This window comes from Nannobrachium achirus (assembly GCF_963921795.1).
Source record: "Nannobrachium achirus genome assembly, chromosome: 18".
Classification (NCBI taxonomy): Eukaryota; Metazoa; Chordata; class Actinopteri; order Myctophiformes; family Myctophidae; genus Nannobrachium; species Nannobrachium achirus.
Window position 1 is genome coordinate 19,753,198 of NC_137825.1, and position 105,976 is coordinate 19,859,173.

The following is a 105,976-nucleotide window of genomic DNA, read 5'->3' on the forward strand; positions in this document are numbered from 1 at the left end:
CACAATGAGTCAGCGCTTCCTCCGGAACAGCCTGATGTCAACAATCAGCTCCGCATAAGGAGATTCCGAACGTTTCGCGCCGGTTTCGGAAAACCGCGAGTCGGGTCGGGTCGAGGCCCGGCACTGCACTCCGCGCGGCGGCGGGGAACGCGTGTGCCGAATCTGAAGCCGGTGGGACGAACGGTTCTCGAGATACGCGGATTACAAACAAACAAACAGACAGACAGACAGAGATTTGTCGCATTTATAGATAGATAAGATACAGTACATGGATCTCCATTATATGGGTACCACGTACTAGGGGTCTCCATATATGGGTAACTAGTCTGATAAATTGGCGCTACCTCGAGGTCACCCTGAGGCGTATTACTAGTTACTAAGTACTGTAATAGCGGTTATTTGCACTACGCAGTAACGCAGACCACGCAGTTGCATAGAGCCCCGAGGCAGACGAGGCCCCCTAGGCTGCCCCGTAAAAATTACGTTTCAGTCTGCCTGTAAACACAACGTTAAACACAACACAAGATATCTGTCCAGCGTTCCGTCGCCCCTTCTCGCCCCTTCTCTCTCTCTGTCTCACACCCACCCACCCACACCCACCCACCCACACACACACACACAGACACACACACAAACACCACACAACACGTGAAGAATGCAGCAGCTAGCAGCACATCAAGCAACTGCATGTGTCAAGTAGACGAACGTCTAGTCTCGCGTGGCCAGTCTGTTGACTCCGCGATTTGCAAACACTCTCGTCATACAGTCTGACGTAACGTAAGAAGAATGATAACCGGTTAAAGCCCAAGTGAAGCCTCCTCCTCACTTCCATTTCCGTCTCACATCGCACACATTTATCATTATGTAAATAAAAATCATCTAAGCATATTTAGCTTGCTGCTTATCAGAAATGACATTTTAAAATTTTCGGAAATGCCAGCTTCCATTACTCGCCGTTCAGGAGCTGTAGTTCCAGTCAGACTCTAGCATTCGGAGATTGTGGAATAGTTGTCTGGCTACGCAAGACTAACGAACATCAAACCTTGACTTTCGGTTGGTGGACTTCAAAATAAGAGCTTTTTCCCCCCGTCGGTGGACTTCAAAATAAAAGTTTATTTATTTCAGATTTAATGCGGCACAAAACGCTCTATGTATGAATGGACGCGGTTATTGTCCAGTGAATTTACATTCAGCGTGTGGACGTGTTGATGATCCTCCCAAGATGTTTAGAGAGAGAGAGAGAGAGAGAGAGAGAGCGAGAGAGAGAGAGAGAGAGAGAGAGAGAGAGAGAGAGAGAGAGAGAACTGAGAACCAGTTTAATCATTCCGGTTTTATTAGCGTTCGAGTTGGAAATATTCACAGATCGAACATAAACGTCTCTTTACTACTGCAGTAGCCTAATTGTAGACAACAACCTACACCTGGCACGTGGCTGTTTATATTGTTCTCTGAAAAATGTTGAGTTTGATCGTCTCATCTCAGGCTGTGCCTGTTTTACATTTACATCATGCCCGTAGTTAATGATGTCTACTACCTAGACCTCGCCTCTCACCATATCAAACTGAGTATTTACCTTAATGTGTGAACGCATCTGAAACGAGCATTCTGTTGTTTCATCTATCTATAAATGCGACAAATCTCTGTCTGTTTGTTTGTAATCCGCGTATCTCGAGAACCGTTCGTCCCACCGGCTTCAGATTCGGCACGCGCGTTCCCCGCCGCCGCGCGGAGTGCAGTGCCAGGCCTCGACCCGACCCGACTCGCGGTTTTCCGAAACCGGCGCGAAACGTTCGGAATCTCCTTATGCGGAGCTGATTGTTGACATCAGGCTGTTCCGGAGGAAATCGGCGCAAGCGCTGAGTCATTGTGACATCACTTCATAAAAGGCTCTGACATCACGTACGCCACATGAGTCAACACAAAATCTCTGTGAATGTGTATGTATGTATGTAATCCGCGTATCTCGAGAACCCTTCTTCCCACCGGCACGCGCGTTCTCCAGATATGGGCATAAAGTCTGACATCAGAGTTTTCCGCAACCGGTACTGTGTGTGCAGAGATCTTCATATATGGGCATAAGTGGACAAAGACAAACAGATGGTCAAAACGGGTCCTATGACAACAGGTATATTGGGGTTTGCATTAAAGGGTGGGGCATTCATGGGGTTTGCATTAAAGGGTGGGGCATTCATTCCCTATTTCAAATTCGGCACGTGCGTTCCCCACCGCAGCAGGTAGTGCAGTGCTCGGCCTCAACCCGACCCGACCCACGATTGTTTGAAAAAGCGACAGAAATCTCATATATGGGCATAAAATGGACGCAGATAAACAGATATCTCCATATATGGCATATATGGGCATACAATGGATGCAGAATCACAAAGATCTCCATATACGGGCATAAAAGGGACACAGACAGACAGATACAGAGATCTCCATATATGGGCATAAAATGGATGCAGATAGACAGATATCTCCATATATGGGCATATATGGGCATAAAATGGACCCAGAACTATAACTGCAGTGATCTCCATATATGGACATAAAATGGACACCGACAGACAGATACAGATATCTCCATATATGGGCAAAAATGGACACAGGCAGACAAATGGTCAAAACGGGTCCTATGAAAACAGGTATAATGGGGTTTGCATTAAAGGGCGGGGCATTCATTCCCTATTTACATTGTTCCGAGTTGGCCAGGTCGCCGACTAGACGCTGGGCCGCCCGAAGGGCGGCCCAGCTTCTAGTAAGGACAATGTCCCAACCTGATTCCTTATGTGACAGGGCCTGACGTCACTGTGACAGGGTCTGACATGATACCGACATCATCAGTATCATAGTCAGTATTATGCCTCTGCTTTTGACACCCTTTCCCCTGATCTACAAGCTGAGATTCTGGATTGGCTATTTTTGCTATCTGTCACACAAAGTACGGTATATAGGGATTAAGTGGAAATTCCCCCCACCCACCTGTTTTTTATACAAATGAAACCCTGGATACAGCAATATCCGAACATTAGCTAGAGCACAATGCAGACTTGGATAAACCCAGAGTTAAAGTTTATGGTCCATTCACTTTGTTGTCTGGAGTATAACCTAAGCCTAGTCTCATATTCAGTACCCTGAAGAACCTCATCTGCTCCACTGAGGTAAGCTTTGGGCAAGGCAGCTCTTTTTATCACGCTTGACCTGAATTGATCCAGTCAAATGAATTATTCAATGAATAAAATGTGGATTTGAAAGGCACCTATTCCTGAGAAAACAAATTATAACAACACTAATATCAATATCTCCATTATGTACTGCTTGCCTTGCCAACTTATTTTCACCCCCTTCCAAGCAATTTTTAAAGGTTTTCGAGACCAGTTACAAGTTTGAATAGTGAAAGCTTAAAATGATAAATTATGGCTAACTCACAAACATACGAAGCAGTGCTTTAAAAGTGATGATGTGTGTATTTGATGCCAGAACTTGCTAAACTGGGGCTGTGAACTCTGAACTCCAATGAACCTTTTCCCCCGGCTATAGTCCTACCCCGATGCTCCTCTACCCACCCCCACAGCAGGGGCATCGCACCAAATTCTGGGCCCTGGGTACAAGGATTCACTGCGGGCCCCCCATGAATGTTCTTCTTGGGGGGGGGGGGGTTAATCCATATAGGAACGCATTATTACACATTATTTTGTGCTATTGAAAAATAACAGATATACAAGCTCACAGCGAGCTTGTAGATCTGCTATTTTTTTTAAATGTTGAAAATTTGTGCAAGGTAAAAAAAAAAAAAAAAATTCTATGTCAATGGTGCTCAAACTTTTTCACGTCAAGGACCCCCAAAATGATATGTATTTGGCCACTGACCCCCATCTCAAAATATCTAGTTCCAGGGACCCCCCAGAAGCAAAATTTGAGTTACGAATGTCCGCTTAAAAAATACATATATTCAAAGATTTGCGCACATTTTCACGACTTTACAAAAATAACAGATCAACAAGCTCACAGCGCAGCACTCTGTGCAGCGCTGTAAGCTTGTAGATCTGCTATTTTTCAATAGCTAAAGTATAAAATGATTAAGGCCCCTCCACCTTGGGCCCTAGTAACTCAGTACCACTTTTCCCCCCATTGTGACGCCCCTGCATATGCTTCCTTTTGGATGACTGCCATAGTTTTTCAGACATGGCTGGGCTTTTAAATTGTCTTGTCTCCACACCTCCTGGCTCGCTGCAATTGACAAGAAGAAATCATGAAAATGTGCAATCCAATCATTTAATACCAGCAAATGATGGTCTGTATTTGATTATACTGACACACTGGAAATAACATGAGAGCCCTAGGATCAGGGCTGTGAAGAGACCAATCAACTTTTATTTTAAGAAATAATGAGAAGCTGTGGGCACAGTGCACCGAGGTAAAACTAAAATAGTTGTGTTGCAGCATACAGTTATTTTTCTAGTTTGCTGGTAACAGGTCAAAGCTTTGACATTAATAACCAGTAAAACCTAACTTGGTAGCACAGCACAGACAACAGGGCCATCCGGCAACTGCACGAGTCCATGACACGCTCTCCCTTGTCCCTTAAGGCAGTGGATCTCAACCTGTGGGTCGGGACCCCCAGGGGGGTCCCCAAATAATTTTGGGGGGGTCCCCAGATGATAAACTTAATGTGCAATACTGTTTACTCACTCAACAGTAAACACACCAACATAGAGTTTAAGTGTATATGCACATTTCTAAAGTGACAATTGAAGGACTTTTTAATACCTCTGAAATGACAAATTAAACAGTGGCCAAATTGTCATATATATTAGAGGCAGAAATTGTGAAAATAGCTGATCTACATGCTCACAACGCCTCGTATCACGAGGCGTTGTGAGCACGTAGATCTGCTATTTTCACAATAGAACCAATAGACCACAAAAGATATACAAAATGTAATGCCTCAACTATTAGTGCTCGTCAGGGTGGTGGTGGTGGTGGGGGGGGGGGGTTCCCCAGTTCAAATATGATTACTTTGGGGGTCGCAGCCTGAAAAGGTTGAGAACCACTGCCTTAAGGAAGTATCCATTTGAATACTCTCAGAGTTACAAAAAAGGATAAATTAATCCTGAGGATTTTTACTGTGTCGGACTGCCCAATTTTCGTAAAAAAATAAGTCGAGAATGACTAAAGGACAGAGCAACAAGGGGTCAGTCTACGAGTAAGGGCAAAAACAGGTGCATTGCTTTCTTGTTTAGTAAATAGTGAGATCCAATCTCCTGGCCTTCCTGTTCCACTGTCTGTTTGAGGGTAAATACCACCATGAGGTTCTCTGGAATATAAATAAAGAAAAGAGAGGAACTCTTAGCCTTCCTCTTAGCACAGGACTACTGTAAAAACAAAGCCATGTGGAGGTCCACCGGTCAATATGAAATATCCTGTTTTCCTCTGTGGGTCAATCTGTCGTCAGGTCACATATAGGGACAGGGGCGTCGCACCAAAAATCTGGGCCCTGGGTACAAGGATTCACTGAGGGGCCCCCCATGAATGTTCTTCATAGGGAGAGGGGGTTTAACCCATTTAGACTGGGAACGCATTGGTACAAGTTATTTTGTGCTTTAACTATTGAAAAATAGCAGAACTGTGAGCTTGTAGATCTGCTATTTTTTTTAAATTGTGAAAATGTGTCTTTGAATATTTCAAATCCTTCTAAGGTTTTTTGGAAAAGACTGTATGTCAGTGGTGCTCAAACTTTTTCATGTGAAGGACCCCCAAAATGATGGCCATGGACCCCCATCTAAAAATATTTAGTTCCGGGACCCCCCAGAAACAAAATTTGATATTGATATTCAAAGATTTGCGCACATTTTCACAACTTTTCAAAAATAGCTAAAGTATAGAATAATTAAGCCCCCCCCCCCCACCATGGGCCCCTAGTAACTCAGTCCCACCTTCCCCCCCCTTGTGACGCCCCTGATTAGGGAGAGACACACAGACAGGCGTCACGGTATGCTTTTATCTACTACTGATCTGGGACATACATGAGAGAGAGAGCTCAACATGCAAAGTGACATGACGTTGACAGCACACAAGCTCTTGCGTTGTTGCACACTTGTTGTGTGTTTATGTTTTCACCAGAGAAGATTACGCTCATTTTTCCATGCTGCTCATCATCCCTGTGTTGTATTACCCACCCAATTGAACTGATTATGAGGCCCTGTGTGTGTTTAATGTATTTAATCTCCGGGCTCCAAGATATATCTGATTCCACTTTGTATTTTCCCTCCTCAGCAGCCTTCGTGTACGAATGCTGAGAACTCACTTTGCCTAAATGCAACTGATGTAGCAAAGAAACTGCTAGAGAAGAGGATAGTGCTTTTAGCGACAAGTAAGAACAAACATGACACAAACATGCGTATAAGTAAAAGAACAACAGTCCAGGGCTCATGTCGACCAGGGAGGTCGTGGTTGCAACGTGTTGTAAGTCAGCTTGTAGATCAGCTAATTTTGCCAAAAGGTTTTGGTTTAGAGGGAAATTCTAGAGGATCAACTCAAGATCAACTCTGGGAGATCCCGGTCGCTCAACTTTATAGGGTTCAATTGGTTAAAAAGGTCTATGTGTTGCAACTACATAATAGATCAGATATTCTCACTATTCATCTGTATGATGAGGTATACTGCATAAAGGACAGCCTATGTACGCAATTATTTTCCTTGAATGCTGCTAATTATTTTGTGTGATTTTTTATTTTAACCACTTGAACCCTAGCGTCCATATTCTGAGAACTTTAGCCAAAAATAGCAGATCTACAAGCTCACAACGCCTCGCAGTCTATTTTCGGCAAAGAGCTTTGGTGTAGAGGGGAAAAAGAGCAGACTGTACAGAGTGAAAGGTCAAGTTTATTAAGTATTGACGGTTCAAGTGGTAAAATATCTGAAAACACAAAGTGACATGATTCCAAAATACACTGATGATTGTGCAGCCTGTCAAACAATGACACTATATGGAATCTCTTGACAGGTTGTGGGGGTCCCTGCTTCATCTCTCTCTCTCAACTAAGGGGTCCTTGGCCTGAAAACGTTGAAGACCCCTGGTCTACACTCTCAAAGTCCGTGTTGAAAAGCAGGGTGAGTAATGGTGAGCAGATCATGCAGGGGGGAGCGATAGACTAAGCACAATTAGGGGTTTAAATTCCTCTCGTTTCTATAAATACCCGCACGTTTCCTCTCCTCTGTCTGCGATTCCCATTAAACCAGTGGAAAATCAGTAAGAGCCCCTTTCTCTCAGTGTACCTCTGGATGGGGACATGCAGGGGATGGGGGGTGGGGGGGGGGGGGGGCATGGGGAGAATAAGAGCTCTATTTAAACATAATGGAACTATTTTAAGCAGCATTAGAGGAAATGGGTGCAGGGGTGTGGAATTCACCTGCTACATGTGGGGTTGGTATACAGTGCACTGCTGTGAGACAGCACCACACGCACACAAATGCACTCGAACAGGGGTCTTCAAGCCCAAGGACTCCTTAGCTGAGGGGGAGATAAAGCAGGGACCCCCCATTACATAGTGTATAAAATTGTGTTGCAGATTGTCATTGACTTGTTTGACAGCACTGTTTTCAGTATATGTCGGATTCATGTTAATGGGGTTTTTCAGACGTTTAACCAGGGGTCCCCAGACCCCTGCAACTCGAACAGAATACAACAGTGTGCTATCAGCTTGTTTTGCAATCCAGCTCTCCTCTCTCTCTCTCTCTTTCTTTCTCTCTCCAATAACACAATGGAAATGATAAGCAACTACTGCAAACACAGCCCCATCTCAATCACAGCCTACTGTAAATGAATTAACCTTCATTAATCTGTCATCTGTCATCATTAATCTGTCATCTACACATCTAATACAACTCGAAGTGTAGCTTAGTCTTCAACTGGATATTAACAATTCCCCCAAAAAATGTATCTCTTGCTGGCTAATATATTGCAGTTCGGATCATTTTGTTCTCAGTTATTGGTATCAGACCCAAAATCTCTATTGATTGGAACATAATAGAGACTCATAAACTGAAGGGAAAACACCAAATGTAACTTAATTTGACTGTATAGTGTGTGCTGGATGACCTGGTCAGATTGGGATAAAAGAACAAATAAAGAAAGAAAAACTAATCTGTTCTCTGCCACATTTAAACCAAAAGGTATTCATAGGCTGCAAAATATCTGGAAACATTTTACGGTTCAATTGGAAATATGTGACTCAGGTCAGTCTATTCCATGCAACACCAATTGAGTGACATATGGACATAATAACAAAATACAAGCCCATACAAGCAAACATTACATTATAGACGGCACATCATCAAAGTTAAAAGGTTCGAGTGTATCATTCATAAACACTCAGGAGATGATAGGATGATAGTAATGAGATGAGGAGAGATTGATCGATTGGTCGATATGATGGCTCAGTGCATGCTACTCTGACGTCAAGAGAAAGACGAGCCGGGCTCTATTGATTCTCTACAGGTCCTGTGGTTTGGGTACGTGAGAAGGATGCTGCAGTCCACACGAAGACGCACTGCAAAACATTGCGTGGTTGAGCCTTTCGTTCCTGGCTGTCCTCTGTAGTACAGCTGAGCCTGAACTCCCACGAACCTGTTCCCGAGGAGTTTCCATCCAAAAGCAGATATTTACCATTTGAAAAAAATGTGACGTGTCATCTGCCAAATTCATGAGTGTAAAATTGGAAAAATGGAATATCGCAAAAATATGTTGGATGTCCTCAGAAGGCCGGCCTGTGCTTTAAAAACAGTAGTGTTTTTTGAGAATGCAATCGTTTAAACAAAGCACAAAATTAGTGATGTAATTTGATGATGTTAATTTGTAATGATATAATAAGTAATAAAGGAGTATTGTATCATCCCAAGTGGGAATGTTAGTAGAGCGAGCTGGGGTTCGAACTGGTGGCCCTTCTGATTACCAGACAGCTTCTCCACCCATTCCTTGCTGTCAGGGACGTGCAGAGAATGTTAGAGAGGCAGGGGCTGACATTTCTAAAAGGGCCTTTTGGTGGCAATATCGAAAATAGCAGACCTCAAAGCTCGCAACGCGTCGCGCTGCGACGCGTTGCGAGCTTGGAGGTCGGCTATTTTCAGTGTGTGACACAACACTAAACTAAGCATAATCAAGTCTATACTGGAGATGTGGTGTAATGGCATGGATTTCTACACAGAGAGGGACATTCTTTTAACATAATATGCTGCATTCAAGTTCAGGAGAGTTTGGACAAGGCAATTCTCTTGAATGTTGCCTTCAGGTATATGGCAATATGGCATGGAAAGAGAGCATTTGCGTTTCTTTTTACCATAGTTAGAACTGCATTCATGGTCTGGAGAGGGCACTTTTTACAGAAGGGTAAATGGGCAGGGGCTCAAGCCCCCTTTGATGTCTATGTGTGCACGTGCCTGCTTGTCGTGAACAATGTAAAATGGACACGGCATGACATAGCGTGAGAATGAAGTCCACTATGCCTTGGGCCTCTTAATTTGGTACATCACCACTGCCACAGGTTTTTCCAACCAATTTAAGGACAAACACGCACGCACTCGCTCGCACGCACGCACGCACGCACGCACGCACGCACGCACGCACGCACGCACACACGCACGCACACACACACACACATCCTCTGTACAATACATTGCGTCACCTTTTTCTATACCCCCTGGTAGATGTGCAGAACCTCTGGGTGATATTTTGGGTGAGCTGGAACAGCAGTGCCTCGAATCCTGGTGCAATTATGGTGTCAGGCCTGCTTTGCCAAATCCCCTCGGAGGTTTCATGCGAGTCTGTGTTGTACGTGTGCAAATGGACCCTTTCAGGAAGTAAAGAGATTGGAGGACGGCAGTTAATGAACAAAAAAGGCCTGTCGTGCGAGTGAGCCTTTCCAGGACTTGATGACATGTGTGTGCAGGTGTGCTCTCGCATCACTGCTACGAAAAGAAAATGGATGAGACGCAAGCAGTGTGGCTTTGTTTCAGATGGGGGCAAGAGGATGTTTGGCAGTCATTTCAGCTTGCACATAAAAGCCTAATTTATGCTTCGAGTGGCCATGCATGCCCTTCAACGCAAATAACTGATTTTCAAGTGCAAAGCACGACACCCTTGTACGACAAAGTTTAAGTTAGGCTTTAAGCCAGGGGTCTTCAACAGGGGGTCCGGGACCCCTAGGGGGTCCTCAGAGTTACTACAGGGGGTTCTCCAAATCGTTGTGTGATAGAAACTTGAACCCTAGTGTCCAAATTCTGCGAACTTTAGCCAAAAATAGCAGATCTACAAGCTCACAACGCCTCGCGCTGAGCTTGTAGATCGGCTATTTTCGGCAAAGAGCTTCGGTGTAGAGGGGAAAAAGAGCAGACTAAGTACAGAGTAAAAGGTCAAGTTTATTAAGTATTGACGGTTCAAGTGGTTAAATATCTGGAAACACAAATTGACATGAATCCAAAATACTGATACATTTATTGTGATGTCAAACAATGAAACGAAGGTTGTGGGGGTCCCTGCTTCATATCTCTCTCAACTAAGGGGTCCTTGGCCTGAAAACGTTGCTTTAAGCAGTGCAACATAGTTGAGACTTGCCAAGGACCGCCCACTGCCTTGTAGCCCTCAGGCCATAATGGCATCTTGAGTTCAAAGGACAGACAGCCCACTGAAAATGGAGGGCCAATCACCTTGATTGGGGAAGAAAATGTTGTCCCCAGCTGTGGAGGACACGGGAGGGCTACTCGTGCCAACTTTTACCCATTTCTGTCGTGTCACGTTGGGATACTTTGGGAACTCGGTCAGACTCTTGCTGCATGCAGCGGATCGCTGGCTGGTCAGCACGCAATGGCTACAAGTTAATAAGTTATCATGTTGAGGTTGATTTACTGCATTGGTAATATGAACACTTCCACTTGTGGTAGTATTTTCCTTGGTGTAGTAGCCAGCCACTGTGCACTGACACCAAACTGCTTGGCCCTACTCAGGCCGCTGCTACTGCTCCATTTATGAGTCTCCACTGCTGTTTTATTTCTAGTCTGGAAGAATAATTTCAGTGTATTATTACTCTCTTCAACTCTGTGTGTGTGTGTGTGTGTGTGTGTGTGTGTGTGTGTGTGTGTGTGTGTGTGTGTGTGTGTGTGTGTGTGTGTGTGTGTGTGTGTGTGTGTGTGTGTGTGTGTGTGTGTGTGTGTGTGTGTGTGTGTGTGCGCGTGCGTGCGTGCGCGCGCGAGTGAGTGAGGAGTGAGAGAGTTCTACGATGTTAAAGGAGCTAATAGAAAATGGTATTTATGGACTTACAAATTACAACTGTTGGAAATAAGGAAGACTTGACAGTTGGCTGACTTTGAACAGTATAGTTGCCCCCCAGCACCTGTAGCATTCAGATGTCAAGCCGTTCCAGCTAGTTCCTAAATTAGCGTGTCCTTTTTGATTGATTTCTAAATGTTTTCTGGTAGAGTAGTTTCTGAACAGTCCACAAACAACAGCATATTGACATAACCCCGGGTTGCGATCCGAGAGCCGCTCGATACAAGGGGAAAATGTGACATCATGAGGCATTCCACAAGGCCGTTTGTGGTCGGACATGTTTTTCAGTTGTTACAGAAGCCCGATCGAGTCGCGTGTGCCTGCCTCTTTTGTGAATCGTCAATATTAATTCTCTATTTCAGTGTTAGTGTTGGGTGTGTGTTTGTATTGGGGGGGGGGGGGGGGGGGGGGGGGGGCGTTGTTGATGTTGTCGTGTTTTTTCATGCCAGATCCTGTGGTTTTCGCATGACGAAAGTCCGCAGCAAAGCCTTTTCCGGTACAGGGTGAACAGGCTCGGCCAATAGGTCCTTGAGTTTCCACCGCATAACAACAATGTTTCAATTTGTCTAATCGGGGGGTATTTAGGCTAAGTAAACTATCACTCTTCAGGATTTCATCTGCAGCCACAGCCCAGTCATGCAGGCCCCTTATTCAAACCATTTGTGTGCGGTCGAGAGTGGGAGTGCGGAGGAGGGCGGCCAGTGGAGATGACGGGGGGATTGGATAACCCAGGAGAAAGTCTGGGACGCAGAGAGTGAGAGGTATTGGCAAGGATATGGAAACCACACGCAGCTTGCGTGATTGTGGTTCTCTTGCAGCCCACTGCTCTTCCCCCTCTCCACTTCCTCTCCCAGCACCCCGAAGCACCTGCGTGCCTGACCACTTGACCCCCGCCCGCCCGCCCACCGACCTTTGAACTTAAACAGTAGAGTTGCGTGAGTCCTGATGCCGTGTCACATCGTTCGATAGACTGGCACATAGTTACACAGTAGGCTTATACACGCATTGTCGAAACCTTAAACTTGAGCAGCACAACATGTGATGGTGCAAATAGCCACACAATCACCCACACTACCTTTTATTTGTGAGGTCATGGCACTGCTTGCCTAGTCCAGCTCCACCATCTCTGCTTCCCGCATCGATTTAGGATCATAACTGGCCTCATAAAAAGTTTGAGAAGGGACGTGAGAGCCAAAAGCCAGACCCAGCCAGCGAGTTTTAATGGTACAGGTTTATAATGAAACACTCCTTGAGTCTTTCTCCCAAAGCGCTGACGTTATCCACTGGACACACGCGCATATTAAAAGTGCACGCTATTTATAAAGTGTGTGACTATCAGCAAAGCAAGGCAGCGGGAGTTGAGAGGATTTAGAGGGCCGTGTGTGAAAGCGCTCCAGAATGACCGTAACCGAGGGGTTTATCTGTTCTGGTTACGCTGTGTGTAGTTTTGCGTCCTGGGCCCTTTGAGTTCTCCTTTCTTTTAGTGGATGAGCCCAGATCTGTGTTGCTGTAAAGAGCAGATGTTTTGAGGTCATTGCCTTGCGATCGGCTCCTCTGCAAGTGTTGACACTCGCGGGTTGGAGTCAGACCTGATGAGGGGATCATGATGTGTGGGTTGTGTAGGACAGGGGTTCCCAAACTTTTTTTGTCTCAGGGCACCCCATAATTTTCTTTTTTTTTATCCGAGGCACCCCTACATTATAATTTTCACTCCCAGCACCTTCGTTTTGTATTTATCATCTATAAAATGTACTAAACTAGTGAAAACAGCAGATCTACAAGCACACAATGCCTCGCAAGTTTTGTGTGACAGTCTTGTATGAAGCAGGGCTTTGCTTTACCAAAAGACGTACACATTTGAAACTTGGAGATACAAGGTTTCTGCCTGACAGTGACGATATTTAATGATTATGTGACGAGGAAAACATTGAGATAATAGCCATTTTGGTTAGAACTGACTGAAAATAACTTTGTACTTCAAGTTTAAAATGATACTAAATATTTTTCCAAGTGTCCAAATAAATTCCAAATATTATCAAATGATCTCGCGGCACCCCTGGACTGCTGTCACGGCACCCTAAGGTGCCCCGTCACCCACTTTGAAAACCCCTGGTGTAGGAAACAAAACTTAAATGCCGTAACCATTCATATTCTGTCTTATTCTCCCATGCAGGCCCTGATGATACGGTGCAATGGCACCCTGCTTTGCTCCGTGAAAGCGGGGTCCCCCACCATGCCCACTATCTGGTCAATTCAACAATCTCTCGCTTTCTGAGGCTTGGAAGCTATGACGCAACCTTCCATGTTAAATACTGTACGTGAACTTTTTTTTAACCACTTTGAAACTGGCATCCCTATTTCGGGCATGTACTGTAGGCACAAATCGTTTAAAATTGTCAAAAGAAAAAGAAAATATGGTCAATACGTAAACATTTTCGAAATTTTCCAAAACAGCAAAAATAGCAGATCCACAAGCTCACGAGTCACAACATGTCGTGATGCGGCGCGCGTTGTCAGCTTGTAGATCTGCTATTTTTGCTTTTCATCGTAGGCTACTGCAAAGTATATAGGGCTTACTTGGGGTCACCGTTCTCATACAGTCAGCAGTTAACTTACAATGTTTGTTTTCTGAATTCTTAATAGAGCTCTATATTTAGGTGGCGTTAGACATGTTGGTCCAGTGCATCTTGTCCACTCAAGCATGCCTAATATGGGTAATGATGCATTCAGTCTGTCCGGGTTATTCATTCCTTGCCCCACGCCATCGCCTCCACCTGCCCGGTCCACATGGACCCTAATGATTTCTACTGATTAGAGCAGTGGTTCTCAACGTTTTCAGGCTGTGACCCCCAAAATAATCATATTTTAACTGGGGACCCCCCACCCTGCACAAGCACTTGGAATTGTAGGAGTTGGCATTACATTTAGTTTGACTCGATCTATTCCATTGTGAAAATAGCTGCGTTGCAAGGCGTTGTGAGCATGTAGATCTGCTATTTTCACAATTTCTGTTCTAATATGTGAAAATTGTAGTACTAAAAACTAAAAAGGCCTTTAAAGTCCTTAAATTGTCACTTTAGATATATGTGCAGATACCCTGTATACACTTATACTGTATGTTGGTCTTACTGTTGAGTGAGAAAACTAGTTAACATTTAGCTAAACATCTGGGGACCGCCCATAATAATTTGGGGACCCCTCTGGTGGTCCCGACCCACAGGTTGAGAACCCCTGGATTAGAGTACAGTCAAATATTCCCATGTGTGTCCACTGTTTGTGTAGCGTCTGCGGTTAACAGTCACACCTCGGAAGATGCTTTGAACATTCGAAGACGGCCGCCTGTCCAAGGATCACAAGTCTGTGATGTCATTTCCTCCTAAGAGTGTTTCTGCTCTCTCCCTGATGGTAACTTAAAAAAAAGATGAAAAGATTTTGCTTTTACAATTCTTTAAATTGAATGTCCACGTTCTTTGCTTCGAGTTTCTTAACCACCCCATGCAACCTAGTATCCGTTTTCTGGGCATTGTAATAATATTATAATAAATAAACATTCGACCGAAGTAACAGATCTACAAGCTAGCAATTTGTCACAATGTCCTGTGAGCTTGTAGATCTGCAATTTTTGGTGAAGACGTTTGGTGGAGGAGGAATAAAGGAGGGGGCCAAGTATAGACCCTTGGGGGACACCTGCGGTCAACGAAAAAGATAGGTCACTTCGTCACTAAATGAAAAATAAATGGTGGATGGATGGATGGATGGATGGATAGATAGATAAGGCCTATGGCAGGGGTCTTCAACAGGGGGTCCGGGAACCCTATAGGGTCCTCAGAGTTACTAGGGGTGCCGCCAAATCTTTGTGATAGGATCATTCTTTTAAATTAACAACTTTAACCCTCGCATCCCTATTATGAGGAGAACTTTAGCCAAAAATAGCAGATCTACAAGCTCTCGACGCTGAGAGCTTGTAGATCGGCTATTTTTGGCAAATAGTTTTGGTGTAGAGTAGAGGTAAAAAAAAAGAACAGACCAAGTACTGAGTGATAGGTCAATTTAACTAAAAACACGAATCCAACATAGACTGATGACAGTGCTGTGAAACAAGTCCATGAATCTATCTATGAAATCGATGAACATATTATGCAACACAATTTTATACAATATGTAGAGGGGCCGGGGTCCCTGCTTCATCTCCCTCAGCTAAGGGGTCCTTGGCCTGAAAACGTTGAAGACCCCTGGCCTATTAGCCTGACACTCAGCCTGAATTGACATTTCGTTTCACTTCATTGTGGCTAGCGATTCAGGGTCTGGAAATAGGCTACTGGCCTATGGAATACACATTGATAAAAATGCAGTAGATCCACTTTTTGGGTCTGTTGTGCTGTACGTACCTCACAACTTACACCTATTTCCAGAAAGAGACCTGCCTCTTTCCTCTCCTTTCCTCTCTGAAGACAACAATGTGACATACAGTTGTACTAGTAGTCAGATAACGCACTCTGAATGTTCATGGAAACATCCAAGGACTTTCCATCACAACACTGATGGTGTTTATGACTGGTGTTTTTAGATGATGTCTAAAAACGGCCTGCCGTTACTGAGATGTATTTGATTTCTGCACCACCACCACCACCACCACCACCACCACCACCACCTGTGGCTTCTCTCCAGGGGTGTCACACCAAATTTTGGGCCCTGGGTACTGGGCACCGAGTGCCGTGCTGCGAGCTTGTATATCTGCTCTTTTTGAAAAATCATCAAAATGTGTCCAAGCCTTTGAATATTTCAAACCCTTCTTTTCAAACCCTTCCTTTATCTTTCTATGTCAGTGGTGCTCAAATACCGTATTTTCACGTGAAGGACCCCCAAAATTATATGTATTTGGCCACAGACCCCCATCTCAAAATATTTGGTTCCAGGGACCACCTCCAGAAGCAAAATTTGTGTTACAGATGTTCGCTTAAAAGATACATCAAAGATTTGCACACATTTTCAAGAAGAAAAAAAAATAGCAGATCTACAAGCTCGCAACGCGGCACTCGGTGCCGTGCTGTGAGCTTGTATATCTGCTATTTTTCAATAGCTTGGGCCCTATAACTTAGTCACACTCCCCCCCCCCCCTTGTGACGCCCCTGCCACCACCACCTGTGGCTTCTCTCAAACACACTGAACATCTAATGATGAGGCCCCAGCAAGTAGGTACTCTATTTCAAAAGCCAGAACTCATTCACTATGCCTCTGCTGCCCTCTGCTGGTATCTACCATTATTGCGTCCATGTCTTAAAAAGAAAAGAATACAATACATCTGTTGAATACTAGTATGTGTATATACTATAGGCCAGGTATACAATAATGAAATGTAAAACCCATTCAAAATAGCAAAAATATTATTGAATTTATAGCTGCATTCATACTTTAAAGAAATTATTCAATAACTGGTATAGTTTGCTTTTCACCTTTGATAACGTTTGGTGGTCTCACCATGTTTTTTCTTTTTTTTTTTTACTAAACTTGTTGACCTCTGGTACACTTCCAGGATGTTTGATCACAGAGTAATTCCAAGTCCCCGGGGAGAAACAATACCCAGGGAGCAGGAAACAAATGGACCGAATCAGCCACTTCCTCCCTGGATACCCCAGGATATAAAAAGAAGCCAGTTAAATATAGTGGTGTGTGTCTGTGTATGCATTTGTGTGAGCAGCACAGCTGTTGGTGTAGGTTAATGTGCCCTTGTGGCCTGGGTATATCTGTGACTCTGTGTGCACGTGCGCACGTGTAGGTGTGTGTGCGCGCGCATGCGGGTGCACGTGTACGTGTGCACGCGTGTGTGTGTACTGTACATAAACGTTTTTGTGAGTATGTGTCACACGCACGTACACGCACGTGCACGCACGCACGCACGCGCGCGCGCGCACGCACACACACACACACACACACACACACACACACACATATATGCAGTGGTGGAAAACGTGAGTCAGAATGCAAGGGGGAAAGGGCTCAGACAGTGGCAGGAGGTTAGGTCTACTCTCTGGGAGAGGCGGATCAGAGCCCTGCGGGATCTTGGGGTGCCGAGTCCTGGAGCTAAGCCAGGGATACCAGGGATAATGGAGCAATGTCTGGCCAGCTGGACAGCCTCTCATATGCTGGTGGAGGTCAGAGATCGGCACGGGGAAGTTTAAGGTTTCGACTATGAGCCTGAACTCTGTTATGCCGCACTATTCTTAACCACTTAAGCCGTGTTTTATACTTTCGTTGTATATGGTGTTGCATGGCGAAAGAAGTTTTTTGTTAAATTTTACACACAGTTTACTGTGGTGGAACCTCCCAATGTTTCGCTTTGTCTGTCTGTCTGTCTGTCTGTCTGTCTGTCTGTCTGTCTGTCTGTCTGTCTGTCTGTCTGTCTGTCTGTTTCTTTAGAACAACGATGCGTGGTTGGAGTTGTTTCATTAGTACAACGGTGCGTGGTCGGATTTTTAAACTATAAAAACAGGAACAGATTGATAAGACCACTGTTGCGCAGCCTAGACACACGCACACGCACACACGCACACGCACACGCACACGCACGCACACACACACACACACACACACACACACACACACACACACACACACACACACACACACACACACAGGGTATAGGTGCTCAAATGCACCGCTCCACTTCGACCTGAGGTTTGATTTTTACAGTATAGGTATATGTCGTTGTCTGTGTGTATTTCAGCCTGTAGCCCAATCAGGGACCAGCAACATCTGACAACGTTATGATAAATGGTGCATTTATATAGCGCCTTTATCCAAGGCGCTTTCCAGCGATTGTGTATTACATTCACCCATACACACACACACACACATTCATACACCGATGGTGGCGGAAACCATGTAAGGCACCAACCTGCTCACTCTTTTGTGGCATGGTGGCACTGTTGCCTCGCAGTAAGACGGTCCCAGGTTCAAAACAGACTATAGGCTGGCATGGTGCTTCCTATGGTGCTTCCATGTGTTCTATGACGCTGCCGCTCTCTGATCTCCTTTCTCTCCTTCCTTGAACGTTGCTCTTGGTGTCCAGTGTACACCAAGAGCAACGTTCTTGGACAACACTCATACACCTCCTCTCTTCAATGTTACGAAAATTGGGAAAACTGGCAGAGACAAGGTAGTATGGTAGCTCACTAGGACTCTGCCTACATGATCCGAAGGCTAGGGGTTCAAGTCTTGCTGCATCTTTAATCTCAAGCATGTTTTAAGCAACATCCACAAACCACACTGCACTAAAGAAACGTGTGTAAATGTGTGGAGGCAAGCGGGTATGACATGGATAACCAGGCCACATTGTGAACAAGGCCAAAGCAGGTTTGAGTCCAGCCTCACTGTCCAAGCGGCAAGCGCAGTCCAGGCAGGCACTGTAGCATAAACCCATTACCCATTGACCCTGTTGTGGTTATGGCAAAATAAATGACACCTGTCTGAGCTTTTATGTGACAATTAGGTGAGGTCACTTCCTGAACTGTACTCCTCACTTTGATGCTGACACTGCTGATTGTGAGAGTGGCATTGGCTGCTGCTACAGTACAGATAGCTCAGTAATGCCACGTTCAGTGTACTTGGGCCTTGATAATGGTATTTTTAAGCTGAGTGCTTTTAATTACGAACTAATAAAATGTCTTATTGCACAAACGTATTGCCTATCTTTAATGTGATTTTGTAAATAAACTTCCATGTGTTTGGGGGAAGATCATGTTTCAAGTCTCATTGTTTTCAACATGTTTTTTTTTACATTTATTGGGAACCCAATTTATAGAAACTACATTATTTTCCTTGATAAACATCATCAAGGTGACTTAGTCTTAGCTTTACTATTTATTTGAGGGTAAATTCCTTGCCCACCAGGTTACATTTACATCAAAGATGTGATGTTATAGTGGACTAATGCTCAAACTCTCAGCAGTCAGCATTGGGTTTCCATGCAAATAATGCATATCTTTTCCAAAGTACTCCATCATCAAACTACAGGTAGACTGGGGTTCGAATATGGAACCTCTCTGCTGAAAGTCAGATCATTAGACCACTTTATTTACCTGTCAGAATTAAACTCAGGGCACAACTCTTTCAGATGGTGATTTGTACCCAGGTTTCTCATTTCACTGCAGCTGCACTAAAGCACTAGGTCCAATAGGGGGCAGACATGCAGCTACTTGGTCAGACATAATTTCTATTAAGCAACATCATTGGGCATCCAGGTGTCAATCAACTCTAGTTGGGTGGGACTCAATTCAAAAAGCAGGAAGGAAAACAGTCTGTGAGTGAGAGAGACAGGTGAAAACAGAGATGTTTCTGAATGAAATAATCTGGTAAAGGTTGTCACCAAATGAAGCAGGCCAGGGATAATAAATACCTGTGTGGACATATCAGCATGTTAGTGTGTTTGGAGCTGGGTTTTCAAGTAAGCAATTTACCCCGAGTGAGAGGACATTATGCTCTGATAATGTCCTGTGTTAGGGTGTTATCGGACGAGGCGAAGCCGAGTCCGATAACACCCTCACACAGGACATTATCAGAGCATAATGTCTGACCCCGAGTGGTAAATAGCTTTTCTACCACTTTTTCCCTTATACATGAAAGAAAACACATAGTTGTAACTTGCAAGGATCTTAAGTTACAATCATTATTGCCTATAAAACTTCCGCGAGACAGCAGATAGTTCCACCAACAACATCTTCTACTCACCAACAGATGGCGCCAACTCCATACTAATCCATGCGTCTAGCTTACAGCTAAGCTAACGTCAGTTAGAAGTACCGTTCCGGCCGTAAATAGAGGCTGTTCGCTTCCAGAAAGGCATAGGTTCAGAGAAAAGGGGCTTTAAAGTTGGCGGATTGCATTGGATCCAAATAAATCGGCGACTATAGCATGCACGTTAGTAAACATAGGACCGCTACGACCGTCATATGTTGGTTGGGGGAAAGGTGTTCCGACTACCTCCTGAAGTCCCCGGATGTACACTGAGGCGCATTGATCTCGTCCTCACACAACTGCGGCGGTTGTTCTGCCATAACCTCCGGAATTTAGCCAATCAGAATCCAGTATTTGAACATGTGACTCGAAAAAGTGGTAGAACTCAGTATTTCTACCATAACCAGCTGACATTAATAACTACCAGATAGACTGTGGCTGGGAAGAGAATGTGGGAGACATTTCAACAGGTTTCTGAGTGAGTATGGACGCTTTCTGACAACTTCACCCCTAGAATGTGATGATATCACTTACATTTCACAATGTCACCGACACAGGAGTGCATAGGAGTCATCTATGGCTTTATAGTTTATACTGTATATGAAATACATAAATTAAAGGAATATCACAGCCAATCTAGGACTACAGTGGGAGCTTTAACAGTGTTGTGGTGTTTGGGATAGTGTGCTTATAGGACCAGTTACCAAAGCTGTACAGTTACAGTAGAGGTGATCAGGACTTGTTACAGTGTACACCAGAGGATCCAGGTACAGACAGACAGACAGACAGACAGACAGACAGACAGACAGACAGACAGACAGACAGACAGACAGACAGAAAGTACTGTGTTCTCCAGCTCACCCAAACTCATCTTGTTGGGGTACTGCTTGCAAAAATATTGCTATGTAGATCTGATCTATAAGCTCACATTGCATCACAATGCGACACGTTGTAGAAGCTTGTAGATCGGCTATTTCCACTACTTTTAATTTTGACTATAACATTATTAAATATGGCCTATAATTGTTATATTCCTTCCAATGTTCAAAGGACAAATTAAATTAAATTGTTGTGCAATTATTTGTATGACAATCAATCATCAAGTGAAATGTCATGATGGTGATATTTATTATACTCCTTAATACCAGTAAGACGCCCTAAGGGCGAGAAGCGAGGTTGTGCTGAAACTAGGGATGCCCCGATCAGGGTTTTTTTGCTCCCGATCCGATACCGATCAAATATTATTGCTTCCGATTCGATCCCGATCTTTCCCGATCCGATCTTTTGGCAAGGCATTAAGAAAAAAAGATTCTATTCATTCTATCACTATCAGTGCAGCACTGAATCAACAAATTAAAAACAAAGCTTATGAGTAGTGTATAGTGATACTACTAGTGCAGTGTTTCTCAATCATTGTGCAGCGGACCTTTGGTGTGGCCTTTGAAATTTGGCAGTGAAGTCACGATTTAAGGACTTTTAAAACCTGTTCAATACCTCAAAAAATTAAATAAAATAGACCATTACAGCATCAAAAATAATCAACAAACTATATAAAAACTGGTAAAACATTGGCCATTTTTAAAGTTGAAACAAAATAAGTTAAGAACCAATTAACCAGTCTGCTTTAAAAGTATGCAGTAGCAGCTAGTTCAGTGGTTCTCAACCTTTTCAGGCCGTGACCCCCAAAATAATCATATTTTAACTGGGGACCCCCGACCCTGAAGAGTTGAGGAAGTATATTTTTGCGACCGTAAGGTCGCAGTTTAGTTGCGACCGTAAGGTCGCAGTTTAGTATGAAAACCTCCACCGGCCGTCCGTCCGTCCGTCCGTCCGTCACACACGTCACACCTTTGCCCTGCTCAATGTATACGTGTAACGCCTGATACTGAGGTGATGTGTCACTGTGACATCACAGATACTGAGGTGATGTGTCACTGTGACATCACAGGTGAGATCGCAGTGATGTCAGATACTCAGAGCAGGGATCTCCATATTTAGGCATAAACAGGTGACATCACAGTGATGTCAGATACTCAGAGCAGGTATCTCCATATATGGGCATAAAATGGATTCTGTTAGGGATCTCCATACTGTATATGGGCATAAAAGGGATTAGTGATGTCAGATACTCAGAGCAGGGATCTCCATATATGGGCATAAAAGGGATTAGTGATGTCAGATACTCAGAGCAGGGATCTCCATATATGGGCATAAAAGGGATTCAGATGGAGATTCAACTTCAATGAGTAACAATGGCAAACTGTCAACTGCCCGTATGTCTTGATAATTGGTAAAACAAACTTTTGGCCTATTTGTGGCTTATCATCACATCCAACCATCTTAAGATACTCAGCTAGTGGGGAATGCTCTCTTCCCTGGTGAGAATTGCCCCTTTATATAGGGCTTGTTTGTGTATTGTATGACATCACGCCACATCATCAGCTGTGGACTCTGTGATGTCATCGTATCTCCATATATGGCCATCTCCGTATATGGAGATATAAGTCGTCCATGCCCAGGTATGGGCTGGTGAGGTCAGACTTTGTGTGATGGGTAGGTTATCTCCATATATGGAGATTCAACATTCCAGGTGTAACTATGGCTGCCCGTATGACGTGAGAGGTGGAGGCTGTGATATTTGTGGAGATAAGCGACCAACGGTCGCTTATCTCCCGATTAGGGAGTCTTACTGGTGTATAACACGGTTCTATTGTGAAAATAGCAGATCTACATGCTCACAACGCCTCGCAACGCGAGGCGTTGTGAGCATGTAGATCGGCTATTTTTACAATTTCTGACTTTAATATTTGACAATTTGGCCAATGTTTCATTTGTCATTTTAGAGGTATTAAAAAGTCCTTAATTTTTCACTTTCGAAATGTGCAGATACCCTCTATACACTTAAACTTTATGTTGATTTGTTTACTGTTGAGAGAGAAAACAATGTTGCACATTAAGTTAATCATCTGGGGACCCCCCCAAAATAATTTGAGGACCCCCCTGGGGGTCCCGACCCACAGGTTGAGAACCACTGAGCTAGTTGACAGTGCAGAGAGACATAATTGCCTTCCTTTGATCCATTAGCAAGGGGCCAATTACTACTTATTGGCATCAGCTGCCAGCTGTACACAGAGTCTGACACAATCACCTTCCCTCTGCAGTGCTCTGTCTGTCTCATTTCTCCAAAAGCCCTTGAATATGATTGAAAATGATTAAGGATTACTGTGATTATGGTAAGCTTACATTTCATATCGCATTCACCTTACCTGTAACTTTCAGTACTCCCAGAAAATATTTTTTTGAAAAAAAAAAAAAAAAAACGTTTTTTTTTTTTTTTTTCCGATTTTTTTTTCCCCTATCTCCGATCTTATAAAAACGGCCATATCGGCGGCCGATCCGATCACGTGATCGGGATCGGGCAACACTAGCTGAAACATCAGAGACTGACACAATATGTACATACAGTATATGGGCATTCCCAGATATGGGCTTAATATTGATTACATCAGGGACCTCCATATATGGGTATACAAGGGACTGTCTTGGCCACATATGGAGCGTGACGGACTGACTGACGCATTCAATCCCAGTTGGGGCCTGGGATTGATGAGATCAGAAATCTCCATATATGGGCTTAATAGGGATTTTGTTTCTGGGAATGCCCATATATGGACTTTTTATTTTATTTTATCTTTTATTGCGACCGAAGGTCGCATATACTCTGAAGAACCGTGTCGCTTGAGTGTCCTTCCTTCCTTCCGTATCCTCGTGACCGTCCGTATCCTCTGTGATGTCAGTGTGATGTCAGCGAGTTGTGACATCACTTCCTGTACAGGGCGGCTACACGAAATGTGGATAACACTATATATGGAGATAGTCCAGTCCATCATGTCATATGGGACTACCGTCATAGAAAGTAGCCATTGTTAGGCCGGAGTCATTGGCTGTCTAAACATGGAGATGTGGATAACACTATATATGGAGATAGTCTAGTCCAATATGTCATATGGGACTACCGTCATAGACAGTAGCCATTGTTAATCCGGAGTCAATGGCTGACTGTCTGTACAGGAAGTGATGTCACATGACATAATTTTTATGCCCATATATGAGTCCTAACATGGAGATGTGGATAACACTATATATGGAGATAGTCTAGTCCAATATGTCATAATGGAACTACCGTCATAGACAGTAGCTATTGTTAGGTCGGAGTCAATGGCTGTCTGTCTGTCTGACTGTCTGTACAGGAAGTGATGTCACATGACATACTTTTTATGCCCATATATGAGTCCTTCTGTACCACATCTCCATGTTTAGGCAAACTCCACACAGAAAGGCCCTATCGCAAACCCAACCTAGGGTGTGAGCGATAGGGCCTTTCTGTGTGGAGTTTGCATGTTCTCCCCGTGTCTCCTAGGGTTGATACCCTCACAAAAACATGAACTATATATGGAGATAGTCCAGTCCATCATGTCATATGGGACTACCGTCATAGAAAGTAGCCACCGTCATAGAAAGTAGCCACCCGAATATACCCGAAAATACCTGAATTTTCGGCCGGCGCTATGCCCATATATGAGTCCTTCTGTACCACATCTCCATGTTTAGGCAAACTCCACACAGAAAGGCCCTATCGCTATCAGTAGGGCCTTTCTGTGTGGAGTTTGCGTGTTCTCCCCGTGTCTCCTAGGGTTGATACCCTCACAAAAACATGAACAAACTCCCCCCAGAATGACAACAACTAGAATCGTCAGAGAAACGCTGTGGTTGGCCAGATTGTCAAGAATTGGAGCGACCTCGCCCTTTAGGGCGAGGTTGCATGTCACCCTGAGGTTGCATTCCACCCTCGGGTGTCTTACTAGTAATATGTATCCATTTACATACAATATATTGTATGCCCATACATGGAGATCTGAATCCAGCCACACAGATATGGGACTTGTCTTGGCCATCTGGCCAGTGATATATATCGGTGACATCAGGGATCTTTATATTTGGGCATAAAAGGGATTCTGGGGAATACCCATATATGGGCTTCTACATAGGTGATGTCAGCTGTGATATCACATGCAATGTCACAGTGACAAGGGAACCAACCCATAGACTGTAAAAATGTGTACTGACTGACTGACTGACTGACTGACTGACTGACTGACTGACTGACTGACTGACTGACTGACACAGACAGACAGACGGAGACAAGCTGGCTGCGACATTTCTCATGGTAAACTGCGACCTTTGGTCGCAATTAAGTGTGACCTACGGTCACAATTAGTTGATTGTAACTGTTTCTCTCTCCACTCCTCTGCCACTCAGGTTGAAGAGTGCATCGCTGCATGTCTGGCTTACATCTCACAGTGGATGTTTTCTTCTCGCCACCTCAAGCTGAACCTTGACAAGACTGAGCTTCTCTTCTTCCTAGGTAAGTCCGGCCCCATTACCTGTGACGTCATGACACTTTTTATTTTAGTTTTTTCTATTCATTTGGTCATTAAGGTACATAGACTGAGAGGCCTGCTCTGCCGGAAACATTGCAAAAAAAGGTTATGGCCATTTATTCACTGTCCCATCGACTTCACTATACAGGAAAAGAATACAAAAAAATCAATCTGCTTTAAGTAGCGTGTGAGGGGTCAAACTAGGGTTTTTCATGATTCTGAATCCATTGCAAGCATTTGTTTTGCATGAAAAACATTCCTTGGGCTAGATTTCGGCCTCTCAAAACTGTGATTTTTGATGACTCATCACTTTTCACCATTTTGTGGGGCTGAAATCTAGCCTAAGGAATGTTTTTCATGCAAAACAAATGCTTGCATTGGATTCAGAATCATGAAGAACCCCTAGTTTGACGCCTCACATGCTGCTTAAAGCAGATTTATTTTTGTATTCTTTTCCTGTATAGTGGCGTCGATGGGCCTTTTTTTTGTTTCGCAATGTTTCCGGCAGAGCAGGCCTCTCATTCTTTGTACCTTATTGACCAAATTAATAGAAAAGTATGTTATGACATCACAGGTCCTCTCAAATCTTGGGCCCTAGATCTCTCTGTTTCCATCTCTGGTGACTTCCGTTCCAACAACATTCAAGGCACACATTGCAGACTCTATATCAAGGGTTTCCTAACTTTTCAGGCTGCATACCTCAAATAATCAACTGGGACCCCCACCACCCTGACAAGCACTTGGAATTGCAGGCATTACATTTAGTTTGACTCGGTTCCACAGATAAATATTGTGAAAATAGCCGATCTACAAGCTCACTTTTATTATGCCAGTTAATAACTAGAGGCAGAGCTTTTGTCCTACTCCTCCCGCCTAACTCCACGCTGACAGGTGTGTTCATGTAGACCAGGGGTCTCAAACTCAATTTACCTTGGGGCCGCTGGAGGCAGAGTCTGGCTGAGGCTCGCACATGCACGCGTGCATGTGGTGCATGTGCCGTGCGTGTGCACATGCACTAATAAAACAAATTAGTGAATGTGCACTAATTTGTTTGATTATTATACTGTAGTTTCATACCAGTCTAACGACTGTCTAAAAACTGTATCTATCTCCCCATCAGTCTTCTCAAATGTATTTTTTGTTTTTTAACACAAAACAAGTTGTTTAACTTATGGAACATGTACTGTACTGTTAACTGTATTGTATTATTAACTGTTTTGAGGTTCATATAAAACTTGCGGGCCGCACTAACATTAAACTTTCATATTAAGGTGGGGGCCACAAAATATCGTCTCGCGGGCCGCAAATGGCCCCCTGGCCGCCAGTTTGAGACCCCTGATGTAGACCCTTCCTCACCCAGGAGTCAGCCCAGCTGACCAGCTCCTTATCCAGACCTCAGTCTTATCAGTTTACAGTTTAGGCATTTAGCAGACGCTTTTAATCCAAAGCGACTTACTGTCATTTAGAAAGCGTGTTATTCAGACTGATGCTAGGTTCATTGTTTACCTGGCTGCTATACCATAGTTTCAATGTACAGAACAGATCAAACCTTCTGATGGATTTCATAGACTTGTTTGACAGACAGCACTGTCATCGTTGTTGTGTTGGATTCATGTTAATGTGTATTTTCAGACATTTAACATGACCATTGGCTACTTGTATTGGTTATAACATTGGTTTTCCCCTCTTCACCAAATCACTGTGACGTGTTGTGCGGCTATTTTTGGCGAATGTTTGCACTAGAATAGGGATGCTGGTTACGTTATTAAGTGGTTAATGTAAAAAAATAAACAAAAAGGGTTCCTATATTGTTTGTGACCCCCTCTACAGTATGTAATCCTATAGTTTACTGAGGCACTACACTTATCTCTCTGCATTCTATGTACTGTAGGCCAATGCATTTACCTTGCTTAATTTAAGTCGCTCTGGATGGAGGATTGCCTGCTAAATGCCTTCATTGTAATGTCACTGATCCAGGTTTTAATCTATTGTTTGATTGGGATGTTATTTATCAGTGGGGTAGCGTTACGGCCCCAGTGCAGATGGGACAGATGTTGGTCATAAGCGTGCTCCTGGAAGGAGCTAAGCTCCAACATCTGGCTTTATCTGGGCTCTGAAGCGTGGCCTACATCTGGCCTATATCTGTCCTGGGAGGCTCTCTCCATTCCGACATGTCGCCACTCCGAAATTGACTTCTTATTGTCGGAATGGCGACACTCCCATGGGCCTAAGGTTTAGGGTTAGGGTTAGACATAGGGTTAGTGTCGGAATAGAGACATGTCGGAAAGGAGACATGTCGGAGTGGAGAGATGCACTCATCTGTCCTACATCTGGCCTACATCTTGGCACAAACGCTCAATGTGTGTTGTACGCCCAGGGTCACATTGGCCAAGCTTTGCGGGACACTTAATGAAAATTAACTAATAAATAGCACCGCTCACTTCACACTGTGTGTGCATGTGCGTATGTGCGAGTGCAGCTCAAACTTTGCATGCACACTCCCAGTAGGTCAAGGAAAAACCTCTGCCCCAAATTGAGCATAATTTTGTTGTTATCAGACTATTTTACTAAAACAAAGGAAAACCATGGCTGTGTGTGTTCTAGGGTAGGCGTATGTGTTGTATAGAAAATGGCAGCAGGTCACTGATTATAAATGAATGTGAGTTGTTAACTTCTTTCAACAGGCGTACTTTAGAGTTACAATCTGAATCACTCACACAGGGCCGTTCTCCTCACATTAAGATTTGAGGCCGATTTTAGACCTCCTAAATCAGGGGGGTCCAAACCTTTTTTCAAAGGGGGCCACATTAGAAAATATTAAAACACCCAAGGGCCGACTATATCTCCTGACAAAATGTACTTTTGGTCGGATCATAACTATCATCATCAATATTTAATATCAATGGTCTTTTGTCAGGTGTGTGCTCTGAACAAAACACAAATAACTCACAATACCAATGTAACCAGTCGTGCAAGGTAAAAGAAAATCAACAAAGTAGCCTTTCTTTGACCTCTTCAGATTGAGACAGGGAACAAGGAATCCTGAGTAATTATACTATAAAATGTGTCCTTGGATGGATTATAGATAGAACTGCCTATAGCTATAGTATCTGATCATTATTCTACTGTTGAAATGAATGGATTATAAATATAATTTTGCATCAGTTAATGACCTTTGTGTTTGACCTTCAGGGTGGATCCACTGTTGAGGGAGTGGATCAGGATTTGCACAGGTATATACTTTGCGTTTATCCCATTCATAAACGCATGAATGGGATGAAGATCGCTTGCTTTACAGTCTGTTGGAAAGAATCCCCCTGTTAGTACAGTTCGCCTTATCGCTACACCGCCTTATCGCTACACCGCCCAAACGGGACTAGCCCGTTAGTGTTACCAGAGGGTATGAATTTAACTCACACACCATACAACTAGACCACATCCTGTTAGTGTTACCAGAGGGTATGAATTTAACCCACACACCATACAACTAGACCACATCCTGTTAGTGTTATCAGAGGTTATGAATTTAACCCACACACCATACAAAGTTACCCTCTCTATGAGACCACACCATGTTAGTGTTACCAGAGGGTATGAATTTAACCCACACACCATACAACTAGACCACATCCTGTTAGTGTTACCAGAGGGTAGGAATTTAACCCACACACCATACAAATATATCCTAGACCACACCATGTTAGAGTGTTACCAGAGGGTAGGAATTTAATCCATACACCATACCAAGTTAACATAACACCACAAGAATTTACCATAACATCAAAGGGCCTTTCACACGGTTCACCATTGTATTTTATAGTGCTCAGTGTGAACTGTCCTTAACACTACAAAACAACACCATTTGGGACATTAAAAACAGGTTCTATATGCCCATATTGTTAATGTTATTTTAATTGAATGGTTAATTGGAAATGTTATTAATTAATGTATTATTGATTTTGTTTTCCTGTAATAATTATATCTGCTCTCCTCCCAACAGATACACGTACACACACACACACACACACACACACACACACACACACACACACACACACACACACACACACACACACACACACACACACACACACACACACACACACGTACCCATACACACACCCACACACACACACACACACACACACACACACACACACACACACACACACACACACACACACGTACCCATACACACACACACACACACACACACACACACACACACACACACACACACACACACACACACACACACACGTACCCATACACACACACACACACACACACACACACACACACACACACACACACACACACACACACACACACACACACACACACACATACACACTTTACTCAATGGAAATCCTTTTGACAGGCGTTTATTAATACATTTGTGTCAATAAAGAAATTAAATCAAAACCCACCTTGTCGTGTTTTTTGACGACATAGGGTTAGTTAGGTTCATGTTTTTTATGGTATTACTACAGTAGCCTATATGTTGTGTCCTATGAGATGAGTTATTTTTACTATATATAGAGGGTATGTGCGTGACATTGTCATCATACCCAGAAGTTATGCAGGAATGCCTATTGAGTGGCAAAAACTACTTTCTTCATCCAAACAGAAAGGTCCTATCTGATTGCATTAAACAATGTTGAACTCACTTTGCCACTCACACTTTGCCACTCACATTGACACTCAATTTGCCATTCACTTTATGCATGCGACTTTATGCACACGCATAGCCTTTATTAATGGTTGAGGTGAGGTTTTTATGTTGTAACAAAAACATGGAATGGAAGTGGTTGGAATCTTATTTTATGTAGGTTTCAAGTCAAACAGGCATAATGCTGTCTAGAATCAGTTAAACTGAATGCAGTTGATAACTATGTGGCTCAAAAACATGGAATGGAAGTGGTTTTATGTAGGTTTCAAGTCAAACAGGCAGAATGCTGTCTAGAATCTATGTGGCTCAGCTTATAATTGTTCATTAATGTGATATGCTGCATGCCATGCTATTTTTTCAGTTAAACATTTACGTTTGGGTGTAGTATGACACCACCTGAAACTTTATAGCCATTCATTATTGTAATGTAATTTAAAAACCCAAGAGCTATATAACTTTTCTATTTTTGGTAACTTATCAAGTTATTTATATATAAATGGTAAATGGTGCATTTATATAGCACCTTTCTCCAATGAGCTTTGTGATGGAAAAAACAGAACACCGCATTAAATATGCAAATATTTAAATATTTGTATGTTTTGACCTGCCGTCTCTTGCTTCGACTTTAAATATTACCTAAAATTGTATTTTGGTGCAAAAGACCTGGTGGTGTAGTGGTAAAGCACAGGACCCGTAAGCAGAATGTTGGGGGTTTGAATCCAGGCTGCAGCAGCTTTAACTTTTTGTCCATAAGAAGAGTCTAGCCCGCCTCCCTCAGGTAGTAGAGGGAGGGGCTTAAAATTTAAAATATTTAGATATTTTTTTTTAAATATTTGTTTCATTTGCTTGTCCCCTTCTCTGTCACCTTTCGTCTCCACCCACCTTCTTCTCTGTCTCCTTTCGTCTCCACCCACCTTCTTCTCTGTCTCCTTTAGTCTCCGCCCACCTTCTTCTCTGACTCCTTTCGTCTGCGCGCAGCTTCTTCTGTCTCCGCCGGCTCCACTTGAGCTGCTGCTTTCGGAATCTCGTTAGTATCGTAGGTTCTGGTGTTTACTATCTTTAACCATCTTCCGAGGGTTTGCATTTTGGGAATTTACATTGACCATCTTTCGGGATTTCTCTTTGCACAATTTTGCCTTGTTCCATTTTTGGGGATTTTCCCTAGGACCATCTTTCGAACTTTACCTTCACCACTGGTGAGGTTTGAACTCGCAGGCTTGGAACTGTGAGGCAATGTTTTAACCACTGTGCCACTGTGGTTCTTACTCAACCTGTTCTCTTGCACGCTCTTAAGTGAAAGATCAGAGGTAAAGGTACAAGAGCCAGGTAAAATTTTGAAAATTCCCTATATATTGGGTTTGAACCAGGAACCTCCTGCTTGACAGCACTGTGTCTACTCCATTGCACCACCATGGCTCATATAGCTCAGGTTCTCTTGCACAATTTTAAGTGAAGGTTACTAAAAGGTATAGGAGCCGGCTAAAACATTGAGTTAAATCCTTGCCAGATTTGAACTAGTAACCTTCTGGCTACAAGGCCTTCACCTTAACCACTACTCCATAAAGATTTGCACAGGTATATACTTTGGCACAGGTGTATTCTCTTGCACATTTTCACTAAAAGATCAGATAAAGGTGCAAGAGTAAGATAAAGAGGAAATAAAGAGGTAAAAAGAGGAAATAAACAACAAATGGTTTTGTTTGTGGTAATGCCGGATCAAATTTAATACACCTGGTGGCTTTGAACCCACAACCTGCAGATGATGAAACCTGTGCTTTGACCACTGCTCCACCATGGATTATATTGTTTTGCCCTCTTACAAGTTCTTCATTAAAAGATTAGACTAGGGTAAAAGAGGCAGGTAAAACTAAGCTAAGGATCCTTGCTGGGATTGAACTGACAACCTTCTGGCAATGAGTCCCATTTCATAACCACTACTCCATCAAGGTTAACTCTTTGTGGTTCCTCTTGTATGTTTTTCACTAAAAGATTATATAAAGGCGCACAACTGCATAAAAAATCCAGGTAAAAAGAGGAAATAAAGAAAGAGGAAATAAACAACAAATGGTTTTGTTTGTGGTAATGCTGGTTCAAACTTGAAAAATACACTTAGTGGCTTTGAACCCACACCCTTCAGATGATGAGACCTGTACTTTGACCACTGAGCCACAGCTTATATTATTTTGCCCTCTTACAAGTTCTTGATTAAAAGATTAGACTAGGGTAAAAGAGGCAGGTAAAACTAAACTAAAGCTCCTTGCTGAGATTGAACCAGCAATCCTCTGACACCGAGTCCCATTTCATAACCGCTACTCCATCAAGGTTAACTCTTTGTGACTTCTCTTGCATGTTTTTCACTAAAAGATTAGATAAAGGCGCACAACTGCATAAAAAATCCAGGTAAAAAGTGGAAATAAAGAAAGAGGAAATAAACAACAAATGGTTTTGTTTGTTGTAATGCCGGTTCAAACTTGAAAAATACACCTGGTGGTGTTGAACCCACACCCTTCAGATGATGAGACCTGTACTTTAGCCATTGCTCCACCACGGATTATACATTTCTGCTCTCTTACAATTTCTTAACTACTACTCCACCATGGTTCCTGAAGGTGCTGTTCTCTTGCATGTTCTTCACTAAAATATCAGATAAAGGTAAATTATTAGAACTACTAGCCTTGTTGCTAACACATTTAATGTGAGTAATTTATATTCTAATCCTGTTTTTTCAACATAAGTCATATGTATATCCACATTTCAATTTGACTTAAGTTTAATTACAAAGACCTAATCAATGTATATCCATTGTTGCGAATTTTGTTTTATTGATAAAATCATATCTATTATACTTCACATCAATGATCATGAATTATGAGTTGAATTAGATAAATTCAACATAACTAATTCTATAAAGTGACAAGTCGTTCTTCCATTCAGCACAGTTTAGGTGAGAGCGCTCAACCCTAACCTAGCACCCTAGCAGCTAAGGTTAAGGTTTAGGCTCAAATACTGACAAATCAAATTCCGACGTGTGTCAGACAGCTTGCCGAGGCATACACACGGAAATGACACATTTAGAAATTTTAGTTCACGAACGCTTAGAAAATGCCCCTGGAAACATCGAAGCATGCTTTTCCCAGCATGCTTTGCATAGCAGGTAACCAACTTATTTGACCAATCAAGAGAAAGGGGTGGAGTCAACTACTTAAAATTGAGTTGGATTCAAACAATAGAGCATCGCAGTGAGGTGTCGGAAGTAAACTGCCCATTCATTTATCCCATACGGGATTTCATTTTTTTGCATTTTCTTTCTTCAACACTTGAACTTCAGTTGCTTGTTTGCAGTGGTAAAAATATGGGTAGCATATCGTCACTGTCAGGCAGAAACCTCGTAGCTCCAAGTTTCAAATGTGTACTGCACCAGTACAGGCCTGGATAACTAAACTGAGCGTGATTTAAGGGATATATATTTCATGAAATAAGTGTCTCCCCAACCAGGGTCTGAGGTAACCCCCAAGAACTTAATCTTAGTACAGCCTTTATATTTTCCTGCGTTCTATTGAATTTTGCACCAGTGATTAATCATGCAACTCGAACCGTTCTCCTACATCAGAGCAACTCTTAACTGCCTTAATGGTTGCATGATGTTGCAAGGCCAATGGCGTGACACCAAGACTAAGTTTGTTGTCCGGGACAAGTATACATTTAAACGTGGCCTACTGGCTCATGGTTTCACCTTTTCTGTGTTGCGTTTTGATCATGTTCAGGCTTGCTAACTCGCATTGGAAAATGTTTCCTGTTTCAGAATTCTGTTCAGCTAATCATCTATAAAAGATTAGCTGGACAGAATTCTTTCAAACATAACCCCCCACAGAAAAAAGGTAAGGGACATGGTCCTCTGTTGACCTTTATGGCATGGGACTTGAACCTCCAATCTGTCTATAGCTGAGTGAACCTATCAAGCACCCCAAACCACTGTGCCAAGGCACCTTTGATCCCAAGCAGCCATCATGCTTTTGACTTGTTCTTTTGTATCTTAGCCTTGAAAATGTGAAAGTATTCCAGGATTGAATCATCGGGGAGCTGGGACTTGAACTTGGAACCCTCAGCACTGAGTGACCAATGATGAGTCCACTACACCAAATCCCACTTTAAATATTTTTAGGTACTTCTTTGAGTAATTATTTTATATTTTAACTTTGAAAAGATGAAAGGCCAGAACAATGTTATAGGACTGACATTTGAACATGGAACCTACGCACTGAGAGTCTGATCTTTAGATCACTACTACACCATCACTCACTGCTGACATTTTCTAATGGTTTTGAGAATTAATTGTATTTTAACCTTGAAAATGTTAAAGTCCGTCAGCAATGTAGGTAGCCTTGGATTTGAACCCAGAACCTCAGTGCTGAGAGTCTGATATTCAGACCTCTAGACCATCTCTTACTACAGGAGTGCAGGTATCTTAATAATCTTAATACTAATACTACTACTACTACTGATAATAATAATAATAATAATACAACTTTTTGTAATTTTATTGTGTAATTAGGCTTTTGGGGACCACCCGGGACAGTTTTTAAGTTGCTTGATTCAATATTTACAGTATATATTTGATATTCATTTCACAGACAAGCCCCCTTCCTCTTCAGAAACACCTTGGTTCTGCTGACTCATACTGTCCTCCTAGTAATAAGTGTTTAAGTAATTGAAATGTTTTCTTTCAATTGCTTTTTTCATGTATTTGTTATAACTATTTAGGAAAATGAAAAGAATTAAATACAATTCAAAATAAAATAAAATAAATGAACAAAGTAATTGAGAAAACACAGCCAGCTCACATATTAGGAAGGTAGTATGAGTCACCAGAACCATGAAGGACGGGTGTTTTTGATGAATCTATCATTTTTGATGAATATAAAATTTTGAAGTTACAATGGGTTTGTATCAGAGGCGTCAGTTGGGTATATGGCAAGGTATGGAAGCTGGTATGAAAATAAATAAATGCATAAAAGGCATTATATTCTCACTTGTATTCCCCTTGACAAATGGTTTATTCCCCGGTTCAGTAAGTCAGCACAGGCGTAATGTATTATTATTGTTAATTAGCAGTCAGTTTAAGTGTGCGTTAAGTGTGGCAGTCAGTTTTTTTATTTGTGCCTGCGGTAAGACATGGGCTTAATATTGATGACATCACATCACATCACACACAGACACAGGGATCTCCATATATGGCCATAAACGGGACAAGGACTGACAGAGATCTCCATAGGGCCATTTTATTTATTAGTGAATTAATTTCCCCCATTGACTTCGGGGAAAATTCACAAGAATGCTGCTCTGCCTTTTTACTGTCAGCTGCCTACATCAGTCACCCTATTTGCAGGCTGGGCGCAAGTAATGATGAGACATGTGGGTCTATCCTGTGACGTCGTGTGTCTATCAGCAGCAGCAGCAGCACTGCCACCGATCACTCTCACTTCACAAGGGTGTGATTTTTTTAAGCTACAAACACCAACAACCGCCATGCTCCTTTTTCCAGCAAGGTCCATGATATGACACAATTTTCAGATTCAAGAATAAGATTTATTTATTTATTTATTTTTTCCAGCAAGAAATGGGAAGCAATATATTCCTTTCCAGCACATGCTTTGTTGTTCCACTACTAGGGAGTGTGCGTTCGGAAATGCGCACCGGGAGCGCACTGCTTGGTGTAGCCTGTATCCGAAGTACGCGCCCTAGCTTTTAAGTGATCCAATTGTTACCTTGCAGATAATAGATTTGTTTTACAGTGCATGCTGAGAATGATATGATGATGAATCTAGTAGATGATGATGATGATGATGATGATGAAGGATGAGACGATTGCCAGCCAGGAGGGAGTGCAAGAGGCAAGAGCCGAGCTGGTGGGCTAGACCATGGACAGCAGCGTGTGCGCTCATTGCGCACAATTAGGCTACGATCTGGTTCAAACCACGTAGGCTACACGATTGCAAAATGTTCGGTATTTATCATATATTCAACATGATCATTATTGATTTATTGAAACTCCGACCTGTAGGCCTACAGATAGAGAAACAATGTGCTGAGCAATTTTACATGTCAAATTAAAACTGCGCGCTTTTTGGACAATGCTTTCATGGTAAAAATGGATATGTCCTCGAACTCCTCTTCGGTGGAATGGAAGACGGAATCAGTGGTCATTTCTCTGGTATTTTCACTTATTTTCATGGTTGGCACCGTGGGAAACTCCCTGGTCCTCGCTGTTGTCTTTCGCAGTGGACAGATGAAGACAACCAACCTGTTTATTCTAAACCTCGCCGTCGCAGACCTGTCGTTTATTGTCTTCTGTGTGCCGTTTCAAGCCACTATTTACACCTTGGACGAGTGGATCTTTGGTCCTATTGTGTGCAAAGTGGTCCACTTCATGATTTTCCTTACCATGTACGCCAGCATCTTTACCCTGGCAGCTGTTTCATTGGACAGGTGCGTTAAATGTCTTAAAGAAACAACTATTTCAAGTTGCTTTCATAGTCATGTTTTATATGTAGATACTAGACATAATATAGCCTACTGTAATGATTGTGAAGTGGTTATAAATGTCCTGATTTGGCTAAATTGACTATCTTTTTCAAAAGTAGTCAATCAACAGGGTTTGGATTCATTTGTGAATCTCTCTCTCTCTCTCTCTCTCCTCTGTGTGTGTGTGTGTGTGTGTGTGTGTGTGTGTGTGTGTGTGTGTGTGTGTGTGTGTGTGTGCACACGTGTGCGTGCATGTGTGACTATACTTTTAACAGTTTGTCACTGCCACACAGTGAAATCCTCATGTGTTCTGTATGAAGCTTGACTTAAAAAAAAAAAAACATTGTGTTTGCAGGTATTTTGCCATTTGCTACCCGCTTCAGTCCAGGCAGATGAGAACAGCAAAGAATGCCCTGACCTCCATCTGCTTGGTGTGGGGCTTGTCCCTGGTGTTCTCTGGACCTTATCTCAGCTACTACACACAAATGGACCTACAGGGAACAGTGGTGTGCATTCCAGCCTGGGAGTCCAAGCCACGCCTCGCCATGGACATGTGCACGTTCATCTTCGGGTACCTCATCCCCGTGCTGGTGCTGAGCCTGACGTACGCGCGCATCATCCGCTACCTGTGGACCGCCGTGGACCCGATAGAGGAGATGTCAGAGTCCAAGCAAGCCAAGCGAAAGGTCACCAAGATGATCATCATCGTGGCGGTGCTCTTCGCCGTCTGCTGGCTCCCCCATCACCTGGTCCTCATGTGCATGTGGTTCGGGCACTTCCCGCTCAGCCACGCCACCTACGTGCTGCGCATCCTCTCCCACTTGGTGGCCTACGCCAACTCTTGCCTTAACCCCATCGTCTATGCGCTCGTCTCCAAGCATTTCCGCAAGGGCTTTAGAAAGGTCTTTTGCTGTGCCCTCGAAAAGAAGGTGGTCAACAAAGTGAACGTGATTCAGGTGGCGAGCACGGTCAGCAGTATGGAGATGACCAATTAGGTCTGTCAGACTAGTCAGGGTCAGTTCTGGGCAGGGCCCAGGGGTCAGTTCTAGGCAGAGGTCAGCTCTATCATGACAAGACAGAAATCTAAAGAAGATGCACCTGAACAGTATTGTATTCATAACATAACATAACATAGACAAATTCATCAAAAATGTTATGTGATACATGAAACCTTAACACGGTAAAGTTCATGTTATCAAAGCAAAATAAATGTATAAAGTAAATCCAGACCATTATTTACAGTATAGGTATTTGGGTTGTGTATTTTACAGTTTTGTGAATTTTATTGTGTCAAATGCTTCCCCACAATGTACGTAGTTGGTCTGTGGTCCATGCTCTAGTCACTGTCACAAGGTTGTGCATGACTAAACAAATACTCTGCAATTGACTTATGGATGGTAGGATTCTTAAGTACTTCTCCTGGAAATCAAATACACTCTGGCAAAACATGGGAACATAGAACATTGCTAATGGAAGATGCTGCTGAACTTTTAACCCGATGTCATAGTAAGATCATTTCAAAGAATTTGATATAATTATGGACATTTCCAGGACTAATCAGTGACAGTTTGTTTCCGTTATCATAAATAGCAAACGTTATTATTTGAAGAAAAGAAAAAAAATCACTAAAGACTTGATGGATCTTGTTTCAAAAGTGTGGGTTGAACTGGACTGAACTGGAAACAAGTATGAATAGAAGAAACGTGGGTGTTACTAGACTGGATACGAGAACAGAGTATTATGCAACATGCCATTTGCAACAATGTACTATACTAATATATAATTTTGTACATATTGTGTAGTCAAAACAGCCTATTGTATATGCTTCAACTAGCCTGGCTGTTTCCTGCTGATTTTGACTGCTGCAACCATGTGGTGTATGATGTGCTATTGGTGTAAGAACAAGCATTGCTGGCTCCATTAAAGAGCCATATGGCCTGTAGTGCTTCAGTGTTGTGCATGTTAACAAGGGGGGCTTGCTTGTGGTTTGGTAATGTCAGAATTCCAAGGGGAATCATAATGTTTAGCGACAAAGGGATATTACAACATAACAAAATGACATGTTACATACTGTATCTTAAATACCCAGACTTTACTGATAAAATCAATACAAGCAAAAGACGTATTTTCCTTTGGGATAATATGGCAGCTGTCTGACCAATCAAGTAAGCTGAAAGTGCCACCCTGCGCTGAACTGTCACCACAAGCCACCTCACTGCTGAAGGCTGTCAAATAGCCTTCAGCTGTAATTGTGGATTTTGTGGTAAAATATTAAGAGGCGTTGGAGTTTACAACTTCAAACCTACAGTATATACCTACTTACAGTATTTGACCGGGGTCCCCCAGGGCTCTTTACTATGATTTAGGAATGTGTTAAGTTTAAACTTCGCTGATTCCTCCTCAGTCAATAAATCACTTTATATATATATATATATATATATATACATATATACATATATGAGCCACACATAAATAATAATAAAGACATGCTGATCCCATTGTGGTGTTACAATGGGTGTTGGAGCCAAAACAATACCATGTAGATGAGAGCAGAAAGTTCTCCACACCACACCAAATAGCTCCCATTAATTCAGTACGTTTCGGGCAAAAACTTTCAAAATGTCATTAAATCAGCGTTAAATCAAATCTTGGTGTGCAGATCCTTTTGCTCTTCTACTGAAGACGCACTTCACCAAATAAATTATATGTCAAGTGGCTACCTCGTACATTGAATCACATTCGATATTTGAGAATTTGAGCATGCTGTTGACCATTAACATTTGAGCTTTGATGTAATAAGAGCAGCTTTGACCTACCATAAAATGCCACAAGAATATTCGAATCCATTAAGGTTTCTCTAATCAGTATTGATGAGTCCACATCAAGGATTATTTTCTGTTTTGTGCAAATGTGATGCACAATACAATTTTCTGAATAAATGGATTTTGATGTACTTTAAGTGTACAGAACATGGCTCAATTAGTTGCTCCTCTAGGTGGGCAATATGGCAAGGATATAGGAGGAACCCAAACCAAGTAGAAACTGAGCTAGCTTGTGCCAGAAGAAAATGTGTGTCTATAAAAGGACTGACGATGGTCTTATCTATGTGAAGGCTGTAAACAACAAACCGTTACCAAATGGCCATTAACTGGGTTAGGTCCTTTACATCATAAGAAATAATGTCCATTGTATTTGGAAAAGTAAAAGGAGGAAAAACAACATAGGCTACTATACTGTATATACGGTACATTGAAATTGAAGTACATTAGAAGAAATATATTTTGACTTCCCAAAATGTTTTTTGAAATATGTGTGAATCTGTGTATATTAGTGTAATATTTACAGGATCCAAATCATATTTTCAAATAGATTTTTGCTCTATGTGGCCATACCCTGATAACATGAAATGGGCCACAAAACAAACAAAACAATACTGGTGTGTTTCAGATTGGAAACAGTCGTCATGACAACCACTTTTATTTGTGGCACAGCACAGAAGGGAGTGGGTTCTCCCCAAAAGCCCATGCTGGCCAACCAAATTACACATCAAAAATATCTGTCAGGGGTCAGCAGAGAACGCGCCGTCCTCTGCAGAGAACAGGGAAGTGTATCTGTTATGCATCGTTTTCCCTGATTGACCAACCCAAGGACTGGTGAAGTTTGCATTTCAATTTGTGCCGCTTAGACAAAAATCACACCCGTGTGAACTGAGCGGTGGTTTACCCACCAACCCCCCCCCCCCCCCCCCCCCCCCCTTCCCCCCTGTGTGTGTGTGTGTGTGCCTGGTCTGGCCTGGCCTGAAAACAGCGCCCCTCCCTTAACATGTGTGGTCAGAAAAGGTACTACACCACAGGCTACATACAGACCCACATACAAACCCACATACAAACAAACAAACAAACATACATACCTACACACACGGCCACGCTATGGAGACGGTGTGACCACCGCTCAAAAAGGTCCCCTACCCAACATGCCAACTGATTGTCAGAGCTATAGCTTCATTTGTACCGAGTTATATAGCTGAGCTACAGCTCACAACGCATCACGTTGCAAGGCGTCATTAGCTTGTAGATTGGCTATTTTCACAGAAAATTATGAGTTAATTGCGACCGTCAGGGAGCAGTTTACTATGAAAACCTCCACCGTCCGTCCGTCCGTCCGTCCGTCCGTCCGTCACACCTTTGTGACCATCAACAAACGTCACACCTTTGTTGATGTTTAAATCGAAGAGTCTTGGTCAAATACTTCTGTTGGTTTCTGCACTGATCATTTATACAATTCAGCTGTGTTTGCTCGTGTCATCATGATGAGGTCATAAATCAGCCATGCCCAAATATAGATTTTACGGGTTTACATGCTTACTCAGTTATTCGTTATGTGAAAGTCCTATGACGTCTATGATATCTGACATCATCATACATACATTCCCTTTTATGCCCATAAATGGAGATCCCCTCTGTAGAACCAGCCACTGACATCACTGTAATGTCAGGGGAACCAAATCCCTTTTATGCCCATATGGAGATCCCTGTGATGCCAGGGGAACCAAATCCCTTTTATGCCCATATATGGAGATATGGAGATCCCCGTGTTGCCAGGGTAACCAAATCCATTTTATGCCCATATATGGAGATCCCTGTGATGCCAGGGGAACCAAATCCCTTTTACGCCCATATATGGAGATCCCTTATGTCATCAATATTAAGCCCATATCTGTGAATATCTTTGGGTACCAGATGTCTCCATATATGGTTAAATGGTCCGATATACATCACTGGCCAGAAGACCAAGAAATGGTGCAACCTCGCCCTTTGCTTTTCTCCCTATAGGCATCTTACTGGTAGGTAGTTTAATGAGGAATGCAGTATGGTGGTAGGTAGGTAGTTATGGCCTTTGATGTAAGATTTTCACTTTCTAGGATAACTATATTTGCTATTCCCAGATGATGCCCTTTTAGGGTACCCCTCATGCCCATATATGGAGATCCCCAGGCTTTACTAATTAACATAAGTTTTATGCCCATATATGGAGATCAGTGTCCCAATGTCATCAGATATATGGGCATAAATGGACACAGGCAAACTAGATGGGCTGTATGGATATCCAGATGTGTGATGTAAGTGTTTTATTCCAAATGTGGCACCCCACAGACATATTTCCAGAAACAAAATCCCTTTCATGCCCATATATGGAGATTTCTGATGTCATCAATCCCAGGCCCTGTAAAAAACATGGTTGCTATGGTATGAGCAACTTATGTCTCCATATATGGAGATTCAACTTCAATGAGTAACCATGGCAAACTGTCAACTGCCCGTATGTCTTGATAATTGGTAAAACAAACTTTTGGCCTATTTGTGGAGATAAGCGGTCGCTTATCTCCCGATTAGGGAGTCTTACTGGTTTGGTTAATCCCCCGCCCCCCCCCCCCCCCCCCACCACATTACCCATAATGAGTAACACTCAGTATAACAACAATAAGACAATACACAATGTGTGTGTACCCTAAGGAGTGATGGAAAGTTCCCCTCATCCACATGCACATCCCAGAATGTTAGCCAGACTGATAATGTGGATTCAGTCACACCTCCTCCACGGTATCAGTCCAGATGCGGAGGAAGGTGTGACTGGCTAATGCCAGGCTACCAGAATGTTACATTTGACCCCGGCCTGGTGTCATCTCTTCTTCTCAAATTGGGCAAACACCCACAGCCTCTCGCACATGACACTCACAGGTGAGGTGGCCCACCGGCCCCCGTAGCACTCTGGACTGCTGGCTTGGCCAGTGTAACTAACTGGGTACTGCCCAGTCGGGCTGAATACTGACATTATTGCTTGTAGTAGTACCAGCTGCTCTTGGCTATGACACGAGAAGGCAGGATAGCTGTGTTTGATTCTTTCATGCAGCTCAGTGGCATATGCTCTTTTTTCTCTTCTCCATCTGGTGGACAGTTGGTCCCCATCTCCCTGACCTCATCCCTGATGGCAAGGCAGACAAATCTCTGCTTGCCCACTAAGAACGTCAGTATAGCCAGGCTGCCCTTCCAATGGCAATGTAAGATGTGCAGCTGTTTAATTGTTGGACCACCTATTGAGTGGCCACTATTTCAATCTGGAACCCGCTACCATTTCCATTGTAGCGGAGTAGCTTGCCATCTTCTCTAGATGACATGCCTAGTGCCAAGGCTTAATTTGGTGGCTCACAGCCCCTGTGGTTGTCAGCATGGCATGGTTGTCCTCTGCCTGCCGTCCCTAGCCTGCTGGCAAGCTCAGGATTCACTGCCTTGGAGCAGTGGGGGTCTGTGTGTGTGCCCCGGGACATGCTGGGCCCAGGCCAGGATGCTACGAGAATAGCACCAATATGGTGCTGTTATGGAACTCTGCATGCAGGAGTTTCATAATATGCTGTGGTCAAAGCTTGTCAGCTGCATTTATCTCTCTCTCTCTCTCTCACACTCTCTCTCTCACACACACACACACACACACACACACACACACACACACACACACACACACACACACACACACACACACACACACACACACAGAATCCATCTCAACCACATGAGCAGAGTGGTTTAACTTTAACAGCTTATGTGATGCTGTACCTTATTCCTGCATAAGTCAAACAATGTCCTTGATGGATGGTATCCACTTTTCACAATGTTGTGTAAAGCCTCAACTGCAACGTGCCGAGCTAACATGATTCTCCCTTCATCACCACTTGCATCTTTGTATTTTCATTTGCCTTCTTAGGACAAGAGTCAGTCTAATTACTAGCATGCCTTTTAGCTCTGGTATCTCCTGATCTGACAGAGTAGAGGATGTTTGTTGATGAGGGGATCTTAGCTGGGCGGTGAGGACATACCATTTGTGAAATGGGCCACGTGAAGCACGTACATGTAGCCCCGGCCCTAACTGAGAATCATTCAAGTCACCAAACAATCCCTCTTCTTGGCTAAGGAACTCATGTTCAACAGTCTATCCAACTGATTTACATTGCCACTTGGTGTGTGTGTGTGTGTGTGTGTCTTCTCAAGAAAGGAGACTCCATCTGTTGCTGACATCTCATCTCACTTAACCATTTAAACCCTTTGTAAAACGGACACAAGTTGTTTCTTCACCTGATCTGCTCTTCATTCCTTCTACATCAGATCTCCAATGTTCCCCCCAAAAATAAGGAACGTTAGAGTTCAAGTGGTTGAGCCTGATTTATACTTTGTTGTACAATGGTGTTGTGTGTAGAAAATAATCGATCTGTGCTATTTTTGATAAATAATTGCATTATTTTCTTTCTTTCTTTTCTTCATACCACAATTCTCCCTATAGTCGGGGATCCACATGCCCAAAAGCTCAAGGAATAAGGTTGATCTGGGGGAGCCGTTGCTCCCCTTGGCTCCATTGAATAGGCGCCAGTGCCCTGTCCCACTGACTCCACTACACAGGAAAGGAAACATATTTAAACAGAAGAAAATGTATGCTTCAAGTAGCATGTGAGGGATCAAACTGGAGGGTTTTCATGATTCTGAATCCATTGCAAGCATTTGTTTTGCACAAAAAACATTCCTTGGGCTAGAAAACGGACTAACAAAAGTGTGAAAGGTGATGATTCATCACTGTGATGACTGTGAAAAGTGATGACTTTTCACACTTTTGTTGGTCCGTTTTCTAGCCCAAGGAATGTTTTTTATGCAAAACAAAAGCTTGCGATGGATTCAGAATCATGAAAACCCTCCAGTTTGGCCCCTCACATGCTACTAAAAGCAGACTTTTTTCTTTTTTAAATATTTCTAGTGGAGTCAATGGGACAGTGAATATACAAATGGCCATAACTATTTTCCGCGATGTTTCCGGCAGAGCAGGCCTCTCATTCTGTGGACCTTAATGACCAAACTAACAGATAAAACAGAAATAAAAAGTGCGGCAGAACATCACAGGTCCCCTCCCATTTTGAGGGACTGGATCCCCGGCTACTAACCTTGATCGGGAAAGGAAACTCCTTGTTTGCATAAGGCCAGATGCATCTAAATCAAATGCTTGGTACTCTCCACCTCGGACAACAAATGACCACTGGAAATTCTATTCTCTGCTTCACAATTAGATTATAATATATAATACGATTATATACCGTAAGTCCTGTGATGTTCTGTAGCCACTCAGGACTGTCACAAAACACATTACTTCTGAGTTCCCTTTATTCGTTTCAGACAGAGGGGACAAATTACATATAAATACATAATCTTTACATTGTTGTACAAAAACATTAACATTTATCACGCACAAAGAGCCGAAAGCCTAGTTTAGAGATTGTCGTACAACCATGTTGCGTGCTGAAAATAACTGAATTTTAAGTGGTATCGAGGAGGTTTCTGACCACGGTAGAAATATAACCCCCAAAAAGGAGGAGGCAAAATAGATTTATTAAAGCAACGTTTCGAATGGATAGTCTTCCGTGCCTCATCTTCCTGAGGAGGACTTTCCAGTCGAAACGTCGGTTTCCAAAATCTATTTTTGCATTGTGGCTGCGAGCTGTGCAGCTGCAGCCTCCTCCTTTTTTTGACACGTCATCTTGATTTTCATTTGAAAATCAGTTATTTATGGTGACACAGTGCGTACGACGATGCATAATTTAGGCTTAAGTGGTAATGTGGGAGGGGAGGCTATAGAGCAGGAAGATGTATCTCAATTGTTAAGGAGCCAGGTGTTTTAGTCATCTATCGGGGTGAGATGTGATTCCATTAGTACAGGGGTCTTCAATGTTTTCAGACCAAGGACCCCTTAGTTGTGAGAGAGATGAAGCAGGGACCACCACAACCTTTTCAGAGATTCCATATAGTTTCATTGTTTGACAGCACTATCCCCAATATATTTTGGATTCGTGTCAATTTCAGACCACTTGAACCGTCAATACTGAGCTTGTAGATCTGCTATTTTTGGCTAAAGTTCTCGGAATATATTATGGACGCTAGGGTTCAAGTGGTTGAAAAAAGAAAAAAAAAAGTTTCTATCCCACAAAGATTTGGAAGACCCCCTGTAGTAACTCTGAGGACCTCTCTCTGAGACTCCCGGACCCCCTGTTGAAGACCCCTGCATTAGCAAATGAATGAGAATAACTGGGGGAGGCTTGACCCATTAAAACCAGGAAAGCATCTGTGTGTATATATATTGTTTAAAGCGAACATGTTTAACTCAAAACTTTGTTTCTGGGTGGGCCCCTGGAACAAAATGATGGGGATCATTTTGGGGGTCCTTGACATGAAAATGTTTTGAGCACCACTCATATAGCAACAAATCTTTTCAGAAAACGGTTAGGATTTAGAAGACATTTTTAGAATGGGCTTCAGTACTTTTTTAACCACTTTAACCATTATTGTATGCTTTAACCTTAGAAAAATAGCAGATATACAAGCTCACAGCGCGGCACTGAGTGCCGCGCTGCGAGCTTGTAGATCTGCTATTTTTGAAAAATCGTGAAAATGTGTGCAAGTCTATGAATATCTTTGACCCGATCTTTGACCCGACTTCTAAATCCTTCCGATAAATCAGTGGTTCTCAAACTTTTTCATGTCAAGGACCCCCAGAATTACAGGTATTTGGCCACGGACCCCCATCTCAAAATATGTTGTTCCAGGGACCCCCCAGAAGCAAATATTTGATTTACAAATGTTCGCTTTTAAATAGATATATTTATTCAAAGACTTGCAAAGAAAAATCATGATTTTTCAAAAATAGCAGATCTACAAGCTCGCAGCGCGGCACTCGGTGCCGCGCTGTGAGCTTGTATATCTGCTATTTTTCTAAAGTTAAAGCATAAAATAATGGTTAAAGTGGTTAAAATCTAACGCGACTCGGGCGCGTTCCAGGTATTTGAGAGTTAAGAAGCACAGCTCAGGCTGAGGTGTCAAACAGCCTTTGGATCATCTCTTCCACCTGGTCTGGACGATACTTGTGATACTTCTCTGGGTTCTTGGTGAACGAGATGTTGGCACATCTACCAGTGGAAATATATGAGGAAAGAAACACATTTCAGGCCAAGTCAAAGACTTACAAAATGATTGTCAAGGTAAGCAAAAACAAAATTGTACAACAATTGGAACCCATTTCCAAAAGAGATCTAAACTATATTTAAAATAAAATGTTGTTTAATAGCCCATTATTTTTATTTATTTGATTTTGTATTTATTTACAGTTTACAGTAATGTTATTAATATACACAGTATACAACTTTCCATGGTAAAGAGTTGACAGAATATCGTTGTGCAGGTGAGGTGAGAAATTATGGTTAAACTTAACACTCAGGATTTGTGTATCATTATCAACATCATCATGGCTCTCACCTCTGTAGAAAGGTTCTGTAGGCTTCAGACACCACTCTCCTCTGGGCCTGGCGGATGAAGTCCCGCTGCTCCTTGTCAGGGATTGCCCACACCTTCTGAATCTTACACAGCTCCTCCAAGCCATCGTTGAACCCCTGGAAGTCAACCAGGAGACAGGACAATCTGAGACTACATCATCTGATATCAGGGACGACATGTCTCCTTTCCGACATGTCTCCATTCCGACACTAACCCTATCTCTAACCCTTACCCTAAAGTCAATTTCGGAGTGGCGACATGTCGGAATGGAGAGCGACACCCGTGCAAAGAATGTTAGAGAGGCAGGGGCTGAAATTTCTAAAACTGCCTTTTGGTGAAAATATTGAAAATAGCAGACCTCCAAGCTCACAACGCATCGCGCTGCAACGCGTTGTGAGCTTGGAGGTCGGCTATTTTCAGTACTTGATACCACACTAAACTAAGCATAAAAAAGGCAATGTGGCGTACAACATGGATTTCTACACAGAGAGGGCAATTCTTTCAACATATACAGTAGATGCTGCATTCAAGTTCAGGAGAGCTTGGACAAGGCAATTCTCTTGCTTGCTGCCTTCAGGTATGGCATGGAAGGGGGGGCATTTGCATTTCTTTCACCATAGTAAAAACTGCATTCATTCTGGAGAGGGCACTTTTTACAGGCGGCTAAAAGGGCAGGGGATCAAGACCCTTTTGATGTATATGTGTTCACATGCCTGTCTGATATCCACAACAAAATCTCAATGTACTGATTTTTATACAAAAGTGGTTCGCCAAGGGGGGCCCGGGAACCCTCGTGGGACCTTGGCTAAATTATTAATGTTACGAACAAAATGGACCCTTACGGGTCTGTAACTCCGTGAGATAAATGAACACTGAGGAATTTACTGCGATTATTAAATCTTATCAAATGGGGTTCCATAGCTAAATGGCTATAAAACTGGGGGTCCTTGAGATAATTAAAAAGGTTCAGAGAGAATGAAATCTGAGTCACCAACAGTGTTGCCAGACGTACGATAATTAACGTATTTGTACGATAATTTGACCCTCTGTACGATGTACGATCAATAATTCCAAAAATGCCCAAATGTACGATAATTTCGGCATATCATCAAAAAGAGCGTGAATTCACTATTTTCCCTGGCTGCTGATCTGGGATCTGGTTTGGCTTCTCAAAATAAGCCAGGAAATCAGTCAATCTGACCCTAGATCTGTACTTGGAGGCATTAAAAACACTGGTTGCATCTTTCCAGACCAGTTTCAGGCTTTTATTTGTGTAAGCTCCAAGAAGTTGCCTGCCTCCACACAGCAAATCTGATGCGTTTTTGTCACGCAGGAGTCTAAAACGAGGTCGTTTCTTACACTAAAGACGCATTTTTTGGTGAAATTACGTTTTTACGCGAGTGATTTCTCTTTTTTGGCCGTGTACGATAGTTTCATGTCAAATACGATAATTCTGAGCCTCCGGTACGATAATTCAACATTTCCCATCTGGTAACACTGGTCACCAAGGATGTTTTGACAGTACCTTGAATTTGTCTTTGATCACTTGCCGCTCCTTGTCTTTCAGCTGGAGCGAGATAAGAAAGAAGTGTCATTTATTCATTCACACACATAATGGATAAATACCCTTATAGGTCCATTTGCTTCCATTTGAGCAGTCACAGACTTAAACGACCAGTCAGGCTTTGAAGGAGTGTATCAAGGGACAAAACATTCTGGTAAATGTAATTACACATCCTTCCATGTGACATGGGCTTAATCCAAAGATGACGCAACTGCAACCCTGACACGATAATTCATATGACAAGCCCATAAATGTCTTAATTTAATGGAGTCTAACCTTTGTGCCAGGTTGGAAGACGGGCATGTTCCTGTCGGTGAGATGTTCTGTGACCTTCAACCAGCTGGAAGAAATGAAGTGCATTACGAGACCACAGAACACTGTGCACGGTGCTGAAGTTGCGTGCGTGTGTGTGAGTTGTTCTCAGTTAAATGGATATAAACTTGATCAAAGTGTACCTGCGCTGGTACATTTGGATCTGCTGTTCTATGAGCTCTCTGTACTGACTCTCAGCCTTCTTCTGGGTCACAGTTACCAGCTGGATCAAGTCTGACCTGATGACAGATGAACACAATCAATATAGTCTTGTTTGTGAAATCACGATCATTCAGTCAACTCACTTTAAAGCTATACTGTGTAAGTTGCTCAACTAGTGGTCAGTAGCGTCCGCGTCTTTCGGCCGTTTTTCGCCGCGGACCGGGCCTCACACCCCCGCGTCACCCCCGCGTCTGCCTCCATCTCGCCGAGATCTATCTTTGGAGGGGTCCCTGGTTCCTATGCGTTCAGGCATTCCGGAGAAACGGAGTGTTTCACCCGAGTATAGATAGAGACACACGGGCGCCTACAAATATGGCCGCCCTATTGTGATAGCTAGCGACCCCACTTCAAGATGCGCTGTGATTGGCCGGCAGTGTATAACCCTCGCTGTGATTGGCCGGTAGTGTATGATGACGTCATTTTGCCGGGAAATCCCGCCCCTGTCACTGCTAGAAGAAAATATATAAAGAGAAGGCTTCAGAAGCTGAAAATAACGGAGTGGGTGTTCTAAAACTTTAGCGATTTAAGAGTTAGGACAATTTTAAGATTTGTTTTATAAAAAAAGTTACATGGTATAACTTTAAGCCGACCGTTAACACAATGACCATTCATTGAAGACAAGCGTAGTTTGACCAAAAACGTTTGCCATTAGATGATGCCGTTATACAGGATGATTAACAATAAGCTTTGACGGAAATTATACTAATAATATAAACACTCTATAGCAGGGGTTCTCAAACCTTTTTAGGCTGTGACCCTCAAAATAAACATATTTGCACTGGCGACCCCCACCCTGACAAGCACTTGGAATTGTAGGTACTAGAAGCTCGGCCGCCCGAGCGTCTAGTCGGCGACCTGGCCAACTCGGGAACGATGTGTATAGGGAATGAATGCCCACCCTTTAATGCAAACCCCATTATACCTGTTGTCATACAAACTGTTTTGACCATCTGTTTGCCTGTGTCCATTTATTCCCATATATGGAGATATCTGTCTGTCTGCGTCCATGTTATACCCATATATGGAGATATCATGCCCATATATGGAGATATCTGTATGTCTGCGTCTGCGTCCATTTTATGCCCATATATGGAGATCTCTGTATCTGTCTGTCTGTGTCCCTTTTATGCCCATATATGGAGATATCTGCCCTTGGGGCGGCCGATCGTCTAGTCGGGGAACGGCCTACTCGGGAACTAAACGAAAATCGCGTGTCGGGTCGAGGCCGGGCACTGCACTGAGTGCCCTGCTGCGGCGGGGAACGCGCGTGCCAAATTTGAAGTCGGTGGGACGAACGGTTCTCGAGATACGCGGATTACATACATACATACCGGTACACACTCACAGAGATTTTTTGTTGACTCATGTGGCGTACGTATTGTCACAATGAGTCAGCGCTTGTGCCGGTTTCCTCCGGAACAGCCTGATGTCAACAATCAGCATCAGGTCGGGTCGAGGCCGGGCACTGCACTCCGCACCGCGGCGGGGAACGTGTGTGCCGAATCTGAAGCCGGTGGGACGAACCGTTCTCGAGATACGTGGATTACATACATCTACGCATACACGCACGCACGCTCACAGAGATTTGATGCATATTTTCACAATGTTCACCTCTTGCTTACTTAATATTTGACAGTTTGGCCAGTTTGGTATTAAAACGTTCTTGAAAGTCCTTAAATTGTCACTTTATAAATGTGCAGATACCCTGTATACACTTATACTGTGTGTTGGTTTGTTTACCGTTGAGTGAGAAAAATAAAAAATTACATTAAGCTAACACACACAAAATAATTTGGGGACCCCACGTTTGAGAACCACTGCTCTATAGTAATGTTTCAAGGGTCACAGTTCACAAAAGGAATGGAACAGAGGAAATGGCGCCTACTTCTCCAGGGACTTGAGGATGTAGTTGTAGTTGTTGTGCAGAAAGATAGCACTCAGAGCTGAATCCTCATACACTTTGGATTTACTGAGAAGATTCAGCTGCAAGTTCCCCAACACCTTGCCTGAAAAGAATGCAGTCAAAACAAGTAGTACAAGTACATTAATTACCAGGTGTAACATGTGTAGCGTAGAAGGCTAGCGTGGACGTAGAGGAACATGCAAGTAACCACTTAAACCTTATTTTATACTTTTGTTGCATGTCCCACACTTGGCTCATTGGCCAAGCTTCGCGGGACGCTTGATGAAATTAACTCGTAAAAGGCACCACTCACTTCACACTGGGTGTAAGTTTTAACACATGCCAACCCAGAGTTTCCCGAGTTTGTGTATAGCTGATGCGATCGGCTATTTTTGCTTCTTTTGAATTGGAATCCTGAATAATGTTTTTTTTTTATTGGACTCCTGAAATGTAACATTTTGATTTAATTTCAAACACATTTAATTATATACTCATGTTAACACATCGGGTGCCCAGAATTATTCGACGTTTAATTTGCTGGTGCCCATGGCAACCCGCCATTTTACCTACCTTCGAAGTACTGGCGAGAAAAGTAATCCGAGTAAATGTAATCCAAGTATGTCCTGTTTATTTCGCGGAAATCTTTTCTTTCAGTCAGGACCGTTTTTTATCAATTCTAAGCCACAGTGTTTGTGTTACGGCCGGTAGAAGAGGCTGCCGTTTTGAGAAAAAAAAAGAAAAAAGGAAGAGAATCCGGAGAAAACAGCATTTTTGTGCAGCCGCTAAACAGGAAGTCAACGAGACAGACAGCACGTCCGGGTGATGTAATTTCGCGCTGCATGTTGGGAAATGGAGTTTGTTTCATCACCGCGGTAGCCAAGTGCAGTAGCTACAGTACAGTATAGTTTACTGTACAACGCGTCGAACGCGTCGTGGGCACACGTAAACATCAAAGAGATTGGCGCGTGGGCACCACGTGGGCGTTTAATGTGTTAAGGAAGGCCTGTCGGGTACCCGCCACTCCGACATGTCTCCTTTCCGACATGTCTTCATTCCGACACTAACCCTATCTCTAACCCTTACCCTAAACTTTACCCCTATGGAAGTGTCGCCACTCCGACAATAAGAAGTCAATTTCGGAGTGGCGACATGTCGGATGGGGCCGCATGTGGCTCCCGGGCCGCCAGTTGCCCATGTATGATTTAAAGTATTCCCCCCAGCAGCCGTCAGAACATGTGGACGTTTCGGCCCGAGAGGCCTTCCTCAGCGTGTAAACTGTTTACACGTTGAGGAAGGCCTGTCGGGCCGAAAACGGGACGAAACGTCCTCATGTTCTGACGGCTGCTGGGGGGAATACTTTAAATAAACAAGAAGAATTCATTCTAAAGTGAGTGCTGGCGTCCTTGTTCTACGTTCAATGTTTGCCTGAGCCGTGCACCCTATAGACGAATGTTTATATGAACCACTTTGCTGACGAGTGCTCCTCTTCTCTCTTCCTGAAGTATCCTGACTCCCAGAACAGCCCATGGCAGCCATGTTTGTTTACATTTGAAGAAAACACTATAGCCTATATCTTTTGAATGCCTGAACGGATTTCCAAATGTTTGAAAGCTGTAAATGGCGTGCACACGTGTGGTGCATCATCCGTGCACATTAAAAGGTAAGATTTTAAAGATTCTGGCAACGGAAGACATTGAAGATTTTAATGCTTGGCAACAATTGTGTTAATATAATCATTGTGTTTACTTACATATATATGTGCTGAGGAGCTTTTTGCTGAATTCCGAGCTGTAGCTGCTTGCCGACGAGCTGGTCTCTGCAAATCCCACATTAGCATAGCATATTAATTCAGTTCAGTGGCCCTTCTCACATGCTGACATTCTGTAATTCAAATTCGTGTCATAATTCATTTACTACTCCAATGTGTCAAGAGGGTTGGGGACCTCCATTGCCAATTGTCTAAGTGTTAATTAAAAAGGGAGTGCTTAGCTCTAGTTTCCATGACAGCATCTAGGAGTACAATCTATTCTACACGTACAAGCACTTCAGTGATCCACATATAACAGAAAAGCGTCTGATTATTATGAAATGGAGCTCCTCTCCAGTGTCATATATATCTCACTAACAATTTTAATAATATAATTACACTCTAATCGCCACTTTCATAGACTGTTACATCCAATAACACATTCAGAATTAATTTCCATCAGAACCCTGAGACTTGAGGGGGGGAGCGGGGGTCTCTTCTCTTGCTTACCTCGGGGGTCTAAGGGGATATTGTAAGTGTCCCCCAGGACTAAAGGGACAGATGTAAAGCAAAAAAAGAGAAAGAGAAGAGAAAGAAGAGGCAGAAGAAGTGCAAAAAGGTTAGAAAAAGATTGTTAGTGCAGAGTCAAGCCAAGTAGCAAACTGTTGACAGCCAGAGAGAACAGGGGGGTTGAGGGAGGAGGAGGAACACTGCAAAATCCTGAGTGTTAATTCAACTCTAACCCTGGTGTAATAAAATTTAACCTAGAGATAGGACGTTCGCGAACGAATCGAGTCTTTTGAACGGCTCTTTGAAATGAAGGACGGGATCTGGTTCGCAGTATAGGGAGCCGTTCCTTTCTAATGAACAGTGGTGGAAAAAGTACTAAACTTCTATACTTATTGTAAAAGTATCAATACTGCAATGTAGAAATACTCCACAAGTACAAGTTTGTTTGTAAAATGTACTTGAGTAAAAGTACAAAAGTGTTGGTATCAAAATGAACTTAAAAGTAGTAGAAGGTAGAAAGTACTCATTATGCAAAATGACCCGTTTCACAGAATAAAATGTAGAAAAAACATTTGAAAATAGTTGCGTTGCGATGCATTGTGAGCTTGTAGATCGGCTATTTTCAAATGCCGGAAATGTATATGGCCGAAATGTACATAGTGTTGAAGTGATTTGTAGTTATAATCAAAATCTACTAAGTGCTAGTCACTTAGTAGTAAAATGAGCCAGTCTTTTGAACGGCTCTTTGAAAGGAACGGATCCCAGAGATCCGGCTCACTTCAGAGAGCCATAAATCTCATCTCTAATTGAACCACTTATACATCATCGAACAATGGCGAAAATAGTGATCTGCAAGCTCACAACACGTCGCACCGTGACATGTCGTGAGCTTGTAGATCGGTTATTTTTTATACTTTTTTGCCTGTAATGATTGTCATGCCCAAAATAGGGACACCAGGTTGAAAGCGGTTAACACTCAAGTGAGAAGGTAAGCATTAGGGAGGAACATTAGAGCTGAGGAGCCCCTTCTGATGACCTTCTGCTGGCCGTCTACTACAATACCTATAGAATAAACTGCAGAAATTGGAATTTGTTTTCTGATGACTAAGCCATTCCATTTCATTTGAGATGGACGTCACAACCTTATTTTATATGCATCGCGCAATTTGCCCACATGCACCCAATTTATTGTTGTCCTGGCATTTTGTGTTAAGCAGCCACGTGCTCCTGAGGGCCACTTGTTGCCGTGCAGAAGCATATATTGGGGGCTCCTGCGGGAGGCAGAGAGAGGCAGTCGATTGGCGAGGAGGATAAGACGACGGGAGGCGAATAGCCAGGCAGCGTAGGAAGTTAGCGGAGGAGGGTAGGGAGTTATGGAGCCTAAGAGGAGAGGAAAAACCTAACACATCAGTGGGCAATGAAATGAAAGGTGGACCTGGGAGTTACTATCTCTGTCTGCAGTGTACACAGTAGCGCTGAGTCATACAGGTGTGGAGGTGGGTGGGGGGGGGGGGGGAGGGGGAGAGGTGTAGGGATTTTGTGGGAGAGGTATAATCAACCATGACAGATGAGAATGGCCTTTTAGTACAGGCAAGTACAGTAACACAGACCCTCACCTGCAGTCCCTCAAAGCCGCACAACTGAGACTTCATATACATTATTTACAGTATATTAGTACGAGTGTGAAATGGATGTTTGTGACTGAATTTTCCAGGCGCATAACTAAAACACAATGAATGCATGAAGCCATACTTTTAACATGCAAGCAATTTGACAAATTTAGGCATCTAAAGAACCACAAGTGCTGTTGATGCTGAAGTACAATGCACTAAATATGGAGAAAACAAAACAAAAGAGTCCTGTGTGCATGTCCAAGAAGAGACCTGACCCAACATGCCAGTTACATGCACGGATGTAGTCAATGATTTTTAAAATGCAGGCGGCTGGGCAGCATCACTGCTAATGGCATCTTTCTATGCAATTAGAGTTGATAGAGGGATAGAGGGAGAGCAGGAGATGTACAGTGTGGTGGAGAGCAGTGGCCCCCGGGGGCCACGCCACAGTGACGCGACACTGCCTACCCTGAGAGGCTAGCATGGCTCCGGCAGTCTCCTGGAAGTCGAGCAGCTGCTGCAGAAACAGGATGGCCTGAAAGGTAACGGACCAGAGGTCAACATCACGTCACGTTATTGATTCAACAAGCCATCGTCCGCTCTGTGCAATTAGCAGTTGCCCAGGAGACCGTCTTGAGTTCACAGAAACATTCAGTGAAAGCCCTTATATAGTGTGGTAGTGTCGCGTACATAATGCAGCATTACGTAATGCATTCAGGGGTGTCACACCAAATTCTGGGCCCTGGGTACTTTAACTATTGAACAATAGCAGATATACAAGCTCACAGCGCGGCACCGAGTCCGCGCTGTGAGCTCGTAGATCTGCTATTTTTGAGAAATCATGAAAATCTTTGCAAGTCTTTGAATATTTCAAATCCTTCTAAGGTTTTTTGAAAAGCCTGTGTTTCTGTCAGTGGTGCTCAAACCTTTTCATGTGAAGGACCCCCAAAATGATATGTATTTGGCCGCGGACCCCCATCTCAAAATATTTAGTTCCAGGGACCCCCCGGAAGCAAAATCTGAGTTACAAATGTTTGCTTAAAAAATACCGATATTCAAAGATTTGCACAGTTTTTCACGACTTAGCGCGGCACTCGGTGCCGCGTTTTAAATTTGTATATCTGCTATTTTTTAATACCTAAAATATAAAATAATTCCAGGCCCCTCTACCTTGGGCCCTAGTAACTCAGTCCCACTTTCCCCCCCTTGTGACACCCCTGAATGCATTGTAGATTGGCTATTTTCAGCGTACGACCCCCGCACGCAGTAAATGGAATAGCTTACGTTGCTGGTCAGCTCATGGACGGTCCCATCCTTGGGCATGTTGTATTCCTTGTCAGGGTCGTTCTGTGGTTGGACAAGAGAAACGGGATAATGACATAAATTAGGACGTTTATTGGATGGATAAATAGTAACTAAACAGAGGAGATAACGAGTGCTCTGTCAATCTTGCAACGTATGCATTATAAGACCTGACGGGAAAAACGTATGTTTCTATGATCAGTGATTTTCAAAACCTTTTCATGTCAAGGAACCCTAGAATTATATGTATTCGACCACAGACCCCCCCCCCCCCCCCCCCCCCATCTCAAAATATGTTGTTCCAGGGACCCAGAGAAAGAAAGACTTGGGTTACAAATGTTCGCTTTAAAAACATTTGCACACATTTTCATGATTTTTAGAAAATAGCAGATCTACAAGCTCGCAGCTTGTAGATCTGTGAGCTGTGAGAGCTGTGAGATATACAAGCTGTGAGCTTGTATATCTGCTATTTTTTTAATAGTTAAAGCATAAAATAATGGTTAAAGCGGTTAAAATCCAGAGTGACACGGATGCATTTCCAGGTCTAAATGTGTTCAACGGAGCCCTCTGAGTGCAGGAAGGGTTGCTTGCCTTTATACTGTCTGCAAACTCCTCCAGAGCCTTGGCTCCGATGGTCTCCATGGAGGTGATGAGAGTTGGCAGCTTGTTCTTGGTGCTCGCCGCCGTGCCCTGCAAACAGTGTCACTTTAATTTACTGTATTTGTTCATTTAGACGGGACAATGCATATTAATGGACATTACATAAATGCAATGTAAATACACCGGATTTAGCAAAGATGCTCATTTTCATCCGCAGTCCCCACACGAAAACATAAAACAAAACAGTTAAACACAAGGACGTACCTTACAATCACACTGTACATACAAGAAGAGTGTAAAGTGCATCTATGACTGAAAATGAAAATAGCAGATCTACGAGCTTACAGCACGTTGTGAGCTTGTAGATCTGCTATTTTCAGAGCGCAACAATGCAACATTTCTTTGCCTATTTTAGCCTAGTTTTCTATAGTTTTCTATAGCCTAGTCTATTTGCTGATGAAATTGTCAATATATTTAGTCTTAGTTTTAGTCATAATAGCGTAGTTCTTTTCTGTTTTCGGCAGTGAAAAAAGGTATAATCTTAATTCTATCTTGCATCCCCTGCTGATCATTTATGCAAATCTGATACTATAAACCTGGGGTTTTCAACTGATTGTGAACCAGGGACCACCACTCAATCTACCTGGGGACCACTAATAGACAATTGTGTTGGGTGGGGATATGGGCTAAAGATTAGTCTGGTAGGCCTATTCATGGTGGTAAACTCATAAACTGATTGTGTGAGTGCCGAACACACGCATGGGAAATACAGTATACACAGGGTTCCCACAGATTTTTACCAATGAATTTCCAAAACCTTTCCAGAATATTTAATCCAATTTCCAGGAATATATAACAATAATTCAGCGCAATAACGAGTCGCTTACTCCTATGTGCAATGCCCAAAGACAGGCAGTATAGCAAAAATAAAGCGTACACGCTGCAAACGGACCGTATATACTGTACAGGTATGTCCTAATAATGATGACTACCAGGAAATATGGTACACGTCCCCTTCTTGAGATTCAAACACCCTTTTTCTGTGGAATTCCTCACCCCCATCTTCAAAGTAAATTACAACATTGACATGTCATCATAGGCCAGGTCATTTAGTTTCTCAACAATATTGGAACATATTCAACATAAGTTAATACAAATAAAAGACTAAATGCATGATCAGGGACCACATGTAATTCCTTCAGGGACCACCAGTGGTCCATGGACCACCAGTTGAAAACCCCTGCTATAAACCATGTATGTGATGAGGCTACTAGACTAGTACAAGGAAACGTACTTGGAGCGTCGTGTCAAATTCAGGCTTGGTCATCTTGAGATGTTTGAGGATAGGGAAGATGGTGAGGACAGCAGAGTAGTCGTGGCGCATGATGGCCCTGCGAGCTGCCGATACGATGTTGTCACCTTCAAGCATCAGGTTGTCCAGGGCCTCCTGTGGAGAGTACAGTCCAAGAACACAATGAAGTCGCAGAAGGAATGTACTGGAGCAAACACGGACTGTTTAAGCCTTATTTATTAGTTACAGGGTGCAGGCAAGAGTGACAACGTTTTGATGTCAATACATCTTCGTCAGGTCATGTATTGACATTGTTTGCTCCAGTATATTCCTTCTGCATATTCAAGCCCGTTCCTGAGATGCACCGGACCGGCCTGAACCAGACTAGAGGCGCGGTGGACACTCTTTTTGCTTAACACAACGAAGTCATTCTCTGCCACGTGAGTTTTGTGTTTTGACGCTGGATGGTGCTGTTGGCTAGCTTATGGTTCACCAAATATTTTCAGATTCTACTGGACGTCACCTGACACGTCGATGACTTATTTAAGGAAAAATAGCCTTTTGTTTCTCTGATAGCGTTTTGAAAAAGTGGTGGCTAAAAAGTTATATATATATATATATCATATTCACAGATTGTACTTTAGTTTACAGCACAACTTCTCTGCATACAAACAAATATTATATACAGAGATCATGTTGAAAATCATGATAAATGAAAAAAGGTGTGTTTCTGCTCTTCCCTGACCTGGATGAGGGAGTCAAAGGTCTTCTTCTGGTGGTGTTCAGGAATGATCTCAGTCAGAAGGGCATACTCGCTCTGCGCCAGCTTGACAAAGGCACTGATGCAGTGGATGTACGAGTCGATCTCGATGTCCAAGACGTCATCCTTTCCTGGGAGGCACATGGGGTGCAAGGTCAAGTGAGAGGGGAAACCAAGACAGGGGACTTACTTAAGCCAGTTGCACGGCAGTGTTGTGCGTAGGGATGGGACGTTAAGCAATATTATCGTTTATCGTGATAAAAAACACTCACGATAATCGTATCGTGGATATTTAATTTATCGTGTTATCGTCCTCCGTCATGCACTGGGATCGATTCACCTTTATTGGCCGAGCTGCATATCCGGTACCACTTAAACCCTCTATAATTCTAAAAAGTACTTATAATATACGTACTTGATGCAGTCTTTTTTTCACTCTCTATCAAATGTCTTTGCCAAAAAATAGCCGATCAACGTGACCTGTTGTGAGCTTGTAGATCTGCAATTTTTTGGGCAAATGTTCCGCCCCAGGATAATGGATTTTGATTATCGTGATAATATCGTAAATTGCGATTTCTTTGGTCACAATAATGGTGATATGAAATTTTCATATTTTCCCATCCCTAGGACTTACTTAAGCCAGTAGCACGACAGTGTTGTGCGCCAAATAGCGGATCTACAAGCTCATAGCAAGTTGTGATGTGAACTTGTAGATCAGCTCTTTTTAGCAAGCAGCATTGACGCGCAACTGAGTATGATTCAGCTTTTAATGTGAGCCAATGGACTCTGTGTGAGTGTACTGCTGTGTGTGGATTTAGCGGTAAAACACAGTAATCTGTGGGGTGAAAATGGACACAGGGAATTGCTGATGGGGACTTTTTTCCTCCACTTTGATTACAGTTTCTCTGGTTTTTACCCATTTTGATTTTGTGTTAGATTTGTCCTTTGTCGTGTGGTTCTGGATTGTTCTGTTAGCGTTCAAATTTTGTGAATGTCTGCTGTCTGTGTGTGAAAATAATAAAGCGTTTGAAAGAGTACAGTAATGTTAAACATATTATATAGGCACTTACTAGGAGAGGGCGCTCATTATGCAGTACTACCATGTGATGTGACAGACCATGTATCACATTCATCACAACCCACAAATTGGCGCTTTGATCAAGTGTGAAGTGAGTGAGCAAATTCATATTCCATTAAAGCAAAGCCCATTTCGGTTAATTTCTATGCTGCAGATATCCCTGCACAAAACAGAATGGCAATCAGCACACCACTGACACACGTTCTACTCACAAATCACTTTTGATTTGATGTGATTATAATTATTGATTTTATAAACACAATAATTTATCTGTGTGTAAGTGTGTGTGTGTGTGTGTGTGTGTGTGTGTGTGTGTGTGTGTGTGTGTGTGTGTGTGTGTGTGTGTGTGTTGACTCTTGACTGAAATCTGACACAATAACTAAATCCAAGGTGAGGTTCTTTATGGGTAATGCATCCTCTTTCTGTATCACAACTGCTCCCCTCACTCACCTGCTGCGGCCCCATGCTTGTCAGTCAGGGCGTCGGAGTGGTGTTTGACCCGCGGGTCATGATCGTGACCTAATGGTTGGGGGTGGAGTTATCAGGGACTTGCACCTGGTTATGCCACCACCCTGGGTTATGATATGACTACCAGCCAAAGGGCCAAGCCTGGGACTTGGCATAACACTTACACCGACCACCAAGCAGCCAGCAGGGGGGAAGCAGAGGGGGTTACCCCTCCACAGCAGGGTAGAGAGGGGGGGGGGGGGGGAGAGCCCGGATGTCTAAGTTAGTCAGTGGGTGTTACGCTACTTGTTTTTTTAAAGACCGTTATCCAGATGTGGCACCAGCTCTAGAAGCATTGCATCTCTCATCTCTCAGTCCAAATGATGTCAAGAACGGATATAAATTATTTATTATTATTTATTTAGTCACCACTCTGAGCTGTTCTAAAATTGTCGTTAAAAGAAAAAATATATATATAATACCACATTCAGTTCCAATGATTTGTATTCTTGATTATTATTATATATTTTTTTAGGATTCTGCAATGTCTAAGAGCTGGTTTAACTCTGAGGAGCTTCATGTATGTCTGTTGCTGTCCTTAGTATGAACACGGTAGCCATTTTGCTCTTACGCCATACTGGAGGGGTGGAGGTGGGGATCGGGTTATGATGTACAGTAAGTCCCTGGTTCCCAAACAGTGGGTCACAACCCATTTATGGGTCACGACTCAAGTCGTGACCCATGGCTTTCCGTCAAAAGACGGAAAGCCTTTTGAAATATATAATTTTATTTTTTAGAAATAAATATATATTTTTTAGTAATGTTATACATTTTCAAACAAACATGCAAACACATCTAATACATTCAATATATAAAATATAATAATAACTAATAAGTAGTGAAACTAGCCGTTCTACAAGCCCATACCGCGGTGCGAAGCAACAAGTTGTGGGATTGTAGACCGGCTGTTTTCACTAGTTTGTGTCCCGGGCAAAACGTCTAATCTCTCTTTTAAGTCACGACTCACGAGCTAAAAGGTTTTTGGAACCACTGATGTAAGTTGACATACTGTAAATATGAGAGCAACATGGCCACCGTGTGAATTAGTCCTGAGATGCAACAGTCGCCCCAGTTTGTCTGGGGAGACAGAGAGAGAGAGACACAGAGACAGAGAGAGAGAGAGACACCAAAGAGAAGACAGAGGTGCGTTACCTTCCAAAGGAGTGAGGTTAGAGCCCCCCTTTTTCCCCTCCAGCCCATGCTGTGAGTACTGTTTGAGAAGGTTCTGAGCCTTGCGAATGGTCCCTGGTCCCCATACACAGAGACAAGGTCCAGGGAGGTCCAGAGAGCCCAAGAAGAGACAGAGACAGACCAAAGAGGAGGAGGAAGAGGAGGGGGAGGGAAGAAAAGAGAGGAAGAGAGGAGGAGAGGAGAGCTAGGAAGTGAGTGATGAAAACGCACACACCACATCCCTTCCCACCACCGAAGCAACGGTCCGCGCCGGAGCGGTGTCAGCGGGCACGGCGCCCACCCAGCGGTAAGCACAACCTAGCATCACCACAACTACTAGGCCTGTCACAATTATTACATAATAATCGTCTAATTTCAATTATTTGACAAAATCACAATTATTTTGTCATAATCGTTTCCATGTTGGAAAAGGTTTGTATATTTTCAAAAAAAATCAAAAATAGTGGAAATTGCCGATCTACAAGTACGAGTAGTTCACCCCCAAAATCACTTTTTTTCTATTGATTACTCACGCCATGGAGACTTGAGTTCAATGATATTTTTTGGTTTCTGTCACATTCCTAAGACAAAAAATGTGATTATAGTAAATTTAAGCTGACGGTTTCCCAATCCAGTGCCATTCTTTTGGGTCCCCATTCAGGGCCATGCATTCGCATCCCCATCCAGAATCAATGGGGGTAAGTTTACTATCATCATATTGTTGTCTTAGAATGCGACAAATACAAAAACAATATTATTGAACTCAAGTCTCTATGGCATGAGTAATCAATAGAAAAAAAGTCATTTGGGGGTGAACTACTCCTGAAGTTGTCAAATATGTCAGTCATTTCTTTGTATATTTGGTTACGTGTCACATCTGGCCATGTGCAACTTAGCCTACAAGCCAAACAGAAACATAATTGTCAACGACAAAAAACACAATTAAATCGTTAATCGCAATTATTTGAGTGACAATTAATCGTCATGTAAAATGTCATAATCATGACAGCCTTAACCACAACTACAACAAACGACCAGCATGGCTAGCACATGACGACAAAAACTGGCAAACAGACTGGACTAGAGCATGATGTGTGCCAAAAACCCACCACACCCAATAATGTAAAAAAAAGTCAAATAAAAAAGGTTAGGTCAATTACAAAGTTACAAACACAAAACAGCCATTATACTTATTAAGTCATATTCAGCAGCATTATTACATTATTATTATTATTAATTAATACTCAATAAAAAAAATTAAAACAATGTGTTAACATGGGTGCAAAATATAATGCAAAGGGTTCAGGGCCCACAGGTAAAACAACACAATATATTGACTCTGTTAGTGTGTTAGTTAGCATTGACATCAAATAAGAGTGTGTTAGCATAATGATCGGAACTGACAAAACAGCTTGTGTTTCTAGATGGCCGCCTCTCGCTCTACACTGACTGCATCACACGTTCCATTACAATGGCGTTTATTTTTTACTACTATATCCTGTTAGGTTGTGAGACCTTTCTCAAGCTACAGGGAAACCAAAATGTTGCTCCATTAATAAACTCTCTGGGACGTACAAGCGGCAGTGTGTGGGTTAATCTGTCTCCTCGTCAGATGTCTTCCTAACGTTTTGTTACCCACGCACCTGCTTGAGAGGAACTGGGTGTGCGAAAGCCTTCTGTTCATTACTACTATATCCTGAAAGCTGACTTTTCAACAAACCATGTATTTAGTGAATGTGATGTTAGGGCGTTTTAGTGCAAGCAATAGCAAAAGCATGCTGTGAGTGCACACTGAACAAGCTGCTTTACCACTTGAGCCATATATATTTCGCAAAATACAACAGTGTCACATGGCGAAAATAGCTGATCTACAATCTCACAATGCATCATGATGCGTGGTTCTGAGTTTGTAGATCAGCCATTTTTGGTATTGGAAAATCACATTTTGAAATGTTTATAAATCATTTTAAATATTTCATCATATTGACATGCCCAAATTAGGGACACCAGGTTGACTTGACACTTGACAGTGGTTAAGCAGAATTGTCACACACGACACAAGCCCACTCTCGGCACAGCTGAAGCTAAACAGATTGGCCTACAGGCTACTACACTGCCTATCCACCACAAAACTCATTAATTCAATATGCTAGGCAGCTATTCTCACCACAGGGAACACACCAACACAAAACACACACCAACCCAGCAGTGCTAAAAAAATAATTACTTCACTCTTCTACTGTATTAGAGCAAGAGACGCTCCATCGCTCCAGACATCGAAGCTATTGTATGTCTGTCTGCACACTTGGTAAAGGTTCTACACCCTACTTACATTGTATTTCATTCTACAACCTGTTTGGAGGACTGCTAAATAAAAATACTAATGCGGCCACTTGACACGCTCTTATTTAAAAATGTGCTTTCAGTTGATAAACGTGATAAAAGCTCACAGATGATGGCACTAAAGCAGACACTAAAGCTTTGTCTTTACCTGGGATGTAGACTGTCATCACAACACAAGGATTATGAAAGAGGAAAGGATGAAATGTTAGTTTAGTCACAAGACTAAAATCACAGGAGGTAAATAGTGGAGGGCTGGTTGACTGTGCACAATGGTTCAGTAATCAGGCTCATAGACGGGTCTTCTTGACAGTGGAGCATGCACTCGCGTGATTGCTGGGTTGTCTTGAAGCTGATATGGGCCGAGGTCCACAAATCGACAGATTCTGAATGTTCAGGTTAGGTTAGTGTTGGTTGTGTTGTCTGACTAACCACTTAAGCCCTATACAACGTGTCACATGAGAACTAGTGAAAATAGCTGATCTACAATCTCACCAACGTTGCGAGATTGTAGATCAGCTATGCGACACCTTTTTCCTATAATGACAGGCCCAAAAATAGGGGTCAGTGTTACTAAATGGTGTGTTATTCAAAAGATTACGACTACATATTTGCTGTCAAAGTTTACACTGAATTAAGACTAATGGGGAACACACACTGGACGCGGGAGGCTGCGCAGCGTAGCGTCACATTTTTGACGAGCGCGTGCCGCGCGGTAACACCAACTGGATGCGGCGTGCTGCCACGCGGCACATCCATTTCCTACGGTGGGGAGAACATTTTCACCGTGCGGCAACGCTGGAAAAATAGAACAGCAGCGTATCGGTGCGGCAGGCGGGGTGTCAGACCCGCGTCTGCACGTGTCTGACGCCGCCGGTGTGGGTTAGTTCATTGAAAATAATGGGGGCCTATGTTTTGACGCGCCGCCTCCACGTCCAGTGTGTGTTTCCCTTCAGACTAAAAGACTAAGATTTTGATATTTGATATTTAGTCGATTAAGACTAGAAGAACAATTTCAGAAGACTAAGACTAAATGGTGTGTTATTCAAAAGACTAAATCAGAATTTGCTGTCAAAATTAACACTGATAGGGATGCTAGGCTGAAAGTGGTTGACACTGTAGAAAAGGTCTAGTTTACAGAAGTGTTTTTGACTGAGTGGGTCTGTTCTTGATTGCCCTGTTCTACTATAGGTGTTCTGACCTGGTCTCTTGGGAGCCTTTTTGGTTGGGGTCTCCTTGCGCTTGGTCTGGACTGCAGGTGAATAGAGGATCCCAGAAGAAGCACTGTTCTTGCGAAAGTGATCTTTCAGGCCTTTGATGGAACGGTCCAGCTGGCTGGACCTGATCTGACAGTACACGTTCATGAAATCTGTAGGGGCAGACATAACAAAACCCAGTTAGACACAACACCATTATAAAATCACCTGGGTATTGCCAAGACTATGCTTACTAGTAGGGCTGGGTAATCGGAACCAATAACAGACTTAACTTTAAATAATTGAGAAACAAGTTTCCTTTTCCTTGTATATATCAACGCAACAACACAAAGATGTTCTAATATATTTTTTATAATGGACTACATCGATTAGTCTGATTAACCAATTAAGCCCTCATACCTTGTTGTACAGTGGTGGTGTATAGACAAATCAGAAAATCTTGCGGCAAGTTGTGAACTCATAGATCTGCTATTTTCACTGTTTAAAAGATAATAACCGTTCATTAATCATAATCGAGGCAAAGGTTCGACATAACCATGATATTGATTTGAAGTCATATTGCCTAGCCCTAATGCTTACTGGGGTCCCAAACAGAATTCCCCATTGTATCAAATTATAACTCGAAGTCTGAGTACATGCTCAGTCTCCAGATCTTATAAAGTGGAATATTTTAGAAATAGTGTCATATGAACACATGACTTGAAATGCTTTAAACTCTGCAAGCAAAGAAAATGTGTCTGTGCATATTTTGCATCCAACAATTCATATAGTTGATGTCTCAATTATGCATACTGATTTTTGTATTTGTGGTGAAATATCTATCTTGTTCTGAATAAAAATTAGGTGTGTAAGGACTAAAAGGGAATGGGAACCTTTTGTTGCTCATAATAGCTTTGCTGGGATACTGTAGTGATGTAGTTCCATCTAATGCCAAATGTTGCATTTTGTTCTGCCTCTGGATGTTTTACAACCAAAGACAATTATACTGTCTGGCAGTGTATATTTAAAATAAATTACAACTTACAGTAAACACAGTAAAAGCCTCTGCGTTCATTTATCAATTTTGTAACTCAGAGTTAGAATAAGTCTCGGGATATTTTCGCTGAGCATCTAAAGTATCTACTGGCACTGAGTGGGTGAGTCATCCTCCCACCACCACTAGCCTTTCTCTAGGACATCTAGATGACAATAATGAGCAACACTACTGGTTGTCATTGTCTGCTGTCCTTCTGCATTTCACACTCGCAGTTATTTTCCAGACATACTGATCTGGTGATTGATAACACAGCTTAAATTCCATTTGACATGCTTTATCATAATAATATAATGACATGTTTCTAAAATAATAACTGTTTAAATCCAACATCTTAAGTGTTACATTACTGTCACACATTACTGAACGTGTGAGCAACAACCCAAAACTAAACCTGGTCTTGATCATTGCCAACCACCTCTGTCTCTCTTATCGAGAATAGGGATACAAGAAATCCAAAAGAGGAAATGGAGAAGGAAGGAAAGACCAACAGCGCATGGTGGAACGATCAATGGACAGGATGTGCTGTTGGTTGTGCAGAATCACAAGACTAGTCTACAAGCTCACAATGCAAATATGTGAGCTTGTAGATTGGTTATTTACGGTACACAACATGATATGCAGCCATTAGTAATGCAGCTTTCTATACCAATGTATTGTACTAAAATGTATTGAAATGTTTTGGTCAGTCAGCAGTAATAGGTTTGTATATGTTCCCGTTTCAGTACTAGGACCTGTGGTGTTTTGTAGTTTGTGTTTTTATGTTTATATAACTTTCTGGAAGAATTCAATAAAAATATTTGAATAATGATACACAACCAAGTACATATTAACACTGTATATATTAAATCAGACATTGGCCACGGTTTCTCCTCGAAGTAGACAGGTACCCTGGTTGCGTCCATATTCCACCAGCCAGCCAGAGATGCAGATGATATCTTGGAGCACATTCTCAGGCAGGTGTTCGAGTGTGACATCCTCCTGGACCTCGAGCTCCTCGTCCACAGTGATGGCGTCCAGGATGAGAATGGGAGGAACGGCCTTGCTGTTACGGGTCAGCAGGCTGCGGAACTCCGCCTCCAGCAGCTCTTTCCCCTTCTCAAAGCGGGCTTTCTGCAAAGGAAACACTAAAATGTCAAAATCGTCCCTTAAAAAACCTATACGATATAGTATGTGCTAGGGCTAGCTTGTACACAACCCACAACCTGTCTGGTCTCATGTGGTGCGAGTCTGTAATCCTTTCCCCGGATGACTATAGGTTTTGGGGAGAGGACTAACAGCGACCCTGCCAAAAGATCTTGCTACAGAAATCCTAGTCAGACTCACCTTTATTCGGGTTTGTGTGCTAAATGTGTGATTTTGAAAACTTCTCACCATATGCACAGGGAGTGAGTACTTATGTATGTTTTCTCATGCCAATAAAGCCCTTTGAATTGAACTTCCTGTTCTTTGTCCCAGGGCACAGAAGAAAGAGATAAAGATGATCGACAATATTCTGTCTTATATCATGCCCAGGAATCTATCAAAGTTCAACCATTACAACTTTAAGAACAGTGACAGACCATTTGGGTATGGGGTTGCCTGCAATGCAGGAGCTATTGAATGGGGGAAATACATTAATTCACCAGTATGTGCACAGTCGCAGGCAGCCCACATGTTAAAGAAGCTTAATGATTTAGTTTTAGGGACCTGAATGAAGGGTTTTGAGGGATATAATATACCTTACCACTGTGTTAAGTTCTGGACTGTCGGGATTGTTGTCTTGGAAATATTCCACTGCTTTCTGGATTTTAGCGATACAGGCCAGGTACTCATCCAGTCTGCCTGTGGGTCTGCAAAACAAATGGGGGGAGAGGGTGTTATGGGGTGAGTGTTCCGGGTTACCATCCTAACTATTAGGAGCAGTGGGTGCTTTTAACATATCGGCAGACAGTCTCACCCCTCTCTGATGATCCTGTCTGTGTCTTTGGCCACGTGGTAGTAGCTGATCACGTGGTCCATGCAGGACAGCGTCTTGTCTACGTTCTCCTGCAGACGCTGCAAGTTCTCTGTTTGCTTGTGAACCGGGATGATGGAGTTCTCCAGCTGCATCAGACGGCTCTCAAAGGAGGACAGGATGGACACCTTTGGAAGGCGGAAATGTTAAAAGCATGTTCTGCATTTGAGCCACGGACCCAGAGCTGGCTAAATACATATCATTTTGGGTGTCCTTCACATGAAAAGGTTTGAGCACCACTGACATGAGTTTTTCAAAAAACCTTAGAAGGATTTGAAATATTCAAAGACTTGCACAAAGTTTAATTTTTCAAAAATAGCAGACTCGGTTCCGTGCTGTGAGCTTGTATATCTGCTATTTTTCAATAGTTAAAGTACCCATGGGGCCCGGAATTTGGTGCAAACGTTGATCAAAATAACAATTCTTCTACATTCTCAAATTGTGTAGATTTCTTGTAATTTAAATACTGCAAATGTTTAACAATAATTTAACTCTTTTCTTTTTTTTTTTTTACTTTATTGTGTCAAAACATGCAATACAATTTTCATCAAATCATTATTCAACATTCAACATGTTATGTCCCTTTTTCTTTCAAAGACATTTTGACACATTTTTTTTTTTTTTTTTAAGTGCAGACCCTCACCCCCACACAAAAACTGGAAACAAAACATTACAAAAGAAAAAACGAAAAAACTGGGGGGGAAAAGGGGAGGCTTTGTTATGTAGTTGTTGTCATTTCAAAGAAAAAAAACTGCTATTGTTTAAATTAATATTTATATCTAGATTACTTTAGGTTTGAATAAAAAAAAAGGAAAAACAAAAACAAAAGGAGAAAACAACAGTAAAAATTAAATATGTTTCCCTTATTTAGGACATAAGAGGCCCACCTTTTTTCGAAAACATTTTCTTTGACATTAATTTTATAGGTCAACTTCTCCATAAGGTACATGTCCTCTGTTTTTTCCCACCATTTCTCCACCTTGGGAGGTTCCAAACTTTTCCAACTCCTTGATATTTGTTTGAGCGCTGTAATTCTCAAGATCCAAAAAAGATATGTCTCGACTTTGCAGACTTTGGGGACGTGTTCCAAGGAGTATATTGTGATTTTGTAAGTTTAAAGCTCTCCCAAATATTTGTTCTATTGTTTGTGTGACTCTTGACCAGAAGGTTTGTATTTTGGGGCATGTGAGGAATATATGGGTGTGATCCGCATTACTCTCCCCGCATTCCCTCCAGCAGCCAGAGTTTAAATTATACTTAACTTAGATATTGACAGAGGTATTTGAAAGTACCTTATATTTTATAATTTAACTCTTGAGAGTGTAAATTGAAACCAAACGGACCTGTAAATGGGTCCATTTGGTTTCATTTTACACTCTCAAGGGTTAAGATCTATGATGGGTCCATTTGGCCACCAACTCAACTCTCCATCATTTAGCTGGGGACCACCTGGCTGGAACCCCCTCAAGGACCACTGGTTGAGAACCACTGCATAGAGGGAAATGTGGCACTGCAGTGAATCATTTATAGGGTGACCAGACGTCCCGTTTTACCCGGGACAGTCCCGTTTTCAAGCTGCGTGTCCCAGTGTCCCGACAAATATCTCTAAAACACTAATATGTCCCGGTTTTCAACATTCACTGCAAAATTGTCCCGGTTTTCGCCAGAATTAAAATAATAGTAGCTGTTTTCAGTGGTTGCATAGACATTTATCATGTTCTTTTCATGAAAACATGCTCACCTAACCAACCAGAAAAAAGGAACACATTTATTGTGTGTCTGAATTCAACGCTGAGGCTGTTTGTCAATCACTCACTGCCTGTTTGCAACCCTGCGGTGCGTGTGCGCGTGCACGAACGTTAGAGAATGGGCACGCGCGTGCGCGGTAACGTGCGCATTGCTTTTAGGGTCCCAGTTTTAGGCAACAGTGTTTTGCGTCCCGGTTTGAGTGGCTGGAAATATGGTCACCCTAATCATTTAGCATCTCATGATTAATCATAAAGTATGTACAGGGTTGGTTTTCATGTAAATACGGGGTTCTGCTCATCACATCATACCATTCCCTTCGTCTGTTGATCGCTCTTCTCCAGATTTTCTCTGATGAATGACAATGTTTCTTGTTCCTGCAATGATGTTGACATTACACAATCACTCAGTCACACTAAACACAGGAGTGAGTGACACATCATTTTTGAATATAGTCATTTAAACACCGGTAAGACTGCTATGTGGGCAGATTAATGTATTATTGTTGCTATGATGATCCACCCAACCCTTGTTGGAGTGTAGCTCATAATGTGTAGGCTATCCCTTATTTCCGACCTGTCTTAGCTTCTCCTCGATCTCCCTCTTGCGGGCGGACGCGTCCTCGGTGGGGATCATCCTGAATGTTTGAAGCAATTCCCATTCAAATAGAACCAACTGTCACGCAAAATTATGTTTACAGAGCACTGGTTTGGTTTCTCACAAAACAATAACAATGACCTCTCAGATCTGCTGCTGATGAGGGGAAGAACTCTTCCGCATCCGGCGTCTTGTGAGCAGGGTAGGATTGGTTGGTATGAAAAAGACGCCATCTTTGTTGTGGCAAATTAATTTGTATGCAGTTATATCATTTAACCATTACATGGTTATAACCGTATACGTGTATTTAGCCATATTGTGCTAATTATAATAGTTTGCACAAATGTTAAAACACAAACGGCGCAATATAAAACGAATATGTGGGCAAGTAAAAAGACAAACATATTGGTACTTCTTAAACATTCCACCAGGTGTCACTGTAGTCCACAAGATGGCGTCCCTCATCTGGTCGTTCGCTTGCTCATAATAAAAAACAGTTCATAATATATTACATTTTGACTAACAATAGAGTGATTAGAATTCAAACACAAAAATAACACCTTTTGGAAATTGTTAAAAATGTATTTGCACACAAAGGTGGTCCACATACAGTAGTTTCTTTACATAAATAATTATTTACAAATGCACCCCATACCTTTACACTGCTTTACTTATACACACTTCTTTACAAACAAAAATGTTTGTACAACATCTTTCAAAAAACAACAATTGTTTAACAGAGGTTAATAGGCAATGGAAAACAAAACAAAAAGTATGGTAAATAAAATAGTTCCAAGGTTTGTGTGACCCTGTAGCAAAGCAGAGATGCCCATCACCTTCTTCAATTGTTATCAAAACCACAGAAATTCAAATATTTCCGTTTTCACATGGCTGCAAAATGTTTCATTCAATTTATCAATGTGCTAATAAAAGTCTATTTACTATAGCATTTAGAATAATGCAAACATGTTCCCAATCGAAGAGTTGCACTCTACGATTCCCCTTCCTTGGACAGTGCCTGTAAAAGGAAAAAAAGAACATGAGTTACTCTATACTACAACACATTGGATTCAAGTTTATTTTCTCTATGTTTTCCAAATTAGGTCACCTGTTTGAGGAACTGACGGCCAAAATAATTGGTAGCCATGTTCTTTAAGCTGGTCTTGCCTCCCACTTTGCAGCGCACATATCCGTACAGGTTGGCCCCTTGCAACACCAGACCCATGATCACCACAGGCTGTATGCAGAAAGAAAAAAAAAACATGTTAAGAATAATACATTTATGTTACAATGATTAAGACTTTCTCATTCTTTAGGACTTACCAGCCACTTAATGTTGAATGAGAAGAGGGCACTGAAGGCGAAGATACCCCAGAGGATGGGACAAACGACCAGTCCAAGCCAGAAGATACGTGACTCTGAATCCGTGACCAGCTGCTTTCCAGTGCCCTGAGGGAAACAAGAGGATATTCTCATACTGACATCTGCCAGTGCAATGAAGCTACCTGACCGTAAGCAATAAGCACTGCATTCAGTATTTAAAAAATGCAGTATTATTGACCTATGTACAATGTACAATAGGTCAATAATGTATCATGGGGTTTTAAAAATATGTTTTTGGGCTGGGAGCGAGAGATGGGGAGTGACACGCAGCCAAGGTTGTCGGGATCGGCACTCGAACCTGTGCCGTGCTGCCTGGCCTTACAGTAAAAATAAAATTATAAAAATAAAACAAAGCATAAAATAAAACTCTTTTACAAAGGGAAACCTTTTGGGTTTTAAAACTCAAAAGCTATGGTGTTTCCAGGTCTCAATGAGGAAATAGATAATTCTCCTTTTTTTATAATTTGTATAACTTTATAACTTTTCTACTAATATGGGAGTTTTTGTACTGTCATAGTAATGTATTTGATTCTGTGCTAATATTTAATTCAGTACTGGAGATGCTTTGTTGTATTTTGCAGCTTGAGTTTGCTCTCTTCAGGTCACCTGCTGAACCTACTATGATGTCATTTCCTACTCGGTTGTGAATCACATGGCCTTTTCTTGTTTTCTTACAAACTTTCTCTTTTTGTTTATTTATTTGGAGGTTTTTCATGCTGGGTTTTGTTACTTTGTGTCTTGCTGTGTTTTTTTTAACCTGCCACCAATCTGGTAATGAGCCTGTGATGTCAAAAAGACATGTTTGTTCTGCATTTTTGTTGAGTCACCCTGATGAAGGCAGTATTGCCACAACGCGTAGGTGCTGTTTTTATTCTTGCCATCATGCATTCGCCGAAAGACAATTAAAGACATTAAACTAGAGATGGACCGATTGCAAAATTCTTGGCCGATACCGATCCACCGGTTTTATGAAGGTCTGACCTGCCAAAACCCATTTTTCCGATACCGATTTCTTTAGCTAAGAACTAGAAAATAGGGTTGCTCCAATACCCTTTTGTTTCAGGCCAAGTAGGCCTACAAGACATACTTGATACAATTTGAGTACCAATAAGCTAGAAGAACACTAATGCCAAATCAATCACAATAGTACAATATCCAAAATCACAGACAATATCCAGTCTAATATGACTGTCTGGACTAGGCAGGAGGAAAGCAGGTGACGCATGCTTTCCACCCCCCTTCTTTTTGGAGACGACATTGACACAGGATTATGGAATATATCCTTACATTGCAAAGGTAATCAGCACCATCTGTATTCTGTAGGCTGCCTCTAAGTAGACTGGCTGCTACTTGCTAATGTTTACTTAGTCACAGGACCGAGCATCATGCTGTGCAATGCCATAGATACAATTGGCATAAAACCGGTATTTATGTCAGTGACTTGCCGGTCACCGATTTGGCCGGTTTGATATGATACCTGCCGATTTCTGATATTGGCCGATACCGATGTCCATCCCTACATTAAACCTTTTTTTCCATAAGAGTGCATCAATCCTGTCACCTAGTTGTACCAAAGAGCACCTTATTGGAGACTTTTACAGTAAACCAGACAAACAGATGCGCCTCTTTTCTCTACATAACATACAACAATTTGATTAATCAAGTCTAATATAAATGTACTGTACCTTTCTAGACTCAAACACCCAGTGGTTCTGACCATCATCATCCACCTGGTTCCACCATCTCAGACCAACCATCAATCTGCCAGTGACGTTCTACAATAGACACAGTAAATTATAAGGCAAAATATTATGTGCGATTTATGTGTATATCAATAGTTATGAATAATGCTTGATCTACTTTCAACAGGAGGAAGTAGACAGTGGCCCACCTTTACAGTCCAGAAGTCACACGATAGGAGGAGGATGACCATGACCATGGGGGCAATGAAACTGCTACTGAAAAACTTGCAGAGCAGGTACACTAGGATAGCACTAACTCTGAAGAAGAGGTGAAAGAATGATGCCAGTGGATGCCTGTGAAGAACACACACTTTTTATTTATTTAATACACATATGATATAGTTATTGTTACATTCAGGATGTAATATAAGGCATGTGAATGTTTACACAAGGAGTTGGACAATGTGACTGAGTGAAGCAGTGAACATGTGAGTGAGCTTACTTGACAGTCTTCTTTGACTTTCTCCCAACATCCTCCTCTGCATCAAACAGGGACACGTCATCATCATTCTCCTAGGGGATCGATAAGGAAGAGACATTTTGAACCTTTGGCGATAGTGTGCAAGTCATGACCATCTTGACTGATATACACTGTGTCCATATCCATAGTTATGGACTAGCACTACAACACACAAGGGATACACAATACCGACATTTTAGTCAATATCCGTCCGATAACTGAATGTAATTTCCATGGCTATCGACACGGATATCAATACCAGTTTTCACCAGTAAGGTTTAACATATATCCATTACAGTAAATGCGATACCGGTACAGTTTCTATTCTAACACTGTTATAATCTATCATGCTTGGCCTGATAGGCTTGACCTGTATCTGTTTGATCGCATCTGACTGGTGTCTGTACTGTACCGATTCACTCTCATCTGCATAAGTGTAGATATGCCGATGACGGTCAATGCTTTGCTGGGACACCGTCAGCTCAGTGATACCGCATGCAACTGTTGGCAGTGCAACTTGAATACATTGTAGAACATCACGTAGAACATCTCTTTCATATTGGACTCCACATCTGTTACGACTCGTTCCTCCTGGTCATGTAATGTGACCAGTGACTGACCAGTATTATACTCTCTAAGTATGCGTTTAATCAAGTTTGGAACACTGCCTGGTGTGGTGTCATCATCTTCTCTTCTCTCACACTGCACCACCATTAATAGAGGAACACGCTTAGGATTAAACAACAACTCAGAATAGAGATTAGAGAACTACTAAATTCACTACACGCTACTTTATTATGACCTGATTTATTAGGCCTAGTGCTACACTCTTCCAAGGGCCGGATATAAACTAGCTGCCATGTGCGCACAATATATTTCTGGATGTTGTTGTTGGACCTTCACATAAAGTGTGGCCTAATCGCTAATGCACATCAGACCGGGGGTCCTTGAACATATAACTTATAAGGGTTGAGAATCACTGATCTACAGTGTCTAATGCAGGGGTTTTCAACCAGTGGTCCTTGAGGGGCTTCCAGTAATTTTGGTAACCAAATTGGACCCTTGTAGAGAACTCTTAAGTGTATAAGATTAAACCAAATGGACCCCATTTTACGCTCCCAAGAGTTAAATTATTGTTAAACATCTGCATTACTTAATTTACAATAAGTATACAATTGGAGAATGTAGAAGATTTTTTATTTTGCCTGATATCTCTCCTATGATACCACATCAATACAGCATGGAATTGTGCACAAAATCATATCCAACACGAACAAAATATTCTACGTTTTGGGTCCGAGAGACTAAACATGATCAAATGGTGGTCCGTGGCTCAAATGCCGAATAAATAATGGGCCTTGATAGATGTGAAAAGGGTTAAAAACCACTGATCTACACAGTAAATGACACGTCTGCTTGTTAGATAGATGCCGTTGTTTACCTTAGTGTTTAACGGCAAGTCTACAACCACACAAAATGACATTTACGTCTATGGTGTGCTAATATCGTGTTAAAGCGTTACGCATTATAATATGTGGTGTTAAAAACGGCACGTTGCCTTATAACACGTATTTACATGATCAAAATACAGATATGCTAACTCGTTAGCAACACTGCAGCGACGGGGACAGATTCGTCCCTGGCGGAGTTTTGCACGCAACATTCAGACTTCTGCCATCGTTCTTGCGGCACAACAAAACGAACAGACTGATTCCAGTGAAGAGAGGACAACATTAGAGCGATATTTGTCACTTACCATCATGTTTCAATTTGCTAAATCTACTGTCTAGTGAGAGAGTGCGTGGCTACTTCCTGGTTACACGTCACTTATGTTGGAAACCGGATACAAAATATGTAGCATCCGGTCTAGACAGGATACGGAAACGGTGTGTGAACTGTTGTGAAAGAAGGCTAGAGAATGGATGGACTACAAACATGACTTCAAACCATTGAGTGACCTGACCTCTAGACCTACTGCACAAATATATAAACAGAGTTCCTATCTTTTAAACGCATTTTAAAAATCGTTTAGCTTTTTAATTATGTCCCAAAGCGACTGCAAAATATTGCTATTTGTTCCAAAAAGGCCTACCCTGTACTACATATAACATGGGAGTCGCTCTCCATTCCGACATGTCGCTACTCCGAAATTGACTTCTATTTGTCGGAGTGGCGACACTCCCATAGGAACCCGTTAAGTTTAGGGTACACAATGCTGTACCCTCTCCAATTGTATAGATGTTCCCCTTTTTCAATTGTTTTTATTATAGCCTATTATGACACAACTTGCTGTGGCAATGTAATGTTTTCTCATGCCAATAAAGCTCCTTTGAATTGAATTATGTGTGCATGTGCGTTTTTATCAATATGTAGAAACCAGTGTCTCTTGTCATGTAGACATCAGTGTCTCTTTCTTGTCATGTAGACACCATTGTCTCTTTCTTGTCATGAAGACACAATTTGTCTTTTGTTGAGATTCTGAATTCTTTACTCCCATGAGTCCCCATCTTTAAACCAACCCGATTTGATTGGTGCATAAATGTATCATTAAGCAAAAGTGAAGCAAAGTCATTCATTGGGACAGATACAGTCAGTGTTGCTGGAGAATTGGGATGATAACTTAAAGACATTTATATAACACACTGCAAAGACATGTTGGTGCTGGAATCGTGGGGAATATGATTACTCATTTGACAACAAGACCGCAAGTCTTAAAACATATAGTATCAGTAAACACTAAACCAGAAAATACACTGTAACCAAAAAATATATATAAAAATACTCCTTGGCATTCAATATATAATTGAGAGGAATTACTATTTTCAGTCACTACGGGCAAACACGACTTCTCATTGTCTCTTGGTTAAAAGTGGCAAGTAAAATATACTATCACAATAACTTTACTTATGATTGTAGTCCAACAAGTCAAATAAATGTTTTTTTATACATGTTTTATTTTATATTTTAGTTAAATATATAAATTAATGTAATAAAAGCCCTTCTAATCCACTAATCATTAATCTGAGTATCACATATTTTAAAGAGCCTTGAAATATTAAATTCGACATCTTCTCAATAGATGGATAGATATCTTTATTATCCCAAGGGGGGGAATCAGTCACACAGAGGAGGCACAGCAGTTAATGAATAGCTCAAAGTGTGACAAAGCAGACTACTTTGTCCATTAGAATATTAGATAATTGTCATAAAGCTATAACACAAGCAACCAGTTGTTTACAAAAAGTGACATACTCTTTATTTATATTGCTTAGTATACAGAGTCACAGTACAGTGATAAGTAACAGCAGTCCTGAAACTATACAACATAAGAAATATGAGTTGATCCCGAACACGAAAGTTATAATACACAGTAGAAGAATGTCTGAGTTCTGTTTTCTTTATGGAAAAATCTAAGAAAATCCCTGTCCCATTTCAATTATGTTTGGTTATCATAATTGAACTCAACAAGCACCATATTACATGGATTTGTTATATAGATTTAAAGAGGTCTATTTATTATTGGCTCATGTAAAAAAATAAACTTTGTTAAACAGTTATTTGAATAGAAAAATGTATCAGGGACAATATGACCTTTTGAAGTTACATGTCTTCCCCTCCTCCTAAAGCAGCCCGTCAGGTGGGGGTGGCGGTGGAGATGGAGGAGAAGGTGGAGGAGGGAACTTTCGGGATAAGATCGAAAACTTTCAGCTGAGAAACCAGCGTGTCACCAACATAATGTCAGTATCCGAGCGTAAACCATTGCAGTTTGTTTATTAGCAGAGTTCAACCTAGCGGTAAATAGGCTGTGTGTAAGTCATGTGAAGTCCACAAAGATGGTCAAATCTTTCGGCAAGTCAAAAATGTTGCCGTGGCACCGCCATGCTGGAGGAAGCGAGGAGGCGGGGATTTGAGTATTGGAATTCAGCTCAAGTTTAGATCAGGGTTGTCTGTTTATTTGTAATGAAGGAGATGAGTGAGGGGTCTTGTCTACACCCCTATTTTGTTGATTTTATTCATTTTGTTTCGTTTATCTGCCTGCCACCCTGTCTGTGTGCTACTTTGTTAAACAATCTTATAAACAAAAACAAAACAAAAAAGAAGAAAGTTACTATGTTGCAGGTTTTGAAGCAACAAGTGTGCTTGCAGGGGAGGTGGGAGGGGAGGGGCTTTTAATTGAGAGTGGCTCACCAGGGACAACCAGAGCGACAACATTTTCCTTCTTAGACAGCCAGAAAGCTGGGTAAAGGGGCTCCAAGAACTCTGCCTTGTACTGATGGATGAGCGTCATGGTTTCATCCATACCATAAAAAGCCACAACACCTTTGGTGTAGTCCACGTAGACCCCGATACGTCTGAACTTGTCCACTTTGAGAGGGGTCTCCACGTCGCTGTGCCAGGCAGAGAATGTGCGGCCATTCCACTGAAGGCACCACGAAAAGTCATTGCCCGTGATGCAGCTGTTGCTCTCGTTGCCCTTGCGGTCGATGCTCTTGTAGGTCAGACCGATGTGTGTGCCCTCCCCGCTTATGTCCACTTCGAAGTAGTGACGGCCCAGGTAGAAGCTCTCCGTGGCCAGAACCTGGCGCCAGTTGTCAAAGCGCTCTGGTACATCAGGATAGGGATGTTGCCAGGGAGTGGTGTTGGTCACCTTCCTGTTTTCCTCCGTCAGTCGCAGGAACTTGTGGGCAGTGTCTGCATCGAAACTCACATGGGTGGCATCTGGGGGAGGATGGGAGAGGTGAGTCAGCATGCTTAACTGCTACTTAGGAGTTTGCTGTGTGGCATTTGATTCATTGATAATTGTGACACCTGAGTAACAATGTGATTACCCAAAACATTTGTGACACTTGAGTAACATACTGTACATGTAATTACGCATATTTTACTACTCTCTCATCGCACACACGCACACACTTAAATTCAGTCCATTATATCTCCCCTTTAATAATACCAATTGGTATTGTGTTTTATATCTATCGTTAATTTGTCACCTTTACAAGGTACAGCTTGTAAGCATCAGGCATTCGTGGAATGAGCAGCAGTTAAACGTGTGGGTAGCACCCCAAATATCTTTGCCAAATGGCCTACAATACTGTTCAATACAATCTCTCATTTTGGGCTTCCCTGACACTGAGCGTAAAATTAATTAGGTGTAAAAATGGCCAATAGGTGTTGTTTTTTTTCATTCCCTTATTACTCTGGGATAGTGCCATCATTCAATGCACAAAGCAACAAAGGTGAATACCAACAGAACAATATTGCAGGCAATTTCAATTATTTGGGTGGCGATAACCCCACGTAAGGCTGTGTTGCTCATTCCACAAATGCACAATGCTTACAATCTGTACCTCGTTGTAAAGGTTACTGACGAACGATAAAAATGATATATAATATACTGTAGGTATTAAAGGGGGATACAATGGACTGAAGTTAAGTTTCCATACTTTTTTGGGTAGCTTACACACTACACACACACACACACACACACACACACACACACACACACACACACACACACACACACACACACTCTTACACTTGAGAAAATCTTCACGTGTCTTCGGATCTGGCTGGGACATGTTCTGTTTGGCTGCAATAATCTCATGCACAGTGGTCTTTATTCCCATCTTGTCTGAGGAAAAAGAAGAACAATATTCCATGCTTCAATAACACAGCATTGCTAAGATTTCCGTTTGTTTGTTATTATCCCCACCCACACACACATACATATACACACCCAATAGATCAAACGGTCGTTAGGCAATAAGCCACCCTCTTCAGCCCTGAGGGTCACTTCAAATCAGGTGTGCTCGTGACACACAAATGAGGTGACTCAGTCACTCAGGTCGGTGGCAAGCTACATTTACAGTAGACACATGCTTATCTCTCAGGCTCAGCCGCCACTTGTTGCCTAGCTTCAAAACTATGACACACAGTCTAAGATTCCTCAGCTCTCCAGACAAGACCGAGCAAGCCGAGGGAGTCAAGGGGGATTATCTTCTTAACATCAGAAACTCAAGGTCGTGTCCCTACAAATAGCTTTTTCTGTTTTTGCAGGTTTGCACCATGCACCATTTGTCACGCAACACACTTACCATTTTTACATGTTTCCTTGAGTTGTTCTATGTAAGAGGACACAAGCTTCTCACACAGCTCCTCGGTGGCTTTGACAACCACACGGCTGAAGGAATTCAGGCGATCCATGAGGCCAATGTAGACACCAGGCAGGGAAATATCAGTCGTCTCTTTCTTCCATTCCGAGTACTCCTGTAAAAACAACCAGAGCTTTATTTCAAAAGTAGGAATTTGTTGATAATTTGTTTAAAAAAAAACATGAGTTTGAACATGTCTCGTAAACATTGATCTGGTCATCTATTAGCCATCTTTTACCTGTAGGAAATCCACATCATTCTTGTTTTTAGAGAACTTCTCCACCTGCCCCTGAGTCTTCTTCAGCTCTGTGCACCTCTGCTCCAGGTGAACCCGGATTCCCTCCGCCTGTCTCAGAGCCTGCTTCTCCTCTCCTTCCAGGATCTCCGTGACTTCCTTCTTGGCCTTCTCCACAACAGCCTGGAGCTCTGTGAACTGGGTCTCGATCACCTCCCGCACCTCCGTCACCGAATGCTGCGGAACAGTTCTTGTTATGCATTTGTTGTCAGATTTGTTGGCTTATACACAGTTAAATTCTCAGTGTTGACACTTGAGAGCGCACAAATGTGTACAAATACAAATACAGTAGTATTCAGAGTTCAGAGGATTGAAGCAATTGATCAGCAAGCTGACATGCAGTGTGTCAACATGTGTGTGTGACAACTCAACCAGATGACGTGATGACACATTAGGTCAGGTGACAATAGGTGGCCTTTACGTAACAGCAGGAGGAATGCTTCATGCCCCGGCACCACTATGAACTACACAAACACATGGATTTCCCCCTCCCACGCCTGAAGAAACCCGTCAGGTTGAGGTGGCTCCGATACCTTGAGGCTTTAAGACAAGCGATTCTCATGGCCAAAAATAGCTGTCTTAACCAATAATTACAGCCCGTACAAATGACTATGACATAATATAAACACAATGTCGTTAAATAATGATCTCACGTCAGGTCAGGGATGTCACAGTCAGTGAATTAAGTTGTAATGTACCTCGATGGAGACTGTGTTGACTTGAAGTTTGTTGATGGCGTTTTCTGCTGCGGTCACCGTCTTGGCCATTTCACTCTGTTTCTCATTTAGTTCCCTCTATGTGCATACAGGAGAAGAGAAGATAATTTAGTTTGTGTTGTGTATGTACAAAACCACAGTCATGCAGCCGTTCACTGTGAAAACATGCTTAGTCCCAACAATTCGCTTGTACACCAAGACCATTCTGAGGAATGTACAGTAAATATAGTGGACAGTTGTGTTGCTGCTTCTAAATGTCAGATGATAACTTGTGATAATCAGTTGAGTTTTTAAGGCATATGCTCTCTATATTAAGACTTTCAGTCTCAAGTGTGAATTCCTTGGGCAGGTCCTGGCGAAACTGGAATGGCATGTTGCATTCTTGTCCATACAATTTGTACCCTGAGGAAACAACTATGTTACCTAGTACTTGAAGTAGACTCAGGTAAAGCTACCGCCTTCATTCTTTATGAAAGCATTATGCTTGCTTTGGACAGCAAATAGTTCTGTTACATTTGCATATTCAATTGTCTAATCAAAATTGTTTCCGTAAGCGGCAGTCAGTTACCATTTGTTAATAAATTACCTCTCGCAAGAGCTCCGTATCATTGAAAAGATAAGAAGAGATAAACAAAGCTAACTGGCACCTGAATAAAAGGTTAGACCTGTCCTAGCTGCTCCAGTGTCTCTCTCTTCTACAGTAGATAAACAAAGCTGTTCTACCAGTTTGGGCTCTAAACTATTCGCTCATACGGTAGCTACAACAATATGATGCTAAACGAGGAGCAGTATAAAATGTTAAGTGCTGGCAGCCAATGCTACAGGAAATACCGTTGTCCAAATTCGCCTTTTCGTATTGGGCAAAGCATTTTTACCACAAGGTATAGCTACTCATCTTTTGTGTACCATAGGATGTAGTGTGAGTGACACAACAGACAACAGGAAAGGAAATTAACCCTCAGGGCTTATGTTATATGTTGGTTGGAATCCTAAAACAAATCTAGGTCATTCAAAATGATTTATGACTGCAATACTCCATGAGTCATGTTACGAGTGTATGTATAGTAGTAATATGTTTGATCAAAACCTGCCCTTAGAGTTATGTAACACATTGTGTTATGTTGTTGTTCATTGTTGTATCTCGGTTGCGTTGTAAATGAGTGCTTGCTCTCAATTGCATTTCCGAGTTTAAATAAAGGTAACAAACAAACAAACAAACAATTGAGTGACTGGGAATTTTCTGGTGAACGGAACAGGAACATACATTCTCTTGTATTAATTTCCAACTGAGTGTCCTACATAAACCTCACATCTCTTAATAAAGAGGAACCTTTCACAAGTGGAGAGACACTTTTTGGTTATCCAAATGACTTTGTTGACACTTTAAAATTCATAATCTATGTTTTCAATGGAGAAGTGATAATTTTACTGAAATAGATAGTCTACAATGTCAGCTTAGGTATAATGTTTGACAGATATTGGTTGCATACATAAAGTTAAGATTATATGGTAATTTTATATGATCTACGTTTACAAACACCTCTTGACTATACATACAGTACTTGACCTGGCAACAGTTACAAATATTGCCAAAAATAACAGGTGTTGGCTAAGCAGAATGGTGTCTCTGGAGATCTGAGCTGGAATGTCGATGTCCACGAACTGTCACTAAAGAAAGACAAATGATTCTTCAGCTTAACCTTTTACGTTGTCAGTCAGTCAAAATAGAATTGAGCAAGAAAAATAGAATTTCAAGAATGCACTACAGAGAAAGCCCATAAGAGATTATGTTGGATTGGATAGACTCATAATTAAATTAAAATAATCCAATTTCCTCTTTGGGACGTGTGAAAAGACTGTTCCATAATATATGATAGGTATTTTGTTATGGTTCATATCATCTTTTTATCAATACATATTGTTGACCACTTGACCCTAAAGACACAGTGACTGTGTCCCGTTATACTCATGTAATGTACAGTACACACACAAGGTCTCCGTCTGGTAGAAATCAGACCTTATCAACTGCCTGGAGCCAGTACCTAAACAATGAGAATTGTTTTGGTATTCTAAGGCTCAGCTTGTGTCATCCAGACACCAGCAAGGACATCTTCCTCCAGTAACCTACTGTACGCGGACTCTTCGTCTTGTGATTTGTGGACAAGAAACATATCCTATGAACTGTTTAAACGTCATCCACTGACTGACCAAATGACCATACTTATACTCATGTCAAAACATCATTTGTCAGAGAGAGCACGAACCATTATTTATGTACTGTATACCTGTCTTGAATACTCTCTCTCCATAGTAAATATTCCACTCTCACTCTGATCACTCTCCTGTCTTATTTCTGTGTGATGGAGTATTGTATGTCATATGGGAATAAGAAGGTGTTGTTGTTTACAAATAATAAATCAATCAATATATATATAAATTCGATATCTATCTATATTAAGTTTTGTACCACCGTCTTCTGAAGCATTCATTTAACACTGGCTATTCAAGTCCTAAGCCAGTATATCAGTGTTGTTGTATACAGGCCAAACACATTTTATTACAAAGTACAGGATAACCAAGGATAATATTGTGCATCAATTGGTGCAATCTGACATGATGTATTGTTGTTTTAAGAAGATTTCTATTCAATTATGATTAAATTACAATATGTTTTGCAGTTGGGTCAGCTTTAGTTCTGTGCACCTGTTTCTGTGTACCTCTACTCCTGTAACAGAGTGAAACATTATAGTGAGTGACCAAAGAAAACACTAAGGTGCAGTTTGTCAGATAACAAAACCGCACAAAAGATAGGTCATTTGAGAATGGTGTGGCCTTGTGGTCTTAACACACATAATGGGTGAAAGTGAAGCTGAATCCAGAAACCTGAACATTCTCTTCTTTGGGGAAGTACATTTTAGAGAACCAAAACAAAAAGTCAGAATAAGAGAGATAGTGTGCGTGTGCGTGTGTGCGTGTGTGTGTGAGAGAGAGAGAGACAGACAGAGACAGAAACTCGCCTCTATCCTCTTGCGAGCTTCTTCCACAGGCACAGTGTTGTGGCCCTTGTGTTCCTCCGTCACACATTCCTGACACACGCAGCAGGCGTCGGCACAGCAGAACAGGTCCAGGGGCCACTTGTGGCTCTCGCAGGTCCGTCTCTCGATGTCCCTCAGGGGCTCCACCAGCCTGTGGCTGTGGAACTTGGGGTTCTCCAGGTGAGGCCTGAGGTGCGCCTCGCAGTAGGACACCAGGCAGACCAGGCAGGACTTGAGGGCCCTCCGGGGGTTCTCGATGCACGAGTCACACACCACATCGTCGGGGCCCAGGGGCTCTGGTTCGTCCACCTCTTCATCCTTGACCGCACCTTCACCGTCCGGCTTGTCCTGATCTGCAGTGGTGGAAAGTAAAACATTTACTTCAGTACAATTTTGAGTTATTTGTACTTTACTTGATTGTTTCCAATTTCCAATACTTTTACTTCTACTCCACTACGTCTCGGATCCAAATATTATACTTTTACTTCTACTCCACTACATCTCGGATCCAAATATTATACTTTTAGTCCACTACAACTATTTGAAAGGTTGGGGCGCCCGCGGTTCAGGCGCCTTGCGGTCCAGGCGCATACCACATAGGCTCTGATGCCCGACAGCGGGTTGCGGGTTCGAGTCCTGATCCCGGCGACCTTTGCTGCGTGTCGCTCCCCGTCTCTCTCCGAATTTCCTGTCGGTCTGCTGACCTATCAATAAAGGCATAAAAGCCCCCCAAAAAAAGAAAATATATACTATTTTAAAGGTTTTATTTACTAGTTACTTGTAGATTTGGATTTTTATCATAAAACCTACATTAACAACTTCAGCCCTATACACATTTGAAAATAGCAGATCTACAAGCTTGCGATGCGACGCATTGTGAGCTTGTAGATCTGCTATTTTCAAAAATATTTGTACACATTTAATAACTTGAAATGTGGCACTCATAATGAGTACTTTTACTTTTTGTACTTTAAGTACATTTTAACATCAATAGGCTACTGTTGTACTTTTACTCAAGTACATTTTGAATTCCAGACTTTTACTTGTAACAGAGTATATTTTCCCACCACTGCTCACCTGGCTTCTTGGGATCTTCAGATTCCTTCAGATCCTCCTGTATCTTGGTCTCCTCCGCTGTCTGCTGCTGCTTGCACTCCTGGCTTGTCTCTTTCTCATCCTTGCACTCTATGACAGGAGATTCAGCCACCGTTCCGTTCTGCTTGAGACTCATGTCTGCACTGACAGGAGATTCCTCGGCCACCGTTCCATTCTGTTTGAGAATGTCTGCACGTTCAGGCTTGTCGGGGCTCTTCTTCTGCAGACACCTGGGGGCATCCTTTACCTCTGAGTTGCTCAGGGTTGCCGTTTCAGCCTCAGGTGCTGCAGTATCTGCCATGGTTCTGTTCCTTCTTCTCTCCGTTGTTGAGTCTCTCACTGCACTCTCCCTGAAAAACTAACCCGCTCTGCCACTTTAGCTGCCTGGCCAACCTGTAGTTCCTCCTTGATCAGAGGGAAGAGCCTCCCATTTACACCACACCTAAACTATGCAAACGTCAGCCGCCTCCTGTAGTTTCAGCCAGCATGTTAACCAACCAAGGCACACACACAGAGCACACCACACCACACCACACACACATTAGTCACACAACCACTTCCCTCCTCTTGTAGGGGGAAAACAAGAAATCTGTTTCCAATCAGAAACAGTGAGGTGTAGTATTGCATTCCCCTGCATGCTTCATGTGTGTGTTCAACTGTAGGTCTACCCATGAGGTCAGAGATGTAACCTGTCTGTTGACTTTTGTTAATCTTCACTGATAAATTCATTGCATTTTTCAGTGGTGTCTCTGGCACTGTCTTCTCTAGCACACAGCTGAACATGATTAACATATTTTAATTGCATCAATCCACCCCAATAAAACAAGTAATTGAGTTTTCTTGTTCAAAATAAATGACAGCAATGAGTTGTATTTTTTTGTGATTCAGCTCTTTGTTTTTGTTTACCAACTGGATTGATCTGATTCCAAAGTGCAAGTTGTAGTTTTTCAATGCAGGGCAGGCAGACGCCAGGCAGACATTGATTGAAGGGCAATCTGGGAACCCATCGTCAAAGAAAGGGCGACACCTATCGGTCTGTCGTAGCGACTCTGAGGCTGTCTCGAGAGATTAATTGAAGGGTGAAGGGTCCATTAATTAGTGTGATTTCAGGAAAGGTTATAATTGTGTGCTCGCTTTATAAAAAAAAAAAAAGGGTAGATCTTTGTGCCCATACATGGTGTACCCACATGGAGCCTACACTGTTTCGTAGGAACAGTAAATTGATTTTATATAGTAGGGCAAAAACAGGTGTTACTAATTATACAAAAAATTAAGGTTCAACTGCATTTACTGTAGCAGAGTCTTTCCAGTGAGCCAGCATGCACAATAGCAGCATCCTCTGCTCTGTTTGACCTGAATGGAACCCAATCTTCATTTATTTTATAACATTGGTAGGCTACTGTAGGTGTAGCTCTCTGCAATTGTGCTCAAGGTGTTGTAACTGTATTGTAATAGCATTTTCTAACCACTGGATGGTGTTGGCACTCTTTACAAAGAGTGGTGTGGGCATACTCCATGTGTATCCACAAAAACAATCAAGAAAGGTGGTTCTGTCATAACAAAACAGCTCCCTGTGTTAAATCTATGTTGCGAAATAAAAGTGTCTCCATGTATTAGAATAATATATTATTCATATTTTGAGATGCTGGATTTAATTTTTGTACAAAACAAGGACTTAGAATAGAGAAATGTTGACCATCTGAAAAGTGTTAATTGATGCACTCAATAATTGGTCTGCTACTTTTTAACAAATTGCTTCATCAATGCAGCATGGCATGCAGTGGGCACTTCTGAGTTTTTATGGAAGCCCAGGTTTGCTTTGATATAGTATCTAATCTGTCTGGGTTTATGGTAAGAAAGAATTCTGTGACAGAGTAAATAGCACTATTAGAAAAAGTTATATTTACTCAATAAAATCACTGAATATCATGTATGTGATTGTTTGAGTAGGTCACACCAAACAAAATGAGTAAAAATCCAACTGTTCTTTTTGAGTTAGATGTACATGTATTATTTGAGTTAACTCACTTACTGCCAATTAAAAATGCCCTCGAGTGGCATTAGTGCCAGCCCTCTCCATAGACTTCCATGTAATTTGTAGTGCACAGATCATGCACACCCATGCACAGATCATGCACCATGTTTGTGCAGGCTGTTCACAGCTTTCAAACAAAAAAAAAAGATTGGAAATCCGTTCAGGCATTCTTGAGATAATAGCCATTATGTTTTACATGTTATGTAAACAAAGATGGCTGCCCTGTATAAAGATGGGGTTGTATGGGGGTGGAACATGCAAAATCGCGATTGAAATCATGTTTACTAGATTTAATGGGGTCCAAAAAGATTTAAAAAAAAAAAAAAAAAATCCCTGCCAAGCGACCAAAGTCGCTTGGCAGGGAAGCCCATAGTGAGAAAGTTGCTCTAAAAGTCGCCTGGCACTGTATGAGTTTCATGAGAATAAATTAGTATTTGACCAACTGATTTTATTCATGAATTATACTCAATTTGTTTTGGTAATTTTCCTTCATAATATTTGAGTATGGAGTACTTATATGGATCAATTTAAAAAGACCCTTAATTATTATTCATTCCAACTTAATAATCTTTCATCTCTCACAACAACTTAAACAATTGAGTAGATATGACTAAGATTCAAAATTGTACACAAGGGTTCATGGGAAAGTTCTACTGGAACATTCTGTCAACAAACAGCAGCAGCACACATCTTCTTCAACAAGAAACCTGGAGAGTGTTTGCAAATATTGGTAAGTAGATTTACTGTATCTTTGTGCATATAGGCTACACAAATGTATTGGGTATAACTTATGTTCTTTACAAAGGTTTGCAGCTAGTTAAGGTTACAGTGAGAGGAATGTCCAAGCCCTCTAGTCATTGTGACTTTTTGCATTTATTACAAGCTATGCACAGCTGCATACAATGGTGTGTACAATGAAGATAACATGCACAGGTATAGGCCTACATTATTATCTACATGTCTTCTTTTTTACTCTCTTCCCCTCATCTCTGTCTTCCAGGTTAGTGCAAAGTTCAGGATGATCACCACACTGAATCTTGAGCCAAAATGTATGGCAATGTTGGACTTCTATACCCCCAAACTACTGTCCATGTTCCAGTCCAAGAAGGGCAGTTTGGGCACAAATGAGTATTGTACTTCAGGTATGAAACTTTCATTTACTCTAACTGCTTTAATTATATTTCACCTGGCTAATGACAATAATTACTATATTAATTTATGCTAAACTCATCTTTATCCCCTGCAACTCTCTCTCTCCTGAGTATTCATTTCTAAATGTATGTCTTAATAGCTACTAAGGACAGTCTCCCAGCTTCCGTTGCTAAAACTGGGTTGTGGAAACAATTGTATTGCCAAAGTTTATGTTAGTTATGAAAGTGCAGTCATACTTTTTCTTTATTGTTCAAATAATTATTTTTCTATTCTGCAGAGAGGAATCCCCAATCAACGAACACGAGAGGTCATCATCCGATGTCTCATCGATCATCTGGAAGAAGATAGTGTCAAGATCAAGGACTTTCAAGTTAGTAAAATAAATGTTTTGACGTTTTAATGTCATCGTGGATGAGACCATCACATGCAAAGGAACAGCATAGTGATGTCCAGAGAATGAGGTTGTGACATTGGCTGAATGGCTGTTGCATCCGTTGCATGTCTGGTCCAACTGATTCAAGATTATGCCCAGGGCTGCATGTGTGGAGACAGCTAGGATTGCTCAATGTGTGTCTGTGTGTCTTGTAACATTTAGCCTGAAAGTGAGCTCTAAACAATTATCTTCACAATGTGTGCAGGAAGGAAGCTGCTGGTGCACCTGTCAGAGTAGAAGAGAAGTTGACAGAGGAGGTGATGATGAAGAAGATGAAGATCTACCTGCTGCAGAACCAAGAGGACTCAATGAATGAACCTACTGATGTAGGTATTGTGATTAAGGGCATCACTGCCCTCAACAATCTTGGGGGTCTGCTGCTATCTGTTGGGACTGTTCTATGCCTTTAATCTGAGATACCCCAAGAACCTCAGATATGGTCTTGAGATGTTCCAAAAAGTACTAGTTGAGTTGGATCCTGGACACCTTTCAGCCAAAGTTCAGAGACTGAAAAAATGTCTGCTTGCCGACTACTGTTCAGCAAGATGCTCTCAGAAAGTGGGTATAACCTACTGAAAGTGGATTTATTGTCAAAACAGCATTTTTGCACTGGTATTTGTTGCTGATAGTTAATGTAAAGTGTTTGTTTCTGGTGCATTCGAGTCATAATGCAAACAGGTCAGTTTAGCATATAGACATTACACGTGTGCATAGTCAATATGTTTAAATGTTGAGCTACTGTAAATGCTTATTTATTATTTCATATTCCAAGTTGTGATTTTCTTTCATGCCAAATGGCCTCTGACTGTCTTTAATGTATTTTGTGGTTATGACTTACTGTTCATTTGATGGGCTCATTGTTCTTATGGTGCATAATGTTTGACAGACTGCTTACTTACAGTATGCACAGTTCAATTAGAGGTTATATACAGTATTGTGAACACACACTGCTCTTTAGTAAACAGAATTTTAAAAGTGTCCCTTTCCTGATCATTATCTTTAAACATATTGTTTTTGCAGGCATTGTTGCATGTCATTTACATACTAAAGTATGTTGAATGTTCATACTTGATGTGGTGTTACACTGGTCAAAATTAGTTGATTAAAAACATAATTATCTGCATAATTATTTCATGTGTATTCATTTGACATCATGTACTCCTGGAGTAAAAGGTAAAGTAAATGAAAGGGGTAAATGGTACTATATGAATTAAATCAATAAAAGTAAATGAATAAAGTAAATGTGACATATTTGTTTTGTTAAATCATACTCTAATATTCAATTAGATCTACTTAATATTTCAATGTATTTACTTGTAGTCTTTTGTGGCATTGACTGAATAATTTAATTATATCTACTCAATTTCTTTAGGTCATTGTACTCAATTTTAGTTGTTAATAAGTACGTAAAAGTTTTGGTTACTTTTACTCAAATTAATTGAGTATCATCTACCTGATTTCATAACAGTAATATTTACTCAATATTTTTTAGTGTAAAAATGTTTCACCAATAAAATTGAGTAGAGCCTAGTTTTTGTTTTTAGAGTGTATAGGCTACTTGTGCCCTGTCCCATCCTTACTTGCGCCAGCAGAGCGTGCAAGTACTGCGTTCGGTGTCGTCTGTCTCCGGTCGACAGTACAAAGGAAGGACCTTTAGACAATGAGGGAGCAGCGTTCCCTTAGAAGTCACCACCAACAATGCGACCTGATATAAATAACAAATTGTAAGTTGGCACCTCGACAGAGTGCCAACTTGCCCACCCTACAGACAGCACTCATCATTGATCACAGTACTCTACTGGCACACAAATAGGGCATGTATTGCCACGAGTGCACAAGACGCAAGTTGGCACCTGGACAAAGTCCAGTCTATTTTGATATTATAGGTTCATGGACCCTCACTCTGATAGAGGGTTCAGAGTATAGTACGACTGGAAGGACATAATGTTTAGGGTCCTGCAGCTAGTCTTAATCAGCATTTTCCCTTTTCTTAATTTTCCCCCCCTCTTCTTTCCCTCTGTTCTTTTAATTCGCTTATTATATATAATATATATATATATTATATATATATATATATATATATATATATATATATATGACTTGCACCAGCAGGGCGTGCAAGTACCAAATTCTTGGTGACGTCACCATCAACAGCCAATGAGAGACTTCTAACCGTAACCAATCAGAGTGCAGTCTAGTTAAGGCTAAGGTTATGTCTAATTCGACTAATAGTGGTGTGTGGGTGAATGGGGAGACTCTTTGGACTGGGGGAGAAAAAAAATGAACCTTGTGCGAAGTATACTGGAAATATAACCCCCAATCCAGTCCACCCAGTATGCACACTGTAAGGCCCTATCAAAGTACAGTCTGCGGTGACAAGTCATCACCGCGGTGTAGTTTTCTAGCTATCACCTAGGCTTTGTAATACCTTTTTAGGTGAAAACTACACCACAGACTGTATGTAAGTCATTTACCATGAGACCACTGTTTCAGGGTTGTGGCACGAGGCAGGGTTGTGGCACGAGGCGCGTCAGTTACATAAAGTAACTGACGTCATACAAGGAGATATGCACACGTGTCGTGTATGCACCGCTCACTTCGCACAGGTGTATTTTTTTTTCTCCCCAGTCCAAAGAGTATCCCCATCCACCCACACACCACTATTAGTTGAATTAGACATAACCTTACATAACTCATGAGCCAACTCAAGGTTGTTGACTGATTTACCACTGTTTTAAGCCAATCAGAATCCAGTATCTGAACACGTGACCACAAAAAGTGGTAGAAAGGGCCTTTAGTCACTTCTAAGACTGTTCAAGTGACTGGAACATGTGCCACACTGTTTACAGTGGAAACATCTCCCCAGTGTGACTGAATGAAACTCTTGTCACACATTTTAAAGATGAAAGGTTCTTCTTCTCCAGTGTGGACACGCTGGTCTCTTCAGAGTACCTGACTCCATGAAGGTCTTTCCACACTGTTTACAGTCGAAAGGCTTTCCTCCAGTATGGGTACGATTATGCTTCTTCAGGTTAGATAAAAGACTGAAACACTGTTTACACCTGAAAGGTTTTTCTACAGTGTGGACACGCTGGTGCCTCTTCAGGTCACCTGTCAGACTGAAGGTCTTACCACACTGTCTACATACAGCATTATGTGGTTTGCTTTCCTGCATAAGTCATCAGATCTATATTTACTTCTCCTGGCTGAGGAGTCTTGGTAAGATCTTGTTTCGTCTGTGTCATTCTGTTTGGCTACAGAGCTGGCAATTTGAACGGCCGCTGGTACATCATCAGAGCTGCTGGTATCCATGGACTGTGATGTGGAGGTCAGAGGTTCTCTTAGATAGATGCCTCTATCTTTTCTTTTCCTCGCTGACTTTTGGACACGCTGACAATGGCAATTTGTGGTTCTCCAACATTACTTCTGAGACTCCTCAGGGACATTCAATCCCTCATATACTGTGCACTCATATACCGTAAACACCCCTGGGCACACGACTAGTGATATAAACAGCCTATTTTAGTTAATTGTTATGGGGAAAACGAATGGACGATTTCTTTGTGGCACCAGAAAACCACGCCCACTGCTTTTCCCTATATACACACAATATATCAGCAGAATGCAGGAAACTACTTCCTTGAAAGTCAATCTTCGCAGACCCTTTACTTACCCCATGGCACCCTATCTCAACTACTACCCACCACTTTGCCACCCCCATGTAAAGTTTGCTAAAACTTCCACCAATACCCATATAAGAAAGATTTTACTTTCATAGGAGCACGTACAGCACAATTGGGTAAAAGAAAAATGTGCTGTGGTATATAATGTCTTAGATCACGAAAGTGGATATTGACTGTGTGTGTGTGTGTGTGTGTGTGTGTGTGTGTGTGTGTGTGTGTGTGTGTGTGTGTGTGTGTGTGTGTGTGTGTGTGTGTGTGTGTGTGTGTGTGTGTGTGTGTGTGTGTGTGTGTGTGTGTGTGTGTGTGTGTGCGTGCGCGCGCGTCTCTCTCTGGTCATGCTGCTGCAGCCTGCAATATTTCACTCATCTGTGAGAGACCAGAGAAACATTCATACTTACAATTAAATAAATCTATCCAGGTTTAAATTTTATTGTTACATTGAAAGATATACCATCTTATAAGTCTACCTCTGCTCTGCATAGGGTTGTCCTTTTAGAAAACGCTGTTCTAAAATTACTGTAAACCAGTGCTTCTCAAATTTGGGGTCGGGACCCCAAGTGGGGTCCCCAGATGATTAGCTTAATGTAAAAAAAAAATCTCACTCAACGCCAACGGTAAACAAACGTGTATACAGGGTATCTGCACATTTATAAAGTGACAATTCAAGGACTTTCAAGACCGTTTTAATACCAAACTGGCTCACAAAACTGTCTCACGCCTCGCACTGCGATTTTCACAATATTTATCTGTGGAACCGAGTATTCCAAGTGCTTGTCAGGGTGGGGGTCCCCAGTTCATATATGTTTATTTTGGGGGTCACCAACTAAAAAGGTTTGAGAACCCCTGCTGTAAACCACGGCCTCTTATTGTTTTATTCTAACGTAGTTTTTAACTTCAAAATTGCTTTGCATACATCTAGAGTGTATCGCCTGTTACCTGTTTCCTGTATGATACAAGGGCTTTTCATTGGATTACATCCTTTAATTGGGTTAAAGGCTTTTTTGGCAGAACAATCCAAGTTATATTATTGTAGGATCAGAGATGAGTGTGTTCAGAGCCTTATTGTTCTTCATAATGGTCAATTATAGTTTTTATAGAGTGAAGATGGGTGTGAGTAATTCTTTTTTGCAGATGAGGCCATATGTGGGCTATGTAGAGTCAACGAAGGAACATACTTAACTGCACGTAAAGATCTCAAGACAGAGAATACAGCAAGGTATTGATTAAGTGCTCCACAAGTTCAGTGTGAGAAACCATTGTTATTGATTAAATAGATTGATAATAGTGTGATCTTGAGGATGTAGAAAGAGCTACCATTTTTGTTTTCTGGGAGTTTATTTTGATAGAGTAACATTATAAGATACAAAATAAAACAATAAAGAAATGCAAAAAAGTAATAATGTCCCTTAGATACCATGAAATCTATACTGTATGTCCTATATGAAAAGCGGTGAGCTCAACTCTTATGCCTACTTCATAGGCTACTCCTTCATGTAACAAACTATAAATGAATCTTCATTTGGTGGTGCCCAGACAGTGTTGCCAGATGTACAATAATTATCCTCTTTGTACGATAATTTTACCCTCTGTACAATGTACAATTAATAATTCAAAAAATGTCCAAATGTACGATCATTTCGCTATATCACAAACAAGTGTGTGAATTAACTAAATTCCCTGGCTGCTGCTTTGGGATCTAGTTTGGTTTTCAAAATAAGTCAGGAAATTTGACCCTAGATCTGTACTTAGAGGCGTCTTTCCAGTCCAGTTTAAGTCTTTTATTTGTGTATGGTCCAGGAAGTTTCCTGCCTCCACGCCGTAGGAGTCTCAAACAAGGTTGTTTCTTACAATAAAAACATTTTGTATGGTCAAATTACACATTTACACGTGTGATTTGGCTGTGTACAATAGTTTTCTTTCAAATATGATAAACCTCCAGTACGATAATTCAACATTTCCTATTTGGCAACACTGTGCCCAGATGACATAAAAAGTCTAGCCTATGCATATGGGCTTGCAGCTCATAGTCAGTTGAAAACACTGGGTGTTCACAGCCACGCTCTTGGGTTGTGTTGTAGCCAGGGCAGTTAAATCGGCTCCAATTTTAGCAGTACAGGAGGAGGTGGGAGAGATGCCATTGGAAATCAGAAGAAAACAGCTGGCAGCTATTCTGGGTACATCTTCAAGGCCTACTAAAGCGGCACTTCAGCCCCATTGGGACCATGTAATATCTCAAAGATCACGTTACAAAAAGGTCCCACCGCAATCTTTTCCATTTGCCATGGAGTTGCAGCAGCAGGAATTGTGAAGGTGTAACAAATAATCCTACAGACTGTATGCATTGACTTCCTGGAGATGAATTCCTGCAGGATACAGTAAACTGCAGTGTGATACTGTAGGTGGGTGTATAATGAGAGATGAGAGTTATATCATTGATGTATCATCTTGCATATTTTTCTATCTAGCATATTTCTATCTTGAATATTTGCAGTACTTGTTAGCACCTTCTATATTCGTGTTACATTAATGACATTAATAACTAAATTAAGTATAATATTGCTACAGCATTAACTCATATGCTGCCATTTAACAATACCTTCGTACTCTTTAACTGCCATTCGTCTCCATAGACTTCCATGTAATTCATAGTGCACGGATCATGCACACCCATGCCTAGATAATGCACCACGTGTGTCCACATTGCTCACAGCTTTCAAACAAAAAAATCCGAATGGAAATCCGTTCAGGCATTCATGAGATAGCAGCCATTATGTTTTACACTGTTGTGAGCTTGGAGGTCTGCTACCTGAGTTGTATGGGGGTTGTATGGGGGTTAAACAAGCAATTTCGCGATCGCTATCATGCCTACTAACGTTTTTGGGGTCCCAAAACATTTTTTGAAAAAAAAAATTTTTTGAATTTTTTTTTTTTTTTTTCAAGGGTATGAGTTAATCATAATCAGATCTTGCTTTATCAGTGCATGATTGGTTCACAATGTGTTGCTTGCCCAAATATGGACTGTCTATGTTGCAACATTGAAGTACTGTTAATACAGTACATGTTGAGGCTTGTGCTCTTAAGCAAATTGTCCCAGTAGACAGAGTAGAACATATCCAGTAGCAGTGTTTATGTAAATAGCAGCAACAGTTAAGAATAGTTTTTGTTTTGTCATACATGTCCACTGATGTTTTCCATCACCCTCCCTCCCTCCATCATTGCACTCCCACCAGCTCTGTGATGGATGGCGCGTACACCATCAGCTCCTTGTATTTGTGGAAGAAGTGGCGCAGGCGGGAGAGGTAGCTGTCTTCCTGGTACGGAAGCTCTTTTTCCTTCAGATACTTGGACACAATAGGTTTCACCTGGTGAGATGTGAGGAAGGAAAGGGACAATAGAAGTAAACATAGGTGTGGTTTCTCGGTCATTGCCAACACAAATACACAATGACAAACAACATGCATAGTTTTACAGCCAGTGTGTATTTAGCGGTAAGTTTCTCATCAGCAGGGGTGTCACACCAAATTCTGGGCCCTGGGTACAAGAATTCACTGCGGGCCCCCCATGAATGTTCTTCATAGGGGGAGGGGGTTTAACCGATTTAGACTGGGAACACATTATTACGCATTATTTTGTGCTTTAACTATTGAAAAATAGCAGATATTCAAGCTTGTAGATATGCTATTTTTGAAAAATCATGAAAAGATGTGTGCAAGTCTTTGAATATTTCAAATCCTTCTAAGGTTTTTTGAAAAACCCGTTTCTATGTCGAGTGGTGCTCAAACCTTTTCATGTCAAGGACCCCCAAAATGATATGTATTCGGCCATGGACCCCCATCTCAAAATACAGTATTTAGTTCCAGGGACCCCCAAGAAGCAACATTTGAGTTACAAATGTTTGCTTAAAAAATACATATATACAAAGATTTGCACACATTTTCACGTCTTTTCAAAAATAGCAGAACTACAAGCTCGCAGCGCAGCACTCGGTGCCGTGCCGCGCTGTGAGCTTGTATATCTGCTATTTTTCAATAGCTAGTATAAAATATTTAAGGCCCCTCCACCTTGGGCCCTAGTAACTCAGTCCCACTCCCCCCCCCCCCCCCCCTGCTGCTCATCAGTGATATTTATCTCTAAGTTCTGTTGTGTACCAACCGAGGATAGTAATGCCACTCATTTCTAAACACTGGTCTAAACATGCCAGAGCACCGGTACCTTAATGACATTTTTACAATTTAAAAAAACAAAAACAACAACCTTTAAACACATGTTGTCAGACAAGAAGGGGAAGAGGTGGTGCTCAACATGGCAGCTGATGAGAGAATGTCCAAACGTCAAGTCTAGGAGGGGATTGCGCGGCAGGTTAAGGACCCCGTGGGTCATCTGGTAAATCCTCTTGGGACGGCTGGTGGGGGAGAACATGGAAAGGCCAATGTGCTGTGGAACAGAAATTGTTTGATTTGATCTATTTTCATCAGAACAGTGTGATACCTGTATGTCAATGTTAGATATTGATTCACGGGACATACAACAGCAGTAAATGGTAAACAAGGGAGAGATATGGACACTATGTACTGGAATGTGTCTTTGCTATGACATGTTTACAGTGGCACAGGTTGAACAGGCCTGCGGAGTGGATCGGTCTGTGAGTATTACAAACATACTTACAGTGCATTATAATCAGTTTAAAACACCTTTGTAGCTAAATGAACTCATACTCATAATGCTTTATAACAATATTTATAACACATTATAAGGTATTTTATACTGGCTTATGAGGCAGAGTATTATAACACTTCATAATAGCAGGACAGTGGACACTCACTGACTTGGCAATGATTTATTGATGAATTGATTGAATACTATTATTAGCAAGCAAACAGTATTGTTTCCAAACAGTATTGGAAACAGTAAGGCAGTACAGTTACAAAACTATGCTAAAAGGATGAAAGCAACACTAGATTTATTTATAAGAAAAGGGTGTGAGGGCGAGGGGAAGAAGAGGGGGTGGGGGAAAGGATCATAGTGTATTATTATTTTCCTAGTTGTAAAGGAATCAATTATTCAGTATTTTAAGCAGATTATAATGCTTTAAGTATAATGCATTATAGTCATGGGCTTAACCCATTTAGGCCTGACTGACCTAAGTTGTCTGAAGAACGTCAATTATTCAAAAATTACAAAAACAAATATGTTGCTACACAACAATGTGTTCCCGGCCTGAATAATAAAAACTGTTTACTACCAGAGTAAAACATGTTCTGTGTATAATAATTCTCATAGTTGTATGCATTATAATGATTTTAGAATGTATTATAATCTCCGTTATAATGCATTACAGCATGATTATACTGAATGTGGTCATTGGGTGCTTTAAGTAAAGTAATGAAATTCCTGGAAGTGCAGAAAAACATTTTGTGTGTTGTTCTTGCATAGATTCAATGCACTACAATAAACTACAAACTACAATCTTTATAGGAAGTGTTACCCATCGTGGTAATGTTACTAACACAACCCAAACCTCTCCCAAAGTGTTTGTGCTTGTATTTGTGTACATTTGGCAAAAATAGGTGAAAGGTTGGTGAAAATAGCTGATCTAAGATTGCCCAGCTTTGGTGTAGAGGGAAAAAAGAAATTGAACCAAGTACAGACCCATTGGGGATCCCGGTAAACAAAGTATACAGTACATAGGGTTTAGGTTGTTCATGTAAAGTTCTACTGAATGCTCCTCTCTTAAGCCCCTTCAAGCCCCATATATTTCAGATCATATTTACTAATCCATGATCAAACAGTTAGACCAGAACAATACACAATGAACTCTACAGGCAAGGCTCCGTCTGGGAAAATCATGCATGAATTGTTCCTTTTTCTCCCCTTTGTTCATGCAGTGAACGGTCTCCTGGAATTCCTGGGTGAACACTTTGAGGACACAGCACCACATTGAAAAGGGGTTTCCATAAAAGGTCATGTGCACAAGAAGTGCACTCATAATTTATCCCACATATTCTGGCTCCATCGTCTGAGAATTGGCCCCAGACTAACCCAAAGAAATGTGACTTGATTGTGTCGATGGCTGTACGGTGTACACTTTGAACACTGTAATATGTCACCATGGAAGCCAAACTATGCAGTATACACTTTGTAACATGAATCACGAGTATCTTTGTACTGTATGCTGTTTCGGGAGATTGAAATTTCTCTTCTATCTTGTGTATGGAGGCTTACCTGAAATATGTTGACATGGATATAGGGCAGAGAGGACATTGCCCTGCACACAAGCATGCAGAGTAAGGCGCTATAAGGTGACTGGAACCCAGAGACATGTATCAGCAGCCAGTACTGGGCATAAAACCCCAGTAGTACCAGCAGTATGGTCCTTAGGGCCTGGGCCATTGTATGACCTGCCAACTGACCTGTGAAAACCATCATAACAGTGAGAACAACTACTTCAACAATACTTATACTTATAATATCCCGACAAGGGTCAATTTAAGAGTACATTTTCACACTCTCAGAGTTAAATGAACATCTTACTGTGTGTAGATCAAAGGTTACATACAATCACATTCAATACAGGGGTGTTCGGCTAATCATTTCTTTATTGCCTTTCTCACCTAGTGCAACAAGAGGCGTAATGATGGGCACTGCCAGGGGGGCTATGAACAGGTAAACGGTGCGTGTCAGCATGGGGGCCTTCCATGTGCTGGAGTCACCAAGCCCGATGATGTTAGTATGGGCATGGTGCATCTTGATGTGGGCTTGCACTCCTGCTCTAGCTGTGAATGAGCCACAGATCTGGATGGAGGCACAGACAGACAGACAGACAGAGCAGAATAAGTGCACATACACACAAATAGCCAGAGAAGACACGACCAATACTATTACTGATTAACTAGACACACAAAAACAGGTCAATCTGATAAGCAAGCAGTCACCCTTCACCCATGGACCCTTCAGTCCAAAGATGCAGAGGAGCAAAACTTACATGACAATGACTCAGACCTTTCCCCCCTTTTTTGCTCTTCCCCATATGGACCTACCTGCGGATTATATCAGTGTCAGTTTACCTCATGTGGATTATGCGGTAGACATGCGTGCGCGTATAGGTTTTGCACTGACTTTTCTTTTTGCTGACTTTATTTTTCTCACACCTTAAATAATATCCATAGTATCACGTACACCATATGCACCTTAGTTTATATACCTCAGGCACTAGGTGTAAACATGTAGATCATTTTTGTTTTCTTTGATTGATCTCTCTTCCCCTTTGCCCCCCCCCCATCCCCCCTCCCCCCTCCTTCTTCTTCTTCTCTTTAATTTTTGAATTTCTCTTTTTTTCTGTAAAACTGTGACGTGACAATAAAGCTGATTCTGATTCTACATACTGTAGTTTTGTTTTGCAGTGAATGAGCCAGACTCGATAAACATCCACTCAAGGTGTAAACAAAATGATTTGCAGTGAGGTACATTGATTAACTGATTGTTTTTGAGGATCAGACAATAATAACCAGAAAGCCAAGTCGACACTTGCAGACGCTGAACCTGAACAGTCTCTCACCTCTATGAAGAAGACGGCCCAGAACTCCCCCCAGGCTTGGGACTCGCTCAGGGAACCATGGCTGGCCAGGTGTGTCCCCTTGATGGTGATGATGGCGTGAGCCAGTCCCATGAGCAGCAGCCCCGCCGCGAACCAGGACAACTGGGAGGACCCCAGTAGCAGGAAGGCTTGAGGAACCACAAAAGAGGGATTGTAGAGATGGAGAGAGAACAAAGGGACACAAAGCAGATCTACAAGCTCGCTGCGAGCTTGTAGATCTGCTATTTTTCAATGGCTAAAGTATAAAATAATTAAGGCCCCTCCACCTTGGGCCCTAGTAGTCCAAGGTGGTCCCATCCCCCCCCCCCCCCCCCCCCCCGTGATGCCCCTGCTTTGGATATCTGTAATATGATTTGTAAGAATAGACATGCACTGTGAAAATATAGAAGATACAACTGAATTGTATAATATTGATAGTAACAGCAATGAGAGAGAGGAAACTGGGAAAGAGAGTAGGGGAATGACATGCAGCAAACGGTGCAGCTGTCCCCGAAATCAAACCGGGGACTCGCTGGTAGGTGTTAGAGCCTGCTGTAGTGCACATTCTAACCTTATGCCCAACAAAGCCAAAGAGCACAAAAAACTACATTTTTGTGTATCCCAAAGGTCAAATCAGGCTTTGTGATTTTGGGGGATAAACAATTACCTGAAGAACAGATATGCAATCAGTGTTATGTCACTTATATGCCGACATCTTGTTTGGCTGACAGGTTGAAACACTTTTAAACCCATTTCTCAGTCAAAATTAGGTCCGTAGTTACTGCACTTTGGCTTTGTAGGGCATTTTAGTTCACCCCTACAGGGGCATCACAAGGGGGAAAAGTGGGACAGAGTTACTAGGGCCCAACAAGAGGGGGGGCCTTGAAAAGCCTGCACCCCAATGAAGAACATTCATAGGGGCCTACCGTGAATGCTTGTCCCCAGAGCCCCTATTATCATTATAATGAATGGTACTATTAGTGGTGGTAGTATTAGCTGTAGTGGTAGTATTATATTTCTGTTCAGTGTTCATGCTGCTATTTAAAACACACATTCAGAACATTCTCATCACTCTCCCAGCATAACATGAGATTTCCCAGAGTGAACATATGTGTGAGTGAAAGAAAGAGATCAATGTGTTGCCATGCATTCATTCAGCACTTGTTCTCCAGCGGTCACTGACCTGTTTCTTTTCATCGTATGAAGCCTGAATAACAAATAGTTGTGTGCCGGTGTGGTGCACCAAATATAGCAGATCCACAAGCTCACAGCCACTCTCTCTGTGACGCAATGTGAGTTTTTAGATCAGCTATTGTGCAGCTCTAGTGTGCAGCACCACATGCAACTAAGTATAATCAAGTCTAAAGAATGCACACACTGTTAGGCTATCCCCTGTCTGTGTCTGAGCACCCAGCCAGCAACCCCATGCATGCAGCAGCGATGGTGTGCGTTTCTGTTTGTGGTGAGATCGGGTGATGGAGGGAAACTCTATCCTCAATTGGGGGTGAGAGCCCTGCACCTTTCATCACAGACACGGTATGATCGTACCACTATGAATACTAGTGGAAATTATATAAGAAATTGAATGAACCCATTATATGCCATTTTAACCCCCTTTATTTTGAAATATGTTATCTATTCTTGGACTCTGTTAAATGTGTCTTTATATAGATAGTTCTATATATTATATGCAACTAAACCTTTCATAACAGTACTAGAATTTGTACAATCTAGTATATTATACAAATTAGAATTTCACTTTTATTTAGGTTTAGCTGCCAGTGCCACACCAAGTGTCATGTTTCACTCTTAGGTTGAGAGTGTCATTAAAACTAGTCTCTAGGCTGATTAAATAAACACATTGAGTGCTGAGTTGACTGGCTCTGTAGGCGGTGAAGAACTTGGATAACATTTTGTGGTCAATGCTGCTGTGTCGTTACCACGTTTGTTTAATAGTGATTGTTATGTTCCCAACTTCCCATCATGGCAAACCTCATATTTCAAAGCAGCTCATGTAAGCCTAGATTACAAAACAAGTTACTATGGTGTCCAGGTTCCATAGTAATGACACCAGTGGCAAACCTTTATTGAGGTCAGTAGTTGAGCGCCAGTGACCCAGTATTGGACACATGCTTGTGCCAGAAATGACAGCTGTATTAAATTATTAAGTTGGGCAGGGTATATATATTGGGCAGCACTAAAAATAGTTCTGTTTTTGTCTTAAACTTACATGATGAATGGTTTGAATGTTTTTGTATAGTTTCCTGTCGGGTAATGCAAAATGCATGCTGGTCTATATTTTATGTGGTCAGAAGGTATTGTAGAGGTATGCATAAAATGAAATATATTCCAAGTCTCAAGGTTGGCAGCCTTGAGCCAAGTCTCCTAGTGATTATCGTATCTGTCTGTTTTCTCTGTACCCATGAAATAATTTAAAGCTATTAAACTTCATCATTCTGAAGTGGACTATAAAAGACTCTGACGTAATCTGTCAGACCAAAGAACCCCTCTCAGAATGTAAAACAGTACAGTTAGTTTTTGCCAATGATGCTGTTACAGCTGTGATTATAGAAAGCAGTTTCGGAAAGCACCCATCATCATTATCAACACTACCATAAGCATGTAATGGTTGTAGAGCTTGTAGACCAGCTATTTTTGGTGAGCAACACCGCCATACTACAGAGTATAAATGGAAGTTACCCGGTGGCAGGCAGAGGAATGCTCCAGCTAGGATGCTGCAGTCGATGCCTCTCCTCTCCCACCAACTGCTCTCCTTCACCACTTTCTGGACCAGCCGCGTCAGCTCCATCATCAGCGACTCCTTGTCCGCTACCTTGCCTTCATCGCCCTTCATCTCTCCGTTGCCCCTCTCTTTCGGGTCTCGTTCTGAATCCATGGAGTGACGTTTCCTTTCAAACAAGGTCTCCCCTTCCCAGGATTTGACAAGTCCTTTCTCATTCTGTCCTTCCCTCCACTCTACTGATACGTTCTGCATGACAGCTCACTGAACTGTCAGTGACTGACAAGAAACTCTCAGCTCAACCAACCGGCTCAAGGCTTCACAGTCACACAGTGCGCCGGTGTCCTGCAGTTGCCAGCACTTCAGCGAGAGTACAGAAGTCCACAGGTCAGCTTTAACATAGCGGTGGAGGAGGCCTAATTGGCAAGGAACACTGAGAGAAGTCCAGCCCCCTTTTTGCTCCTTCAAGAGACTAGTGCTTCCGCTTCTCTCTTCTCATAATCTTTATCACACTGTCCTGTGCTCTCTCTCTCTCTCCCCTTGTCAGGTTGTTTCTGGTGCAGCTAACCAGCCTTGAGTATCCCACAGTGCCATGCAAGGCAGGCCACGGGTGATTTAGGGCTGTCTCGTGATGTGACAGAACCTTTCTGCTGAATAGTCGAACGCGGGCTGCTGCAATAGAACTGCAGGCTGCTCGGCTGCAGGAGCTACTGTACGTCTCTCTCACTCCACCAACTGTCTTCTTCCCTGCCGTCCTGCATAGCTTTTCATGCATACTGCATGTCCCCACCCTCCTGGCTTTGTCTACGCAACCCAAGCTCCCCTCCCCTCCCCATTCCTCTCCTCTCCTCTCCCCTCCCCTCCCCTCCCCTCCCTGTAACCTTGGCATCCGTCCCGGGAAAGGGGAGGGAAGAGAGGGGTCTGAGGATGGGATGGAAGAGGATTAGCAATAGCTGTTAGCTACTAGGGGAGGGGTCAAAGTGTAGAGGGGAGAGGATAGGAAGCTTGTACAAGTGTACAAGAATGTGTGGATGTACTCTCTGTGTTTATATGTGTGTTTAAGTGCTTTATTGGGAGATAGGCCAGTGTTCTGGGCTGGATGCCAGGCTGACTCCAGTTAGCTCTTTAACTGAGGATCTGGGAGTCCATGTTTCTATAATCACAGCTGTAGGAGACAAGAAACTTCAGAGCAGAGAGCAGTTTGAGCGCCAGGCGGTCTGTAACAACCCCCTCCCTCTCCACCTCGTCTGCCCCATGCCAGCATCACTCACTCATTCGGAGCATTCGGAACAGGACATTTTACTCTGATGGTGATGGGATGAATATGGACAAAGCCGGTGTTTTCTTTTTTCTTTTAATAAAAGATCCTGGGTCACTGGGTGGGTACATGTTGAACAGGACTCGTTTTGTATTACAAAAGATTGGTTATCTTTTCTTAACATAAAAATGTACATTCATGCACGGTCACACTTTCACGTGCACAGGCAGACCTTCGGTGAAATATTACACTCCCAGAGCAACCTGAGATAACAGTGTTATCTAGCAACTAGCAGCGGTTGCGTAACCTCAGTGTTGTTTCATTTCTCTAATAAATGTCCTTCCAACGTCATAGTCAGTGGCTATTTTCGTCCACTATAAATATAATATAATACAATATGAAGCCATCTTCATAGTTTGCATGTGTCATTGAATAAATACATAATAAATGAGATCACTTAAACAACTCTGTCAATGATAAAACTGTGCAATGAAGGTTAATAAAATGAATAGCATATCAGGGGATAAAGTTAAAATCATCATCATCATATAAATACATAGAGATAACGGTTTCACAATGGCAGAAAGCTTTTTGGAATTCTTTCAGGCACAACACATGTCCACGTGTTTCACGCGTGGCAAGGCTTTCCTATAAAAAACAATGTTCCTTTGCGCCCCCGACATCATTTTCTACCAGCTGCCAACACATTCCGTGACATCTGCCTTCAGCGATGATGACAAGGGGGCTTCAAAGCCCTAGTGTATATACTAAATACTTGGAGCCCTCTTTTTTTCTCCTCTACACCAAACCAGGGCGAAGATATCCAATCTACAAGCTCACAATGCGGTGTGAGTTTGTAGATCGGCTATTTTCCTTGTTCACCCATTATGACAAGCCCAGCATAGGGTTCATGTGGTTCATCAAAGAATGTGGGTCTCTCCAGTCTAGAGCCTCCTTTATCTCAGGAAGTACATCCCCATGGATGATTAGCAGAGAGAAGAACAGCTGCTGCGGAGCTTCATATTGAGAAGTCCATGAACAGTGTGTCACAGCTTTACTCTATTTCTCTCCTGTAAACACAAGTTAAAAAAGAAATAAATATTACAAAATGTACAATATCATGTTACACACTTAATATAAAAGTCATTTGAATACTAGGATGTTTTATTATATTCCAACTAATCTCTCAAGAACACTCTCTGATGCTACGCATGAAAAGGAACAAAACAGAGAGGGCGTTCCCTTTTATTTGACGATGGTTAGCCAGATTGTTTTCCAACAGCCTATTTGCCTCAATAAAGCCTACCAAAGGCTATCCATTTCCCAAGTCTCCACTAGATGGCCCCGTTGTTCAATAGAACAACAAGCTGACAAAGTAAGGTCTCTAGTACAGTGAAATTCAATTACCAAATAATGTACAATTCCCACTGTAGACTTTGCACATCAGGGGTGGTTAAACTACCAGGTGATCATTGATCAGATTGGGCTACTTATGCCATAATGGTTGTTTTTGATCAAAAACAACCATTATTTATTATTGTTTCATATGCATAAAGCTTTTCTCACTAGATAGTCAGAATGTATCTTACCTTTATTATTCATATTAAATTACTGGCTCATTCTTTGTTAGATGTTATAATTAAATGATTGGATTATTCTATGCTTTTTTC

The 105,976-nt window shown here is 42.0% G+C and overlaps 5 protein-coding genes across 10 annotated transcripts; 1 reads left to right on the forward strand and 4 right to left on the reverse strand.

Moving 5' to 3' along the window:
• Positions 1-36,314: 36,314 nt before the first annotated feature.
• LOC308302952 (galanin receptor 2a) lies at positions 36,315-37,683 on the forward strand (the record flags this gene model as incomplete). The annotated part of the gene is made up of 2 exons (XM_080747271.1): positions 36,315-36,652; positions 37,044-37,683. The coding sequence occupies 2 exons, from the start codon at positions 36,315-36,317 to the stop codon at positions 37,681-37,683; spliced, it is 978 nt and encodes a 325-aa protein (XP_080603397.1).
• An 8,861-nt stretch (positions 37,684-46,544) lies between these two features.
• exoc7 (exocyst complex component 7) lies at positions 46,545-70,707 on the reverse strand. 5 transcript variants are annotated; one of them, XM_080746930.1, is made up of 20 exons: positions 70,534-70,707; positions 70,269-70,334; positions 68,155-68,339; positions 67,942-68,047; positions 67,106-67,328; positions 65,167-65,334; positions 61,608-61,700; positions 60,399-60,467; positions 58,856-59,001; positions 58,114-58,266; positions 56,811-56,909; positions 56,202-56,264; positions 55,386-55,452; positions 52,798-52,863; positions 51,030-51,150; positions 49,066-49,161; positions 48,887-48,950; positions 48,572-48,613; positions 47,029-47,162; positions 46,545-46,682 (listed from the first exon to the last, which is right to left on the reverse strand). In XM_080746930.1, exons 1-20 carry the CDS (start codon positions 70,591-70,593, stop codon positions 46,580-46,582), a joined length of 2,124 nt encoding a protein of 707 aa, XP_080603056.1. In that variant the 5' UTR covers positions 70,594-70,707; the 3' UTR covers positions 46,545-46,579. The 5 variants fall into 5 exon arrangements, with proteins under 5 accessions (XP_080603056.1, XP_080603058.1, XP_080603059.1 ...); XM_080746932.1 differs by lacking the exon at positions 61,608-61,700 and adding an exon at positions 64,117-64,128; XM_080746933.1 differs by lacking the exon at positions 61,608-61,700.
• Positions 70,708-71,115: 408 nt separating this feature from the next.
• Positions 71,116-75,972, reverse strand: tvp23b (trans-golgi network vesicle protein 23 homolog B). Its single transcript, XM_080747613.1, has 7 exons — positions 75,896-75,972; positions 74,122-74,192; positions 73,829-73,973; positions 73,623-73,712; positions 71,878-72,003; positions 71,663-71,791; positions 71,116-71,572 (listed from the first exon to the last, which is right to left on the reverse strand). The coding sequence occupies exons 1-7, from the start codon at positions 75,899-75,901 to the stop codon at positions 71,546-71,548; spliced, it is 594 nt and encodes a 197-aa protein (XP_080603739.1). The 5' UTR covers positions 75,902-75,972; the 3' UTR covers positions 71,116-71,545.
• Positions 75,973-77,491: 1,519 nt separating this feature from the next.
• trim16 (tripartite motif containing 16) lies at positions 77,492-85,763 on the reverse strand. 2 transcript variants are annotated; one of them, XM_080747749.1, is made up of 8 exons: positions 85,415-85,763; positions 84,931-85,041; positions 84,320-84,690; positions 81,285-81,380; positions 80,530-80,763; positions 80,235-80,406; positions 79,676-79,771; positions 77,492-78,858 (listed from the first exon to the last, which is right to left on the reverse strand). In XM_080747749.1, the coding sequence occupies exons 1-8, from the start codon at positions 85,731-85,733 to the stop codon at positions 78,248-78,250; spliced, it is 2,010 nt and encodes a 669-aa protein (XP_080603875.1). In that variant the 5' UTR covers positions 85,734-85,763; the 3' UTR covers positions 77,492-78,247. The 2 variants fall into 2 exon arrangements, with proteins under 2 accessions (XP_080603875.1, XP_080603876.1); XM_080747750.1 differs by lacking the exon at positions 84,931-85,041.
• An 8,304-nt stretch (positions 85,764-94,067) lies between these two features.
• On the reverse strand, positions 94,068-103,829 carry fads6 (fatty acid desaturase 6). The gene is made up of 6 exons (XM_080748182.1): positions 103,009-103,829; positions 100,291-100,457; positions 99,347-99,527; positions 98,958-99,145; positions 96,990-97,169; positions 94,068-96,097 (listed from the first exon to the last, which is right to left on the reverse strand). The coding sequence occupies exons 1-6, from the start codon at positions 103,301-103,303 to the stop codon at positions 95,948-95,950; spliced, it is 1,161 nt and encodes a 386-aa protein (XP_080604308.1). The 5' UTR covers positions 103,304-103,829; the 3' UTR covers positions 94,068-95,947.
• Positions 103,830-105,976: the final 2,147 nt, after the last annotated feature.

Bases quoted from the DNA above. Each gene is read 5' to 3' on its own strand.
- exoc7 (XM_080746930.1), bottom strand. From the start codon at position 70,593: ATGATCCCCACCGAGGACGCGTCCGCCCGCAAGAGGGAGATCGAGGAG. The intron at 55,453-56,201 runs GTAAGCTATTCC...GTTACCTTTCAG, and splicing joins TCCATGAGCTGACCAGCAAC to GCCATCCTGTTTCTGCAGCA. The intron at 49,162-51,029 runs GTAGGCGCCATT...ATCTGTCATCAG, and splicing joins ATCCTCAAGTCCCTGGAGAA to GTCAGACTTGATCCAGCTGG.
- tvp23b (XM_080747613.1), bottom strand. The intron at 73,713-73,828 runs GTGGGCCACTGT...TGTCTATTGTAG, and splicing joins GTGACTTCTGGACTGTAAAG to AACGTCACTGGCAGATTGAT. The intron at 72,004-73,622 runs GTACAGTACATT...TGTTTCCCTCAG, and splicing joins GGGTGTTTGAGTCTAGAAAG to GGCACTGGAAAGCAGCTGGT.
- fads6 (XM_080748182.1), bottom strand. From the start codon at position 103,303: ATGCAGAACGTATCAGTAGAGTGGAGGGAAGGACAGAATGAGAAAGGA. The intron at 99,146-99,346 runs GTGAGAAAGGCA...TGGTTTTCACAG, and splicing joins TACGCCTCTTGTTGCACTAG to GTCAGTTGGCAGGTCATACA. The intron at 96,098-96,989 runs GTTGTTGTTTTT...ACATCTCACCAG, and splicing joins CTGACAACATGTGTTTAAAG to GTGAAACCTATTGTGTCCAA.
- trim16 (XM_080747749.1), bottom strand. From the start codon at position 85,733: ATGGCAGATACTGCAGCACCTGAGGCTGAAACGGCAACCCTGAGCAAC. The intron at 79,772-80,234 runs GTAAGTGTGTTG...CTTTTTCCTCAG, and splicing joins CAAGGAAACATGTAAAAATG to ACAAGATGGGAATAAAGACC. The intron at 78,859-79,675 runs GTAAGAGTGTGT...ATCCTCCCCCAG, and splicing joins ACGTGAAGATTTTCTCAAGT to ATGCCACCCATGTGAGTTTC.